This window comes from Calypte anna, chromosome 1 (genome assembly GCF_003957555.1).
Source record: "Calypte anna isolate BGI_N300 chromosome 1, bCalAnn1_v1.p, whole genome shotgun sequence".
NCBI lineage: Eukaryota > Metazoa > Chordata > Aves > Apodiformes > Trochilidae > Calypte > Calypte anna.
Window position 1 is genome coordinate 74,641,816 of NC_044244.1, and position 144,179 is coordinate 74,785,994.

The 144,179-nt window shown below is 38.6% G+C and overlaps 1 protein-coding gene across 3 annotated transcripts; it reads right to left on the minus strand.

Annotated features, from left to right (window-relative positions):
- Nucleotides 1-17,215: 17,215 nt before the first annotated feature.
- Nucleotides 17,216-77,137, minus strand: NECTIN3 (nectin cell adhesion molecule 3). 3 transcript variants are annotated; one of them, XM_030464356.1, is made up of 9 exons: nucleotides 76,879-77,137; nucleotides 53,092-53,430; nucleotides 46,408-46,704; nucleotides 44,701-44,818; nucleotides 41,810-41,961; nucleotides 28,883-29,021; nucleotides 27,876-27,954; nucleotides 18,783-18,845; nucleotides 17,216-18,229 (listed from the first exon to the last, which is right to left on the minus strand). In XM_030464356.1, exons 1-9 carry the CDS (start codon nucleotides 77,102-77,104, stop codon nucleotides 18,053-18,055), a joined length of 1,590 nt encoding a protein of 529 aa, XP_030320216.1. In that variant the 5' UTR covers nucleotides 77,105-77,137; the 3' UTR covers nucleotides 17,216-18,052. The 3 variants fall into 3 exon arrangements, with proteins under 3 accessions (XP_030320216.1, XP_030320209.1, XP_030320221.1); XM_030464349.1 differs by lacking the exons at nucleotides 17,216-18,229; nucleotides 18,783-18,845; nucleotides 27,876-27,954; nucleotides 28,883-29,021 and adding an exon at nucleotides 32,116-34,919; XM_030464361.1 differs by lacking the exons at nucleotides 17,216-18,229; nucleotides 18,783-18,845; nucleotides 27,876-27,954; nucleotides 28,883-29,021; nucleotides 46,408-46,704 and adding an exon at nucleotides 32,116-34,919.
- Nucleotides 77,138-144,179: the final 67,042 nt, after the last annotated feature.

The window sequence follows — 144,179 nt, forward strand, 5'->3', positions numbered from 1 at the left end:
TGAACAGATACAGCACATTCAGATAGACCAATTCCCTGAATGTCTGGTCAAGTTGGTAAATACTGCATTTTTCAGAGGAAATCATGCATTTCCATGCTCTGGCCTCTTGTTCCCAGAGGTACACCAGTAACACCAGTTATGGCCTTTCCAGACCATGCACCCCCCTTGTCCCCCACACCATATTTACCATCTGGCCCATCAGTTCACCTACTCCTTCTCTCTTAACATTTGGATTTTGTTTCTTACAGGCTTCTCCCTTGGATTTTTTGTACCTGGCACTTCTCTGTTCCTCCTTAGCAAGAGGCTACCAAGTGGTGTTTGACAGATCCATCAGCAGCCTCTGTCCTTTGACTGTGACCTGCAACAGCTGACTAAGGCATCTCTACACCTGAGCCTTGTCCCTCTGCTGCCCTACAGAGCTGCTGTCCCCTGCAGAAGCCCTTTGGAACACCTAAAAACCATACCAAAGCCAATGATGCTCCTACAAACTGCCCTACGCCAGATTTTGTGATACATGCTCTGAAGCTGAAAAGTCTCAGGAAGGAGACTTCATGCCCCCTCCTACTAATGGAAAAAATTAAATAGAAAAGGGGAAAGGGAAGAAGATGACTGATTTTTAAGAATCCAGTCTGATCTCCTGCTGCAAAAATAATACTTCATGTGCAACAAGCACCTTGGCACTAGTGTGCATCACACAGGTAAAAACATTCATGATTAAGAAGTTTCCAAGTTGTTTGTCAAAACAATCACTGCCAGGGGCAACAATAGGGTTTTACTGACATTTTTGAATTGGAAACAATTTTTTATTATATTCCCCCTTGTATTCCAAACAGCTGTGCTAGCAGTGGTCTTGGTAATAGACTTCAAATACTCCAATTTCTTTGTTTCTGCTATATTTAGATTTTATTTTTTTTTGTTACAACCTCTTGATCTGACTATTGGCATGATTCATCAATTATCAGCAGCCTATTATTATAACTAGTCAGCATCTTACAATTGCAGACAATGGCCATTTCCAATTTTGTGTTATTGATCCAAAAATCTTAGAGATAAAACACCACTGGAAAACTTCTTGGAGATTATGTCAATAGAGGCTGGGTATTAATATAACTATTTTTAAAAAGTCACAATGATTCATCCCTTTTAAGACATGCCTGGACTTTGGAATTACCTGTTATGGTTTCTGCATCATTATTTATACTAAATGAAAAGCTGTGGCATCAGGGGAGAGGAGGCAGCCTCCAGCTTTGGGCATGCTCTAAGCTCAGGTTAGCCAGGATGCCTGTCTTTGTTTAGAGGCAACGCACTGTTCAGCAGCTGCTGAGTGGTATTTTGCCTTCAAGAGGCAATCTTTCAGCTTTCAGAATATTTATGGGCATATTTCACCTATAATTTGGCAGAGCAAAATATTATTTCACACACCAAAAAGGTTGTAACTTCAGGTAGGGGCTATTTTAAGATCCTTTTATGCCAGTATAACTTTTCCTCATTTCCATTTCTACGAGGGAATAATTTTTAGCTAAGTGAAAGAAAAATATATCACCCTGCTATCTTTCTAGAAGATTATTGAAGCCAGAATTAAACAATTATCCATATAAAAAAGCTGTAGTTTGCAAGCCCAGCATACCAAACAGTACCTTCACACTGCCAGGGAAGTTTAATTGATGGCATCAGCTTTCCCAACAAGGCAGGAAACCTACAAGAAAACCCTAGGAGACCTGAAACATCTCATCTTTCAACAGTTTGCATTCAACAGTGTTGATTATTAGTGCCCTCCTTTTAGCTGCCACTCACACAGCACAATTTGCTGGTAGCCAGCTTACACAGTATTAAGTTCCCCTACAAGTGCTCCTGGCAGCCTCTGATATGGTGACAACTCAGGACTATCTGCAGTCTCCACACCAGTGTAAATTGCCAATCTGCAGATCTTGCCTCCCTAGACCAGTGCCCTGTGGCCACCTGAGTTTTAAATCTCTGCAAGGATCAGGTGTGCTCAAATGGCAGCACAGAAGCAACAAGAACATAAAGCCTGTTTGTTTTGTTTTTTTTTCCTACTGTCTTCAAACTATGTCATTTAAGCTCTTTTTACACTCTAGTCTTTGATGGTACTACAACACTCAGCAGCATAAAAAATAAAAGGTACAATCCAATCCTGGACCTACAGAATACTGGAGTACAGAGTATGCCACACTACTCATTAGATCATCAGGACATCTTCCTGGGGGTTGAACACTGCAATGGCACTCCTGTGAGAGGCTGAGCATCTTTCTTTTGGGAGCCTGTCTGTCTTCAGGGACTTATCAATATACTATGGAAAATTTATCCTTCTTTCCCACATTCTGGCGTAGGAAAAGTAAACAGACTGGATGTGGTTGACATGCAAGGAAAACACAATGCATTAGTCTTAACAAATGGCAGATTCTGGAAGAAGCACTTGGGTTGTTAACACCGTGTTTAAATGAAGAAATAAAAATAAGGTGAGAAAGGCAGTAACTGAACCCATATAAAGTCATAAAAAAGCAGAAAACTAGAAAGAATGTTCAAACTTTAGACCAAAAATCATTGTAACAACCTTCAGTAATAAAGCACATGATAGCTGGATTCACAACAGCAGCATCAATTTTATCCTGGAAGACTTTTCTGTCACTCAGCTACTACCAGTATAAGCCAAGGTCCAAGTGGTGTTTGCAAGTATCATAACACAGTGAATTTTTATGCATCAAGCTTAATTTTTCTCATAGATATTCCCTTCCTGCAATTTCCATGTAAGCATCATAATCCCCTTACAAGAATGCTGACACACATAAATTGAGCAGTTTCTCAGTCTTTTGCAGGATCCAACACTTATAAAATGGACCTTCCCATTCTAAGCCCAAGTCTACCACTTTTCCACACCATGTTTTCCACTTGCTTTATTTATTGGCTCCAAATCTAAGAGGCCAAAGGGGGTGAGAGAGAGGAAGACCCCGTCTTCCAAAATACCTTCTATCCAAGGAAGAGCAAACTGCTTGGATATGGAGTTTGAGTAGTTGAACAGATTAAACAAAGACAGTTTCCTTAATGAATACATGACAGGACACAATTTCAAATGAGAAAGTAAGAGCTGAAAGTGAATAAATAATTCAATAAGAGAGAGGGCAACTGTGCCATTCAGCTAAGATTTATTTTGTTATGAAAGAAAAAGTCTCACTGGAGATTCTGGGGAAAGTTTTGGAGGACAGCCATGCCAGCAGTCCATGATATGTGCAAGGACTGCACTGGTTAACCTGTGTTTCATCATTGTGGGCAGAAAGCAGCTGTTTACATGCATCTTCTAAAATGTTGCACTGTGGCTATGAGCACCATCCATAGGGTCCACCATGTTCTATTCAATAGCAATCACATACCAGGGTCCCTTCAAGTTCAGAGGAGATCATTCTGCTAAATTTTGGGAGAGGTAATAACTTCTACAGGTTCAAGCCCAAACAAATAAAGCTAATAGCTTTGGTAGGGAAAGAGATTTTAAATCAGGCAGGCAGCAGGCTTATGTTCAAACCTAAAATCCATGAAGCAGAATACATCATCTGGTGACACTATGGTCCTCTAAAGAGCTTTTTTGTAATTTCCAGTGAGCTTTTAACAGCTTCTTCATGGGGAATAAATCTCAGCCACCAACACATGCTTTGCTTTTCTGCCACTGACCCCCTGTGGGGAAATGAACCAGAACTTCCCTAAGGGTTCAAAAGCACCCATGGAATCTTCTTTTTACTCCCCAGTTTGTTGCCTTGTTTCCATTTGTCTGTGTATCATGCAGTCTCTTCTGATGGCACTTAGCACAAGGTGTTGTGTTTCCTGGACAGATTATCTTCTTAGGTACAGTGATACAAATCCAAACAAACTGTTTTATCAATGAAGCTTCTTCACTTGAATCATACAATGGAATGTATGGTTGGAAGGTTGGAAAGAACACCTTGTTCCAACCCCCCTGCTGCATGATGGGAGGGTCCATCTCCACTAGATCAGGCTGCTCAGAGCCCCATCCAACCTGGCCTTGGAGAAGAGGATCCCCTTTTAGCGCTCTAAAGAATTGCCAAAGTACATTTTACTTTCAAATTCTAGTAGAGATAGACTTTAATTTCTAAGATCTTAACTAGATTAGCTAACTGGATTAACTCTATAGACGACATTAATTGCTCAAGCCCATACTCCATCTCTGTCTTTCAGTAATTACCAGTTTGCCTCGAAGCAAGATTTCGAGGCCCAGTTATTCCAACGAGGGGTAATTAATTTGTGTCTGGTCTTTGTCAAGAAGCAGCAACGAAGTCTCTGCATTTGTCCTATTGAAATTATTTTAATAAGAGTATCTTTTAATTTTCAGGTGAATACAGGTCCTAAGCTTCCATGGATAGAGATTTCAGATTGTACATGCCTAGCCCAGCCAAACAGGAGGCTACTGCTGAAGAGCTTCTCTCACAAGATAAGATGATTTGGATTCCAAGGTAAGCTGGCTTTGATGCAGTGGAAGCAAGCAGCTGGGAGATTGGCATTGAGCTGATCTCAAAAATCAGCTGCTATAAAATTGTGTTAAAAGTCAGATTTCATTTTGCACAGACTCACCACATGGAGAGGAAGAGGCTTAGAGCTTGTTGTGGCAAGAGATTGAGGTCTGGCAGGAGGATCGATAAAATGATAACCTGATGAAGAAGTTTTCTCTGATTTTTTTTTTTCTGGGACAGGAAAAGTGGTAGAATGGAGGCAGAGAAGGAAGAGGATAGAATCTGTAACAAGCTGGTTAGCTACAGGGAAAGAGAAACCTTTAAGTTTTGATTTTGGTCTAAGCCATTTACATGAAGGAAAAAAACACTGAAGAATACATCTAACTCTCAGTTATCCCCATGAAGTTGATTACAGCTGCACTTGACGCATGAGAAATTCTGTATGAGAAAACTCAGTATTTTTTAAAAAATATAAACTAGCAACTTCTGTACCCTGCAGACAAATGAGATGAGACTGTCTTGTCATAAATGTGCAGAATTTGGTAATAGGATAGATGTATTAATGGGTAAGCATCAGAACTTAGTAAGCCCCATTTCATTACAGAGTCAAAGACCCCAGCGCTTCAGATTTAAATTTATTCACGCGCCACCTGAGCATCTTCTCCTCTCTATTGAAGCATTTTTGCTTTTCATGAAGAGGAGAAAGAGTCAATTGCACTTGTATTAAAGATGTTACTTCACTCTGAAAATCATACTAAGAACCAAACTAAATTGTCTGTTAACAAGGGAAGAAAAACATCTTTATCTTAACATCTTTATGACTCCACCTGCTCCTGTGGAGCACTTCTTTCTGCTGGTATAAACTAGCCCAGGACTCTCTTCAGGTTTTCCTGCTTGCTGGTACAACCCTGCTCTGTGCAGAGAGCAGTCTTTGAGGAGCATACATATGCAAAGCCAGACCTAGAGCATACTAGAGAACTCTCAGTTCCCATGAAAGATTCTTGTGAGCCTGCTAGCATCCTGGACTACTGTGAGACATGGTGGGAAAGAGGGTAGGAGAAGGAAGGTCTCCCAGACATCTCTTGATGTGCAGGGAGAGGGTGATGAACTTGCTTTAAACTCAGAAGACTGCAGTAGTACAAACCTCTCCAACTTGCTAGGCAAGACAATATCAGGGACTGCAATCTCCCCTTGTTACTGTATTACTATGTGGTACTCTATGATTTATTTTGGAGCAAGGTTGTGTTTAGCATTTCTGTTGCTGTTCTTTACAAGGAGTTCACTTATGGCAGCAAATTCATAGCTTTGAATCCAACAGGGTAATTCTGGCAGCACAAAGGCTATATTACCCTCTAGGTACATGTTTTCCAACACCATCTTGGTTGGAACTCTGCTTTATTTATTTAATGGTCAATAGGAATCCTCAGCCCCAGCAAGTCATTTTAGCACAAGTGCAACTTTAGTTTCCTCATTTCCTTTTATCTATTAATTTTGATTTCTATGCTAATTGGACTTTTCACTGTTCTTTAGCCATAAGCAGCAACCTGTTGAAGATTTATTCTGCTGTTATTTACTCATCTTCATCCAAGTATTGCCAGTGACCAAAACACCTCAGAAGTGTTTCAGTGACTCCACTAGATCTTCAGTCTTTCTCAAGCATCATCCTTCTCTCTCAGTGTTGTACCAGGAATGTCTACTCTAACATCCAAGCTCATTGCTACACAAGGTAAGGAGCAAGAATCTTGTGCAAACGAATTCCCTCTGGCACCTTTCAGGTTTGCTGCTATAATTATGAGAACTATGAGAAAAAGGCATCTGCTCTTCTTTTTTTTTTTTTTTTTCCCAATGTCAAAGCAATCTATTAGAAGATGACCTACAAAAATAGGAAGGTCTACTGCTATGCAAATGCCAGCTCTCCTCATGTGCCCCTGGAGCTCTCCTCCACTACAAATCCACTGGTTTTTCAAGCGCAGGAGTCTTGTCAAAGCAGCATTTGCCTCATGAGTTCAAGCTGCTGGTCAGTCCAGTTTGGTAGCTTCACTGCAGGGTCTTCCCACTACATAAACGTGCAGAAGCTCAATGTGTCTGCCTCCTGCAGCCAGTCAGCCTGTGTGCACTCAATCCTGGGCTCAGAACAGCAGGCTAGCAGTGCCCACACACACCAGACTTGCCCTCCTTGCTGAAGATAATTCCCTAAAATCAGTAATCGAAACCAAGGCACCTGCTAGAGGTGTTAGCCAGAATGACACCCTCCTCCCTAGAATCCTAAATCTGCCCTACAGCACCCTTCTCCCTATGCTCACAGCAAACACCGTGGCACTCAGCATCCCTCCCTGCACCCCTCTTTGCTCAGCTGGGCAGCCCCGGCTTGCAGCAGGGGGGCAGGAAACAGAGCCAAAGCCCCTCATTAGCACACTGCTTCCCTCCTCACAGCCATCAGAGAGCTGAGATGGGTCAGCAGTGTTTGCAATGGCACACACAGCTGGAGACCAGACAGATCGCATTAGGCATTTACAAATCCGCCTTCGGAATTGGAAATGAAGCTCAAACACTAAAGCAGCTGCAGAAATGTGTCTTTGGCCAGTCTGGGTAAATACTTGATTCACCAAGCACTTGGGGAGCCTTTTAAGTGTCCTGCTCAACATGCCATGGCACTGTGAAGGATTTCTTGCATGCCTTCTGATTAATTGAAACATTCTTTATTATTCAGTAATGGGTTTAGGTGTTTTTTTTCCCAGATTATTCCATGCTGCTGGTCCAGGTTCCACTGTAACTGGAGACTGACATTTCCTACTGAGGTGCAGTAGTAAAGATTCAGGGGATATAACCAGGCCTAGACAAGCTTGACATGTGCCACACTAGATTTATATCCAGAAAGGACACATTCCTGTACTCTTCTAAAAAGCCCGGGTCTTAGCTTCAAAGACATTTCTGAGTATCAGGTAATAAATGCTCTCTGCCCTTTTCTGCACTGGCTGACAAGCTTACACATCCTGTGCTCCACTGAGTGCACCGAAAGGGCATCCCAGCTCCCTGCTGACACACTAGCCCGTATGCTGTTTGTTTTATCTCTGATTTTTCTCTTCCCTCAGCCATCTTTAGGAAGAAGACACAAACCCTCAAAATAATTAACAAGTAAAATAAGAAGACTTACCAGGCAGTCAAAATAAGCCAGCTCTGATTCTTCACTTTCAAGCAACTTCTGCTGCCATTGCACAGGGGTGCTTCAACTCAGGGATTTATACTGGCTACTCAGCTTGTTGTAGTCTGCTCTCAACATCCTGTTCTGAAGCTTTTCTGTTTGGAAAAATTAACCAGAGAAGTAAAAGAAGCCCAACAGTTTCTCCTAAAGAGACAGCTTAAGAAGGGTGGTGGATTCTCTGTCATGCCTAGCAAATGCCTCATTTATATAAAACAAAACATGCCCACCTTCACATTTCAGAGTGGTCCTTCTCCTTGGCCCCCTTTCTGCCCCTGACAAGGGAAGCCACAGAAACCCTACAAGATCTGTGGAGTGCAGGGCAGCCCCTGCTCTTCCCTGCACCCACCTCTATTGTGCAAAATGCCACCTCTGGTCCCTCTATGCACTGCTGGCAGTGGAGGTGTCTAAATTAGTTATGGTAAAGCAACAGGGAAATAAAACCTCATCTCAAAACCACTGGGTTCCCATCCCTATTGCTGGTAAACATAAAAAGTATTTATTTCAGATGGAGAAATCATTAGGCTTTAAAAGCAGCACAAATCACCAACCACTACCCAGAGAGTGCGTCCCTTGTGCAGGCCACAAAAGAATCTTGAGTAAGAGCACACACAAAATGACTTTTTTGGCAGTGCATGACTTACTTAAAGCTGCCACTGCTCAACTAGCAGCTTACCAGCCAGAGACATTAGCACTGCCCAAAATGTTCAAGGTATTAATTGGTGCGATTTCAAGTGCAATAGAAGTCTGCTCTGCAGGACTTCCTGGCCACTCTGATGGAATTAATTTCATTCTAATGCCTCAGTGTTCATATTATGTATCCTCCTCCTACAAGAATGCCATTTCAAATAATTAAAGCCACGTTAATTAGTCTGCCAGGCCACTGGGAACACTTGCAATGCCACCATATGTAGTAAAGGAACCACATGTGGCTAGGGCACCCCATGCTGTTTCCCAAGTGTCTGGATGGGGAAGTAAACAATCTCCTCTTCATGTTTTAAAATAACACCACTAACTAAGACATGGATGGTATGTGTGAGATGGGGCATTCGGCATGAGATTTGAAAGGCTAAGTAACAAGAATTCACAAAAAGAACAGAGGGAGTCTCAGGAACTGTTGGTCTCTTAGGTGGCATTACTGACAAAAACCTCAACATATTTAATCCATAGGAGTGAAGGGCAAGGAGAAATAGGAGAAATACAGCTGCTGTAGGTACACTGTGCAGATACACTAAGATGCAGGAACATCACCACCAAAAAGAAAAACTTCAAACTGCAGATGTATCTTCTTTAAAGTAATTAGGATGGATGGATTTACAAATACACCTGTAAGCTGGAAGCCAGGAGTTCCCTAGCTGGTAGAGTTATCTGGTATTTACATAGATTTTCACAAAATAGCAGCTCTACAGTGAAGCAGTGACAGTCTGCATAAGTGAAAGTAAGAGCCTGAGATATCTTTCTAGTTTTTAATTTAATTTAAGTGCTCCATATGCCTCAGCAGATTTCACTGGGACATATTTCACATATCCACCTCTCACAGTCAGCAAATCTTAGAGCTCAAAAGTATGTTAAAATGGAGAAAGGGTGCACATTCTAGGCTTTTGATCTACTCATTGTCTAAAACAGGAAGATGAAAGCTTTTCAGGTCTTCAGGAAGGGTGGCCACATATTTTCTACAGATAAAGTGTCTAAAAGCACACAAAAAATTCAAAGTTGCAATAAGCACTTTGTAAGGCTTGAGAGGTACCTACTGCAAGATCTGTTAAATCTAAAGCAACAAGCAGCCTGTGTTTTCTGTGATTTCATTTATAGCTTGAGTAATTCAGCAGACATGCTTTAATTTGCTGCTGTCAGTTTCAACAGCATTTCCCCCTAGGTTGATACATTGTATGTAAGTGAGTTTCCAACAGAAATTTGCCTGAACATTAAGATGTTTAACTAGCAATATAAAACTAATCCTCATCCTTCTTTCACAGTTAATAACATCATTTACAAGCTTGTTTGCACTGTCAGTTTTAGGTAGCCTTAGTAAGGTCTGAGAAAAGCCATCTTCCACTGCTAGCACTACAAACGGGACAGAAGTGTCTACTCCAGACTGAGCCACTAAGCAGATACAGCAAACACCACTTTTGAACTTTCCTTGATGGTCAAGTCAGCAGAAGATCAAATCTTGGTGTTTTCAGAAACTGCAGAGGGAAGCTAAGGAAAAGAATTACAATCATAATATAAAATTATACAGCTCTGAAGTGTTATTTCTGAAACCAATAATTCACTATTTTTTACCCACCATGATGCTTTCTGGGCTTGTTTTCAGTGCGAGTGGTTTGCCTTGGCACACAAAAATACATCAGTGTTTGTTGTGACAAATCACATGCCAGGCAAGTTTTACAGGGAACTTTTTGCCCCTAACCTTGGCTTCTTTCTTTCCTTCTCTAAAAACAGTGAATCTGAGTGATCCAGTGACTCAGAGCAAAATCCACCTGTATGTATCTTAACTTAAACCAGATCACATTCAAGTTTTCCCAGGCAAAGACACCTGCAGGACAGCAGAGAGAGTTCACTGTGTCAGGTTGCTCTGTCTCTTTCAAATACCTCTCCCTTCCAGATGTGAACAATATTAAAGCAGATTCCAGTACAGCGATATAAAAGATTTTATTGTAGTCTTAGGAGTCTTATATGCCTACCAAGTTAGGGACAACTCCCTGAGAACTGGAAGAAGTTGCATAATTAGTTACAAATTAATTGCCCAATAAAACCCTGTAATAAAGGCAAAAGACCAGTGAAATTCATAAATAAATTATTTTTACTAGACATTATCCTCTATGAAGGTACAAATTACAACAAGATACATTGTGTGATGACTTGCTAAAGGGATTCTGCACTTACAACAGAATTTATGAAGAAACTGGAGCAACAAAGTGTGACTGCACACAATGGCTCATTTTTCTACCCACAAATAGCAGGGTGGGTTGCTTTTTTTTTTTGTTTGGTTTGTTTTGTTTTTTTTTAAAGTAAAACACTTAAGCTGGAACAGGTCTCTGGAGATGAGCTCATCTTAAGCTGCACCTACCAGAACTGTCTGGTTTGCATATAACCTTTGACTCATTACCATAGCAGCAAAGAATGAGCTGTGCTCCTGCAGTACAACAACAAACAAATCACAAGCCCACAGTGTGACCAAGCACACAAAGCAAATTTTCACCTTATGAGATTCAATATTTTTATCTAGGTCAAAGTTTAGTGACCATTGCCCATCATAACTACAGGCACAGTGCACAAGTATTAAGGCAAGTAAATAGCAGGATTAAGTTGCTCAGCTACAGAAGCAAAACTCGATCCATGTGTCAAAAACCACAGACACTGAGAAAGCAGAGAGCAAGTGTTGGCCTCTGCAGAAGTGTCTGAGGGACCTGAATAACTACTTGAACATGAGTCAGCAGTGTGCCCTTGCAGCAGTGCAGGCCAGCTGCCTACTGGGCTGGATCAGGAAGAGTGTATTCAGCAGGTCAAGGAAAATTATTATTTCCCTCTCTCTGTATTTGTGAAGCCCCCTGTGGAGTGCTCTGTCTAGTCTTGGGACAGCAGTTGCCAAGTCACTTGCAGTGAGTAGGGGTGAAAAAAATTTCCAGACTTCCAAAATGACACAAGCATACCACTGAAACTGAAGTAGGACACTGTTTTGTTTTCAGAAAATCATCTCCTCATCTGTAAATTCAGTCCATCAGTTCGGTCTTCAAAGGCTACTCTGCCACCATACATAATTCTGTCTTACAAGCACATCCTATCAGGATTTTTTTCGGTCTTGTTCACAAGACAATTCCTTAAGCATTCAGGGGATTTCTAATCACTGCAGGCAACTGCAAAAGTAGTCATCCTGGGATTACATTCACACCCCATATGGTTAGCTTCAAAAGCACGGGAGCAGTTTCAGGACTGACAGACAGCCCATGCCAGCGTTCAGCCAGGACTTTTGGGATGAACAATGTGCATTCAGCACAGCACAGGCTGGTGGCATCCTAACCAAACACCTGCTGTCCTATCAACTTCATACAGAGACACTGGGCTGTCTCACAGCTACTATACCTGTCACAGACTGCAATGCACCGAAGAGCAGGTTTCAGTGTTAGTTGCTGAAGGTGTCCCATACTGATGCAGAATGCTTGTTTTTTTCAGTAGGTTCTCACACACACAAAAATAAATGGAGAGAAGCAGCATTACCAACAGATGTATATAATCACAGACAGATGTATTTTCTGGCTAGACGATTGCTTTCACTTATCAGCAAATCAAAGATCCACTGAAACAAGCTCAGAAAAATTTCTAACTTAATAGGAAATATCACAGCTGAATACATATCTGAAACATGGCTATTAAAGGCAAAAGCATGAATAAGGGTGGATAGTGAGAAATCACAAACTCGAGGCCATACAGAAATAAGGAATAAGTCATTCCCTAAGGAATTTCTTCCTTCTACTACAAGTCCTCTAGGGACTACTTCAGATGGTGTTTGTCCAGTGGTGCTGGAGTAGGTACAAAGCAGCTCCGAACACTTTCAGGGCATCCATTTGCCTGGTAGTACATAATCATACTCTGCTCTAACAGAGTTTCTTTAAAACAATATCTCAGAAGCACACCAACATTGATTCTTTTAACTATGATGCATTAGCACTTAAAAAAAAATAATCCCTAAAGTACTACTAAAAATGTTGGCAGGGGGGATGGAGGGAGGGAAGGGGCAAGGAAACAAGTACAGAAAAGTCCAGAATTCAATTTGGTACCAGCTCCAACTGTTGATGTCAACAGAACCAGTAAGTTTAGCCCTTCTGCTGAAGTTACTAAACAGCATGGAAGAAGAAAACCAGTAAGAGAGGTAAAAGTCAAAGGTGCAGAGAGCATTTGTAGCATTCCATCATCTCCACTGTGCATTTCCCACTCCCCTGACTTCTCCTTTTTTGTCTAAAGTCTGATGACTTTTTCAAAGACAAAGTTCTCAATTGCCTTCAGATAAGATCTCTTACATTTTTGCAAGAGAAAGGCACATCTGAAACCTGAGGCTTCCAGCACAAAAGGGAACCAATGCTACTACTTGCTATAGTTATTCAGTCATTGTTTCTACTCAAAGCTGGCACCTTCTGGGATCTTAACAGAAGCTTCTTTCCCCCTCCTCCCCCACCCCCTCAACCCCATACTGTAGTCTTTATAAAGAGAATTGATTTTCTTGGTTAATTTAAAATTACTGAGTTATTTCCCAGTACAGTAACCCAACTACTTACTGTATAATCAACACTTAGATACAAGTATTTACCAGGCATTTTACTTCACACAGATATCCAGGAGGTCAATTACACTTGCTGTGCAAATCATCCACTCCAGCCTAATCACTGGCAGTAGAAATTCAATTATCTTTAGTTTTCTATATAAATCTTTTGATGGATGCAGCTATTTAATCTGTACAGATATCCAGTCTCAAACAGATGGTGAAACTTGGGTGTGATTTCATAGTAACACATTTGAAAGTGACAATTCTCAATCTCTCACTTTGTCTCAACACTGTGGGTCTTGGATACCCTATTATACCTTAAAACATTCAGCTAAGTAGCATCAACATCCAAACTAACCAGATTCCTCCTTCTCTTAAGACACACCAGAAACTGAGGAGCTTTCTAGACAATAGTCACTTTTGGTTTATATACAATGGTTTCAAGAAATCAAAGTCAGCCTCTGCTTTGGCAGAGAGGTTGCTATATTTTTTTTCTGTTGATAAGTAACTCTACTTTATTATGCTAGAGGCATGGAGTTCATATCTACTGTCTAGTTTGAGGTATTTTATCAAGAAATCCAACTACTGAACATTCTAGCACAGTAGCTATCCTGCTTCAAGTAAGCAATAGACAAGTAGGAAAAAATGACACCACCACCCTGTGTAAGCAGAAGATTGCTTCCTATAATCTGATACAGTCCATTCCACGTTTGCCTTTTTTCTTGCTTACATTATGTCACCTGTCCTCTGAAAGTAAGATGATTTAATGCAATGCTGCATCTTCATTTTTTTTTCAGCTAAAAAGAAGATAGCTGGTGTTGAAATTTCCCATTTTACACTTTGGAAATGTCTCAGTTAAACATATACATTGTATGCAGCACATGCCTCATGCAGTTATAGAATATGAATGAGGCAAAAAAGTATGAACATTACCATACGGAGCAGAAAATTAGTTAACATTCTCTCAAGAATCCAGAAGCATAAGAGACAAATATGGTACAACAGATTCTTGGGAATGCATTACGTATTTGCTCCTTAAAACAGCCCTAAGTAGGTGTATTAGTGGGAAATATTTAACCAAAAATATAAGGAGAAAGAAAAACCTAGGGGACAGATTGTTGCCTCTCTGTGCTGGAAAAAATGAGATTATAGTGTGCAAAGAACAATGCTACAGACATAGAAGGAGCAAAGGTGCAGGGAAAGGATCAGAGACAAGCTGCAGAATTAACAGAAACAAAGTAGGGGGGTTTAAGACCTTTTATTTCTGAATCCCTTTAATTAATAACCCCAAATGGAACCCAATGAAACACTGTGAATATGTAAAGATCCATTTTAAAGAATAAAAAGCAGCAGGTCCAGCGTTGCACAGGGCAGGCAAAAGAACATTCAGGTTCTGCTTTATGTCAAGGCTACTCTGCCGGGTGTACAAAGTCAGAAGACACTGAGGGCCTTTGCTGCCTGATCAAATGAACAATTTGGAAAATCATCTTTCTATCCAGATACTGAAAAACTAAGAAACCATTTCAACTTTGTTTCATGTAGGTACTGCTGTGCCATATGGTTTAAGGCATTGAGTCCAGCCACAAAGAATTCCTGATCCCAAGAGCAGGGGGAAGAGTAAAGGAGATGGTTTGACATTTTAATTAAAAGTAGAGGGACCTTTAGGATGCAACATTTTTGTAGCCAATTTTAGAAGTGCTTGAAGAGCCAACACAAAGCTCATCCAAACACGTGAGACTTTTTGCCTTACACAGTATGTGTTACTTGTTACTAATCCAGGGCTTCTAGCAGTATTCCTGTCCACAGGAAATGGATACAGCTGAAGGTGAAAACCTCCCCGCCAGTCCACAAATTATCACACCTTTTTATTCAGCTTTCCTTGAGCTGGATACCAAATACATTAGATCATTTGGTGACTTAACAACAGGAGTCTTTGAATAACTGCCTACTAAGTGTCCCTTCTTTCAGTTTGTATTTTTAAGTTTTCCTTTGTATTACATTCACATTTTGGATGTACAGCAAACATTTGATCTTGTACCTTCAATAATTAGACTAAATATAGAATTTAAAGATACTTGCTCAGAGGACAATTTAAATTTATCAGAGCTAGAGATGTGAATTACTACTTTTTCCTTCCATTCCTACTTCTCTCAACAATTATTTCGGGTGTTCAGTTTACCTAAGTGTTGAATTTTCCAAGTATGATATGTCCCATGTTAAATAGAAAAATTAATGATGAAAGGATGTCTCACTTCAGCATACAATACCACAGATGTTCAAAAGCTGTATTCTTAGGAAAACACATGCTCTGCATATAGAGCAAGAGAAAAAGCACAGCAATATTAACTCCGAACAACAGATTAGAAGTTGCTATTTTGAATGTTTTTATTCAAATCAAAATACAAATACAAACATTTGAAAATGTACAAAAATAAAAAGAACATTTTCTACATCTTAAAAAAGCAGATCAAATTTACTTCTATATGTGCAATCCTTTCTGTGGAAAGTCCTAATCAGCATTTTTCTGTTCTCTTCAGAGCACTCTGTGTCAAATCCCCTTCTCCCAAACCCAGCCACACTTACGACTACAAGAACATTTCAGAAACCTAACACAATAGATGTCCCTGAACAGATTACAAAGAAACAAGTTCTCACAGGTAATACACATGATTATATATTTCGCTAGTGACTTTAGGGCAAACCATATGCTGATGGACAGTTTGCAGTTCAAGCTTTCTGGGGTCTGTCCATACATAACTTGAGCAATACAGATGGATTAATTTTTTAAGCTATTTTCACAAATTCAAAAAAGCAATTATAGCTTTGTTGATCATATTCTTCCTTCCTCTCTGCTTGCCCCTAAGTTTCAATTCTTCAAATAAAAATGCATCTGCAAATAGAAAGCAGTAGGTCTGAACCCAATATAATTGGTTTTTACATTATCTGCCAAAATAACAGGAACTCAAACGATTACCTGCTCAATTTCATGATGTGTAGTGGAAACATTATCATAGTAACACTCTTTCAAACCACCCTATAATGTATATCAAAATATTTTCTAGTAGGAAATTTTGTTCATTGATAATGATCGAATTATTTCAAGTAGTATAGCTCATCTCAATGTTCTATCTTACTATCTTACTTACTATCTTACTTAATACTTGACCAAGACACTGTTTTATTTTCATATTCTGGTAGTAGATGTTTTTTGGAATTGCCAGTAACATAAGGGTAGGTGAGACAACACTTGGTAAGAGATAGCTGTTTAAACTGATATTATTGAAAAATACATTTTTGGGGCGCACAAGTTCTTCTTTAGGTCTCAAATACAGCAGAAGGCTTTCAAGTTGAAAACAGTTACTCAATTTACATCAATGTGCTCAGAGAAAAGAGAAAAGCAAGTTGACAGCAGTTCATTGGAAGCTCTCAAGAAACAGGTTTGCTTCAACCTTTTTCTTTACCATTCCTTCAGCTGTCAAAGTCATCCACATCGTACAACAAAGCTGCCATGCAAGAGAACAGTAAATGTCTACTTGTACAGTGTCCAAAACGTAGGCACCTAAGGCATAATCTTCTAGCTGCTACTTGTAACAACCCAGAAACATTTAACTAGCCCTACTGTGGATAGGATTCTCATTGAGTTTTACCATGATGGAGATGAATGCAGGAGGAATATTGGTTTTATAACAGCATCCTGCCTGCAGCACACTTAACCTTACTACCTCTCAATTCTATTGCTTCTACAACTCTGACTCTTCCCTCTGAAAAATCCAATCAGCTGCAGAGAAACCACTGGTATCAGAGAAGTAATGTTTAATTTTTTATCAATAACTAGTTCAGTATCACACAACCATTCTCAACATTTTGTCTTAAGGCCATCTGACTGTACTTAATATGTACAGAATACACATAAATTGCTCAAGGTTCTCTAGCAAATTTTAATCTGTCTTTTTTCCTGCTGTCTTAAAATATTTTAAGATTGTCCTGTGAGATCATTTCAGCACTAATACACATTACACATAATTTTTTTCTTTACTTGCTAAATATTTCTCTCCAAAGGAAAACTCTTTTTCTAAAGATCCTGAGCACATTTTTCAACCATTACCATATGCTCATAAAATTCCACGTGGAATGCTGTGAGCACTGGTAATGTTTTCTAGTCACTTCATGCACTGGTACAGTGCTGAAAACTACTTGAAGTCTACTGAAGCTTTCCTTGTCTTGCTAACACATAAGAACTCATTATACACAGTTTTATTGCGAACTGAGAAGAAACCAAAGTATGTGAACTGCATTTATTACCAAGCAAGATAAACTCTACAACATTTAACATGGAAGTCATACTTGGAAAAATGGGTACATAGCAATTTGTAGGCAAGATGCAGCTACAAGTAAAACACTATCAGGAAGTTTTGTCTGTCCAGTCATCTACTTTCTGCAACTATGTTTAATATAGAACAACAATGAAACTAAAACCAGCAGGTACAGGAAACTGCAGCCAAGGAAGATCAATATAAACCAAAAAGGTTCTGATGTAAGGAAACTGATTCACTTGTTTTAACAAGGTGGGAAGACACACAACATGTTATCAAACAGCAAGTCAGTATTTGAGAGGTAGTCTAGTTGCTCATTTGACTGGAAGAGGTAGAGCTAGTTGAGAAATCAATAGCTAAGCCAGTCAAAATGATGATCATCAGAAGTTTTCTAAGATGCAGAAAAATTACTCTCAACCCAAGACTGTTTATGTCACCAGGTATTCAGTTGTCTTGATCATATTTACTCACTTTTACATAGACAATTTTATTGTAAAATACTGACTCAAGGAGAGAATGCTCCCAGAAATAACCAAGGAAAAAGCTTAAAATTATGCAAGTCAATACATCTAAGTGGCTCTCCTCTTTTGGCAGGTTGATATAACTACAGATACACACCAAGGACTAGAAGCAAGTTAAGTCTCAAATTCCATAGGGTTTACCTACATAAAATTGCCCACGCAATTTCTTCCCACTGAAAAGAAGACTAATTTAGAGACAAAAGCCAACAAGACACATTGGTCATACAGTTAACAGGTACAAAAAACCTTCTATCTTTTTACAGTTAAGGCATCTGGGTACAGAATCATACGTAATGCTCCCTTGGATTGATGTAGACTCTTCCACGTTCTGAGTTCTGTAGGTAACTGCTGCTCCAGTTTTTGTAGTATGTTTGCTGGTAAACAGGATACATATGCTGAAGGCCATCTTGTTCCTGCAGCTCTTCAGCCTCACAAGTAAGTTGCCTTCCATTCACAGCTTTCTAAACACACACAAGTACTAGTGAGTTTCATGGTTCAGGTACAGAATATGCAGTTCCTATTCTTGTTAAAACTTTAAGCAAAGTAAGAGGTACATGCCTAATCTCTGAAACAGTGCTATGGATTACAAAACATGAACATAAAAATTCTAACCTCCAATAAACGTATGATAGAAGTGTTAGTAACTACTCAAGAGTTAACCTCAAACTTTTGTTTCAAAGGAAGTTAGATTCTAAGGCTTAATAAACCTAAAAAGTAAAACATAAACTATGAAGAAGTCTGTCAGCACTCCTGTACTTCATTTTATTCAGCTAGAACTTCAAAGCTCTAGTGCTCATCTATTTAAATGAGTCAGCAAAACTATCTAGGAAATACAGGACACTGAAATGATACTTCTCTTTCCACTTCACAGACAGCAAACCTACACATCCAGCAGTTATTGACTAGGATGGACAAATACTGTGCTGTTCATGAAGAAGATCCTCTCAAGGTTATTTTAAGGAACATGATGAAACTTAAGTTTCAGTAAGAAATTCAAGCCATTTTATTATTTACCATGTGCTGCAAGTTTCCAGCATCTTTCTCTCTGTACTGGTTTTGTAAAGCAAAATGTTCTTTCTGAAAGAAGAAAAGTTACAGCAGAAAACAAGTCAACATTGCAGAACAGGTTTAGTTTCTACAAAACTGCTTGTCATCACAAAACACACTGCCTTGTCAAGTGTTTGAACCGACCACCATTTAGAACACTTCTTACAAGCTGATCTCTGGCAGAAGAAAAGACACTCTTGTCACTTTAGGAAGTGTTATTTAAAAAGATACTTACACTTTTTTTCTTTAAGAATAAGCATATTTGAGAAATATTAAAAGCTTTCTTTGTTTTAACATGACAGATCTTAGATAAGCCATAGGTTAAAAAAAAAACCATAAAATCCCAAATCACTTATTCAGTATGAAGTTTTCACAAGCATCATATGGATAAATGCCAAATCTGATATTACACAGAATATTTAACTGAAAAGGAATTCAATTGTAAACTATTGGGAGCAGAAGGAATGACATGCTTCTTTTTCTCAGTTGCATTTTATTCAATTGTTATTTGCCTTTTGTTGGTTCCCAAAGAGCAGCCCCACCATGAAGATCAGTATAGTTTTACAGACTGCTTAACAGTAAGTTTCAAAACTCATTAGCACCACACAGATACAGAAAAAAAAAAAAAAAAAAAAAGTCTTGATGCTGACAGTGATCTAGTGATCAAAGCATTTGAGAGGTGTCACTTAACTCTTCAGTCAGGTCTCCCAGAAACTCCATAATAAAAACAGAGGTTCTCAGGTAGCAGATTATCATTGCACTCTGCCCTACCCATAACTCTTATACGTCCTAACAAAACTATTCCTGTATGAACTGGAGCTTTGTGACAGTTTTATGAGCTAATGCATTAAGCCTGGACACACACAGCAAACACCAACATTCCCACCAGTGTGAATATGGTTTGGCCTGACAGCAGTGTCCTTAATTTTTGAGAACAAAAGCATATCAATAAAATTACAAGTACATAAAACATGTATACAATGTAGATATTACTCATGTCCCTTAGAATTTGTAAGGGTTAAAGAGCAAAGACAACTTCTAGACAGATAATATTTTAAAAAGCTTCTCTGTTTTGTCAACCCTCTTACTTCTAAAACAGTTGGTCAATATTAGTATTCCTGATATCTTAAGGAGACCACAGTTGAGGCTTATTTAGTATATGTGTTACATATTAATGGCAACCAAACCCATACTGAGTTACACAAATGCTTCATAACTAGCTAGGCTGAAATAATCTAACTTTAAGAAATCATACCAGATGGAAGTCTTGCTCACTCTACACACCTAAAGAAGAATCTATACTGAACAAGAATCTATACCGAGCAATGTTATGGTTAACATGTACATATAGAAGAAGTAATGTATATTGGTAGATTCTGATGGAAAAAAGCAGCACTACTAGTACATAAATCAGCACACTTATTGTGTTCTTGGAGGTATGCTAGAAAAATACAGCAGAAAGGAATTTCTGCCAAAGTTTATCCAGACATTGAGTTGAAGTAGAAACACCCATTCCTGTGTGCTGCCTGAACAGTCTTTGGAGATGCTACTATAGAGCAGTTTGGACAACAGATTTTTTTCCGGGCAGCCTAGTATCTTAGCTGTTCTTCTACTAGCCAGCTTTAGCAATAACCAACAACAAAACCTGATTTCAGCAAGCTTGGGGTTTTTTTGGTTTGTTTTTTGGGTTTGTCACTTGTTTTATTTTTGTGGATTTGTCTTAGCCAAAGAAGAGCACATAGATTCCTGTTCTTTGTGACATTCCTTCATTTGGTAGGAAAAGCATCATGTCCCCTTCAGTATTTCTTTCAGAATGGCCAGTTGTTTCCTTTAGTCAATACTCATGTACCAATCATGATTAACCATCTTAAATCTCCCTGCATATATTCTGATACTCTCAGTGCTTAAAGTGGGAATTTGGTCCAAAAGGCAGAATACTGCTAAAATCAGCACCTGCTGGAAGACAAGAATAGATGCTAATTCACCACACTGATCCAATGGTAGACAAGAGGTCTTGATTTTGCTGAGGTCTCTCCCCAGTAGGATTCAGCACTTCTATTGCTTGACTCATGATTCACTAACAGCACCTCCCCACTAAGAAGTTGCTTCCCCCCAAAACTTACTCTGTAATGTTCATGACCTCCAATCCATTCTCCTCTCTGTTATCTCTTTAAACAAAGAATTAATCTTTTATCAACCTCTGGGATTTCTTGGGAGAAGATAGTATGACTTCTGGAAAGCAAGTAATTCCTATTCATGTGTGTGAAGATGGTAAGTAAAAGGAGTTTTCATCATAGCAATATACAACTAAATAAATCTTGGGTAAATATAAGAAGCCTTCAATAATTTATTTGTATCTATTATATCAGATTTATTTGGAAAACAGAAAACTCTGCAGCTTTATACTGCTTGTAGCTCCAGTCTGTCACTAGCCAAATTTAGAGCTCTACCACTGGTTTGCCATCAGCAACCTCAAGGTAACCAAGTAGGGAGAAAGCTGAAATAAGATCACAGCAGATGAAGATAATAGGCTCAAGTATAACCAAAGAGAACTAACCTGTACCTTGAAGTAATGTAGTCACTGGCAAAGAAGTATCAGAATAATGACTTGAAGCTTTATGGACAGATATAATCTTAACAGATTAATCTTAACAGACAAAACAGAAGACTGGATGAACACATGGTACTTTTAATTGTCTCAAAAGAGACAATTGCACTACTGCATTAACAGCAACAGCATGGAGACAAATCATTCATCAAAGCTGGCAAAGAACCATCACATCAAGGATAATTCATTTTGGTAATAGGGTTCATATTAGAATATAACAAAGGCTACATGGTGTACAGTTCATAAAAAACCTACTCAGAGTGAGAACAGATAGAACTTTATCAACTTAAGACAGAGGTCAGTTTTCAACACCTGCCTGCATTCAAGAAGTTCCTGAATATTTCCAAGCAATTAACGACACTGCTTATCTATATATATACATCTTCAACATGCAAAATGAGTTAGAATTTGGACCAAGCAGAAGAATCTAGGACTGGAACTGCCCCACCTGTTTTCCTCTAAACAACCAACCAAAGCACAAAACAAGAGCAGAGCACTCAGTCCTCAAGAGGTCAGACAATACGAGAACCTTCCAGAAAGTCCAAAGGGCAAATCTAGAACTAAATTAGCATAATTACAAAACCAATGAATAACACACAACCTATAATTATGTTTGTTTATATACTTACCTCTACTTTGATTATAACTGGGAAACAAAGTACTACCATTTCAGGAAAAAAATGCTTCCTTACCCTTTTTGCGCTCCATCTAATAAATACACTGCACGTGATAAAAAGCTCAACTGCATCCACATTTTCAAATACCAAGGAACTCAGGTTTTTTTTTTTCAGGATTTATGGTTGAAATTATTGCAAGTGGTATAGAGTCTCTAAATGTTACACTCTTTCAACTTTATTCCCCATTTTAACCTTTGTTTTCAAAAAAGAAAAAAATACTACAACTATACAGTTTCATCACTGCAAGTAAAAGTATTTTTCCCAGGGAATATTTAGTGCACCTAAAAACACTTGCTCATGAGTAGAAAACCCTCCTACAATTGAGCCAGCTCATTGTCAGGCAGGCTAGTTTTGATCCCAGTCACTTTTTAAATTTGTTACTTAAAACTTTGTGGTATTATGAATTTTACATCAAGTAATAATTTAAAGTCTCATTCAAAATGAATATAAACAAAACTTACTGAATAATAGGTTCCACTTCAGATACACTGGCATAAACTTTGGATGATAATTCTGTCCCTAAAAACCAGTTTAACTTTCTTAACAATAAATTCTACATGAGCAGTTTACTCAAAACTGTTAATATAACACCTCAATTTTTAGATGAGACAGAGCCAAACATTATTACAGTTACTTAGTGTAGAACAATCAAAACCTCCCTTCCTTCCAAAATATTTTTTTTGTTTGGTAACCATTATGATGTAGTAATTTTTAGTGAAACAAACTATTTCTGAACATGCAGTGAATCACCAAGTGCCTGAGTTAAAGAATAGCCATTTTTAATCATCTCAAGCAATGTTACCTGAGAATTACAGCTTGTTCTATGACATCATGACTCCTAAAGTTCTTCCCTCTATGTCACATTCTTAGCTATTCATATATGATAACAACAGGCTACCCCAAAAGCTTTTGCACAACTGCATATTTCTCTTTTGTAATGTTTTCTTTCCAAAAGCTTCACAGTGGTAGCAGAGTACCACAGTTAGCAGTCTTACAGCAGAAACCCCATCACCACTCCACAAGTCATCATTCATACAGATAGGTAACATTTGCAGTGATTATGCAGACACGTTTTTGAAAAGAACCCAACCTCAGTAATGCTTTGTTCTTTTCTCCTCCTTCCTCTTAACTTTTTACCTCTCCAAATTGAGCTTATTTTAGCTCAAGTCTTGAAACAATTTTGTGCTATTAAGTGTTTAACATGGCCTGCAAATGAATTGTGAAATGCATTATAAAAACATGCTTTCTACTTTTTCACTCCTCCAGCACTTCTTCTCCACTGTGTTCACAGGTCTATTTTCCCAACTTCTGTGATGTTTTCTATCTTGTAATTTGAATTGAATATTTTTTTGCTCTGCCCTTAAAGTATTGCTTTTGCCTCTCAAGTCCTAGAGCACAATCTGCAGACCAATTGTGAGAATGTGATTTATGCTTACTAGGAAACCAAGCTCTCATACCTGAGTGAAGAGCATGAATTCACCTCACAAGGAGTGAAAGCACACATGGAGAACAAGAATCTCCATATCATCACCAAAGGCTAATGTTCTATGAGCAGAAAATCTGTTCAAGAATTTCTGCCAGCTGTGGCTTTAGACAAACATTGGCAACCAGAACAGAAAATTCCACTAGTCAATTAAAACCAGGGACAAAGGAAATAATTTCACATGGCATGAAAATACGACAGTTTCTCTTTGCTACAGAAAGGAATTATACCTCTTAGTGCCAGGGAGCACGTCATAGAACCAAAATCATCAGGTTCTGCCAGAGAAAATGGGTGGCGAGCTAGTTCTTCTATGCAAAGAGACACAGTATATCGGGGGTTTTGTGCTCTGATATTTAAAATAGTTTGTATTGTCTTACCTTGTTATTTTGTAGAGCTTCATAAAAGCATTGGGCTTCACTCTAAATATGTTCCTTCTCAGACACTCCTTTAAAAGCCTAAGACAATTATCTCTCCAACATCTTACATTTTTTCACAATTTTCAGCTTAGAAATCCCATTATAACAGCCTCCACCAATAAAAAGGTTGTGTCTCATTCTAGTCCCTATCTCGTTAACAGAGTTGTTGCTTTTTTCCCCGCCATAAGATCCATTAACAATACAGATGTGTTTTTCTATACACATTTTGTGCTTCCTTCCATTCAATCTTGTTTGCCCGAAAGCTCTTCAGTCTGAGGCAAATTGTAATGATCATGATTCCTTTTTCATCAAGGAAGAGACAGTCTCACCTGCTGTATTAAGACTATTAGGAACAGAACTAGAAGAGTGTAAGAGAGCCATAATCTATAAATGAATCAATTTTCTGCTAGGTTTAAGAACACTGTGGGTGATCTTTTCAAATTTGATCCAGAAACACTGCCATTCAGTAAATGGTTTTAGATGTTTTTAACTGTGCTAATACAATTTCACCGCCTCCCTTCCTGTTTTGAATAGGAAAACAAATATTACTCAAAGAGTTTTAGCATTTTTAAGAATTGCTTGGCTGAATACTGGAGGTGTTCTTTCAAGTTCACAGTTCGAAGTCAGTCTTCTCAAGCCTAGCTTCTACTGGGCTGCATTTCATATTTTCACTTATATTTCTGTTGGTACAAAAAAAACCCCTATTCATTTCTGAATATTTCAGGAACTCTAGACACTCATGCACTGCATTATACAAAACAACACCTTTCCTCTTTCCTTCAAGAGCACCTGTCAAGCCAGGCATAACTTCAGTTCTTTTTGTGTCAAAGACTGTCCACATTTCAGTCATGTTTCTAAGCAAATAAAGAATTTTGCTTCCTAGCAATATATTTTTTGCTATTCAAAGGCCTGCCTGAGTTAGTGCCCTCTCTCCCAGTCTTTTTACAAATATTATGCATCAGAGGGATTCTTTAAGCCACTGGAATTCTTCCATTGCTCAGTTTCCTCTTGATCAGCCTTAGAGATCAGTTGCCAAGCAGAGATTCCCTCTCTCACCAAGGACATAACCTTGAAGCTGCTCACTTTCCATTCACATTAAATGCAAAAAAGTAGTTCAGAGTAACAGAAGTGTTTCCATGACAATGATTATTAAAAAACCCAGACAAAAGCAGTAGCTTTGCTGCTAAAAAAAAGGTGATAAAGATGAACTTAGTTTTCCTAGTAAATAGAAACTATCTACAATGCTGTTTTTTCTATGTTCCACTTAATATTCCTACATATTGGACTTCTGCCTCACTCTTGGCAATAAGTGAACCTATTCTCAATTCACATGGATACATAAATTGGTATCTGCAAATACCAGCACAGAGAAATTATTATGGGTACTCAGAAACTGAATATTTTACATACATTTAGCATTAGCAAACAAATGGCAGTGTATACTAGAAGTATTCTTAAAGATTCCAAGTCTGAAGGAGTAACTATGAAAGGCTTTGGCTATCCAGTATTATCAACAGTCTACAACATCCCCTTTCATTTTAACACCAACAACCATCTACTTGGATATGGGTAAAATAGTTAAATGTTGACTGCTGGGACACAAACAGGAAAATTTCTACTTATTTATTTGCATATGGAATACGATAAGATAAAAAAAAAAAAAAACAACAAACAAAAAACCCAAGTGTGTATGATTTAAACAATAACCATACATATGGTTAAATTGAAAAATTTGCACATTACATATAACAACATACCAGCTTCACAATCAGCTAAAATTCACTTTCAATCCTATTTTTCTGAGTACACAGAAGGCATCATTTAAGCTCAAGTTGATTTTCCTTTAGCCTAACTTTGCACCTTCATGCAGCCTATCATTTCCACTCAGATTGAATTTGATCATCTATTGCTGTTGGCAATGCAGTGACATTTGACTTGCAGCTCTTTTCAATATAGCCAGAAGCTTACATCTGAATTACCTAGAAAGGCTCCCCAGCATGCTTCTCATTCACGGCTACACAATCCAGTTCAAACATTTGGAACAGAAATTACATGGCCAGTGAAGACTTTCAGTCAATCAGGACAAGACACAGTGACAGGCTGCAAACTTGCTGCTTTTACCTCTTTACAGATATGCAAGCATCTGCTTATTACACCAAAGCAAGGCAACTGAGCACTTCTTGGCTACAGCCAGGATTTTGATGCCCATTTCTTTTAGCTGAAGCAGAAATTTTTGGGTAATATCAGATAAGAAGGCTGAGCCTCCAGCTCTGCTCTTTTCAGTTCTGGAGTTTCACAGAAGAGAAAAAGAATAGGTACACTAACAAGGATAAAACAACATCCATTATTTTTAGATTTAAGAGTTAACATCTAGACTGAAAAAGAACTAGATGTCAGGATAGTTTTTTGCTACATTCAGCAACATTAGCAAGTATTACCTGATGTAGTATCTGTAAGAGACAAAATTATTTTAATGTTTTGCTTCTATGAGAAAGAAGAAAGCTTTTCTTGGCAACTTGTATTTGGTGAGCTTTAGTAACCAGTGGTCACACAAAGAAAATCTACAAGAATATTTTCAGTGTCAATAACTCCATGGAAATTCATCTTGAAGGTAGGTCTAGATTTCCTTACTAGAACAACCATCAGAAAAAAAGGTTTCTGTAGGTCCTTAAGGTGCACCAGTTTTGGAAAAATAGTATTTGCTATAACTGAATGATTACCTGAACTACATTGCTTGTAACTCAGCACATCAGTGTTTAGAATCACATTATTTATACAAATACTGAATACGGAATGTATTTCTCACTAATACTGGTTAACTGATTAAAGATTTCTTCAGTGTAAGCAGAAATCAAGGAATCTGATTGACTGTTTTATTATATATATAAAAAAAGTATCACACTTTGGTGGCTATAGACAGGACACATTTTTCACGAACAGACTGGTTTATTATATGAAGTGCAATAACCAATGCTGCTAACCAAAGCTGTCTCCCATAAACAGGTCCCTTCTGTGTTGCTGAGTGGAAAAGAAGCCTCCCTGGATTAACCTGGTTTTCACTAACAGCCCAATCCAGTGCAAGGACATGTGGTAGCTAAGAAGGGCTCCCCCTATCCTTCCATGCTCCCCACTCATTAACAGTCTCATCTGCTAGAATTAGCTTATACCATATCACCTCTGTGCTCCTTTTACATCAAACTACACCCTCACAAATCATAAGTGCTAGTATTGAACTTTGTTGCCTACTGCCATCTTGTTTGGACAGCCTTACTTTAGATTACATGAAGCTACCTCCTGAAAAGTTATTAAAAATCCAAGTACTTGTTACTGTATCAGTCTTTTATTGCAAATAAACTCAAGAAAAAAAGATTAAAAGAAAAAATAAATTAATTACATGATTGTTAGCATTTTAAGATGATTTAGTGATCTCTACTAAGAAACAAAATTTAAATTAGCTACACCAAATTCAAAATTCAAATATAGCCCCACCAATCCTCTCTTAACAACTTAAAAGAATAACAGCTATTACTAATAAAAACAATAGCACTGATGTAACTTGTTCACTTTAGCAAGTTGTTCCCCCATCGGCTGATTGTCTTACCACCCAAGAATTTCAACTATACCTTTTCATACTTTAAGAGGAGCAGAGTCTGTCAAACACTAATAGATACGACAGGAACTACCAGTTTCCTGACCTTTAAGGATGACGCTAACACCAAGGATATAAGACTCAGACAGCATGGATGTAAGAGAAATCTCTCTGTTGTGAACCAACAAAAGTCTTTTTGCATTACCAGGAAAGCAAAGTCAGACCAAATTAACATAATAAAGCTAACACTTTTTCTACCTCAATTTAAGATGTATACAGCCACTTACCTGAATCATAGCTTCTTTCTGTGGCACAGGGAATGCTCTCTCTTCACATGATGGTTTGTGAGTCGGTGGAAGATCAATCCTGTAGTAAAGAATGAAAGATGACATGCCATGCTCATGAAATCCTACTGAACGGTCAGTGAGGTATTATTTATTCAGCAAATCATCCAACACTCATCATTCAAGCGACAACTTTCAGCCAGCAATGTCACACATATGCAATATTGTCGTGTTAACATAACCACCACAAGCAATAATTCAGCCACGCATTTTTTTGTAGGAAAGCACTGCCTATCATATATTATTTATCCTATAATATCTTACGTAGATTGAACTACCCCTACACACTCTAACTAGGATTAAGGACTACAGGCATCTATCAATTTCTGGCTGATGAAAGACAGCTTGAGCAGCATTTACTACTACAGGCTTTCTTTGAAAAATCTTTGAGAGAGCCTTACAATCAAATGTTTTCTTGTTTTCATTTGACCATAGTGGATGCTTAAAAATGTCAACCATACACCTGAACCAGAGAATTGGGAAAATAACTAATGTTCCAGAAAGCACACAAGGTCAGTAATTTCTAAGCACGTCTGTGTGTGCTTGCTTCATTTTACAAATCTAGCAGGATAAATCTTTGTGAAACTTCACTTCTGCAAAGCATGGTCAGTTTGCTTCCATGTTACACCTACCTTACAACCTAGTAGTCTATGGCATCATTCAAGATAGCCTTCTGCCCTGTCTTCCAGTTCAACCAATGAGCAGCTTTCTCTCAAAAAAACTTCTGAAGAGATCAAGAATTATATTACCTCTGAAGTAATTCTTAGCTGCCTCATTTCTCACTCAGAAAAGCAAGTATTTTTCTACCCTGAAAATACAGCTCTGAAATTATGACATCTGAAGAGCTCCTACTGAAACTCAAGACATTTAAATTCCTGTATAAAACAAGTGCTTTCTGTACAGTGTTATCAATTAAAAAAACCAAAAAACCAAACTCAACACATACTCACACTTTGTCAAGATAGGATGGCCTTTTTTTCCTTGGGGTCAGCAGCACTGTCACAAAGATGGTTATGATAAAAAGAGCAAGGACTGCTCCAATCACAGCCCCTGCTACAGCAACAGAAGATGTCTGCTTAAATGGCACATCTGCAATGTGATAGCACAGATTACACCTTTGAGAAGGTAACATATTTTCAATACTCAGATAAGCTATTTCAGTGTTTCTCTGAGAAAGATTTCTTCCTTCCATGACCAAAGAGAAAGCTTTGTTCTGCACTCCCATTCTTGCAGTCTTGGGTCCAGTCACCCAATTAAAAAAAACTGGTTGAATTAAGAGACCTCAAGAGTCATAATATAATTTCCAAAACTTAGTTGACTATTTTTAATAAATACTAGCGGCATGCTTTTGGTTTTGATTTCAAGGCAAGATGAAGTTACAGAACACATGCTTTGCACTTACAGGAGCAAATAAGGTGTTAATTCAAAAAGCTAGACAACTGTAACTTGAAAGATTTGCAATCTTTCTTTAAATCACTGCAGTCTGTAGAAAGGAAAAAGGGAAACTTAAAATCAGAGGGAAAAAAATACTACTAGGAGCAATGAACATAAGCACTCACTAATACTTTGCTTCTACTTATCAAACCACCTCCTAAGACTATCATGTTCAAGACTTCATTACAAACTATGAGAAAGCAGTCATTTTTATGAAAAGATTTTAACTTGGGGGTAGAAATGGTGTTTTAATTTATTTTTTAAGAAAAGTATTTTCCTTTTGACCTTGGCATTGTCAAATCTGATGTTTAACAACTCTCAAACTGAGTCAACACACTTGTTATCTTTAAAGGTCACCCATTTCACTATATTAAGAATTCAGTGTTTTAAATCTCATAAAACTGTGAGATTTACTATTGTACTTCAGTCCAGTATCATCAACCTCTGTGTTTCAAACTTGCAACAACAGGCTTATCAAGGAGTTGTGCAACTGGAATAATTCACAACAGCCTCACTAAAACCTTCACCTGTAAAATATAGGTAGCATACGTACTCAGTGCTCTCATCTACACTGACTACTGAATTAGAAAGGAAACAAAGTTTAAAATTAACAACTCTGTACCTGTAATATAAGCCTAATACAGTTTACTTCAACTATTTTCCTTTCCAATAATCCTTTATTTACACAGACATCCTTTAATCGCTTACCAGAGGGAATTTTAGGAGCCTCTTCAGCTACATATTCTACTTGTAAGTCAAAAATCCCAAATTATGCAATGTGTTTTATATAAAGAGTGGGACTGTGTGTACTTTTGCCAAGTTGGCAGGTACTACCAAGATGAGTAATGTGGCTGACACATGAGAGAAAAGGGATGCCATCCAGAGGGACACGAACAAGCTTGAGGTGAGCCCATGCAAATATCATGAGGTTCAACAAGGCCAAGTGCAAGGTCCTACACCTGGGTCAGGGCAATCCTCAGTATTAATTCAGGATAGGGGATGAAGGTACTGAGAACAGCTCTAATGAAAAGGACTTGATGGTGCTGGTGGAGGAGAAGTGACACATGAGCCAGCACTGCGCACTCACTTCTGGAAAATGCCAACCATATCTTGGGCTGCATCAAAATAAGTGTGAACTGCAACTCCTGGAAAGTGATGGTGCTGCTCTGCTTTGGTAAGACCCCAGCTGGTGTAATATGTCCACTTTCTGGGGTCTTCACCCCAGGAGACACGGGCCTGCTTGAACACATCCAGAGAAAGACCACAAAGACAACCAAGAGGGATGGAATACCCCCCTTCTCTGAAGAAAAACAGAGCTGACATTCTTCAGCGTAAAGAAGAGAAGGCTTTAGGGAGACCTTATTGCAGCCTGTCAGTACTTAAAGGGGACAACCTTTTAATAGGGCAAGTGCTTATGGTTTTAAAGTGAGAGGGTAGATCTAGACAAGCTATTAGGAAGATTTTTTATACAATGAGGCTGATGAAACACTGGAATCGGTTGCCCTGAGAGGTGCTAACACCCCATTGCTGGAAGCAATCAAGGTCAGCTTGGACAGAGCTCTGAGGAACCTCATTAAATTGAAGATGTCCCTAATATTACAAGGCAGTTGGACCTTTAAAGGTTCCTTCCAACCCAAACAATTCAATGATGAGCAACTTGGAGAAAGCCAAATTACTCCAAAATATCAATAATCACATATCACCTTATGTGATCATTGTTTTGTTACAAATCATCTTTCTTGACATAAGCTCCATTTGTTGGTCAGACACTAGTCAATATACCTAAGACCCATAGTTCCTATTTTCTCCTGAAGAATGGGCACACGAAGCAGTGGAAAGCATGCCTAAACACTGCATTTTAATTGGCTTAAATTTAGTTTTCATTATGTACTCTAATTTTATGTATAAAAGTTGCAGATATTAACGAAGACATTTCATCTTGTGCTTACAACTTCCCCAGAAGAGTTTCTTGACCATTTCACACTGTACTAATTCCACTTTCTGGTAAGTTCTGGTATAATGTTGAAGCATTTTAAATTATACTTTCATTGAAAGTTCTGTCATTGAATCCCATTTTGGAAGAGATTATGAGAGCCATCCATTTACCAGGACAACACCAGGAAAAATATAGATATCCCAGCAAGTGTACCAACATACAAGAACTGAAGTGCAATTACCATAGAGCTCACTTAATTTAGGAACAAAAACTCAAAGTCTAACCAGAGGAATGACCAGAAATCCAGACTGCTGTGCCAACTCGAACAAGCCAGAGAACACCCAAGAGATATATGGTGCCAGCTACAAACATTTTAACCACCAGTTGTTAAAAAATAGATGGGAATTAATTCACCCAAGCAATAGAGCAGAATTACAGCAACTGATAACAGCAACAAAAAAGAATGTGAATCCTAGGCAGTGTATCAGCTGATTTTAATTAATTTCAATTAAAATTAATTTAATGATTAAAATGTAATTTCATTAAATTTAACTTCTGTGCTTTAAGTGCAATTGTTTGGACAGCAGCTAATCCTAACTAACATTCTCAGAGGTCATATTTTTTAAAAATAGTTCCTAAAGATACTTGGTTTTATAAACTTAGGGTCTTCCAATAGAAGAATGCTAAAAAGTTCGTCCTAAAAATTAGCTTACAAACTTCCATTCCTTCTACACAGCCTCTGGTTTTATTATGATTTTTCATGTTCAATTTTAAGAATTTCTGTCAAACATTTTTGAGCACTACCTATGTTCCAGAATGTTAACAAAAATTTTATTCACACAACAGCCATTTGTACTTACAATCAATTCTTTTTACAGCAGACATAATGTACAAAACATTGCAACACACGTAAGACCTATCTCTATTATCAACTTCAAAACATTTCAACTTCTTAACCAATAGGAATTAAATATATATATTTTTCTAAAAATCAAAACAAAAAATCCACAGAGACAAAAGCAAGATATCCCATGTGGAGAACAGGTTTATGGTTATATTTATTTCCAGGTAACACCATCTTTTAAAGATGATATATCAAGTATTTTTATTTGAAGAGAGGTATGAGCTCTCTATTCCAGAATAATTTGGATTACAACCTTCTGCTAGAAATTTAACTCCTTCCTTAGTGTTTACACTCTAACTATAGATACACACAACCTCATTTGCAATTGTTCTTCAGACTTTGGTCAATCCTGTATCAGTACTCCACTAATCCAAAGGAACTTGAGTTGTTTAGGGGTGCTTTTCCATTTGAATTTCAAATAAAGCCACTGTCTTAATTTTTTTTTTTTTTAAAAACATGCAGTCATATGCAATCACAGTGTCTTGTCTACAAAGCTCAATGCAACTACTTTTGAGAAGCTCTAAATGTTGAAAGCTACTGAAGGTCACGAGCATAGAAAAGAACTTCCAGCATGAATGCTCATGAAGCAGCCACAATTATGCAGCCTATTTCAAAAGGCAGCAGAGATCTCTCCCATTTCAGGTTTCAAATACTAATAGCCTTATCAGCTTCATTTTCTTGAGCTAAATATTTTACAAATTGCACTTCAGAGGATTTACCATTCTAGTTACGAATTTATCATTGTTCTCTTAAGTCATATGAAGCTACTTCATTCCTCCCCCTACATAATCAGCAGAATTATTTTGGTGAACCTGCTCAAGACAAAGTAGAACTACTTCAGGTGTCAAGATATCCTGTATACAATGTCATTTTAGACAACACAGCCACGTTGTTATATCAGTATGGATTATTTGCAGGGAAAACTGCAAGAGAGACTGCACAATTTCTCAACTCCAGTTCATAGATTCTGTAAATTGCACCACCAGGGAGAGTTTTCACAATATGAAGAAGCAATGCAGGTGTGCACTCCCATACTTATAATCTGAAACCCCAGTTACTCTCTTCAAAGCAAGTATTGTAACTTATTCAGAAGCAGCGTAAAACCGCTGTTTTAACTTCTTGCCATAAAAATTCTAGTAAATGCTTTGACACCTCTTAGCATGCTTAATGGTTATTGGCACCTGGGAAAATATGCAAGTTTGCATTAGCCTCCAGCTTACATACCTATTAAGAGTTTTCTTCCTAGTTGTGTCCAATTCTCCAGCTTTCCTATTCAACGGTAAGATTCCTACAAAGCTTCGGAAATGGGTCTCTAAAATTGTACCCTGTGTACTTGCAAAAAGAGCCTTGTATTCATCAGTAAGTTTTGACCTCCTGTCACGGGCCTAACAAAAATACCTCGCTGTATGTATATACGCACACACTAGTGTAAGCTTTAGAAATCCATTTCTATAAAAAATAGTTTTAAATCTTATTCAAAGACAAGACTTTGACCTGTTTACACAGTTATTTCTCAAAATCTTGTCAGTTACTTTCAGTGCAATGACTTCTTTTAAGTACATAGTTACAAGAAGGCTCATTAAAATGCTAAGAGGTATTCATTTTTGTGCAGAAAAAACTAAAAATAAAGCTTTTATTCTGCTGTAACTCATTTTAATTGGGAAAGTATTTGCTATACAGAAGCATTAAGTTTACCATGGATGGTATCTAGCTTGCATTAATTCACTTAATCTGCCAAGCAAATGCCCCAAGATATTCTGTTTGCTCACTGCCTTAGGTAAACGCCTTTTTACATCAGAGAGCCAAGATAGTCACTTTTTCTGAAACAGTTCTGAATGGCAACTTTAAATTTAGCCTTTTTTACCTCTGAAATAGACCAATATAAGCACTCTGCACTAAAACTCAAATCTTAAACAGTAGTACAGCATTGGGGGAAAAAAGCAGCTCAGATACATTTCCCCAAATTCAGTATTTCCATTTGTCAAGTCACAATATAAAAACCTTCAAAAAAAAATCAGTTTCAAAAAGTTTATTCCTCTTCTTGTGTAAGTATAAACAATCTGAAAGTGATTACCAATGAAATCAACTGTAGGTACAGATTTAGCTTTCAGTGGTTACTACACATACCACTCCCTCCGAGATATTACCGAGCCATCTATGTGAGAAACAAAGTCTTCTTCATTGTCATCATAACAGTCACCACCCATGTATTTCATTCCCAATGTTCCACCTTCATAGTAATCCATTGGTCTTTCATAACGTTCCTGGTACCTGTTAATATTGTCTATATTGTTCCACTCTGGTTTTTCAGGGTCTTCTACTAAATAATCTTTAGATATTAAACTGTTCATTGGATGCTTTATTTCTTTTTTTACACTGTCAGGGTAAGAATCCACATCATCTGACTGAAGGACATCTATTTGAGACTCTTTTTGCATATCTGATGGTGGAATGTAGTTCTTAGCAAAGTAGTCACCACGGAACGTCCGTCTTCTCCTATAGCAGATAATTCCAACAAGGACACTGACAAGTATGAGGAAGAGAGCCCCACCCACCGCACTACCGATGACGGTACCCCAAGTGTCTTCCTGCATTGCTGGCAAGGTTGATGTTGGGAAATTTATTATTCTAGGTTCTGTTGCTAAACCTGTGGTGCCATCAGTCGAAGGATGCCAGGGAATCGTGGGCAGTCGAGTGGTAGTAGTAGGAGGATCTAATGGAAAGAGCAAAGAAGTAGACAAGACACAGAAAAGGCACAGAATGTCAATGCAAGCTAAATCAGTTAAGGGTTTATAAGAAAGCAAAGTTGATGGGCATGTTCTAAAAGATTGGTTTTTCATTCTCATGTTCATGGCACTACAAAAAGTCTTTGAACTGGCTGAATTACATGCAGTTTTGAGCTATGCTGCAACAGGATAGGAATTATGGGGAGAAAATTAAAATCAGCTTTAAGTAGATATCCTGCCCTCCTCAGAGTAAGAAGATGCAGGCATTTTGCTTAGATGTTCACCGTTCATGTTTGATTATTTACCTCCCCCATAGAAGATTGCTTCAAATTAGGAAAAGCCCAAGGAGTGCTCTATCTTTCCAGCAAACAGTTAAGAATATTGAATCAAATTGATTATGCCAGAATTAACTATTCCATATTGAAGTCGCACTTCAGAAATTGTTCAGAGCACTGAGCATAAGAATGAAAAACTAAGTTTTGTGCTCAGTCAGCAGCACATGATCTACTTGTTTTTAAGCTATTCTTTCCAAAAACTTTTGTTGCATTAATATAACTCAGTTTCACCTTGAGATTAGTGTAAGAAGCAAAGTTAAAAATGGCACGTATTAATCTTAAAATAACATTTATGTTGAGCAGGGAGCTTTCAGAATTTTAAAATAAAAACCAGAAACATCTGAAGTAAAAATGATTGCTATGCATTCACCCTAAAAACTATTTAATCCCTCACGAACAAAGAAATTCCCATATGCATTCTTTAATATATAAAATATCAACTAATTTGATGTCATGTTATGCAAGTAAATAAGCAATTGCTAGACACCAAGCTTCTCCAGCACTCAGCTTTTTCTTTTGTTCTTTGGGTCTACTGGAGATATACAAATCTGTATTGAGGAAAAGGTTGCAAAACAATGGGCTGATGACAGGGAGAAAGCCTCCTGAGATTATCTCAGTCAATCACTATGTTACATGCAACTCCAGCTTCTATTTCTGTGCCACACTGAATAAAACCATCTTTTTGCCTCACCCAGTGCAAGGCAATTTTAAAGTCAGTAAAATAAGAAGCACTAAACATATTAGAGCTTGAATTTTTCAGAGAGAATATTACATGGACAGCTCAATATGTCTTGTTATTCAGTTAGATGTCCATAAGCAAGATTCACAGAACTACTACTACTACTCTATTACAGAGGCACCCTAAATTTACCACCACAAAAAGTAAAATAGACAGACTTGGAGATTTGTCAAGCTTCTAGGTATTTGACTTTTGACTACATGCCTTTTATCCTTGCTACTCGAAGATGGTCATACAATTCCCTCATGCTAGACAGAATTGCCACATTTGTCATGATCTAGAAATCACACTTCAGACTACATCTCACTCCTGAATGCAATGTTTTAAGCTTGACATAATAAGTTGCACATAGATTTTCAAAGTATATAATTATATTATTTGACTATGTAGAAGTGGTGATTTTGTTAGGGAACTATATATAAATGAAATTAATTTGACAGAAGACAGAAAACTGAACGAGGAAGATGCACTACCAAAATGAACAAGAGGAATTCAGAGTATGATTTTAGTAAAAACTGTTTTAAAGTGAGTTTAATAATTTAACAAAGTAGAAGAGGTTAAAGAACCCATGTTTACCAGTGTTCCCATGTCCCAAAAATCCATAGGTCATGAAGTTAAAAACCTCTTCCTTGAAAACACATTTGCTTTAGGCATAAGATTTGTTAGCTTAAAACACGATTTCAGATAGCACCAGCAGTATCTCCTTCCAGGCTATACACATCTTTTCTTAAATGGTTTTGTAATCGTTCATCTACTTCCCTCTAATATTGAAAACTCAGTTCTCATCCTCCACACACACAATATAAAATATACATTCACAATTATGTAGTCTTTTCACCCTGTTAAGTTTAACCATCATATGTGAAATAAACACAGTGGCAGTTAAAATGTAATATATTAATAGTGCTTTTTATGAAAAGTTTTTCCTTCAAAGTTTGTATCATCCAAAGTAGTTGGTAGGCAGTCCAGCTGCATTTCTACAAGCACCAGTTAATGTATTCATCTCAAATACACAGCAAATGCAGTATCAATTCAGCATCTTTTATATGTATTTGTAGAATACGTAACCAGGAATACTTCTACTGTTGATTTGTGCCAGTACCCTTTATTGTTTAAGACAGACAAAACTGAAGTCAACCCTGCTTGTTTAAGGCCAATTACAACTAGGAACATGTGAGGTTAACTTCTGATGTGACCCAGAAATTTTTTTTTCCTACAATCAAGTTTCCCAAATAGAAAACAACTTTAATATCAGGAATTCTAGAGTTCCTTACATCTCAAATGCTAACTCCAAATCCAGAAAGCAACAACGTTGAAAGTTTAAAGCCTATTACACCAGAAGGCAAGCAAGTTAGCAGTTAGAATATCCTGAGATCCCTTTTTCTACATAGCAGAATAAAGCAGCTCATCAATATCCCTCCCAATACATGTTTTATAAAATTAATCTGTGTGGTGGGTTGACCCTAACAGGACACTAAGTGCTTACGAAGCTGCTCCATCACTCTCTTAGTTGGATAGGGGGAGAAAAATAAGAATAAAGGCTCATGGGTCAACAACAGGACATGGAGATCATTCAGCAATTACCAACATGGGCAGAACAGACTCACCTTAAGGAAATCAATTTATTAGCAAGCAAATGAGAACAAGGTAATGAGAAAAGCACAATCTTCCTTCCCAACACCCTTCCCATCATGCTGGGTTCAACTTCACTCCTGATTTCTCTACCTTCTTTCACCTCAGTTGTGCAGGTGAACATGGAACAGGAGTTGCAGCCATTTCATCATGTCTCCTGCACTCCTTCCTCATCACACTCTTCCCCTGCTCCAGCACTGGGGCCCTCCCACGGTAAACTGTCCTCCACTAACTTCTCCAATGCAAGTCCTTTCCACAGGCTGCAGTTCTTCACAAAGTGCTCCAGCATGGGTCCTTTCCACATGTCCTTCCCACACAGTGCAGTTCTTCAGGAACAGAATGCCTCAGCAAACCCCATGGAGTTCCAAGTCTTGCCAGCAAACATGTTCCAGTGCAGGCTTCTATCTCTGTAAGTCTACAGGTCCTGCCAGGGGACTGCTCCAGCACAGGCTGTCTGCAGGGTTACATCCTCCCTCTCGTTACATCCACCTGCTCAGGCAAGGGGTCCTCCACAGGCTGCATATAGATTGCTTGTGCACCTTGGACTTTCATGGTCTGCAGGGGTAGAGCCTGCCTCTCCATAGTCTTCACATGCTCCAGGAAAATGTCTGCTCTGGCATCTGGAGCACCTCCTCCTTTTCTTCACAGATCTTGGTGTCTGCAGAGTTGTTTCTCTCAGGTATCCTCAACTCCTACCTTAGGCTACAGTTACCCAGTTTTGTTTTTTCTCCCTTAAGTGTTACCACAGTTTCACTATGACAACCACTGATGGGCTTGGCCTTGGCCCACAGTGGGTCTGTCTTGCAGCCTGCTGGTATGAGATCTGTTTGAGTACAGGAGAAGCTTCCAGCATTTTGACACAGAAGTCACCCCTGTAGCACCCCCACTCCAAACCTTGGCATGCAAACCCAATACAGGCTGCATTCACAAAGCTCAGAAAAGCAGTGAAGAAACAAAAGCCAAACCCATGATCAGCCTTCGCTATGTTAAACCTGAAAAAGCCCACTCCTCAAGGAGGTGACTGTACTTACAAGTCACATCTTCCTAGAATTGCCAGGGTTGCTGGCTGACAAAGGTCAGCTTTACTTTTAACAGAAAAGTGTTCTCTTCAAAAAGCAGTCATTTTAAAGATGTCAGGAAAAGCAATTATGTTCCTATCTGAATCCAAATCTTGTAGATCACCACTCTCTCTTGCCAATGAAAGAGGGGGTTGCCTCAGTAAACAGGATGAAGGTGAGGGTACACAGAGCCAAGAAAATTAAGTTAAACTCAATTAAGTTAAGTAAATATATATTACAGGATCAAGTGCTTAACCTGCCAAGCTGACAGCCTGTTATGGAAAACCTGTTGCTGCAGGACTAAATCAGGAACTTCAACACTTGGTTACCTCTGAACACCATGAGAAGAATTAAATGCTCTTGCTGGACAACCAAAGTTTAACTTCATATCACCAAACGAGTCAAAAACAATGAAGAAATCTGTGCCTCGTGGCCAGTATCAATAAAGTCCTCAGCTTCAAACACCATTATAGGATTCCTACCCATACAAAGATGTATCATTTCTTCTAACTAAAACCTGGTGAACACATCACCTAGTCCCTGTCAACTACTATTCTTGTATTTCCCTATGCAACTTCAAAAATATTAGCATAAATAGGAATGCAACAGAATTTATTAAAAATATACATTTAACAATGTATATTAGGACCAAAATAATTTTTTGCTCAGCTTACATTCCAATCCTACAATACATTTCAACTTAATATTTTTTCTAGCAACTAAAAAGTCCTACAACTACCTATCAGGACTGTTTAGAAACACTAACTTCATAATGAAATTTGAATTTTGAAAAATACCAGCTTTGCCTGTTCTTTTCTACATTTCACTGTTTTCAACAAGCTTTAAACAGTTAAAACCAGCTAAGATAGAAAAATAAGCTAATTAAATTGCTCTGCTACAGTGCAGCAGTGTAATGTTCACCATTACTAGATAGCATCCACTGAGTTAGGTATTAAGGTGGTTAGCAGTTTGACCTAAAGCTTACTACGCCAGTCTGATTTTCTATACTCCTAACATCCAAAGTTCCCTCCAAAGAGTAATCTAAATTATTGCAGTGTGAACATTCTCACTGTTTCATAGTCACTTACCATTCCTGCATAGTTTCAAGGGCACTTCAGTTATTTAAAGAGTCAGCCACACCAAAAAGTTATTCAGTTACAGTAAAATGGGCTTAATATTAATTTCTGAAAACAATGCAGGTGCTATATGTTACATTTGCCTCACATCTCCTATTTTAATCAAGTCTCGTATATATTAGAAGTTAATGCACAGTGCTTTTGATCAGTTTGGTATAATCTTCTCTAGGGTATCTAGAGTAAAGTGCTGGAAACCTGCTTCAGCATTAAACTAGCAAGTACAACTTGCTAGTACTAGTGACATGGCACCAGATTTCATCTTTAAGTTGCCTGAAAATCAACTGTATGTTCTTTGATGTTGGTCATGTTATTATGCACTCCAAGACTAACGTGAATGTCTACTAAAGTGTTTTTATTGGTGTACATAACTTACAGAACCATGCTCCTGTAAGATCTATGGCTAGCTGAGGTTCAGTATTGGCACTCCCTAGAAATAGCTGTTTTGGCAAAGTTTATTAAAAATAAGCTTACTGCAGGCAAAACAATGTTGCTGCACCAAGCTGAAGAGCAGCATGTGTTAGAATACAGTTAGAATAGGGCTCAGAACAGAGCTATACTCAGAAAATAATAGTACTGTCAAAGTATATTTGAAAGTTACATCACAGGAATACATGTCATCCTATTTAATATTTATTAATATTAATATTGTTGTTCTAATTTTTATATACTTGATGCTTCTTACAGTGTGACAGCCTTCATAACTGTTTTGAGACTTACAGAGCCGTAAGTTCTCCATAAAGGAAGCATTAGAACCAAGCATCTAAAAATTTCCTTAAGTAGTAAAATCTGTTGTAACTTAAAGTACTTCAATATTTTTATAGCTAGAATTTTATATATTTTAAAGTGCAGTTTACAAATAATTCTATTGTCTCAAAGTATCTAGACATTTCCAGTTAACTAGCTTAACAATTAGCCAGTTAATTAGAACTTGCTAATCTTCTAGAATGGTCTGCAGATTAGTAAAACTTACTGAAACACCATCCTACCAATACAAATAAATAGTAATAGATTTGGCTTTATATGTCCTATACCTTTAGTTTCAGCTTTTAAGTTTTCCTTGCCATCTCAATCCTTAAATGTTCATATTTAGTTTTAAGTTACTACAAAGAAGTCACCCACGTTTCTTCGTATGTAACTTGTCACTGGCCAACGTGCACTCCAAATACTTCACATTGAGGAATAACTGATGTCAAGAAGTTACTGAAGAGCAGCAATACCATATAAGAGAAGGAAGTTTTAATTTTCTGGTCTTTTCCTTAAAATGATGGTATTTTGATCCAGCTAGGTATTAACTAGCTGGATGTAGAATTATGGAAATTCTACAGTACTATTCACATATACCTTAAGTCATGCTGTTCCTTCATAAAGGTGTCATCACAGTACATTAAATCACATCATGTTAATAGATAAGACCAAATTTTTCAATTAGCAGTGGTGCTAAACAGACATAACAATTTGTCATATTACACCAAGTAAACTAGTAAGAGTTCCTCACAAGATACTTGATGATTACTGGATAGCCACATCCTGAGAAAATCAGACAAGTAGCTGGAGTTCAATGCACACATTCAGAACATAATCCTACCTTCCTTGAAACAAAGCATCTTTGAAATTTCTAAATACAGTTGCTCCCCTCCTACTAATATCTAGGTTTGTTTTTTTTCAATTTATTACAGACAAGGTACTCCACTGCATTCAGTGTCTTGCCAAAACACAGGTTAACACTGGAAAAACAGTCCACCTACCAAGAGGAAGTCATAACCTCAGAAGCACTATTGAAACTACCACAACCTAAGAATTTCAACTGTTAATGAAGAGTCACATTAATACTGTTATATTGCAGCTCTCAACTCCCTGCTTTCAATTTCTTTCCAGACAATTAAAAAGCTGAAATATTATATGCAAATGGCTCTTCAGTTCGCTATTTCAACTACTGAACAGATAAATTTGAAGTCTTTGCTGAGAAGCAAGACTTACCTAATATGTAGATAGTCTTCTGATCACTTCTCTGACCAAGGGAATTAGTCACTTTACAGATGTAAGTCCCAGTGTAGTTGTAAGTCAATGGGCTGCTGAACTGCAGAGTATTGTTGACTGACAGCAGTCCTTCAGGCCACTGTCCATCCAATCTGAAGAAAAAACCAAAACAAAACAATTTCACTTGTGCATCTTTACATCTAAAGACTAAATGCAACTAGTTTAAAATAACTGCAATAGAACTATTGTCTGTGGACATTTATTGGACATTTCCAGTGTCCAGCTGAACATTCACTATTCAATTCCTTTGTCAAGTCCTTTAAGCCTCAAAACTTCTGGCACTAGCAAGTTGTCTACAAATTTACACATCTACAACTAACTAAACATTATCTCAAAAGAATTTGAAGGAACAATTCAAATGAAGCTCCAAAAATTAACAGTCAATCTGAGATGTATTCACACTCAGGATGCAGTCAGGATTATCCACCTGTTCTTTTGCATCCAGCTGAGCTATCATAATAAATTATTTCTGTCAGTACATGCTCAATTTACAGGACATCTTGACTAGAATCTCTAAGCAAAAATTCAAAGCTTCTTGCCTTTCAACCCACCTTTTCTCACCTATCACTTTTCCATCTAAATTACAGCACTGACACAAAATTCGATGTGTGCCAATACATTTAGGGAAAAGAGGGTGAAAAAGTATTTCCCATCTACTGGCTTCTCCAAACCTATCCCTGTAGCATTCTGCATGTAATTGCAGTAACAACTACGTAAGCACAGAGAAAGGGAAAAGGGCAGAGGTGCTGGAAGTGTTCTAACAGAGCTGCTAACTGCACATTAAACACCTCTGTAATTTCACACTATTGCATGCAATTTTGCTTTTTCCTACGTATCTATTAACAGCTAAGCAGGACTAAGTCCATATTCACACGTGATCACCAAATCGCAGTATCTTGCAAGCATTTAGCAAGTATGACTTTATAAGTAGTATAACAAAAAAGCCACTTTGACACATAACAGGTACTCAGAAAAAAACCCAAAGTTAACAGTAAGCATTATGTCCAACAAATGCAGGTTCAAGACAACATTCCCATTGCTTTGCTGACAATTATTGTAGCTCAGAATTGCTTCAGCCATATGAAGCTGATAAAAGCAACTAAAGACATACTTCATAACTCATGGTACCACAGTATTTATTTCAAAAAACATTACAAAATATCCATCTGGTTTGAAAACTCTATTTTAATAAGCTTCTCATATGTGCATCAATTAAAAGTACTATTTACCACAAAAATATTACTACCCTAGCAGATACAATGCTATCCTTGTTTCCAAGGTTTATCCCTTTTTGGCGTGGTAGTTCTAGAAGCTATTATAACTTGAAAACAATAGGGCAGCACACATTTTCCATACAGCTACTTAAACTATGCTCCTTTTGCATACAATCTTTTACCCCTCTAAGTCCCTCATTCCCCAGCAGTACAGATTGGTTGCCTGAAAAAAAAAGTACACTACTTTTATTCCAGAAAATTAAGTTTTTCTTGTACAAGTTATTCAAGTTTTAACCTTAGGAAGTTTAGAAGTGCTTTAAGGTGTTGCATGTATTTCCTTACAGAATTGGAAATGGAGGTTGTCTCTTCATTAATTCTTAAACACATGTAAAATTCAAATCAGAGAATTGAAAATACAGTTCCTCTGGAAAAAAAAAGAACAAAAACACCACCAAAACCAAACCACACAAAAATAAAAACCAAACCAGTATTCCTGTTGAGAACCCAGCATACTTTTATCAAACATAGGAATTTGTGTGTTGGAGCTCTCACACTGAATTTGTTGACTGGAGACAGTAGTGCATAGGTAAAGCACACATTTCACTAAACCCAATGTAGTGTAGCCGTGCCATTCTGACTAGAGTTAGCTACAATACTGACTTAAGATTTCAATGGCTGCTTTTAGGATTGAGTCAGCTGTATTCATGTTTTGTTTTCCTGTGAAACTATCAATCAGTTCCAAACCCATCAATACAACATTTTCAAACCCCATGACTACTGTTTCCATATGCTAAATTAAATCTACTACTGAGAAGGTAGAGAAATAGATTTACAGTTTGAATCAGGAAATATTGCTGTGATTTTGCCAGAAGCACTCTAACATATCTACAGATTTACACTGTACTAAGTTATTTTCTTCGTTTCCACCAGCAACAAAAATTTAAAATAGTTTGGTTTCTTTAATATTTTTTTTTCTTCACAGGACAGACTTTGAACTATGGTTGATTTTATAGTCTTCCTCTTGGACACAAAGCACATCCATGGCTGCAGAAGCAAAGCAGTAAGTTTCAGAGTGAGGCCTACCCAATCCATACTTCTTGAAATGCAGCCATTATGTAAGACACTATTTATTTTTACTAGAGACATGTGTTCAAGACCTAGTTGTCATCACTATGAAAAACATAGCATTTATGTTTTAGCAACTACCTGAGCACTTTTGAAAATGATAATTCTATAATAAACAGTATTTGCCATCTCAACCATAATTTTACAGATTATACAACATACACAGATGTGTTCACAATATTTATTAAATAATAAAACAAAAAAATAATATTTGGATCCCTACTTAGATTTGACTTTGCTCTATTTGCTGGAACATGCCCACAGTTTAGTCTACTTTAAGTAACTACAACAGATTTTAATGACAAATCATTCAGACATGTAACTTACAAGATACCCACTCACCAATATTCAAACATGATCACATCTCGTGTCTTCTTTTTCAAAGGCTAGATAATACCATTAAAACTTGATACAAGTCAAATTACTTCTTGTTATCAAAACAGGTTATACCACTCTAATCATGTAGCAAGCCCCTTTTAAGTAAACATTTACCTGGTCCACATAAATTCCATAGGTAACGGATTTGCATCAGCATTGCATCTGAGCTGAACATTCTCTCTTCCAATGAACCAGTTTCCATCATAGCCAGTTACAGAAACTTCTGGGGCATCTGACAAAAAAAAATATTCAATCTGTCAACAGTCACAATATTTAAACACTGTGTGCAACAGTCAGCTTAGTGGAGTAGAATGTGTGTTGATTTTGCCTGTTTGTTGTTTTGTTTTATTTCAAAACCAACATACACCAAATACAAGATGATCAAGAATACCAGTACAGTTCCACTCTAAAGCATACCACACAACAATGGATTAGATCAGGAACAGTAAATTGCTTTAATCAGTGCAGATGTCATGCTATATTTTCAAACATACAGTGCTTTTGGGAAGTAAAAGGACTTCAGAAGAAAAGCAAGTTTGTTTTTAGAAGTAGGGAATGGTAATTTAGAGCTGCTTTTCACTAATATATACGAAGTATCAGAAACAGCAGTTTGAAAATCCAGGCAATCAGGAAATCCTCAAAAAGCTCACCAATGCCAGTTAAAAAGGTTAACAGTTACCCATCGGCATCACTATGTGTAATTATGATGTTAGGGCTCTAAAAAGCAAGGAGGCCATTTCAATTAAGCTGGAGAAAACTAGCTGAAATATTCAGAGCCCACAGAAGAACCAGGATGCTGTGGTATAAGCTCCTACAGCAGAGATGGAAGAATTTAAAGGAACACTACAGAACACAGACAATCTCTCCTTCCTGTTTGTTTCCTGTACAATTTTCAGAAATTCTGAAACCTGCCTTCACACTGATTTCAGACAAAAGCAAGTTTAAGACCAACCTATTCCCTCATTTCACTTTAAGTACAGAACCTCATTCTCTTAATCACTGTTTTAGACAACAGAAAGAAAATCTTTACTTTCATTTCTCTATCAATGACACATCAATCTAGAACTTCAACACTGACAAAATAAACCAGTACTAGTCATCATTTACTTAGGAACTTCAAAGCAGAAGACAGATGAGACAGGATACCACAGGAAGAACTTGAAAATAACTCTTACTGTATGTAACCTTTAACAAAAACTGGATCAAATGCTTGAACTGTACTTATCTTAGCTGGTTTTAGCTAAGAAGCACTGTAAGCCACAAATTTGCTACACGAGCCTGATAAAGGTTTAAATTACAAGAGCAACTCAAAGCTGAATAACAAGTGTTGGGAATTTATTTACAGTCTTGCTTCCTTATGCAAATTAGAGCAGAAAAAGCTTAGTAATTTGAAGATAATTTAGTGACCCTCACAAGACCTTCTTCCAATTTGTCCTCTTAAACATGAACCTTCATTAGAATTTTTTTAATGCTACTGAAATTTTAAGTCACTATAAACAGTTTATAAATCAGCTGAGTTTGTTATTGTCTTTTCAATGTTAAATATAAACATGAATAGTATTGTTGACCCATAAGCCCAATAAACAAACCAAACAATAGTAGCATGGTAGTATTCTAGCTCTGTGACTAGATTTTGTTTTTTTTTTTTTTTTGTTTGTTTAAATAGAGACCTAACTCTTATCACATTCTTTTCTACAGTTTTGATCTCCTTTTTTTTTCCTGAAGTATTAAGTGCTCATCTCCTTCCTGTGGAAGGTATACACTGAAAAAGAATGTAACTGAAATATGCACTGAGTATTAACTACCTTACAGAATACTTACACTGTATGTCCAACACATGAGGGTATCGTATCTCCTTTTCCAAAGCAGGGTGCCTCACAATACAAGTTATGTGTCTTCCTCTAGCAAATCTTGTAGGGACAATCATATACTGACTTATGACTGTCACCGTTTCATTTGGAAACAAAATAGAGCTGGATTCCATTTCACCAAGGCCTCCTTCCCAGTCAATCTCTGCAGCTGGTTTTCCAGTGGCTGCTGTACAAGTCGCTGCTATTGTCCGATTTGCACCATCTATTAGAGGGACTGGTCCTTTTGTTAAACTAACAACAGGCTCAACTAGGGAGGGGAAAAAAAAAACCAAGAAAAACCTCATTTTTAAAATTGTGAAAATAGTTAGACAAAGTTAACTTTGTCAAAACCCACATCAGCCCATGCTAATCAGACACTTTAGAAATAAGATCACATCACGTATCAGAAAAGATATCTCTACAAAGCTTTGGTCTGCTGATACTATTCACCTTATTCCCCACACTGTAGTATAATGTTGCTCATTCACAACATTTAACGCATGGACAGGGAATTCCAACATGGTTTGATTCAAAATACAACTGCAGTGCTCCAGTTGCACTGTCTGACAAGAGACAACTTAAGATATTAGCTTGAAACTACAGTTTTTAAAAAAGGTTTGCATTCTGCTGCATTTTCGTTATACTTAAAGCATGAATCTCTTATGTCAGTTTCTGTAATTTTAAATCTATGTAATTTAGTGTTTTAACATCTGACATTAAGAATTTAAGCTTCTTGTTGATCAGTACACCAACACAAATTTATTCCGTTCTGCAAAAAAGTTGACTTCTTAAAAGCATCAGTATTACATAGACATGTATTATAAAATCTAGTATGCATACACAAATGCACATATGTAATTTTCATATAGATTTTATATGGTTTTGATACATAAATTGTTTCTATATCTCAATAAAATTCTGTCTACATATATATTCTTGCAAATTAATCCCTATAGAAGTAAAAAAACCAAACTCAATACTACGTCAATACTCAAGAAATCCTCAAGTGGAAGGACTTGATCTCCTTGTAAACCTGCTGCTGACTGAAATTTTAGAGGCTTACCACTGGAAGTTGAGTTACTGATGTACAAGTCTGCTGTGGAGGGCACTAGACTGAGCAGCTTATAAAAAATGTTCTTATTTAAGTAACCTGTTTCAACCCTGTACAAGCCATCCACCAGTTGCAGAATAAGTCAGAAACACCATCTGGTGCTTCAGATACCAATCAACGTTTTGCTTTCTAGGATGGCCCATTTGTATCATGACTAGAAGGCGCACATTTTTCAGCAGCCTATTAAACAATCCTTTTCTTTTGATCTAAAAAAAATATCAAGTCCTCTAAAGTGAAATAATCACTAGATACTACAATGCTTCAGAATCCACCTCTGTGGACAAGCCTCCAGTAATCACAAAGTGGCTGCAACTTTTGACACTTCTGTGACTTTCAGTATTCTACAAGAAGTTTAGTTCAGTACACTTATTTCCAACAAGTTGAAGCCGACCCATCTATCTTGAAATTATATAGAGCAGAGTTCACAATACCTGGCAAGATACTTCAACTACCTACACATTCAAGAGGTAACTAAGTAACAAATGTTTTCAGCTTGAATGAATTCAGAATCAGATTTTGATTGTTTTCTGCTCACTCCAACACTGCATGTGTCTGAAGTGGTTTATTATCTGCTCAATTATACTAAAAGGAAAAATGAATAACCTTATAAAAATGTGTTTCCTGTTCTATGCTTAGAAGTGCTTAAATAGTAATCATCATTACTAGATTTAAGGCTGAGTGGTTACTGAGCATACATTATTTTCCGCTTTGTTTCTCTGAATGGCTACCCCTCTGTGACTTTAGTCACCCTATTGAATATAAAGCAACAACAGCCTTTTTCTGCCAAGTTCTATATTCACTCTTCTAGAACTGAAAAATCTAACAGAGCTTCTCCCAAAATTTGATTCTCTGTTCTCCAGAATTAGCAAAACCTAAAGCTTTATGCATAAACCTTAGATATTTGTATTGATGTACATATGAAGCAGCAATAACCTGCAAAAAGCTTTTAAAACCTAGTATGGAGACCTTGGACTAATATAGCTTTATTATCTGACAAAAAATTTCATATAAACATTACTACCTTATTCCCTCCAAATCACTAGTAGAAACCTTTTCAATAATTTCTGTAGTATTACTGAAATGCCTAAGTAAACACCCAAATTTACATTTATTCTCAAGTGAGATCTGAAATTTGTGAGATTGGCCAGTTTCAATTTATTGTGCAATTCTTAATTTTTGCATTTGTCAAAAAGATACCGACCTGCATTATTCAAAACTACTCACGTGCCTAAAATACACTTATTCCCAGCCCAATGTGTTTTGGTGCTTTTGTTTTTATATACTTCACATATTATTAGGCTTCTACTGTCACATCTTCTCATAAATCACTATTCTGGGATTACACACCAGCTACAGAATAACCAAATAGCCACATAAAAAATTGCAAAGTAACTGCTGTTAGAGTACTTTTTTCTATATTCTATTCTTCAGGATTACTTAGTCCCAGCAATTGAAGCAAACAAAGCAGAAACCCAGCTACTCATTCTACAGCCTTTCTAGCCATTTCACTCATGGACTAAGATAAATATTTTTATATTAATCCTAACTATCAGACATTTGCATCTCACCTATCACACTGGGAACAGTTCTACTATTTTCAACTTAAGTGTGAGGTTTAGAGGACTTTTGTCTGACTTTTTTTCTTTTAAAGAAAAACTTCTATATATACAGACTCTTATAGCAGTCCTCTTTTGTCCCAGGACCATTAAGTGTATCACACAAATTATACTGAATCATGCCCTACAGACTTTCACTGCTCACAGTGGTAATGGTGGGGAAGACATATGAAGAAGTTGCTTTACTCATGCAGTTGAAACATCCTGCTCTGTTCAAGTCAAATGAAAGATGGTGGGGACAATGCTTAGCTTGGGAAAGGAAGCCACCACTCCCACAAAGGTCCAGAAGCAGAAGGGACCTGCTTCTACAAAACATGAGTTGAAGGGCAGTGGCAGTTTCCCCTTGAAATAATCAAAGGAGTAGATTCACTGACTGAATAGACAGAGGTTATTAAAAGGTCTGTGCATAGGGATCATCACATTTACACATCTTGGAATACTAGCCACACAAATCCAAAGCGGTATTACAGCACTAATTATTTTTGAGTTATAAGAAATGGTGGCCTGAATATAGAAGCTAGGTGTGTACCACTCTAGGAAGTCTCAGTTCATTTAAATGCTAGCTCTTTCACTGATTCATAACCACTACTTTACCCTACTTACACTAGCTTCACACGACATTCATATGCACAGAGATCAATTTGATCAAGTTCTTACATTTCTTTATAGACAAAGAACACAATAAAACATCTGGAAAAGAGAGTCTTAAATCCTATTCCACTAAATATCCAGGCCTTCAAGAAGAAACCTCTAAGTTTCTTCTTGGTTTTGAGAACTTTAGAAGCCTTCAAAAACTGCTTCTGCTACTATCAAAACTAATTTTCTTCTGCCACTGTGCACCAGTGGTCTGGACAAAACTGGCATCACAACAAACAGTATTACTATTAAATACCATTAAAAACCGTATTACAGTATTACCATTAAATTCACTAATTCACTGGCAACAGCATGAGACTGGAAGTTGTTAGCCCCCTCTTTATCACAACTGAAATTTGCTGGCATAATTGGGATAAAGTATTTCTACTTTTAATTTTCCCTTCTCTTATAAACAGCACCCTCAGATTTCTGTCTATCTTACCCTGATTTACTCTTACTGAGTTTGAGTTTTTTTGTTTAAATACCAGTCAGTTCACTGGTTTGCTGTCTACTTGGTAGTTTTTCTTAGTCCAGAGTATAATTTTGTACTTCAGAAGAACATGTACATCTCATCAACTAGTACTTTTCAAACAGTATTTATCTGAACTGCCTGAGAGATTTTCCATACTGACATGTAACTTCCTTTAACTTCTTACTGTAAGAATTCCTACATTAGTTTCTCTGGGATCTATTAATGGTGACAGACCTACATCTGGCATTCTCATCTCTGCAGCTCATATCCCCCACCGGTAGCACTGGTGAGAGCTAACTTGAAGAACAAGATCTACTATATCAACACCCATGATGAGACAGAGTTTAGCAAGACAATAAGTAGGACTCAAAGTGAAACCTAAAACAGACATGTGAAGCACTCAAGCTAGCAGCAAAAATTACGTTAGCTCTGCAAGCTACCCAATCACATACGATCTCTTTTGCCTTCAAACACTATTTGAGCCAGTTTAGTCAGCACCTTAAGAAACACCTATAAACACATACAATTCTTTTACGCCCTAGTGTAACAATGTAAATATGAAGAACCAAAGTTTCAGACAAGATCAATACACCTGCTTGACCCTGAAATATTTTCATATTTTCACTGTCTTAACCTCTTCTTTTACAGTGCTATTTTCTTAAGACAATGCAAAGAACTAACTGAAGCAAACCGGGAGTGAGCAAAGTCAAACACTGCAAGTCTGTTAAGCTGGAGTAGTGTAAAACAGAGGTTCTAAATTTGGTCTTAAATGACAAGTGTGCTGTAGCAAAATACAGGACATTTTATCATGGAGTTATTTTCCCCCTCCATTTATCTTTAGAGTACAAACATCTACTACATGATTCAGTTACATATGTCCAATACACACAGGAAGCAAATCAACTATTTGATTAACAGGAACAGACAGGGACTAGGAGAAAAGGCTATGCTGCTTGGAGACTTGACCAGTTTCAGCCCTAGGACATGAACTTTTTCCACACTTTAGGGAGAGTTCTTCAGAACAATGGGAGAATGCAGTGAGAATACAGGTGATTTTATGTTACATGAGGTTTTAAATTTTGACTGGAGCTATTCCCTGTCTTAAGACTCTGCTAGGCTTTGAACTGCCAACATCAGGCCAGGAAAGCTCAGAAGTTTTCCAGTTACATGCATATTGTGAAAATGACTGATATCGCAGTATTTTTACAGTTTAGGTCTTGATGTCAGTGTAGCAAAAAGTTTCCAGAAAGACAGAAAATGCTCTGCTGAAGCCTCAGAACATAGAACAGTCCAACACATGGCTGCCTACCCAGCTGTACATGCAAGCCAAGCAGATAACTAGGATGGAAAGGCATATTTGCTAGAAGTAGTTGGGTTCTGCAATTCAGATGCTGGTTCCAAGAGTCACTGAAAGGCTGACAACTACCAGAAGCAACCATCTAAATCACCAACTATGAAAGTAAGTATGATAAGGACCATTGTATGCCTGACATACTTCTTTACCTATTCCAGTTGCAATTTTGGATAATTATAAATATATTAAATATATCTTATCATGCAAGTTGTGGTGCTTCTACATTTTCAAATGTAGAACAACATGGACACAGCTCATACATTTGCTCTCCAAGTTCCTGCTTATCTTCTCCATAAATCTAAAACTTGAAGGGCAAAAAAGACAATTACTAATGTGATATGAAAAAAAAAATATTACAAATAGGGACTGACTAGGAACAGATGAAGGACAGCAATAAGAACCTCCCACCATATGCTGAGGAAGCACAAGAGCTGAAACCTTAAGTCAAAAGATAGCCACTTGGTAGTACAGACATAAGTGGAAGAGAACCATAAGGCTTCATGCCTCCTTTATCACACAGAGCTGCTGTGGTCCAATTACTTGTTTCAAATTGGATTAAGCCACTTTGATGTGTTTATTTTACCCCATCTTGTGGTGAAAACCAGTTTACACAATGTGCTACAGACATCTGTTTATTCTCATATAGAATTCTACTACTGTGGAAAACAGAAACCAAAGACTAAAAATATCCTAAAAAAAGCACACTAATTTACAGAAACAGTCACTGTGGACCACCTCAGCTGCAGTGGATACAGAAATAACTTATTCTAAGATTCTATGAGGAGAGGGCAAGGGTTTTCAAGTTGCAGGATGGTGTCATCATTTAATTTTATACTGCACTACCACCTAGTCTACCTATGCTTCAGTACAAGTCCTTTATGACAGAAATACTGAACCTTCAACAAGACAGACAAAATAGTCTATGTGAAAAACAGTTTAAAATAAGCTTCACCTTATGACTACCCACAACCAGTCAAGAGTTCTAACTGCCTCTCTTTCCACAACACCCCATAGTATTCATCTAGGAAGTTTCTGCCTTACATTTATACTACAAAAAGAACTGGTTACATCAGCAGCCCCAAGCAGCTATATGAACATAACAGCAAGACATTTAGAGGGAATTTAGACAAGGTGGTAGCTAAAACTGCATTTGGCAGCTTCCCAGCACAAAGGTCTCCAGTACCAGTATTGCCAGGTCTAAGATAGCATCCAACTGCTTATATTAGCACACTGCCTAAATGGGAACTTGCTTATTTATAATATCTTGACAACCAAAGAGCAGCTTCTGAAGACTAAGACCCAAAAGAAGCGAGTAAGAATACCAAGACACCTGTTATGAAAGGCTGACTTTTTTTGTATTGCCACTAGGTTAAAACATAAAATACAACACATTTGCAAGTTTGCAGTCTTTAACCAACAGGTTCGTGCCACTAATCCCACCTCCTTGCATGAAGAAGTTGACTTACCTAGTACTGTGACAGTTGTTGATGATGCTGCATTTCCAAGTGGGAATGTAACTGCCTTGCAAATATATTCTCCTGCATCAGAAAAGCTTACATTTTTTAAGATGATTGTTGCATCAGTAAGCGAGTAGTTTTTAAATGACACTCTTCCTTGGTATTCTCCTTGAACAGATATTCCATATTCAGGATGATGAACAGCAATAGTCTGTGAACTTTTACCATGTATCTTCTCCCAAGAAACTTGTGTTATTGTTTCATTTACATCAATAATGCATTTCAGTGCAACCTTCTTCCCCCAAACTGCTGTCACATGTGGATCAACAATTGGTTCAGCTAAGGCACCTAAAAACAAAGCAATTGTTAGTCCATTGGTAGAAAATTTGCCATTACCCATCAATTGATTCTTCAGTGTTCAAACCAGAACTGAGACAATGAAGTTCCCATAACAAATAATTTAAAGATTCAGCAATGGATTTCTTCAGTATAAAACTATTGACTAATGTAACCAGTATGAAAACATCAAGTTGTACACACACACAAAATTAAAAATAAATAAAAATACTAAAATCAAGCTGAGCCAGAAATGTATACCACGATGGTTCATGGGTCAGTAACTATAGGAGGCTGGTGAAGGGAAAAAGAGCCAGAAAACAAAAAACAGTAACTTCCACATAGATAATCTCTACCATGACTAATTTTTTTCACAACTCTACTTCCAGTAATTGGAGATTTCAGCTACATAGAAGTGACTAGAGTACATTTCAAAAGTCAATATTGAACCAATAGCTACCCATTTTTGGAAGAAGTGAAAACAAAACATTTTTCCACCAAGGGATACTTCTAACTGTTTGCACCGTAAGAGCACCGTGTTCTGACAAACTGCGTGAATATTTTCACAAGTCAATTTTTTTTTTATTACTGCTACTTGCAAGATTTTCTGAACTGAGCATTTCTCATATTTATACACACACATCTGCAGCTACAGAAGACTTGTTAGTTACATTTTATTGTTCATTGACCTTTTCCAATAACTGAAGAAAATAGGTTATTAATTTTACAGGATTATCTGATACATATATTCAGACTCTAAAAACAAACGAAAAGCAACTAACCTGTGCTAATTCTTTAACTTGACCTTACATATCATTTATATAACAGCTTATATATGTCAAAGCATTTAGGATTCGAAAACAGCTTAAAGCTTAAATTAGAACAACACTATCTTAATTTGCAGTAGCATCCCTAGTTTTCATCTTCAAGAAAGTATCATTTAGCTAACTTCTTTCTGTTGCTGAGCAATAAAATTAACAGTTTAAACTCTGAAGTTAATTACTATACTGATATTTAGGGCTCTCCAAAACTCAGGACCCTAAGATACATATTTCCTTTGACATAGATCTTTCCACTCGGGAGTCAGTATTTTGCTCAAAGAGAGTACTTCAAGAATACTTCAATAATAAGTAAAAGCCACAAGTCTACTCCAAAATAAATCTTGAGGCTTACAATGCCCAAGATTCTAAAGAACAAGACACTTTAGATACAATCTTTGAACAGTGTGGTTTGAAAGGGACCTTTAAGATCATCTAGCTCCAAACCCCTGCAAGGGCAGGGACACCTCCTACTAGATCAGGGTGCTCAAATCTCCATCCAACCTGTCCTTGAACACTGATAGGAGGCAAGAGCATCCAAAATCTTCCTGGGCAACCTGTGTGTCTCACCAGACTCATACTAAAGAATTTCTTCCTCTTACAGCTTAAAATCATTACCCCTCATCCTATCACTACATGCCCTTGTAAAAAATCCCTCCCCAGCTTTCCTGCAGGCCCCATTCAGGTACCAGAAAGCCACAATAAGCACTTCACAGAGCCTTCTCTTCTCCAGACTGAGCAACCCCAACTTTCTCAGCCTGTCCTCAAAGGAAAGGGTGCTGCAGTTGTTTTTTTGTGGACCTCCTCTGAAATCACTATAAGAGCTCCGTGTCCTTCAAGGCCACATTATTCATCTCCTTAACTGATCCAAGGTGCTGATGCATAGGACACATTTACTGTTGTAATAATTTGTATTCACTAATCAAGATCTTTTCTAACTTCTAAAGGCAAAGGCTTTCTTGCATTTTTCTTGAGAGCAGATGAAGTCTTTCTGGGTTTTTTGTTTTGTTTTTTTTTCCTTTCCTTTCTGTTCACTTGGAAAACAAAAAACAGATAATGTCTTTCCTCTCATATCCTCAACCATGTGTGAACAGTCTTCAACAGTTCTTGTGCTGTAGCATGTCTTTGAAACATGGTATGGGTTCTTGCATGATCTGCTTAATTCAAGACACAGTTGGATTAATTTTACCACTGGGTTACTAATACTCACTTGAGTATAATATTGTGATATGGCATCCAATCCTATTAATTTCAAATCTTGATACCTAACCATGTCTTAATGCCTCTACAGACATGCTAGAAGTCTGTTTCTACCAGTCAGCCAGACTTCTTCCTTCAATGAAAAGTTCATACTGCTGTTTAGATTGCACAGGCAACAGATGAGGGAATTTACCTTGTTTTGAAGAGCAAGACATTAACCAGTACTAAACAATGTGCAGCCTGGTACTGTTATTTCCAGTACCTGTAGATGTTTCAGTTTTAGATAACACTATGCACTGATTTTTCAATAACACAGTGTTCTGATCCATACTGGTAATACTTCATGTTTAAGTCTATCTCAAAACTGGTTTGCATCTAAACCAAACACAAGTTAAGCACGTGGATACACCTTCTAATTGATTTACTTCTAATTGATCTACACCGATTTTCCAATCTATTTGCAAACATGCTAATAAGACCCTCAACCTAGTTCACAGGTAACCCTGTTAGCTGCATGCAGATACTGAGATTCCACAATCTCAGCTCCTCAAACTGCAGGAGTTGCTCTCCAACTTTAACAGAACTCTCTAGCTTTAACAGAAACTACTTTTAAAAAGGCAGTCAATTACAATTCAGAGCACCATACTTCCTTATTAATACCCTCCCTACCTCAACTTAAAGTCTTAAAATAATTTCAAAGCTGAATAATGAAATATATCATTTGAAAGAGCAAGGAGTGAAAGCATAAGCTTCTTGTTCTAGTATTTTTAGCAAAACACCTTCCAGAGGAACCTGGATTTGACCCTTGCATTTCTGGCATCTGCTTCCTTCCCAAAATGAGCTGCAGTATCTCTTCATTTTCCCACCCACCTTCACCTCACCCCAATTACAAGGTCCAGTAATGCAAATGCATATCAGAGAAAATTCTACAAGCTATTGTTTTATTCAGATAAACATCCTCTCTCACTAACTGAAAACAACACTGTGGAAATAGAGTCTCTAAATTACAATTATCTTAATACAACTAAGTACTCATCCTATGAAATTAGAGTAATACCCATGCTTTTAGCCATGTTACCTGTAAAAAAACAGTAGCTAGAGATTTTTCTATGCAGAACAGCCACACACAAGTCTAATTACAAAAGCAATCAGTTTTCTTACCTGCTTACAACCATGGCCTACTTAGCAGAATACCACTGACAAGACAGAGGCCACACGCACTTCCTAGCTGCTTATTTTGCACTGGCTGCCAACACAAGACAGTAAGGCCAAACTGCCAAACAGCAAAAAACCTTAAGTTTTTCCCTACATCAGCAAGTTTTTCAGCTCATGTGTGTATCTGGTCTTAGCACACACTAACACGGGAAACTAAAAAGAGTTCCAATCAAGAACAAGAACATCCCATTTTGGTGACAGCAAGTTGCTATGTCAGCAGAACTTCCCATGAAGCACTCTTACGGTCAGGCTAAGCAGTACTGTTAGGTCAGTTTAATTTTAGCTGACATGAGAAAGCTTAGACTCAATCTCCCAAGCACACTCTCTCGTGTATCAGCAATTATTCAGTACCTAAGAGAGCTCAACCTAAAAAATCTCACTTGTTTTCTTCCTGATTTAACCTTCTGAATTGGCTCATTCCCTGCTCAATCACAAATGCCAATGCAACAGAGGCAACAAGAGCACAGCTGCACATCCTACTGGCATTTTAAGATTTGTTTAGCTAGAGAATCAAATCACTTAAGGACACTGCAGAAAACAAGCCTGAAACCTCAACTTGAGGCTTTATAAAAACATATGCTTAAATTACTGGGGAAAAGGCAGTGTGTGTCTTCTGAGTACCAGAGCATGATCAAATTGCTGTGTCAAAAAAAAGATCAGAACCCAAGGAATGGAAAAGATCCAAAATAAAGTATAACAAAATGCTTCAACACTAGATTCCAATTAGAATGGTTAAGCAAGTACTTAGGAAAAAACCGACACTTACAGAGATATTACAACCTAGTGTTGTTCTTTCCTAAAGATCTGCTTTATCCTCACTGGAGTACTAGTTTGTCAATGAAGGTTGCCTGTGGAAATGGGCCAGGAGCAGAAACAGGCCATGAGATTTTCTCTTATAAGCATTACACTTCCTAGACTTGGCTCATACTTCCCTTTTCTGTGTGAAACTTTAAAAAACCAGAGGGAAATTATTCAAATCTTATAAGAGCCACACTTAAAACCTCAGTCAATGTTTATCAGAACAGTGTAATGGCAAAAGGCAAAAAGTAGAAGGCAAAAAAATTGTTGAAATTAGGTGAAGTAATTTAAATAGTGTCAAACTGACTCCAGAAATAGTCATGGCCTTTGCATTTGCCAGCTCTCTCAGCCTGCTCTTTCAATAATTCAAGGGACTCAATCTTTTGCATCATGAGGTCACCTTTACCTGATGCCAAAAAGAAAACTAGGTACATTATAAAAATAATTGTTTAAATAAGTATGTTCTTAGATTTCTTCTATTGCATTGATATGTCACTACCATACTCATGCACATTTCATCACTTGGAAATGAATCTATTAACTTCCGAATGTTAATTTTTTATACCTAGAAAGAGACCAAAACTTAGCTTCCAGTTTGTGTAAGAAGTTTAGGTGATTATAGCTGACATGCTTACAAAGGCTACAGTAAGGGGAGCAGAACTTCTAGTTGAAAATGTTTTTAAAAAAATTGCACAAAGTCAAGTTTTACAAGCAACCTAGAAATTGGCTACAAGAACTGTTAATGCTTCAGAATGCACATTTCAGCACTGTCTCAAAAGTTAACTGTTGGCTAAAGCAGACGTTTTACTCAAAACATTGGGCTCAAAACACAAATTCTCAGTGAAATTCCATTATAGGATACTCCACAGAATTTAAATACTTTGAACCTCCACCTGCCACTTCTCAGGGCAGAGCTGACAACAAAGCACACATTCTCCAGAGGGGCTGGTGTTACTCAGCTCCTTCATTCCCTACAACTGATGGAAGAGAATTAACTTCCTGTAATTGCTGAATCATCATGTATAACTATCTCATCATGTGTATTGATAGGTATCAAGAAATTCTGCTATTTGTGGGGAAGGCTACAGGTACCATTCACAAGACAGCATTCTGAACCCAGAGAGAAAAGATTAATACTGCCTTTTAAAAGGCCTCTCACGCTAATACGAATTAGTGAGCATGATAAAGTATGCAAACCTCTGTGGTGCCACAATAAAACTTATCACCAAGACTGACATTTTCATCACAGAAAGCAATGAAACATGAGGAAGACATTTGATTCCAGTGCTACATAAAGTCAAAGGAAAAAGGTAGTTAAACTCAAGAGTTTAACATTAAAACTATGTATTCAACTCATATAATGATGAGTTGGAGCTCCAAAAAATGCCTTGCACCTCTGCACTTCAATTTAAGTATGATTGTGACCCCCTATTTTTATTTTACAATGCCATTTTCTTCACACTAATTAGGGCTTCTAGTTTCCTTCCCATAGGGTAGAGACTGTGCCCTGCATACTCTGCTTCCTACCATGCTGCACAGACCATTAGTACCAAGCAGCAGGGAACTAGATAGAATCTAAGACACAAGGGGAAAGTTTAAAAAAATTAAGCTCATGATTCAAATTGCATTGAATGACACTCTAAGAAAGCAAATTTTCTGAGGTTCAACCTTTAAATCTAACTTCTCACCAAGAGTGTTTACAAAATCCTATCCAGAACATCAAGTTAGAATCATATTGACCTCAGTGTCTGTTTTCCATGCTTTTATATTGTCAACTTTTAGGTATGTTCACACATAGCAAATTTAGACATTTGAATTTATCTGGATATTAAGCATTCATATGTTTACAAGACATGTTTAACTAGTGAGGCAAGCTGGAACTTCTTCTAAAATGAACATTCCAACCTGTGTTTAACAACTTCCCAATCCCACCCCCTTCAAAAGGAAACAAGCGAGGCAATAAACAGGTCATGCTCAAAAGCAGGACTGGAGGAGGACATCTCCTCCTTAGTCCAACTCCCTCAAACATAACTGTACTAAGAGCAAACAAGTAGTTCAAAAGTTATCCATAGAAAAATATACCACTTCCTCTCTCTAAATATCACAAAATTCTTCACATAACCAGTTAAATAAATGTAAATACACAAGAACCAGAGCAATAGGTATAACTAAACTTAAAACAAAAACAAACAAAAACAACAACAAAAAAAAGCAGTCACTCATGTTACTCAAACCAATGGGAAAGTTTGCTAAAGAGTTTCAGTCTTCAAAGTCTTTTGAAAGAAAACCAAAAGATGAGCCAACAATTTCAACAAACTGAGCTGGAAGAAAAGGTTAAAGTCCTCCCATGTGGCACCCAGCTTGAACACAACCAAATTATCTAACAGATACAGTGGGAGGTCAAAGGGAGCATCAAGTTTCTGTTCCGTGTCTTGGTGGGACTGCCACCTAGCTGCATGCAACACAGAAAAACAAGTGAGGTTCCACAATTTTTTCTCAGCCTGAAAAAACCTTCAAGTTTTAAGTCCATATTAGAACAGTAAGCAGCAGGAACTGTGCAAGTAAAAGATACAAGATGTTTAATAACTGGTTAGAGAGCAAGGTTTTTTTCAATGATAGAGCAAATATATGGTGATTACATTTCAAGAAATGGCAGCTCCACTGTCAAAAATGCTAACATGGAAGAAAAATCTGCTACAGCAAGCAATCAGTGAGGCTCCATCTTCTGTTAGCTTGAACATTGTACTTTACACACCCACCACCTACAGAATCTGAAACCAAGGTGTGCCTAGAGGCCTAGAAAACATACTACAAGGAAGGACTGGGAAAACTGATCACTGTTCTCAAAGAAAGCTACCCAGTAAAGGTCCCCAAGTACATACACTGCAAAAAAGGGAATGTCTACACTGCTGAGTAAGCCTGTAGAAGTTAGGAAGGAGATAAACTGAAACAACAAAAAACCCACCACAAAATTAACAACAAATCACACTGAAATAATAAAGAAAACCTTCAACTTTAGAGAAGGTCAATTTCTCAAATGAACACCCTTGCCTAAATGGTAAACTTTCACATCCTTAATCTAAGACCTAAGCTGATCCTGCACTGCAATAGAGACATTATCTGTTCAAGGATTTTGCCAGTCTGATCACTTTAAGGTTAAGAGTTTATTGGAGTAATAACCTGGTCTTTGTTCAAATTATTGCTAGCTGAGATGATACACATGCTGGACTCCATGACAAGCTCTCCTTTCAGAAGCTTATTTTCAACAATTCATTCCATACACTTATACCACTTGCTCTTTCATGACAATTTGGTTCACCCAGACCTCACAAGTATGAGAACATTTCAGACTACATTCCTTTTAGAACACCGCATTCCTAGTCCTCTTACCAACAAGTTGCAGATTCACATTTTTTTACAGCTGTGTTTCTATACTATTCTGACTTGCTTTGCAAATCAAGGAAAACACAGTTGGCACAAAGAAATTACCCAAAAGGCACAGTTGGCACAAAGAAAACCCCAAACAAACAAACAATAACAAGGCATCTAGGATAGCAATTCATTGCTTTTTTTTAAGCTCAGTTAGCATCACTTAAAATTAATTATGAAACTAAAAATTCTGCATTTAAAAGCACCAGTGCTTTTAACTAGCACATATTAACTTAAGACAGGGTACTGTCATGTACTTTTTTCATCCTCAGGTCTACTGCATTTAGAGGTTTATCTTGAAATACTATATTCAACTTGGTCAATTAGATGCTTTCTCCCAAGATGTTTTTCAGCATTTGCTTCTTCTATATGTATCATTTTCAGTTATAATTTTCTATAAAGGTTCTCCTCTTCAGATGGACAACCAGCCCACAGGAGGTAATCAGTCTTCTCAAAGCTGTGTATATAAATCTACACAAAATCTGTATTAATACCAGTTTGTCCTCAACTGAGTCATTGTGACATACTCCTTAGAAACTACTTTTCTCCTTCTCAACCACAAATAAGATTTTGAGAGATAACAGCCAGCCTTCAGCTTTGAAAGAAGTTCAAGTATGTTCATTAATAAGGTTGTTATAACCTGATGTTTAGACATAAGCTTAGTATTGCTTGCTTAAAATTTCAAGTGCAATTTCCTCATTTCTTTGCAGGACTGTAAATTCAAGGTGATGACAGGTATGCCACTCTGGATATGGAGAGCAACAACTCATCACTTAGTTTTTATCAGATAGGGCTTCAGCTTTTCTGCCTTCTGTAAATCAAGTACACAGAATTTAATTTGTCTTTCAGTCAGCCCCATCACCTACGACCAACTGCCTTTCATGACACAACAATTACATGTATTACGCAAAAATCACCACTTGTTGTTAAAGCAAGTTCCAGTAATTTTTAATTAGAGCATCTCAATTGAGGAAATGCAACAGACAATATTCTAATATCCTCCAGCAACACTCAGAACTTTATCATTTACATAATGATATAAATTCTCTCCAGAAAACAATCCTAGCAAGACCACTGTGACTGCTGTGTGAGTGTCTGGGCAAATAAATACCCTTCCACAGTTTCTTTGCAAACTCCAAACCTCTCCAGTCCTTCACTGGCTAAGCAATATAATACTAATTATTACCATCACAATACCTGCTAACATTTTTTTTTTAGTAAAATTGAGGATGGGATGCTAGGCACTAAATATCACAGAAATCCAAAGAGCTTTCCTGTTTCATTATAAAATCAGGAGCTATGACACAGCAGCATAGGCTCTTCCCCAAGCCAGAGACTTACAAAAACATGGGATGGTATTCTAGGAGACACATACCAAATACAACTACTTATTGCTCCAGTACCTTAGTGTCTCCCTGGTACTGGGGAGCCTCAAGCTGGACACAGTGTTCCATGCCAAAGAGGTGAAGGATCCCTCCCCTCAACCTGCTGTCATGCTTAATACAGCCCAGGATGAGGTCATCTTCCTTTGCTGCAATGGCAAACTGCTTGACACATGCCCAATTTGTTGTTCACCAGGATTTCACATCCATTTCTGCCAAGATGCCTTCCAGCCTACTCAACCACAACCCACCCTACTGCATGGGGTTATTGCAGTCTAGATGTGAAATTTCACACTTGTTGCTGAGCTCCACTGTGTTCCATACAGCCCGTTTCACCCACATATGTTGAGGTCCCTCAACACAGCAGTCCTGTTTACATTTTACCAACTGTACCCTTTTGGTACAACCTGCAAACGTACTTAATACGCTATATCCTGCCTCCAAAGACATGACACTATATTTGTCCCAGTATCAATTGGCAATTAAGCACCATTTGGCCTCTGCACAACCGAACTCCACCCTTGAAGTCATTCCCAGACACCTATATTTGCTCTTCATGTGCCTGGAGAAGGCCTAGAGGAAGAGTTGCTCCAAAAACTTTACAGGAAGTGACCACACTGTCTTTTCCTGGACCCCCCTTTCTTGAAGATGGGTGTGATGTCTACCTTTCTCCATCCATCAGGATGGAGACTTTTCAAAGGCAACAACATGGTATCAGGCAGCACACAACCCCCTTGGAAGCATCTTTTTTGGTCTATGGTTTTGAATATGTCCAATGGCTCACACACTCTGAAACAATTCCTTTCTCTTCTGTGGGTTATGCTACAAACCACAGATTCAGCCACAATGAAAATCAAAGCAATCACAGGATACCATACATCTCAAATTTTTCCATGTCCTTCCTCACTAGGTGCCCTGCCCTTCTACTAAGCAGCAGGCACACATTTTTAGTTTTTCTTTGGCTGGAGCTTTAGTTACAGAAGCTTCTCATCACCCTTAATATCCCTAACTTGGTTCCAGCTGCAGCTGAGCCTGAGCTTTCCCAGCTTTCTATCTAGATTCAGATACTGTCTCTGTTGTTTCTCCCACTTTCAACTTCTGTTTATTTCCTTTGTGCATTTAAGACTCGCCTGTTATCATGCTGACCTTATAACAGACCTGTTGGACTTCCTGCACATCGCAGGGATCATTTACTGTAGTTTGAAGAAGTTTCTTTTAAAAATCAGTCAACTGGCCTCAGCTCATTTGCCCACCAGAGCAGATTCCCCAAGAGAACATTAAAATCACATCCTCAAATAAGGTGAAATCTTTCCTTCTACAGTCCAGGTTTATGAACCTACTATTAATCCTGACCACTTTTCTCAGTATTTCAAACTCCAGCCTCAAATTTACTGCAGTCAACTGAGCACTGACTGTTACATCTTCAACCAGCTGTTTATGTGTAACAGATCAATTAGAGATCATCCCTAATTAGCCCATGACCACCTGCATCAACAAATTGTCTTTAACATACCCCTGATATCTCCTGAATCACTTGTGTCCAGCCTTATCACACTTTCAGCTGATGCCAGAGTGACTGCCATCTGCCATTAACATCACAGACTGCCATCATGAGGCATCTTCCAAGTATCTAAGTGCAGGTTCACAGCAGCAGATACTTCTGATGTCACCTGTTTTGGTCTGTTCCCTTAACTTTACTCATCAGCTGTTAACTGGCTTGTCACCTGCTCAAGGGCTAAGCTCCACACAATCTATCCACTCTTCTGTAGAACACTACCTTTCTCATCTTCATATCTTGCCTTTCCAGAAATGCATTAATCCAGCTAACTGCAATACTCCAGTAACACAAGCTACCTTTTTAGTCACTCTTGATAATGCTCAAGTCTTCCCTTGGTAGAACATTAGTGACCATATAGACATGAAAAATGTAGCCATCAGAAGATGAGACAATCCTTTCATAACATCTGGGATCCACTGATGTAGAGTATCTCAATACACCAAATGAGGTCAGAAGATAGGGTGCCTCCAAATCTCACAGGAAGCTCTCTGGTAACTATCATCATCCTTCTCTTTCCAATAACACCAGGTCCTTCACACAACAGGAGACTATTAAGTTGCACAGAATGAGGTGCAAACATATTATGAAACCTCTAAGCATTAATGTTAACCTCTAATATTAATGTTCTCCATCTGATCATTACAAGTACTAAGACTACAATTTTAGGCAAGCCTCCAGCAGTATAAATAGCACCTAGTAGCCAGTAATCAATAAGCTTTCTAATGTAGAAAATAAAAAGCTGTCACAACATCTCGCAGGTAACACCTTTCTGGGAGACAGTCAAGGTACCACTATGCCAATAGGCCCAGCAGATACTGCTGAACGCATGACCTATGCAATCAGACAACCAAACTGATCCTGCCTGTTAGCAAAAGCAATAAGCAACTGCAGCATCTTCATAAACGAGTCCTTCTGCCATTAGTTCAATTAGAGTATTATATAAAGGTCCAGATATGAATAAAATTTTGTTTTGCTTCAAGCTGCAAATGTTTCAGTGTCTAGTAAAGTTAGAACCCTACACTGCAACCCTACATCCTACAGGTGGTCTTAAAACCAATGATGTTGCATTGAAGTTGTTGGGCTGGGCTGCAGCTGTTTGTCATCACAAATTAACACCTGATCAGCCACCTCCCAGGATTTACATCAGGAAGCAGAAGCAAGCTGAAAGAGTCAGGATTTGCATGGTACACTTATTGGAATGACTGTCAACTCAGCTGGGTTTCAGAAGCAATGAAGATGTAAATTAATAATTAGCATATTTCCACACCAATATTTATTGGTACATGAAGTACTACACCAGTACTTACTGATTTTGCTATACAGTAACTTAATTTTCCACAACTATGTACTTTCTGTTCTTCCCATGCTACACTGAACTTCTCAGATTGCAAATCTCCATACATTCTTAAAAAGACCTTAAATTTGCCTTAATCCTCGGGCTCCAAGGAACAGCCAACAATTTCTGGGCGTCACCATTACTGTTAAACTTTATCATGTTCAAACAGAGGGTCTAATAAAAAAGAAGATAACATCAAAGATAACTTTTTTAGAACTAAGCCATATTTTACCTACTCAAAAGTAGGGGTAGGAAGGAAAGATTTATGAACTGTTCAGAGAATAATAGCCAATAAAATCCAAGTGAAGAATACAGACATTGCTCTCCTTTGTCTTAGGCAAGTAAGTCAATTCAGTAGAATCACAAGATAGTTTAACAAATTAACAGAAAACCCCCCAAGCTACTTTTAACAGACACTGCTAGAAATGGTAGTTAGTATTGACAAACTGAAATTATGGACATTTGGAGGTGTGTCACATTCAAAAACAGTGTCAAAGAAATTCTGATTGAACTCAACCAAGAATGAAATTTAAAGCAGAAATACCATGTACTTAAGGTAATTTTAAAAATACAAAGACAAACCATAGGACATTTCAGCCATTTTGGGAGAACAAGATTACTGGAAAATTATATTTACATATATAAAACATACACAATAATGATCTTTAATAGGCTAGTACTTTTACAAATGAAGATTAAAGCAAAATTTTAAGCCAAGCAGAAATTACTATAGCTACAACTTGAAATGGAAAAAGCAACTGGGAACTCTCACAGGCTGCCTGTTATATTTGGTGTTACAAGCATACACAGACTTTAGAGAAAGCACAAGGGTAAGATAGCAAAAAATTCTGTATAAGTAGAAATTCTGAATCTCTTAAAAGCAAGCACTCAGGAATTAGGATTTGGGGGGGCTGTTTTTTGGGTTGTGTTTCTTTGTGAAATCAATTTCAAGAAGAACTTGAAATTCTACAAGATATAAGCATTCAGCATTCCCTGCCCCCAAAATTAGAACACCATAATAAACAGGAACACTTACACCTGTGCTGTCCAAGATGGACCAACACAACCTTCAACCCTGAGGAAAGCCCTTACTCTCTAAAGCAGGCCACTTTTCTCCACTTTTTATGTTGTCTTCCCAGGTATATTCTTCTAGGAAGACCTGAGGTCTGTGTGAGAAGGGAGCTTGTACATAGCACTGAAGTAACAAAGTCTCCCAAGTTCAGGAAGACAGCTAAACATTAACTTCACATTTTCAATTACTTGTAAAGTTGGAATGTTATCTGCCAATATTTAACAACTGTAGACATTATTAAATACAAAATGAACATATTCTGTGTTTGTAAAATGCCATGCCTAAACCTCAGCTGTCCTTAACAAGATCTGATGAGTTACCAGTTACATTACAAAGTTATATGAATGCCTGCTGCCCCCCACTTGCTTCCCTTTCCCTCCCCCTCTCCCTTCCCCCCATCAGATTGCTAACACTGCTGGCTTCTTTTTTAGCTCCTAAGGCCACCCTGCACTGCAAGCTATTTCAGCAGGTTAACCCTTTTTTTCCAGGAACAGCATCAGGACAGTAAGCTTAAGTAACCAAAAGCCAAGCATATTAATGCTGTATAATGGCTAATGACTGAAGAATTACATTTTCAGTACTTAGCAGACCTCACTCAGGTCTGTGCTCTAAGGGACTGGTTTTACTGGCTACTTATTGAAGTAGCATAAGACATGCAGTCAAGTTTGGGGTTTTTTGTTTCTGTTTTATTTTTCTTTTGTTTGTTTGTTTAAGAGATTCTCTAGAAGTTATTAGTTACATTAGGAGCTAATAATGGGAGCCAATTTTGAACTAAGCGTTTAGCAGACAAAATCCTTTAAAGGAAAACCTTGTTTCAGACTTTGTTTGGGCATTTTAATCTTAATAGAGGACAACTTACAACCACTTCTACTTTTCTTCCAGAGAGAGCAACTATACTATATTAGCTACTGCCTGCCCATGCACAAAATGAGGCTCATTTAGACTGAAAGGAACTTCTGGAGGTTATCCAATCCGATCCCCAACCAAAAGCAGAGCCAACTTTCAAGCCTGATCAGGTTGCTCAGGGTCATACCATTGACAAGTTCTGAATATTTTCAAGGACAAAGATTCCACAACCTGTTTCAGCACTTCATTCTCTGTGTGGGAAAATACATTGCTAACACATTACTAGAATTTCCATTGTTGCAGCTTGTGCCTGTTGCCTCTTACCCTGTCCCCAAGAATGCCTAAGGAGATCCTGTCTTCATTTTCTCTCTCGCTTATTAAGCGGTCATAACCAGCAATTAGGATCCCGAGCTTTATTTAGAATCTTCTTTTCTGAAGGCTGAACAAACTCACTTCCCAACTCCTCTTCATACATCAGGTGCGGTTGATGGCCTTCCAGACACCTCAGTTTCTGCCTCATACTTGGGAATGCAAAACTGGGCCACACATACTACGATGCAGTCTCACAAGCTCTAAATAGCAGAGAATAATCACATCCCTCCAGCTGTCTGACCATGCCCAGAATGCTCTTCACTTTTTACACCACAAAAGCACATACTGATCCACAAGGACCTCTATGTTCTTTTCTGTAAAACTGCTTTTCACCAGTCAGCACCACACCTATGCTCCTGAACCAGGTCATTCTGTCCCAGTAAGACTTGGCACTTGCTTTTACTCAACTCTGTAAGGTTTCTCCCAGCTATTTCTCCAGCCCACAGATGTCCCACTCAATCAGGCCCAGTCTCAAGCATACTAATTGCTCCTCACCATCTGGTGCCATCCACAAACTCACTGAAAGTGCATTCAGACCTGGAAGAGAGGCCGAAATGCCCCTGCACCAGTTCTTAAAGACATGCCACCAGCAACAAGGCTCTAAGTAGAGGCTTAGTAATCAGTGTAGAGCTGATCACAACTTTCTAAGTCCAGCACTACACACACTATTTTTCACCCATTTAATTATCCATTTAACTAAACCACATCACCCATTTGACTACAGCTACAAGAACATTTTAGGAGAGCACTGCGGAGCCATCAGTTTATCACACCCAAGACCTGCCTCCTGAGTCTTGGAAAACACAGCTGTATAGCAGGTCTCAAAGTACATCACCAAAAAAATTACGACTAACTAGAATTCCACAGTCCTATATGGCAGAACACTCAGCAGAAATTTTAGAGAATCTTACCTGAAACTCACACAAAACTACTTGGACAACACATTACATTCTGATTTGTCAGTAGGTACCATAACTCACTACATGTTTCTGTGAAAACTGATACATCAACTGTGTTAATTAACCTGGGTTTCGTCAAAAGTCTTACTATTTTACAGCTATTGAACCTAACAGTTGTCTTTTTTGTATCTATAGAATCAGAATGGTTTGGGTAGGAAGTGACCTTAAAGATTGTCTAGTTTAAACCCTCTGCCATACACACTACATGCAGAGGGATGAACTACCTCTGGTACCACAAAATGCTGAAACACAGATATGCAGAACCTAGTATACTTCCTCCTATACAGGATATCCTGGATAAATCAGTATATTGCACTTGCTAGTTACTGGAGGTAGACTACTTCATGCTACAACAGCTAGAGACAACACACAAACTTTTCACAGGATGCACTTAGATCTTTTAAGAAGGGGGACATGGTATGGTGATAACCATCAAAGTCTTACTATTTCTTTAAACCTATATTGCCTCTTTAAATGTTAATGAAGTGATAACATTACTTCTGTTCCAAGAAAGTCTACCTTTTGAAGTCAAAAGTGCATTGAAGTGTTTAGAATTTAGCATTACATGTGAAGGGCCACAAGGTAGCTTTTTATAATGTAAATATTATTAATGTTTACAAATATGTTAAAAATGGAATGAAGATTAACAGCACTTGATCTTTGCTTAGTAATTCTTAGCAAAGTTGACCAAGTATAATTTTGTTGTGGCAAGGGCCAACAGGTAAAGCAGGTGAAATTAAAGAACTGGGGGGGGGAAAATATCCCAAGTTAATACAAGTCAAAAGTTACTCTGTTATTATGAAGGCAGACCTTGCACTGGATGTAATGCAATTTATGCTTGACTAACTATCACTCTAGCATTTAATGTACACTGAGAATAAATTAATAGGATTCACCCAATTTGAACATAATCTCAATTTTTTTCACATTCTATCTCCTGCAGCCCTTCATCCAACAGGGTATTTGTTAATTGTGCTTGTCCAAGCACTAATTAGTTTTCACCTTAAGCATACATTTGGTATTACAAGTACAAAATCAGAAGTGGGTAAAGAATACCCAACCAAAACAGGATTAGTAAATTATAGAAGTCAAGCACTAATATGCAACCTTCTAAACCAAGGGCTAGTGAAAATAACAGATCAAAACTAACTAATAAATTCAACAAGCTAGCTCAATTTGTTTCTTCCACTGATCTGTACAACCTGCTTGTCTAGCCTTTACTCACGTTTTACTAAGTGCCTTTTTTGGTAGGAGATTATCATTTTAATAACAATCTAATTCTGTATGTGTCACCACAGGAACAGAACTAGCACCTTCTAACTATTTAAAACAACAGTCACATAAGAAAAACATTCTGTTCTGTTCAAATTAATCCCAGGAAAACAGTAAGGACAGTTTAAAAAACTATTCTGTTATATCAGCCTTGACTAATATAAAAGGAGAAAACAATCCCTGTAGACATACAAAGGTATCTTAAATGCCAGATGATGTAAATCTGATGGCAGGGGAGGCAGCGTCAGCAAGAGCCATCTACTGCTGCAGGTAATCCCAATATTCCAGGAAATTCAGTATAAGATACACGTGGCTACCCTTCATGTTAAGAATATGAAAACCCGCTATTTCAACGCGTTACATAATTAAAATTGGTTTTACTTCTGCACATTATCTGAAAAACAACTGAAAAGAAGAAAAATTTTAAACAGAAGAAGACAGTAGTCATCCAAGTGCATAGTCTGCAAGCTTGTCAGTTTTCACTACCTGAACTAATAGCGAGCTTAGTAACATGGTGATGCTAAACTTTACCTGCTTCTTTCCCCACACTTGGGAACACAGGTAAGGGGATAGAGAAGAGAGCTAAAGTTCCAAGACTCAAAGTTTTTTATTCCCATTTGTTTTCTTCCACTGGTAACTCAGAGACAGAAACACCAAACTTTGAATTCACATTTGAAGCAGTCCCAAGTCTGAAAGTTAATTACCTGAAAAGAATGAGAGGTGACAGATAGTTCTTTGAAGCATTCATCTATTGCATAATACCAAAAATGTTGCTGGCTTTCTCAGCAGTGTTTTTTTTTTCCTTTTTTTTTTTTCACTATACCTTGGAAGTTACCATACTTCACTATGAGCATGTGTACCAAGCTGTGGAGTAAGCAATGACTGATCTAACTTTTCCAGAACAAAGGTAAATATTGGCCAGGATCCCCATCAAGGATCTTGCTCATACACATCTACACATCAATTCCACTCGGTATTTTATACAATCTACTCACATCCAGGGGGTAAGACAAGCTGTCACCTCAAAACTTCAATCCTTCCCCACTTTCTACATGGAAACCTAATAATAATTTTCCCTGACGTTGCCTTTTACTGCATGTTTTTGTTTAAATGCTTCACACCCATTTCCTTGCGTTTTATCCATATTCAGCTATTCCATCATTCTCTTCTCAGCTTTTCTTGGGATTTGGTCCCATATTTACATAATATTCTTTTCTAGGCAATCCATCTGCTTTCTAACTGGGAAGAGAGAATAGTGTTAATGACCCTTTTAACTCGAAAAAGAAAGCCTGATAAACCTATCTTCTCCATCCTCTCAAAATATACTACTGCATTCCAATAGTTATGGTCTCTGAGGCACTTAAATAAACTGTTCTTCAAATAAGTATTTTTCAATTTTTTTTTAGGTAGACTAACCCTGGAAAAAAAAATGCACACAGAATAGGCTAAGTTAAATGGTACCTTTAATCATCATAGACAACAAAAGCCAAGAACAAACAACGTAACATTATAGTAATTAAATAATTGCACCTATTGCTATTTGCTAAAGAATTGCTATTCTTTATGTAACTAATAAAATCTGGCCATTGAGTTAACAACCAGTTATCAGGTCCAAGAAAACTCCTCATGGGAACTCATGCATTAGTATCTATATCCCAGTCAGTATAGAAGTCACCAGGATTTGAAAAAAAAAATTCATATAATACTGATTCAATACAGCATGTTTATTCAATGTTGGGAACAAGAAGCTCAAGTACAAGCAGTGCTAGACCAATGTAGCAAGATGAACCTCTCTTAGGGCACAGCACCCCAAAGTCCAACAGGTGTTCCAGCAGAGGTCCACAAACAGTGTCCCGAGTCTGTTACTTCAGGATTGGTTAGCCTGGCTCAGTGCTGCTGCTCCAGAAGCAACTAAGCACTCTGCTGGCTTGCTCAGGACTGAGCTGAGCTTGTGTCTGGAAGCCTCACCTTTTATTGGCCCCCTAATCCTGCTCATGCGCAGTGGAGGCCCACCCTAATCAGGCACAGGTGGGCTTAACACAAGCTCATGCCCACTGCCTGGTAATTAGTGGCACCTGGTTGCTTCATTTCACTACAGACCAAAGTAACCTGTCATCACACAGATCATCTTTAAGGGACAATGTACCAGGACTCCACAGCAAGCAGGCAACACAAGCAGTCTCAGTGGTCTTGCTTCTTTGAAGGCTTATCAAGCCATTCTGTAGCCCTATATTTTGGTAAGAAATGTTTAGACAAAGCTGCATTCAGCAACAGTACAGATGGTCAAGATACCTCCAACAATCTGGTTTTAACATGGAATGGGAAGTAATACTCAAGTTTCTTGCTCATCAACAGATAACTGAACCAACACTAAAAACAGGACAACATTTACCAAAAGCACTGCAGGTAGCTGGTACTTCACAAGACTGCCATCTACCCGTTTGCATACCAGGTTTTGTTTTCCTATTACCCTGCTTTAATTCACTACTGATCTTGCTTCTAAAAATTTATAGTTGCACTTCTGATTCTAGAGCTTCTAACTCAGTCTTGAGCTCAACAAATGCCACTGATTAGCCCCATATACAGTTTATGGAAACAACACACCCTCAATTCTTTTTCCCAGCAGATGTGACATTGCATACCTTAAAACCTCTACCCCTAGCACCTAAAGGGTAACAACCTGGTAGAGATGATATGTAAAGTCAATATATATTTTTGCTTCTCCTGCTACAGAACTGCCCTTTGATTCTCCAAATCATCTGGGATCAATACTATATAAAGGGGGTGAGAAAGAGAACAACCTAGATTTGAGAGTATTTCTAAACAAGATACTTGATTCTGTATTGTAAAAAGAAATAAATCCTGCTAGAGCTTTCTTTTGTTCAATGTCAAACAATCCTCATATTCTCTGACATAAGATTAATTTGAAGACAAGACAGAAACACAATGTTTAAATCAAGAGACTGTTCAACCTTTATGTAGCTCAAGTGGCTAAACAGTCATCACTATTCTTTTATAATACTCAAAGCACTCAGACCTTAACAACTCAATATAGCATTACAATTCACTTCCATATATATGGAAGTTCTTCAACAAAAGCCAAAATATTAGTTGGTATCTTCACTTTTCATTCACTATAAATTGTTTTTATTTCAACTCTCCCTCTATTTGAACTTACTGTTGCTCTGTTTCTTCACACAGCAGTTTCATTTGCTGCCCTGCCTCCTACCATAGCTCACCAACATGTCCTTCTCTCCAAATTTTCAAATACCTTCTACAGTATTCCTACTCTTCTTATTGTCCTTGTGGCTCTTCTAATGTCTTTTTAAAAGTGCATTTATCTCCATAACATTTTCAAAAAATAAATGCATATACAGATAGGGATTTCTAAACAATAACTGCCTGTTATGGACAATGAAGAAAAAATACATTGTTGGGTTTTTTTTTAAAATGGTACCACACTATCCCATTTCCAGGTTGCAATGTGGTTTGCTTGATTTTGTATTTTGGTTATGACTTAACCTGTAAAGAAAAAAAAAACAAAACCCTTCCAGTCAAATGGACTGCTCTGGTCAATACTTACTTGGTAATTTCCTTTTTTTTAAATTGGCAATTCCCATTTTCATATATGATACACTGTACTATTATATTTATCCATGTTTTTATAATCCAACTCTGCCAGCTCCACTACAGTCAGGAGTTCTGAACTCCAGTCTGCTTTAAGAAATTTAAAAAGCCTTTCAAACACTCCTGTTTCTATCCCGAGACATTTAACATAATCAAGTTCAAATTGGAAAGAAAAATATTTTCTCAATGGAGTCCCTGAAAAATGCTTCATGTACCTTTTTCCTTTCTATTTGCCTCACTTTAAAATTTTGCTTAATTCATGCTTACATGAAAAAAATAAATACAAAAAGCACTGTGTGCAAATTAGTTAGACACTGAAACCGAGTTATTCACATAGTTGCACAAAAGTCCTCATATACAGCACAGCTGAAAAATATTGGACAATGTATACTAAGTTATTTTATAGAATAAAAGTAATGCTAATGTCTCTTATGGATGCCACACATCTTCCATCGTTAAAAGCTACAGCAAAGCTGATCATACAAGTTTAGTACATACTTCATTTTATTACACACTGTTTGACCGAGAAGTAGAATCACTTGCATATGTAAGCTGAACCTGACCGTCTTGCTTTTCTTAAAACAGCAGTATTTGTTACTAAAGCAGATTTATTTCTATTAAATAAAATTTTTTAAAAAATCAAGAAGTTGCTGTTATTTCAGGTTCTGAATGTCAGGGGTGTTTTGAAATATTTATGAGGAATTAAGAGAAAATAATTTCTAGCTGTTAGTCACATGACTGCATACATTCTTTTTGTTTTACATGCAAGTTTTTCTACTAGCACTTTTTGTGGTGCAATTTTCAATTCTTTCTTTTGCTAGCATTATCAGAATTGTTTGAGCAGTAAAAACAACAGTGAGAAGTAGGCAGCTCAGGTTCTGTGAATATTTAATCATGCTCAAAATGTAAGAGCACTCTTAAAACTACAACAATTACATAGTTTTTCCTTCACAACCTGTGATAGTTACAGGAAAAAAGTTATCTTAAAACAAGTTGACAAAAAAACATCTTCCCCTGCTTCTTACTTCAGTCCAAAAGTAACTAGTAATTTCTTAAGTTTCTCCTTCTATCCATAGATTACACTTCAAAACTTTGTACTTAAAGAGCATTACCAAACAAGTTCAAATGCACCAAAAGAAATCTATGAAGACTGACATCTGAATTAAACTAATCAAGCCTAAAATAGTAAGCTGCTACGTGACACACAACGCAGATGCTCTTAACTCCACTGCTCCTATTATCTTCACATTTACATGTAAAAATAGCTTGGCAAGGTTATGTCAAGTCTACAAATTCCCTGCAAAAGAGCAGAAACCACCTTGAACAAAGAGAGGGGAAAAAAAGCTGCTGGAGCAAGAAGTTTCCAGCTCTATGAAAATTAAGCCTTGAAGCCTTAAGGTTGTGAAATGAGGCACCTTATTAATAATCAAAGTCAATTTACCACAAATAAAGGCAAATACTGCCTAATAAGTGTTTGTTATCTACCAAGAGATCCAAAGTTTTAGGTGTGGGAAATTAAACTGTTTTTAAAAGAAAACCAGGTATTTAACACCTTCCATTCAGCCAAGTAGCTCTAGAGAATATGCAAGAAGGCAACAGATCATGCTTCAGTAATTTAACTATTAGTTTGATAGCTAATGACCTATTAAAAAGAAAGTTGACAATTCAGAGACTTAATCCTGTAGACAGGGCACATTCTACACAGCAAAAATTTCTGCATATGCAATTCAACTTTTAGATCTAACTTCTCTAACATACAGTTAATCTTCTCTAAATAAGCATCCCAGTAAAGTCTGCCTAAGGAGACCACCACTTAAACTCTCATGCTGTACCAACTACTACCGTTTTTTTTCACTTTGGCTAGCACCAAATCTGTTCTCTTCACAAAATACGTGAGCACATTAGCTCTCAGTAAACTGAGATAGTAACAATTTCACTGTCAGAACAAGGAGTGAGTGAACTATCCTTCCTACTCCAAAATAAACCCTATGGACATGAAAAACCACCTGTCTCTCCCATAGTTGCCTTTCTCAAGGGACAGACAGAACATACACAATTTAATAGGATTCCCTTTCAGCACACACACATGTTTAAGATTAAATTAATAATAATTATCTCTTCTGAACGCTACAACATTGCCAGAGGGGGGAGACTATTACATGCAAGAGCACAATCTTAGAGCAGCACCGCCTCAATTCCCTCCCTGAAAAAGCATTTCTCAGATACTATACAACTGCTTCACGGTGGCAAGGCTTGAAAGTTCCTTGGTATTTTTATCACATGAACCTCCAGAGACTACCCCCTCTAACTTGTTCCTCCTTCCTTCAAGAGAGAAAGGACACGGTGTATGCTATAATAAAATATCCTTGCCAACTATTTATTACTGCACTGGGAATACAACAGCAGGATGATGGCTTTTGATGTGCTCCTTGCCCAACTCCACTTTTCTCATCTTTCACGGCTGTAAAAATGCCACTAAACACACTATACTACATGCAGTTAAAAAAAATAATTAAATCCTGTTCGGATTTGGTTTTCAACGTCGCTTACTTGTCTTCCAGAGGAAAAAGCACGGGGGGAAGGGTGTGTGTGTGTGTGTGTGTGTGTGTGTGCTGGTATTTTCCTACGAGCGGTCACATTAAGCCACATGAGGGCCCCGCACCGCGGTGCCCCCAGTAGTAGCTGCTCAAGAGGAGGGTGATGTAGAGTACACAAATCCCTTCACACAAGAGATAAGCGATCTAAACTCAAAAGCCTCCAGCAACCAGCACCGATTTCACCCGACTTAAGAGGAAACGCCGATGCAAGCCAACATCACCAGCAGCAAAGTGCGTCCTCTTTCTCTCCGAAGCACACTCGGAGAAGACGCAGACCCACCCCTTCGGTCTTCCCCACAGACTCGGAGGGGCTGGGGAGAGGGAGGGAAGCAGCCACGGATTTCCGCAAACAAGCGAAATCCGCCGCCGTTCGGGAACGACGGCGGAAAACCTGCCACCCGCCAGGAGTGGGGGAAAGCCCCGCCGCCGGACCAGCGGAGGACAAACTTCCCCCGCTGCCCCGCTCCAGGCTGCGGTCAGCCCAGCCGGGCGCCCCGGTGCCGACTGCTGAAGGAACTTGGCGGCTGCTGCTGGCCCCGCGCGCGAGTAACGGTTCCCGCCGCGGGAAGCGAACGCAACGGCCCCGCAACAGCACAACGGCCCCGCCGCGGCCTCCCCGGGGGAACGCCCGGCGCCCACTCCTACCGGAGAGGCCGGCGGCGGCGGCGCTAACGGGGGACTGCCCAGGGAGAAAGCGAAGGAAAGCTCCCGGGATTGTCCCCCAAACTGACTCCCGCTCCTAACCCGCCTCGCTTCCCTCCCTCTCCGGTCACTCCCAGGGGAAGTTTCCGTGATGCCGGCCACATCCCACCCACCTTCCTCGTCCGTAGGGCGGCGGGCAGGCAGCCCCCACCCCCTCGCCGGACACGCACACAAAGTTTCCCCTAACTCGGCCGAGTCTCCCGGCGCTGCCAGGGCCCACGTTTCTCTCCTCCTCCACCCGGCCCCCCCGCCGCCAACGAGAAAAAGTTTCACTTACTGCAGCAGAAGCGAGAGAAAACCAGCCCCAGCAGACCCAGACCCGGCCCGGGAGGCACCGCCAAGCGGAGCCGCCGCCGCCGCCGCTGCTGCTGCCTCCGTCGCTGCCACCACCACCGGAGGGAAGCACCGCCGCCGGCCGCTGAAAAAAGTTCCCGGCGGGCGGGAGGAGCCGGCGAAGAGGGGAAACCAGCCGCAGCCTCCGCAGCGGCTTCGGCCCCTGCCATGCTCCGGGCTTGGCTCCCAATCGCCGCCGCTACGACTCCCTCCCACCCGCCCTCCCGCTCCTCGACCAGCCACCGCCTCCCCGCACCGGGTGCCTGTGTCACTGAGCAGGGAGGCGCTGCGCGCCGCTCCCCGCCCTCCTCAGAGCGGGCCACACCACCCCGCCGCGGGGAGGGGGGGAGAGACGGAGGCGTGTACGGTGCCCCTCTACCTCGACCCCCGCCCCCTCCCCGCACACACGCTTCTCCGGTCCGGCCCGCTCCGGGGAGAGTCTCCCCGTTCCCCGCCTCTCCCGTCCCGCTCTGAGAACTGGCAGGAGCGCCCACACACCAGAAGGGTCCCCTTAGCAACGCGGGCTGCCGGTGGGAGGGGGTGCCACAATGTCCACCCCCGGGGGGGGTGTTGGTACGTCCCGCCCCGCCCCCTCCCCCCGCCCCGCCCGCCACCGCCCCGAGCGTGGTCGGGGGCGCCGCCGCTCTCCCCCACGGCCCGGTCTGACTCGCCGCCCACCCCTCCCTTCCCGCCCGGTCCCACTCGCACCTCCTGCCTTCTCCGGCAGCCTCCGCGGTCTCCTGCGCCTCGGCTGGACCGCTTCGTCCCTGAAAGGGAAGGAGGCTCCGGACGCTGTCCGGCACACGCCGGCCGGGGGCCCCGTTAAAGCAGAGGGAAGCCGGTTAGAGAAGGGAGCCGTGCGGCCAAGGAGTCCCGGGCGGCTGAACCGGCCCGGATAGCGGGTGCCCCGCGGCCCGCGGAGCGGTCAGCAGCGCATGCCCCAGGCGGAATCGACGAGGGGACGGCGGGGAACTGGCTGCAGCCCGACCTGCTAGCCGCCGGGCGCGGTCACGGGCGTTCCCCTTCTCCTGGGTGCCGGGGCATGGGGTGCAGGGGTAAGGAGGGGAGGGTTAGGGCTTGCCGCTGGCAAACTCCTGATGGGAAGCACGAATCGCGCTAGCCGGTCACCAGCGAGATGCCGGGCAGGGGCACCCGTTCCCAACAGCAGCTTCTAAAGTGGCTTGTGGTGGGCATCTCCCTAAGGGGAGCATGAAGCACACGTCTAGGAAAAGGTGCGGAGCCCGTCAGAGATGAGTGTATCCAAAGTAAGACTCTGGCAGAGCTTAGGGGTCTGAAACCCATCTGCTAGCAGTGTGAGCCCTGCGCAGGAATCAACGAGGAATACCAAATATGGCCCTGTGTAGCCCTCGCAAAGGGGCCTGCAGGGGTCCGGGGGGCAGAAGGGAGGGGTTCTGTCATGGTACCGCCTGCGGGGATTGCTGGCTGTGGCACAGCGCGGAGCTTTGCTCCGGGTAAGGCTGCCAGCGAAGAGGGCAGAGCTGCTCCGGAGGGAATGGCCATGCCCCAGCCACGGATGGAGAGACCGGCGCTGGAAGTCAGGTGGCAGGGCAAGGTGGCCGCTCTTGAGGTAGAGAAGAGGATTCATGCCTTCCCTTAAAGTCACAGGAGTCCAGCTACAGGGTGTCTCAGAGCAGTCTTGTAACCAGGTCACAAAATTTAAAGGTGCCTTTTCTAGGTAATAAAGTTTCTTGGCTGCATCTCAGCACCGATCTGAACATCAGTGTTGTGGTCGTAATGTCAATGGGTGTATCCCCAAAGCAGATTTTTGATAGACAAATACAGAAACTCGAAAGAATTAGGTTGAGAGTTTTGCAGTCTAGGTGTGCTTTTTTTCATTTCAGATGCACTGTCCTCACAAAACTTCAAGGAAAATATTGAATAGCTCGATATACCAAACCTGCTGGTAAGACATCTGTTGGGAGCAGGTTTCATACAAGCCCCACATTTTCTACAACACAGTGTAATACTAGATAATTTTCTTCAATGATGGGCATGAACAGCAGCATTTTCTCTCAAAGCTACGCATGGTTAAGTTTATCAGATGCTCACAATAGTATGTTCATCCAGTCTTCAGCTACACTGCATGTTTGCCAAGTAACTGGCCTCATTAATTGGTAACTGTGAAGCAAAACAGAATTCAGGCAAAGAGTTAGCAGAGGCAAACTGCTCGCCATGAGAGATGTTTGACGTTCATCGACGTTTTGTTGTACAGACCAACATAACTGAAAGGACTCCCAAAAGTTTTGTGAAATCAATGTAATTCTGCAAGTCTCATCCTCAGAAAGAACAAAATGTTCTCATGCCAGTTTGCTCTGGGATTGGAACTCGGGATCGCTGGGGTGGTACGCACGATCTTGTCTAAAAGTGCACAAACAGATTTGTATGGGAGTTTGTGTGAAGTAAAAAAGGTTTTCCCACTCTGCTGATACTTTTGAAGTCTGGTCCTTTAATCTGTTGTTGGCCTCTGTCATTTCGATTGCTTGGAAGCCAATTTATCCCACAATGAACCTGGATAAATATAATACTGAATTGATCATTTGAGCCCTATTTTTGTTTATTCTAAGAGCCTTTTTACACAGGAAGACCTATAAGCATAATTGTGGCACAATAGTTTATATTGGTATGGCTTTGCCAATGCAACATTCCAGGTAGATGTTTTAATTTGGTGTAATTATTCTGTTTCCCTGTATAGATGAGTCCTATATAGATAAATCCCTTTTTATGGTTAACTGTTGAAATAAAATTATATCTCATAATTACATTTACACCAATTTTGTGGCACCCCCAGGATGGGCAGGAAATAAAAACAGGCCACAGTGTAACTGAGAATGCAATCCTTAAAATCCTGTTTGTGACAACTATAATCAAATTGTCATCTGCTATAATATTTCCATTTCTTCTCATTCCAAAACAACAAGAGGAATTAAGTCCATTTAAAATAAAATGTTTTGAAGGTCTAGCACCAAAATATGTACATCAATTCATGCTGGCTAAGGAAACAAATGCAATTTGTCATATTTAAACAGAACTGTGCCCAGTCTGTAGGTACTATCTTCCAGTGCCAGATTCAACACTGTTGTAATCGGGCATCCTGGGGACTTTATGATACAAAAGGAAATTTGATTTTATGATATCAAGGCTAAATTTGGCTTCCCAGTGCTGAGAATCCTCCTGAAGGTATGACGATCCAAATAATTAATCTTGCATTATATTGAATAAATGTGTGTAGAACACACTGAGTTCTTCTAAATCCATCGTTACTGGCATATTTGTTCCATCCAAAGATGGTTTTCCACAGTTGGCAACAGTCCTGTTCAAAAGCATCCTTGAGCTGTAGAAATACAAAAGACTGTATTTTATTTCTAGTCCGTATTTCCCTCTTTCTGGCCTTTTTCCACCCACCTGCTCCTGCCCCCCACCTCAAAAAAAAAAAAAAAAAAAAGCTGTAGCCTTAATTTAGACTGGGGTGTTTGGCAAGCTTTTACTTCTCTGTTCTTAACCCTTTTGGTCATTTGAAAACAAAGTCCCAAAGCAGTGTGAAATTAACTTATATGCATAACATTTGAAGCGACAGCACAAATTCCTGCTGGAATGAAGGGCTATTCACTGCAGTGGGAATGGGCAAATAGATTTGTAGCAGAACAATGTGCTTTTCTCAAAACTCTCGCTTCCATTCCAATGGATGGGACAGGGCCTCCCCAGCAATGCTTGCACACCATCCATTATGACCCTTGAAAATAAAACCATGCCAAACCAACCTGAAACAAAGCCCACCTTTTTTTTTTTTTTCTTTTTTCCTTTTCTTTTTTTTTTTTTTCACGTGTTCAGCTGGATAATTTTATGTTATTACACAGAGTTTCTGTGATTTGCTAACGAGTGCTTTTGTTTCTGCATCATTCCCCAGCCGAAGTCAGAGTAGCGTGTATCTGGGTGTGCCTCAGTAAAACTGCAGCCAAGGTTATTCTATTCTGTGCTGTATGGAGGAAAGTGTCTCACCAATTCCTTGTCTTGAAAGCCATGAAATGCATCTCTGTAGGCTGTGTAGCAGGCATGATTGACAGCAGTTTCAGTAAGACCAAAGAATGTGGGCTGCATATTTATGTGCATGCATCTTGTGACCCAGCAGTGGACTCTGTGCTCAGATCATCCATTAAAATGTTAGGGAAGGGCTCAGACAATAGCCCAGAATGCACAGAGTTTGGTTTATCCCCGGTAAATTAAGTTTCTAATACTGTTGGATACACTTAGAAATTTTTAGGGGGAGGATGGTCTATAGCCATGACTATTACTAAGAAATGACTAAGATTAAGAATACATTGTAAAGTTGGCTTATTCTTGTGTTTCCCAGCTCTTTGCAGAGACTATAATGCAAAATGATCTGGGTTGTCATCTCCCAGAAAAATCTATCATAATATTTTGATCCAAATCATAAGCAAGCTTAGCCAAGAATAACATACATACAGTTGCATGGTATGTATTTCTTAAAACCCATACACCCAGAACTTTGCTTATAAAAGATGACATACTTAAAGTGTTTTTTTTTAATCAAGGACTAGGGGAAAGTCTGAGTGACCAACTCCCTCTCCATGGCAAAGCGCTGTTAGAAAAGTGGCTCTTGCACACAGAGTGGTCCTGCCCTCACACATTTGTGCAAGAACTCTTATGGGTATCAGAAAAGTCCCCAAACTCATGCTTTTTTCACAGAAGAGTAATGCTATTACTGACAATCTCCTTCCAACATTGTGTCCCATACCCATGGTCAGGAGTATGTATCATCCAGTCTACAAGACAACTGAGATCCCATTCTGTCAGGCAAGAGGTTTAAGAGTCCCAACCAACTAAATAGATTTCTCTGCAACAAGCAGTATGTGAGGCAGTGGTATAGTGGCCAGTTAGATCTCCCTGTTTTCCACATTTCTCTTTGAGAAAGAGGACAGAAAGCTTAAGAATTTCTCTCAAAAGAATATCTGCAAGACAATGCTTCCCCTATTTTATTTTGGCTCTGCTTCCCTTTACTGTAGTCTCCCTCTACTTCTATATACATGTTTTCATGCCTTTCTGTCTTCCTCTTTAACAGTTTATGTATTATTATATCAAATTGTGGTATTGTATACTACTAAATAAAAACCATCCTTGATTCATATGTCTATATGGATAAAAGTAGTTTGCTTTTTTTTCTCCTAAAACTAACACCTTTCTTTCTAGGCACAAGTGTTAGATACTTGAGAGGAGCAGAAGGAGACTACAGGAAGGCAAGAAAAACAAAAGAGAAAAGAACAGGTGGAGAAGAGTGGAAAATAGAGAGAATGAGTGAGCTATGGCTGTTACCATGACATTTCAGAAGCAGGAATGCAGTGGTACAGTAACAAAGAGAAGAAGAAACCCAAAGGACCACACCCAAATCTATAGCTGGGGAATAGCTGGTGTACCAGAGGAAATGCTAAATCTTGTTTTTCATGTCACTCCTCCTGGGGCTGCTCTCTGGCCAGAAATACTAGCCAGAGGCTGAGGGAGTTGCCAGTCTGCTTGGGTGCCAATTGAAGATTCCTACACTGCAGTGTCAGCTCCCTGTCCTTGGCAGTGGTCTCCACGGTAGCCAAAAAGTTGTCACCAGGTACAGCTCCATGGTCTGGCTGACTTCCCTGTGCAATAGAGAGCAGCTGACCTGCTGCTTCATCCAGCCCCTACCTGGTGTAGTGCTGAAAGGATAATGACCCAAGGCAGTCCTGGTTCAGCTCTGTAAGAGGATTCTTGCTGCCTTGCTAGAAGTTCCTCTCATGACTAAAGCAAACCAAAATGTATCTACTTTAATATAGGGTCAAAAAGAAGATGACTTCCAGGAAAAAAAAAAATCCCAGTGAGGTCGCAATTTTATGGTGAATATCTATATTTCACAATGGTATTTTTATTGTCCCACTTCACTGACATGTTCACATCCCAGCAGGAGGTTAGATTTTGATTCAAGGAAAAGGGAGTTTTAACATTCATTTTAATGGGCACCTTTATCCATTCTTAGTGTCAGCACTGTTACACCAGCTTTATTGAATTATGGGAGAAGAAGTAGGTTTAGAATTCCCTGGAGGAACTTGCTGGTTTTCCTTCTCAGACTTACTCTCTTCATCTTTGCAACTACTTCTCCTATAGTCTTTTAATTTTTCTTGAGAGTGCTTATTCTTAGAAATGAGCACATCTTGGCAAAATTGTAACTACTGTAAGTGGCGTAATCATATTCCTTCACTTCTTTTCTTTTCCCCTCTCTTTTCCTCTGTGGATTGTTTTTTAAAGGCAGCAGGTTTTCCACAGCATGATGAGCAGAGTACACAAACCCAAAGGTTCTTCCTGCCTGTGTCTTAGGGATAGAATTTGGATTAGTGATATATAAAAAATGCATCAAGGAACAATCATGAGATAACTGCAGTCGTGTGCTGTATTTCTGCTGCTTATGTCCATGTTTTGTACTTGGAACTGTATTAGCCTCTCTGAATTAAAAAGCCAGGATTAACACAGAAACATGTTATATTTCACTAAGAAAAAGTTACCTTATTATACCTGTAGGTATCTGCCATATGAAGCCCATGTACATTGCAGTTTCTATCTGTAAAAATTAGTGCCAGTCTGAAGCGTGATGATGGTTTTGGTCTGTGAATGACTTCTGAGCATGTTTTAAGTCACAGATCAAGTCTTTTAAAACTTTGAGCAGAAAAGAAGAATGCATATTAATTTTAGACAGCTATTTTTACACTTTTATGTGTATATTTGAATTCAGAATTTTCTTGTCTACTTTCAGCCTTAAACGAGTAGCCCAGAATGCACCTACATACTTTTGATCCTTTGAAAAAAAAACCTGTATATTAAAAGGCACTTTGTTAAAGTTTAAAGGCAAGTCTCTGTACACAAAGAGTGCTTCATTTCTATACAGATTTTAATAGGTACTGTTAGAGGCACACAGAAAAATCTCCAAAGCTCTGCTTTAATCTGAGCATTCATTGGTCTGTCCCAAGTGTCTTTACACTAAGAGAAGTGTGCTGGTGCACATGTGAAGCTGTACTGAGGTTGAAGTCTTCATCTACGTAAGTATCTTCTACCACTTCAACTATTCCCACATATAACACAAAGCTGCATTTGTAAAGAAGTTAATACCCTTATTCCTCAAAGGACAAAAAACACCTTTTTTTATAATGATTACACCTAAATTGAAATGATGTAATTCGTTTACCTAAAAATCACTTCTTGATTAAAAATTGTTACATATGAATGAAAAAAAAATCTCTATACGTTAAGGGCACATGAGTAGTGGTTTGATTTTTTTGTTGTTGTTGTCCAGCCAAAATATAGGGAAAATGTAATTTCAGTTGTGCCAAAAAAAAAAAAAATTGCTTGATTTTTGGCTTCTGACCCTTTCAAATTAGGTCAGTCTCTAAACAACCAACAAAAAAGCATCATTAAAACATGAAGTACCTACTTTTCATTTTGGAAATATTTGCTGTTTCATTGTTTCAGTCTTTCAGAATAAGACATTCTGCCATTTGCTGGAAGCTGTCCCAAATTCACAAATGTTTCAATATTCTGCAAAAATGAGGTTTGGAGTAATATTATTTTAGTTGGGGGCAGGGAAGAGAGGGAAGAGAAGGGAAAACAACAGTACTATCACACCTTACTTAAGAGTTCACAAGGCCTGAGAAGTTTTTCTCTTTAGTAATCCAATCAGAAAGGATTAATTAATCAAAACCATACCACACTACAACAGAAATACAGAAATTCATTTTTCAGCTTCCATGAATGAAATCAGCTTAAAAGAATATTTTATGTGAGTCATACAGTACTGAAACACTTGACATTCTTCTACTGTCACCCTTTAGGAGACACAATCAAGGAAGAGTACAGGCTTAGCTGGTAAAATGCACACATGTAATTTTAAATATGAGAAGAATTATTAAAAAAGAAAGAAAACACGCCCTAAATTGCATGTACATGTAAATACCTTGAGAAACATTGACTGTAAAATGTATTTCTCCTGCTCACAAACTCACACCTGCCAACGTGTCATGAAATTAGTTTCATTCTCAATACTATCCTTCAATAGCAAATTCCAGGGCCTAATTATATATTTAATTATCTGGTTTTTTGTCAGCTCTTTTACATCCCAGTGAATTCAACAACATGTCAGCTGGGATCAATTCTTCAACAGTGATTTTATTATAGTTTCTATATAATGTTACTTTGGTATATCCACCCTGTTCCCACCCATGAGCATATGGTCTGTCTTTTTTTAATACATCTGAATGTAGAGAAAAATACCAGCATTAAATATGAATCTCTTGTCTTTTGACAGTTGCCAATCCTTGAGTTGTTTGCAAATGTTTTTGATATCAATTTCACAAGTGCTTTGTTAACATCTGCCCTAAAGCAGATGATCGTTTTTATTTACTGATTTATTTTTGGGTGTATATTTTGGTGTGAAAACAGAGTTGTAACTCTTGGGCTTCAATCTGTGGAAGGAATGGAGCAGAATGAAATGCAGTCAGTCACGCTTTGCACTTGGAAGGAACAATGCCATTATTTGTGGTAATCTTAGGTATAATAGGTAGAATGGTGAAAATGAGCTTTTTTGTTGCAATTCTCCCTTCCCCAACCAAAATGCTATGCTTTCTCTCATGTACATCATCTATCAAATGTTATTTAAGGATCTGTTTGCACCAGCTGCTATCCTGTTTCACTTTTTCTTCAGCTAAACTCTCTAAACAGTTTGATGAGCATGAAGAATGATTCCAACCTTACAAATTCTGTTTTTTGGATTTGTCATAGAATCATAGAATTGGCTGGGTTGGAAGGGACCTCAGAGATCATCGAGTCCAACCCTTGAACCACCGTTGCGGTTGCTAGACCATGGCACTGAGTGCCACATCCAGTCTCTTTTTAAATATCTCCAGGGACGGAGAATCCACTACTTCCCTGGGCAGCCCATTCCAATGCCTGATCACTCTCTTGAGTGAGAGAAATTCTTTCTACTATCTAACCTAAACTTCCCCTGGCACAACTTAAGACCATGCCCTCTTGCCTTGTTGAAAGTCGTCTGGCAAAAGAGCCCAACCCCCACCTGGCTCCAACCTCCTTTCAGGGATTTGTAGAGAGCGATGATTCTCCCGGAGTTGTTCAGTCATGAAGCACCCATACAGTGGCTGAATCCACTTATGAGCCATCAGCTCCATTGCCTCATGTGCTGTAGGGCTAGAAGCAAGTTTGTGGAACTGCATGATTTTTCCATGAACTGCATGATTAGTTGCTTCATTTGTTACCTGTTTATAGTTATATGAACACAAAATTTTTTTAATATTCATCATTTGCTTGGTTTATGTGGTTCAGGAAGGGCAATATCCACCGGCATTTTCAGGGAAGACTACATATTCCCTGTACAGATTTCTGACATTAGCACTGAGTGGACTGAATATCATTTAACTTAATCATTTCACGCTGAAATAGCCATATAATGTTAGTTTTAGGACCTCTATAATTTTATCAATTACGTCCTTTGTCTGCTTGTAATCAATTGAATGAAACTCACACTACATAAACTAGGAAATACAGAGAAATAACAGATAATCCTGATCATCCTTAAATCCTGTCACCCCAACTCTGGCTCTTTTGAGTAGTTCAGAAAGTGATGGTTTTCTGTGAGCTAAATAATGGTGCAATGCTTTAGAAAGGTGTTGCTAGCATGGGGTTTAGATAAACAAACTGTATAAATCGTTGTGGTTATATGAGTAGCATAGTGATTCTAACAGTTCTTGTTCAGGGGAGGAGGTGTTCAAGAATAAACGCCAACATAAAAATTAGCTCCCCAAATCATGCAGAATTTCAGTGAAAAATCAAGCATGTTTTCACTAAGACAGAAAATATTCACTCTTAGACTGCAGAAAATATATAACTAATTGTAGCCAAATTTTCCATGGAACCTTGGGTAAGACCTATCTAGAGTACTCAGCCCAAACCCTGACAGCCATGTTTAGTGCATCATTTGTTGGTTGTATCACTTCAGTTTCCCATGAGAAGCCTTCATCAAGATTGTAAACTTTTGGAAAGACAGATAAAATAAAAAAGTTACTCCAAAATCAGAATTAATTGTATTCTGATTGATAATATTTGTATTAATAATCTTAGAGATTAGGATGGAAACCAACTTGTGTGAGACAATAATAAACAGTTTCCTTGTATGGATATGAACTCTATGTAACAACTTGAGTTCTGGAAGGTTGTGTAAGAAGAAAAGGTGATTTTGTTGCTGTGTCTGCCTGTTGAGCTGATAAGCAGAGAATGCTGCACTCTCGTATGTGTGGAAAAATAGTTTAAAATAGTACTGTGCAGCCCCTTCCTAGGAGGAAAAAGGCTATTATGAATAGAGACATATGCCATTAGATGTTTACATGCCCCTGACCACTAATACAGAAGTATCTCTTACAAGAGTTAAGGTCACAGTGGTAGAAGACAGGCAATATTTCATGGGTTCATTCTAATATGTAGCATTTATCTACCTATGTACAGAACTATTTATCTAAATATGTATATTTGATGCAACTTGTCATATGAGTGACTTGATCCTGCAAAGACTTATGCACACACTATATTTGATATGACCAAAAAAAAAAAAAAAGTAAGTGACATTTTTTTGGCTCAGTCTGTGTGTTAACCTTAGCAATACAGAATCCCTGTTCTGACTTGATTACAGTGAGCTGGGAAACTTCACCAAAACTATTTTTTAAATGATAAAATGTAGATTAATTTAAATCAGACTTTCTCACAAGAGTATACGGTGTTTTCAGAAAGGCTAGAATTGCTGGTACAAGTGAGAATCTTCAAGATTAAAGTTTGATGAAACATGGAAAACCCTATTTACTGAGTTATGTTTACTACACTAGACATATTCAGTAGGCAGAGAAGACAGGATATCATAGAATCATAGAATCCTAGGGGTTAGAAGGGACCTTGAAAGATCATCTAGTCCAACCCCCCCTGCCAGAGCAGGGCCACCTAGAGTACATCGTGCAGGAACGTGTCCAAGCGGGTTTTGAATGTCTCCAGTGAAGGAGACTCCATGACCCCCCTGGGCAGCCTGTTCCAGGGCTCTGTCACCCTTACAGTAAAAAAATTTTTTCGAATATTCAACTTGAACCTCCTGTGCTCCAATTTACACCCATTACCCCTTGTCCTATCACTGGTCACTACTGAGAAAAGCCTAACTCCATCTCCTTGACACTCACCCCTCACATATTTGAAAACATTGATGAGGTCACCCCTCAGTCTCCTTTTCTCCAAACTAAAGAGACCCATCTCCCTCAGCCTTTCCTCATAAGGGAGATGTTCCACTCCCTTAATCATCTTAGTAGCTCTGCGCTGGACTCTTTCAAGCACTTCCCTGTCCTTCTTGAACTGAGGGGCCCAGAACTGGACACAATACTCCAGGTGCAGCCTCACCAATACAGAATAGAGGGGGAGGAGAACCTCTCTTGACCTACTAACCACACCCTTTCTAATGCACCCCAGGATGCCATTGGCCTTCTTGGCCACAAGGGCACATTGCTGGCTCATGGTCATCCTCTTGTCTACCAGGACCCCATATCAGTACTGATATAGAAAAAAGTCACGAAAGTACTTATGTTGTTGGAGATCCAAATGCAGAGGCTAAAACTCAGGCAAGAGAGGAACCTTAGCCTAAGAGATAAAGGAATGTTTTACATGAGGTGCTAGAAGGCTTTCTTCTAGATACAGCTATAGACCTCTTACAACTGTTAAGCATAGGCAGCTTGGAAAATGCCTCTTGGGTCACTTTCATGAAGCAGAAATACTATTTCTTATTCAGATGTTATGATTGTGTCGATTGTTTCAGCTCTCTTTTACAGCGAATATTTTAACATCCTTTATTGTTAGAATGGCAGGGATAGATTTTTTTTTTATTTCAATTACCAGAAAAGTTGCTGAAAGTATAGTTCTAAAGCGACCAAAATTTTTCACACCAGTAACTGTATATTTGGCAAATAATTATGACTGAAAAAATATGGAAACGGTACCAAAAGGCCTGATATGTTTCATTTCAGAAACACCAACTGCTTATTTTGACGTTTTAGTAATGAATCATTTTGGCTTTTTCTTTAAAAAAACATTTTTCACTGGTGACCGGTTTATATTTTTTGAAAATTAAATAATTAGAGGTAGAAAGTCTGAGAACAAAATGCAACATTTCAATGGAAAGTACACAAAGTCCATTTCAAATTTAATGTAGCAGAAGATTTTTCTCCTTATTTTTAAATGCAATTATTTAACTAAAAACAGTCATAATTTGCTCTGCTGCATTGGTAACATCTATAAGGTGTCAATAAGCCAGGGTATGCGTATCAGTTTGGATGCAGTTACATTTTGGATGGAAAAAAATCCACATAACTGTGTAAAAATGCAATTACTGTGTTTTTTCAATGTTCACAGGTAATAAAATAAAAGTTATTACATCCCATGTGAAGGCACTACTAGCCTAGTGAGGCCCTGAGAGCTGAAATATATTAGAGCAAGAGGCCTGGCTTAATTCACTCCATCCTTAGAAAGAGATCCACAGTATGGACTTGATGATCTCTGAGATCCCTTCCAACCCAGTCGATTCTATGATTCTATGATGAAGCAGCTTTTGCAAGTAAAAATTGTCCTGGACTCATCAAGAGCCCGTGGAGTTCACTGAAGATTGGCTTAAGGCCACCCTATCCAGATAGAAATAAGGGAAGGCACGGGCTCGCTTTGTTTTCTCAGCTCTCAGAGATTTGCTGAAGAAGCAGAATGGAACACAGGAGCAGAAAGCTTGTTACACTCACTCAGAACTGGGTATTTAGAAGGCATGTTTGAAACACACCACAGCCCTACTTCCCAGCTTTGGCATGGAAATGTGACACACATATCTCATTAAATCGGGCAACGAATTAATATACATGGCACAGTTCCAGGGTGTACAAGTGTTAGCTGTTAAAGAAGCCGTGCTGATGCAAAAGAAAAATACAGGATTTGGATCGTATTCTTTCACTTATGTTTTTTCTGAACTGCTGTAAAGCTGATCCAGTGAAGCCCCACCAAGCATCTGTTGCATCCTGGCTGCAGCACAGAAATCTCAGTACAAAATTTCCCCCATGAAATGATGGGGTTCAGGCCTTTGTACAAAGACATCTGTACCGCCAAGCAGTCAGACCCACAACACTGCAGAATTTAAACTTCTTGCATATTATAGCAATAATATAATGATTTTGTAACTGCTTATGTAGGCACCTCCATAAATTAAAGTGGCCTATATCCCCATGAGTTATCACTAGTGAAATAACCTTTACATGTGCCAACTTTTTTCATATTTGTGTGAAAGGAAAACAAAGGGGAAAACTGAGGGGATTAGTCTTAATACCTTGGAGCTAAATAAATATTTACTAAGTTTGATTCTGCCATCATTTCATGGCTAATGCTAAGTACAAGGTGACTGCGGGACTGCTGAAAATATAAAACCAACATTAATCTGCTTGTTTTTTCCTTATTTTGAAATGTATCTTAGAATCCAATTTCATTACATGCTTTGATTTTATATGTATCCCTTCCCAGGTGAAACAGCAAATTTTTGTCACTTCTGGGTACTTTCATTTCTCATACGTGGTTCTAAAGTATAATGCTCAATTTCCCCATTTAAATATGTCTTTATGTAAAACTATGGCACAGATTTACTGATACAGAGGGGACTTTTTGACTCTGGCAGGCACCCAGCTATTTTCAACAAAATCCTTCCTGTTATAGGATTCCAGACTACCCATAGATCACTCCAAACAAGAATGTGAACATTCAAAAACAGCTCCCCTGCAGGCAGAAAAATAATTTCTTTGTTAGTTTCCATATAAAATTTAGCTGGTAGTTAATGTTGCTGGTTCAGAGTAGGTAACAAGGTGGCAAGGTGGGCACAGCTTATGGCTGTGCCTCCTTTCCGAAAGATATGAAAACCTCTCTTGGAAGTACATTATATGGATTCATGGAAGTCATGTAATAGGTGATAATTTCTTGAAAAGTTTAGTTAATGAAGGAGTGCCCCACCTGCATCAGTAGGAAAGAAATTTCACCACAAGATAAAAGAAATTAAGGCCAACAAATAGTCAGATGAATTGTACATAAAGACTCCAAAGCTCAAGATGACACCATGGAAATTACAGAAAGTGTCTTATACAATGATACTCCAGACATAAAATTAATCTGATGAGAAGTAAATTTATTATTGCCAGTCTGCATTGGCTTCATAGACTGCGGAGAAAAAAAAAAAGGCATTTCTGTACTGTAATTCATCTCATGCTAAAGTGGACTACTAAAACAGAGTAGATAAAAACATACCCTTAAAGAAGTCTGCTTCTCACTTTGAACAAATAGAAAGGCTGAGCTACCTACTTGAGGTGTAGGCATTTGCATTATAGACATATACATTAAGGAAAGGGAAGTCCAGTCCGTATGAATATATTTTGGACTAAGATGCATCATCATTTATGAAAGTCATTTACATATGAGGTTTACTTTTTTTTCTAATGAGCAAAGTATGCTGCTGAGAAGACCTTATGGGTCTGGAGGCAAGCTTAGTGCCCTCTGCATAGATGTGGAAAGGAAACTGAGAAGTGTTTGAGCACACTTGAATTGCAAACTAGAGCAATAGCTGACAAGGCAAGGGGAAGAGCTACTGCACACTTTTTGCCTAAATATGTTACAACCCTCTTTGGTCACTAGTAGGTACATGCATTGCTGACTGTGCAATCTAATGCCAGGTGTGGGCACCAGGTGTGTAACCAGCACAGACTCAGAACAGCTGCTGAAGGCAAAGCACAGGGTTTAATTCCATCTGGTTTCCCAGCACTGAATCTTTGAGCAGCTCTGTACTGGAGTACCAACTGCATTGATTCCCAGAAGTGGGTACTCTTTCCTCAGATGCACAATCAATGCAGTAGCTCTACCTTTCGGAAGTTCTGACTTTGCTTACTTATTTCCACTTAAAAACCCCTTAAATTCCTGTCAGGTTTGTTTTTTTTTTTTTTTCTTATTTTGTTCTCCTGCTAGATCGTAAACACCATTATCATCTACAGAAGCTCTTGAGATCCACAATTTCATGGACTGTCCAAAAAGCCTGGTGTTGAAAACCTGCAGGCTTTAATAATCATCAGGCTTTCCATGCTGAGGTTTTATCTGACAGTAATCCTAAATATAACTATGTATGCACAGCTTTTGTACACGCATCTTTTAAAACTGCACACCTTTGGGGGCATCAGGCTCTAAAGAACACACAGGTCTGCTTGGATGTTAGTTGGTATAATGGGTGTGTGCTGTTACTAAGGCTCTCTGTGTGTATGAGAACACAAGCACACACAGGCACAAGCTCATGGCAGACACCACTCTTTTCTGAAATTTGACTTTAGTTATAAAAATTCTGCTACAAACCCATTTTCCACTCTAAGGCTTCACCCTTCAAAGGCATCCATCTCAAATGTGAAGTATAGATGGTGTTTTCTCTGTTTTCTGGCACCCCACCAGGGAAGTAATTTACAAAACCTACCCCCTACATTTTTAATTCATGTGACAAACCCTTTAGTTCCCCTGGTGGGTGAAGTTCACAACAGATTAACTTGGAGGTCTTGCGCACTGACATACAATCACAGTAATTTTTTATTGACCTCCTACTGATTTCTTTTCCAGTTTAGTGCCATACTCGGGAACCTCTGGCATGACACGGAGTTGTAGTTCCTGAACCTTGTAAGACTTGGCAAGTTATCGTGAAAAATCCATATCCACAACAAACACCAGTGGATTCAGTATCAACTGACTTCAGTGACTGTTTTAACATCTCTTCTGGATTGGCTGAAGGGGAACATTTTCCTATTTTAACACAGTAGTTATCTTGAGAGGAGCAATGGTATGTCTTGACATTTTGATAGAGTGCAGCCATTTTCTGTCAAAGAAGAACTACCAAGAAAATGACAGGAAGCAAAATAATAATTGAAAAAAATACCAAACTACAATCAAACATGCTGATGTTTCATAGGTTCCTAGTTCCTCAGCTGGTGTCTTCTGAGTTATGAGATCAAACTTCCAATTACCATGCTGGAAGGAGTGGCATCGTTGAAGTGTTTTAAAAGCGGCAGTGAAAATTAAAAACCCGAAGGAAACTTTGAGAAGGCTTAATGCAAACAACTTTTCCTAAAATATTACTTTACCATAATATTGAGATTTATGCTTGTAACTAACCTGATAGGCAGTTTTATGATCATTGGTGTCTGGAAGCTTGAGTTCTCTGGACAAGTTTGTCAGAGAGCTGTCAAGTTTGTCCAGAGTTGTCACGGCAGCTTAAGCAGAGAAGATCTCCTGTTTCCATGATTAAGAATTATTGAAATACTGGCTCAGAAAAATATCTTCACTGACTTTCTTATAGCTCCTTAGGTTTGCTCTAAATTTTTTTATCCCATTATTATTTGTGGTCACTTCCCACTCTTAAGCCCAGGGAAAACAAACAAACACACACACACACATACAAATGAAAAACCACCAAAAAAAAAAAAAAACAACAGGAGAGAATACTGATATTTAAATAAATATCATGTTCCTCCCAGAATATTGTTTTATGCTAAATTATGCTAAACTATTATCATAAAAGGTACATTAAAATATTTCTGTTATTTGCATCACCCCAGATGAATTTCATTATTGTAATTAGGGTCATTACTTCTCATGCATCTAAAATTTTAATTATTTAATGACATTCCTTTAAAAAAAATTAAATTATTTCTCACTGTTCAAAGTACTGACTGTAAAGAATTAGAAAGTTCCACACAATGACAGTGAGTGAAAATAAGGAGGTGTTTTAATCATAAATATGATGGTGAATACCTACGTCAAAACTGTGAGTCTAATTTAATTCCTCATAATGATGGGGTATGTGGTCGAATTACAAAATTACCAGTTTGAAAATTGGATTTAGTGTCCAGTATGGCTTAATGCCCATATGCATGAGAGAAAGAAGCACAGTTCAGGAATTCAGTTTATGTTCCTTTTTCAATCCTTGTGCTGAAACGTCAGACCTAAAAAGCTATTGAAAGAATTAGAGTATCAATGTTAGAGTTAGCCTTGATATTTATCATACCTCTGAAACCACATTGATATAATTTTACAGCCACATCAGCAATAAACATAATATCAATCTTGGATATTTTAAGTTCTATGCAGACTGTAATTTGTATGGCTATCACTATATCCATTATATCACAGTTCTGTCCAGGACTTCAATATAACTGTAGAAACTGTAAGCCCACGCTCAAGAACTCTATAGAAAAATGTTTTATTATCTTGCCATCCACTGAAACCCAGGAGATGTACAAAGCAGTTTATGCAGTGTGCAGCAGCAATAATATTTGCAATATTTCCTGTGGCATGGAAGCATGGGAGCTGGTGGCAGGTCACCTCACCCAGTGACATTGGTGTGGAAGAGGGGGTACCTGACACCAAAGGGCCTGAGCAGAGTCAAAGCTTAAGACTCCATCCTTTGAGCCATAAATCTCGGAACCAAGGAAAGGGAGGTGTTGCAAGATGAACCTATTTTAGGGAACAGCGCTTCAAGGTCCAACCAGGTGTTCCAGCAAAGACTCACAAGTAGTGCTCTGAGCCTATAGCCCTCAGGGTTGACTAGTCTGGATCACCACTGCTGCTCAGGACCAAGCTGAGCTTGTGAGTTTGAGCCTCACCTTTTATTGCCCCCCTAATCCTGCTCATGCGCAGTGGGGACCCGCCCTAATCAGGCACAGGTGGGCTTAACACAAGCTCATGCCCACTACCTGGCAATTAGTGGCACCTGGTTGCCTCATTTCACTACAGGGAGGAGATTCAGGACCTCAGCCCTGCAACAGACCATATTTTTGAAGCACTCCTACAACTTAGTATAGTCACAGAAAGAGTATCCCCCACACTGCTCATATTATCACTTGAATGATGCTTGTTTCAGAACTGGTGCTTGTAGAAAGTAAAACTCTTAGATAAATACTTTGCTAGGTGAAAACCATCCCTGGTCATCTTTCAGTTTAATCTGAATAGATTTGCTTATTGAAACCTCCGTTTCTCCCTTTCTGTGAGAATTGCAGGAGGGAGCATAAAGTGACCCAGTATAAGAGAAACTATACTCAAAAGTGTCTAAAAAAACCCTAAGTTATGTTTAAGCTTCTCTGTGTTGGAAGTCAAGGAGAGGGAGGCTGCATATAATGTACACAAATTTATTTATGCAGATGTTGATGTAATTTGAGGGTTTTTTTTTCACCTAGTAACATTACTATGATTCTCACATTTTCACTATCCATGCCATTGTAATGCCATGCTTACTCATGTCTCTGCATTATGAGTTTCTGCTTTACATCTCAGTGAAAAACAAAACTGCCCCATGTTTGTGTTTCCATGACTAAAATAGCTTTGCAATCTTCATGCAGGCTTCTTGTCTTTGCTTGCTTTTTTCTTCTCAAATTCCGAGCAAAGGAGATTTTTGTAAACTGGTCATTGTTTCCTCTGTCCCTGTACAATATTATATCAATATTATTCAAGAATTACTGACAAATTTAGTGAATGCATATGTGCAGATCTCTAGGAATTTCTGATCTTCATCTTCTGTTGCAATTTGAGCCTGCACAAGTTGGTCTGACATGTGAACTGTGAAAAATCTTTTCTGAGCTTTTTTTAAGCTCTGGTTTTGTCCGTGGGAATGCATGGCATTTTATTACTTCAAATGTGAAGATGTTTGTTATAACAAGGACAGAAAAGCAGAAATTAAAAGTTTGGTGAAAGAATGTTAGTTAAGACAGCTAGGACTCTGATTTCCTTTGCCTGTACCAATCCTGAGTATAAACCATATAATAAGAAAAAGTTTATTCTCAGAATGCAGTCACTAAAAAAATGTTGTTTTCAGATACACATTAAGGACTGCTGTGTTTTACTGATAGCATGTTTATTTATTCCAGAAAGCTTCTCGTTACCTGAAGTGAATTAATAAATTACTGAATATAACTAATTAATAGCTGGACAAGCACAGGTGTATGTAGAAGGTAAGTTTGTAGCTTTACTTGATTTCTTCTTGTACGAGTATATTTCTGATGGTTAAGGTGAGATAACAATCACTTCCAAACAGTTTTGTATTTTCAGCAAATGCATGGATCCCATCATGTGGTGTTGGCAATAAATTAAAACAAGAAGCTCATATCATGATCTGGGAAACTGTACATGAGACTGCAGAGAAGGTGATGGCTGCAGGAAGGAGGAATGGAGGTATTCCTCAAGAGTTGTATCAGGGAATCTTTCCATCCTGTCAAATGAGGTGATTCTCACTGAAGTGTGCTCCCACAGAGAATTATTCTTGCTTTTATTTTGAGTTCAGAAACTTATTTTAATACTAGCTAACCATAGAGTAATATATCACTAAGCTTTCAGGAAATTCTGGAACATTCTGATGAACATTCAGGTAAAAAGACAAAGCTGTCTAAATGCCTGTGGTTAAGACTTTGGAAGAAAACATTTTATTCTGTTTTCATAAAGAACAATCATATAATTTGTAAATAGAGAATGTTTTTTGGCTCTGTATGTTCAACTTGAGCCATTTTAATATTAAAACAAGGTCCCTAGTTCTGTAAGCTGCAGATCATTTCCACTAAGGAGGCAAGCAATGTACATTCCCGTGTCAATCAATTAATTCTGAGGATGTTTAAGTGTCTGCAGAATCCAGATCCAAGGGAAGAGGTTCCTATTATTTTTCCATGTGTTTCATCTCATGTTAGGAGGTGGCTGTTCCAAAGAACATTTACTGGAACATCAACGGATGAGTTAGAGCCTTGCTGATAGCTTTCAGTGAACGCTGCTCTTGTACAGTAGAAATCCTGTAAAGATAGGATAAAAGCTTTGAAGATAAGAAAGATTACCATGCAAATGTAATTATTTGTACATGCACTATCATAAAAACCCTTAGCAATTCTTTTATGTACACACGTATAAAAAGACAAGGTTCCAGGTTCGTTGGGTGCTCTGCTTTTTGAGTTTTAACCGACTGAGTCAGGGCTTTAGACACTGATTTAGTCACGTCAGTTTGGATTCTCATTTGATGTAAAACAGTGTAGTTTTGCTGGAATAAGCAAAATATTTCTACATTGAAATATGTAGAAAATGCCTTCTGCTCCCCCATACCCTGTTCTCCCCTTCCTTCCCCCTCTCCTTCGCTGTCACCTCTCTCTCCCACTTATCTTGATTCTTCTTCTCTCTTCAGACCATTTTCTGGATGGGTCTTTTTAGAAATATACTCATTATGAAATATAAGTATCAAGAAGATACTAGACTTTTTAAGATACTGTATTTCTGAAATATGAAGAAGCTAACATCATCCTAATAAATCACATTTCCAGTAGAAAAATTATCAGACACTATTTTTTTTTTTCAGCCTTGCTGAGAATTGAAATTTGGAATACATTTTTAATTAAAGCAACCCAGTGGAAGTCTAGATCATGCTTTCAATGCCTTCCTTGCTCAAAGTAGAGGAAATAACAGGTATGCTAGAACTGTGGCCTGCAGGGTTACAAGAACTGAGTGAACAGTGAATTGAGGGGCCTCTGCTTACCTGGCTGAAGATGCCACAGCAATGATCTGTGCACAGGACACCCTCATCTCCACTGGGCAGCTACTGAGTGTCCTGTTTGGAACATGATCCCCTATGGAAGCCCAACCCTATGCCAAGATCCCAGTAGATATTTTTTCCTTTAAACAAGCACACCATCCAATGCTTTGTCTGTGTATTTCTCAGGGTCTGAGTAAAGAAGAGCTGATTTTCCCAAGTCTTTGGGCTAGTGAGGACTAACAAATTTGAAATAAGCATGGCTTGCAGCAGCACAGAAAGCAAAATGAGTGTTCTTAAATCAGAGCTCCTCTACCACTTCCCTGCTAGCTCAGCTGCTTGCCTTCTCCCTGCCTCCCATAGCTGTGTGCTGCTTCAAGGGTCCATGGAATTTCAATAAAGCTGTCCTGCAGGTCCTCAAACCTTCCTGCCAATGTGACTTTTGGAACCAACTGTAAAAGACCTGATTTGATTATGCAGCATCTGCTGGCTTGTAAATCAAGGACTTTGACCACTAAATAGCTTCCCCAGTTTAACATTTTCCTAGCCACTTTGATCTTTGATCTTGGAATCCCTTTACTTAAGGAGCTAGGTTGACCAGAGACATACATCTATCTGTAACAAGATCTGGTTTCAGTGAAAACACAGACACATTATTGAATGCAACACAAGACAAAAATGTTTTTTATTGCAAGGAAAAAAGGATAAAAAAAGAGAAATCTAGGCAGTGAATCTAAAAATGGTCAGAGGGCTCAGTTAAGTGACTTCCATCCCTTAGCAATCAATACACACAGGCCAGGACTCCAGCACCTGCAGCTGGTATTGACTCTCTCAGGTGTCTTGCCACTGAGATTAGAGACATTCCTAAAGAAACAGGGTGTGCTATTTTTCACAGGTGAGTAGAACCCCCCCACATCCCCATCCCCATCCCCACCCCATAGACAGTGACTACAGGTTATGCATAACTGCATTTGTCAAGTACTTGAGGCCTTTGTGAAGTCCTTTAAATTTTTATTTCAGGGTTTTACTTTCCTCTCAGAGCAATCTCTAAAACACAAAAATATCAAATAGGCAAAATCAATAACAGGAATTGTTCTTTCCAGAAACTTCAGCTTCACAGAGGTTAGCTCAGTTTGGTCTCTTTTTTTTGTGTGGATCATAACACTGTGGTATATTGCAGTGCTGACAAGGTGACTGAAATGGAGAAGATTAATCTGGTAGCAACTAGGCTAAATCCTGAGAAAGACCAAACATCTGAACATCTCGATTTCCCCCTCTAGAACAGCAAATCTCTGTAACCCATGTGGGGTGTCCCAGCATACTGGGTCACTCCTGGGGACATGAGTCAAGGGAAGGCTAAAAGTTTTGTTTTCTACTCTGCTGGAAACTACGGGCAAACTATCATTGAAGTTTTGCATCTTTTTTTTAAGAGGAAGTACAGCAATAATGAAAAACTATGTAACTATGTTACAGGGAGGATTCAAAGGGGCCACCAGAAAGATGGTTCTTTCCCTCCACAGCTTTAGACATTGACACCATCTGTTCTGGGGGCATAATAAAGCAGTTGCTGTGGTCTTCTATAAATGATTTAGATTAAAAAGAATCAAGCAATGAAATAGAAACAGAGTTTAAAACAAATCAGCTGGACAAAGAGTCAGAAAGGACCTGATTTCCAGGCATGTGTGTATTACACTCCTAAATGGCATTAGAGGTCCTCAGAGTAAACAGGGTTCCAGCATGAACACTGCACACATCACAGCTCATGTATATTATTTGAGAGCTGGTCTTATGGTCTTCTCTGGCCCATTTAATAAATAGTGAAGTGCAGAATGCTTGGCATAAAAAATAGCACCATCTGTTTTCAAAGCATGGATCCCTGTCTCAGGGAAGGGAGCTGCTGTTGGTTTGAAAATCAACACAAAGGCAGCTGAGTTGCCTTCCTGGAGGTGAGGCTAACCTGGAGTTCTCAGAGTATCAAGTACACTAACAGTTTTATTATTCTCCCCTCCATTCCTTTTCTGATAAGCCCCACAAATTATTTACAGTTCAAATCACTGCAAGGTCACAGGCTATTACAGTGGGAGAAGACATTGTGAGGCAATGCAGATTGTGCAGCACAGCAGCAAGTTGCTACAAGTAAATAAAAATGTCTCTAGGTTGCTGTCCTGTGTGAGCAAAATTCATTAAAGTGAAGGCTGGACCAAAACTCCTGTGGGGCAAGGGGTCGTGAGCTGAGTTCAATGATGGTATAAATAAAGCAGTCAGCTTTCTTGGAGGGCAGCTGCACTTCTTTGGTCTCATTCCTGGTGAAAAAAAAAAATCCTTCCCTGCTACTACTCAAGTACTTATCCCTTTGTTGGTAACAATTTAGGCACATTTTATATAAGCAATGCTTAACTGCATGCAGTCCCAACCAGTCCCTTTCCTTGCCTGTTTGATCTCGGTTAATTCTCCCTCTAGCATCTCCTGTGACTGTGCTGTGGCAAAGAGAAATTGAAACTCAGGCTTGCAAAGATCACTGGAGCCTGAGAGACCTGCATGTGTTGCCCTAGCCACATGGGCGGATACTTGCCTGGCTACACAGACCAGAACTAGGGCTTGCTGGTTTCCTTCCCTCTCCCTGTTCACACCAGGTCTGAATCCAATATTTTTTATTCTTCACCTCATCAGGGTCACAGTCCTGGAACATACTTTGTCTGCACTACTGATATTACATAGGTCACTTACTTTTTAGATGTTACCTGTAGCAGGAGGAGCCCTTCTTGCTCCTAGGGCCTCGGGGTTTAGCCCATTCCTGGACGATGTCCTAGGGCTGTTCCTGAGGCCTCGGGATCTACCCCTTCTTGCCTGCTCCTGGGGCTCCTTGAGCTATGGGCTTCTCCATCCTCACTGAAAAGTGAGAGGCCTCTCCATGGGTGTCAGCTGCTCTCTTATTGGCCCCCTGCTCCTGCACATGCTCAGGAGGGAGGCCAGACACAGGTGAACCCACACCCACTCATCAATAACTCAGGGCACCTGGTCCTGTCTCACTACAGTTACCTGTGGAAATGGTAGTACAATCCCACTGTATTTTTCTCTCCTTTGAATAGATTTGAACTAGTTGGCCAATTTCAATAATCTTGGACAGGTACAGGTTTGAAAGGTAGTTCAGTTCCTAAAAAATTTGAAGAAAAGAAGTGATCATAGAGGTGAAAGAGACCCTTTTTTCACCTTCTTATGGTAAATGCTACCATGGCTTCTATCTTATTATGAACATGAGAATGTACACATTGGAGGGTGTGATAAATACCCAGCCATGGCAGAATTTCCACCTCGAGCTCAGAATGAAGAAGCCTAACACTATTAACCACGAGACAACACTTCACAGGAAATGAAGCTTCACAAGCCTGGTGCTTGTGGAACTTCCCATGTGATGTATTTCTTACTGGTGACCACCTTCTACTACCATGAATTTCATCTGCTTTACCCAACCCATGGGTAAATAACCATGAATTAGTAGGAAGATTGTGAGACAGCCAGCCATATGTAAGCACTGATAACAACAGCATAACTAGTGATAAAATTTGGCAGTTCTCTATGTTTTTTTAAAAATTTGTAGCCAAATTAACAAGCTTTAGTGCTGCAGTCAGTATCTACACAGCATAAGTGAGTGGGATTTGGTTTAGCACCAAAAGTATCAGAGGGGCTGTGTATAGTTTTTTTTAAAGTGTTCAGAAGTGTACCAATTACTATGGTATCAATTGCACTAGAAGATTATCAAGAGCCTTCTATCCTGAAGTTTCTATCAAATTAATTAGAAGATCTGAACCCCTATGAGTCCAAAAATTCTTTATTGTTTAAGACCATAATCTTCTTGTTATAAATAAGGGGTCCAGTCATACAAAATAATCCAAAGCCTTTTGCAATGCATAATCCAGTGAAAAGACTGTGGGTTTGGTTCAGAGTTGGCTAAGCTATTTGTAGCAGGTAGGGACAATAGCAGGATTTTGAAGTGGTCAGCTGTTCACAAGATCCTCTGATAGAACTTTGTGAAGGAGAGTAGTAGTTCATTCTCTAGGGAGGACTTTGTGAAAAGAAGGCTGTTCACATTTGTGCATTTAACAAAGAAACTTCTCTGGAATTAGGGTTTTATAGGCTGCATGGCAGGAACTGCAGCACCGTGGCCAACTTACACTTCTATTTACATAAGTTTAAATATAACTAAATTCTGAAAACATAACAGCAGAAGCTGAGGATGAAGCATGGAAAAGCCAAGGAAGGGCAGATAGCTGTCACTAATATTAATATATCTGTTTTGCAAAATCACTTTTAAAATAAGGATGGAAAGCCAAAAGGAGGTGTTCAGTTAGGTAAATAACTTTACTGCATCCTTATACTGCTGATGGGAAATTCAAAAGATTTCCAGACATCAATCTTTTAATTAATCTGAAGGTAATCCTTGAATGAAGAGAAACAGCTACAAAGTGGACCTCGGGGATTGCTTCATGTAAAATTCAGGGCTAATCCAGGGATTTGAACATGGGTATCACATCCTGGCTAACCATCTATTCAGCTGGTACTTAAATTCATACTACAGCTAGTTACACTGAACAATATTCAGCATGGATTTTAATGCACTTGTGGGGACAATGCCTCTACCAAAAACCTCTATCAGCTATTTACAGGACAATTACATCTGCTCTTCAGAATTCTTTTTCCTTTTTTCTGTTGCTCTTCACTTTCTTAATCCCCTTTCACAAAGAGATGTTCAAATGCTATATGTTAATCTGGACTTTTAAGGATGACAGAAGATGTGCCCAGATGCACCAATACCAGTGTAACCTGTAGTATGCAGGCTGACAGCTTTTTGTTGATCGAATACATCATGCTCAGTAAGGCAGTTCTGCAGCTGGCTTCATAATTCCCCTGAGGTCCTTCATATTGTTGCTAGGAACCTGTAAGTAAGGTATCATATAATTTCCCAGAGAATAACAATGTGTACAATGCTCCTTGACTGTTTTTTTTTTTTTTGATTTTGGTCCCTTAGGAGACCTACTGTTGACTTTACTTGGCTGAATGTTCTTCAGTGATTTTCAGACTGATCTATATTAGAAGTCAGGAACTGTACACCACTTTCAGATAACCATACAAATACCTGTAAAAAAAGTTTCATAATTTTTTTTTTTCAACAAGGTTTTGTGTCAATGAAGTGAAAAAGTCATGAGTTAACAAGGGCTGACAATCTAATTTTTATCACATGAATGCATCCTAGATTTTTAACAAATTAAATTTTAATGGGATAGAGTAAACTAGTGACAGTTATCTCAGAAAACCTAAGTAACACTTCCCCTATTCTGTTTAGATTGTTTTTTGAATTTTTTAAACATATTTTTACTGAATTTTTCAATAGTTCAATATTGCAAAACACTTCTACCATCTGATTAAAAGGAAAGCCTACAGTAACTTTTATTCTCCAGAGAGCAATGCAAATAAAATGAAATTCAGGAAACAAAATAACCATTTAATTTACTCTGAGTTGTTCACACCTCCTTCATGTGCAGAAAAACAAAGGAATATTTAAGGGAATGTATGAAAAAGAAGCAATGTAGGCAGTCCTAGGGTTTGTCATGCATTGTGTTTCTAGGGGCATGAACTTCAAACAGGTAAAGTATTTACAGACACCTTTGCTTCACCTCTCTCCCTTCTTCCTCCCTCCCTCCCTGACAGGTCTGCCTGTGCTAGACACCACACAGAGCAAGGGCAATGAATAAGTAATTTTGACCCCTTTTCTCTCAGGGGAGAAAGAGCATTGCATTTTATGGGCAAGTTTATCTCTTCCCTGCTGACACAGCTCAACAGGCTTTACAACAGGAGAAAGAAATGAGAGCTGTGGGAGAGGCAAGCTGAGTTGGGGATGGAGCCCTGTACTGAGGAACACTGGTCCAAGGTTTGCCTTCTCCACCAGGCCCAGTGACCTGCATTACCCTCCCTGCCCAGAGGCCAGCTGAATTTTTCTCACAGATAGACACATCTTAGGTTTTTAACAAGCTAAAGTTTTAAGTTGATTTATCTGGGGGGGATGAGAGAAAACCCCACTGTTCACAGGGCGTGTAAAGGCTGAGATTTGCTGCACACCCATGTATTGGTCCAGTAGTATGTTACACACATAAAATCACTGTCTGAGTCAGCCAAGCTAGTTCAGCAACAAACAAAAAGTTGTTGCATTGTGGTTTTCTTTCCAAAGCATTGCTCTGAACTCTTAAGGCACCCACTCAGACTCCAAGAGCACATTTTGTGGCCATACTTTTTCTACTTGGCTGACTATAGCTGGGGTCCTAAATCCATACTTTGGCAGCTAGCTGGGAACTGAGAGAGAATGAATAAACCTCACTGAAGTCATTGCCTTTGGAAACCAGGCCTCCTTCATTTCTGTGCTGAAAATGGACTTAAAAGCCTTCATTTAAGCACCTAAGATTGAAAATATTGTCTGAGGGTTTTACATTAACCATAGATTAAACAGAACTGCAGGCCAGCAATGAAATAAATGGAAGTCATTCCCTGCCCTGACCCATCTGGCTTTTTCTCACTTCAAAAAGATCTGAGTCATTGTTTTGCAAGTGCCCCCTGTGCAGTTCATGTGTTTCAGAGCCCAGGCTTGTTTTCCTCCTGCACCCTTCAGAGCTGCATTGAAGCCCTGACATCAAGGGATCAGCCAGGGCTTATGCACTCAGGGGCAAAGATAGGCAAGTGGTATACAGCAGTTTTTTCTTTAATCCTCCAGCCTTGTCATCATTGCAGCAGCTTTTTCAGGTCCTCAATTGTCTGCATTCCTGTGGAAGGCATACCACAACCAGAAACCACTTTCTTTCTCTTTCTTTACCTCAGTCCAAACTCAGCCTAGCTGATCATTTTCTCTCTCTTCAACCAGTACTAACTTTAACATACATTGCTCCCTCCTCAAATCTTTGTTCCACTTATCTTTCCCTTTGTGTTCTACCCCAGAAATGTGAATTTATAATCTACATCTTGCTTTAATTCTATTGCATTTCTTTCTTAACACATGTGATCCTAATTTTGCCCCTTCTTTTGGAACTGTCTAAATTTTCCATGCAACTCATTTTGATGTCATTCATCATTTTTCTTTGTTTGTTTTTTCCCCTATTTTTATTCTCCTTTCCCTATTAAGAGGAAAAGATAAGAAAGACAAAAAAAAAAAGACAAGACAATTTTGACCAAAAACGGCCAGTCACTTACTTTCTAATAGGTCTTCACATGAGGTGGTCAACAGAAAAATGTTTTTTTAAGTGATGGGAGCATAATGCAACATTCATGCAAATGCAGTGGCATATTTGCCTTGCAGGTATCTAATTTTAACCTTTTCTTCAGTCTGTGAGGATGAATAAAAAACTGTCCTTGAAAATGAGACTTAAAAGCACCTACTTCTTTAAAATCCTGTACTGGAAGGAATGTTAAAATGCCAGTTCCCATTTCCTGAAAGCAAGCTTCTAGCAAGCGACCAGCCATTGCAAAGAGCTTGCACACTTTATAGCAGCAGCAGCACTGGTAGGAAAGTATCCTGCAGCTCAAAACAAAATAACAAAGCCTCTATCTGTATAGTTTTATGTTAAAGTGATGTTTTTAAGAACAGCCTGTGCACCTTTAGCTAGCAGAGTAATGTGCTTTTCCCACTCACTGCAGAAAACAATACAAAGAATGAAGAGTGACAATGCCAGCCTGCAAACAAAAACTTTGCCCTGCAAATACCCCAGCAAAGTATGGGGAAGTGGCAGACTGCAATTTTCAGAAGTGCCCAAGGGCTGTTTTGGCAGAGAAATACACAGTGAGTGTGGTGATACATGAAAAAGCTGACTAAAGAAGCGGTGCCCATCTTCTCTCTTACAACTTGTGGGGAGCAAACATCATTTCTGAGCAGAAATACTGACAATAAATCAGTCCTCCAGTGCAGTCACTGCTACAGGACACCCCCAAGGCAAAGAATTGCTGCAAAGTAATCTCTCCAGGGACATTTCCCTTATTGCTAATGAGTAATTACCCCTGTCCCACTGACCACCCAGCCCCCTGCCTCAGCCCACAGTGATGCCCCAGCAGGAGGCTGATGCTGCAGGAGCTGCAGACCCAGCCTGGCATGGGCACTCCAGGAGTGGGACGGACAGGGCAAGGAGCCTCTTGGAAAACAGCTGCCTGGGAAATTAGCTCCCAAGCAAGCAGGAATAATGAAAACGAACTGCGCTTGCCTTTTCATATTTATTTTTCCATGTCCTGCAGATTTGTCAGCTTCGTTTTGGAAAGCCTCTTGGTACTCACCGGAGGTGGTACTGTGCTGATGTGCCTCAACGCCGAATATGCTGAGAGGATTCCTACTGGGAAAAAAAATGAGCTAAGGAGAGGACAAAGGAGCATACATATGTATTCCTAATAAAAATATACGCCCCACAAGTCTGTGGGCTGATATGTTTGAATCATATTGATTTGACAAGTTCCTGCTGGCAGCAAGTATGAAAGAGAAGTCACAGAAGTGGCATGTGCATGTGCTTACAAACCATTTCTTAACCCTATCAGATGGCCTCAGGTTTCTCTTCCAGGGACTGCTGTTTCTTTTAGCCCAAAGTGTACCCAAAAGGTTTGGCAGAGTCGATGAAGTAAATACCTTCACAACTTTCAACTGTGCTTAGCAACTGTCAACATATTCATCAGTTTCAGTCATGGACAGGAGACCCTCAGACTTCTTCCTTGGTTGGTCACTTTGCTTTTGAGGACTCATAGCTCCCACCCTGGGACAGAGATGCTTCTAGGACTCACTTAAATCATTTCATTCATACCTTTTTTTACCTTGCTGAACTGCAACTTGTTAACTCAATTTTTTAAACAAAACTTGCAGTTTTGATCCAAACCTCAGCTATTCAGAAGAGGACTAAACTATTTACCTGACTTGTGAAATACATTTGACTTTACATCTACTGAAGACTAGATTTAAAAAAATGTTGTAATTTCATGTTCAGTTTAAACTACCACAGATGAGCACCACAGCTGGTGGAAACAACCCCACTTTGCTCCCTGCTCTGCTGGCATTTTTGGCATAAGGAGTCAGTGTTCAAAGCTCTGCTGTTTTGGGGTAAGGAGTCCAAGTCTGAAGCCTACTCAGGACATAGCCTTGGGTTCAGTGATTCCAAGACCTACTTTCTGATTTCATAAAATTGCAGGCATGAAAGCAGACGTGAGAGACAACAATATGAAACCTTGTCAGATTTGTTTCAGTCCAGAATCCACCTCAGAGGGCAACTGATGCAGAACTTGATTTATAACTTCAGATTTGGATCTCCATGTGACTAAGATGCATGGCAATATTCCTGTGTATATTTATCTCTATTTATCCTTTTGAAAGATTTGTTTACATTCACTACAATGTAGTTCATGTTCAAATTCCTTTGAGATGACATAAATTATTGCTGATACAAACAAATGTAATTTCCCATACTAGGGTTCAAAGCTCAAGCATAAACCTGTGCTCCATGCTCAGAAGTGAGACATGTAGTCATGCAAAATTTGGCAATTCCTCTCATGGATGGTTTTGTTAATTTTCATCTGAGCATCTCAAGGAAGCCAACAGCCTATAAATACTTCACAAACCTAAAGAAGGAAACCTGAGAAGTGCCATTTCTCTGATGTCTTTGCAAAAGCCTCACCAGTGGATCCAGAGGAGGCTACGTCAGTACCACTGGTTTAACAGGCACTGAACATTTTACAGGTGTTTGACCTTTTAGGTTGGATTTTAGCTGCCCCTTGAGCCTGGTATGGAAGAACAATGGTATTAGCAAACACAACAACTTGCACAGCAAGTGTTCAGCAGCTAAGTGTTATTTGCTCTAATAAACAAGCTTTCTATAGGTAAGTCGCTGGAACAGGATGTGCTTTTGGATGCCAGAAGTAAGTCACTGGAAATGACAAGTAGGCACTAATTAGTCTTGTTAGCATACTGAACACATCAGCTACCTTTTGCAACATAAACAATAGAAAAATGAAAAATTAAGTAACAGTAGATGAAACCTGACAATATATTACAATTATATTATCCTTTTTTTTTTTTTTTTTTCCTGGAGCTTTTCCTGCATTAGAGATTTATTGGCCAGATACTGATTGCTTTATAACCTTCTACTTGTGACTGTGTGGAACATCTCAGAGCATGTCCCTCCACTGGCAGATTTCCAGGTGGTCCAAAGCTACCACCCTGCTTCAAGACTGTTTTTCTGTCACCAGCCTAGTGGGGACATTTTATTTAACAGGATGTTGCCAGTGAGGGTAGATTAGCTTCTCTGAGCTATGAGCAGCCAATAGCAGCTCTGAGGCTGTTCTGATGAACTAGAGTTGAGATCAGCATCTGAATGGGGCAGGGAACAAAGTAAGTTCAAATCTACATCAAGCAGTTTGAGACTAGTTTTTGCTACCTGCTGTTCTCTCTATAGCATTTTGTAACTTGTGTGGAGGGATTCTTGGACCAAATTTTCAGCTTCTTTTCCCCAGTCTACCATGTACAGCACATTTATACTATTAGCAATATTACTGTTCATCATGTTAGAGAATAATGAATGGAAAATAAAACATATATGTATAGGCAATGCGTGACTACTTGGAATGCACAGTCCATTACTGTTTCTGGGCTGGCCCTACAGATAATCCTACTTCAGACAGATGAAAACAGGACCTTATCTGACAGGGGTTGCTAACTGGAGAGTCAGATAGTGGATGGTGCTACATCAAAGTGGATTAGGGAAGAACAAATCTAATGTTTGCTGATAGGAATGGAGATGAGAGAGCAATAAAAATGGAAGAGAAGAAGAGAGAATGCATTTCAGCTTCTGAAACTCTGAGAAATAGGCTGTCCAGGTACACTGTGTAAGAATTAGCAGGCTTGCTACTCTTCCAGCCAGGAGGTGTAGAAACCCGGGATATTTTTTCCAAGAGGATTAATATAAGATAATATTGTTCAGATAAGATTTTGCAATATTTAATGTTTCTTTAAAATAAAACAACTACTAGAGGTTGCATTGCAGTCAGTAAGGGTTATGAGCCTTACATGTACCTCTGATAAAACACCATCATAGTAAATGAAGACAGCCCATGGAGCTGCCTCCCTGGTATGACTTTATCATTGGGTAAAGGACACCTCCAAAAGCACACTGCTTCCTAATGCCAAATTAAGGTCTTAATTCAATACTGACTCAGGGAAATGTGACACCTGCTGAAGAAAAAACCTATAACATGCATTCATAAAGATCTCCCATCCAAGCTCAAATCATGCCCTAGGCTGCCAGACTTTGAGATCATAGCCCATCTCACCATGGGGCATAGACAAAGCTATTGCAAAGCTTAATGTTGCTGCACACAGCGAATGAATCACACATTCTGGTCATTTGAGTGGGCTGAATAAGGTTTGTTAAATCAAGATATGGATCTCATTCTTCTGAACAAAGCAAAACATTTAATGAAAAACTGACGTTTTCTTAATATAAATGAGTAAGCACAGTAATTTGCACTTATATAACTCCTTTCATCTGCTCCAGAGCTCAGAGCTTCTTTACAGTGACAGGCAATTTTTTTCTTTGCTAAACTTTTAAAAGAAAAATTGAAGCACTTCTAAACAAATTGCACCAAGCTGAGTCAGAACTCAGGTCAGTCTCCTGCTGCCATTGTTGTACGTTGCTGCATCCTCACTACCAACTGAATAGTTTTTGGTTTAGTTTGTGTTGCTTGCATGCAGAAGATAAGTTTATGGCAGTTGTATAATGATTTGTTACTTCACTATTCAGATTAATCCTGCAAGCTTTCGAATGTAAAAAGATTTTATAAATACTTAGGACCAACTTCATCAGAACTAGTAGAGGATGAACTAAGACCATGGTAGGAAGTATTTTTTTCTTGTGGCATCAGCACTGGCTTATGTAGATCTCATTTTGTTCTCTTATATAATTTTTTTCAAGGCACTCCATTTTTGTATCTGTTTCACTGCACATTTGTTGATAGATAATGGAGAAATTGAGTTGTAGGGAGGGAGTGGCAGTGGGTGATGAGAGCTGCCTTGGCCCTTTTGACTACTGAAAAAAAATCCATTAACCTATCACTGAATTAGCTGTGTCCTGGGCACACTGAATATAAAGTAAATATGTATTTTAATGTCTTTTAAAAGCTTAACCTGGGTATCTCAAAGGTTCAATAAAAGCATACAAAGTCTTTATCTTTAGGTCACTAGTTCAAATCACAAGTAGAAGACCTGAGGTCAATTTCTTAGTGGAAGATTGCTAATAGCACTGATTTTCAGTCTTCTCAGGACACTTATTACAGTGGCAAGAGCAGAGGGAATGCATTACCCACTCTGCCCTAGGGGCAGGTCAAGGCTGAGCACATTGGCAGTTCTGTGCACATGATGCTCTTGCTCATTTTGTCCCTGTTGGATAAGGAGAAAATTAATCCCTTGGGTACTGACTGTGACACCTTCCGGCACCACAGATCCACACAGGCAGATGGAGGGAAAGAGTAAGTGTCTATAGATTCACACTGCCTAAATCAAAAGCCACCCAGAAGTAATTTCTGCTGGACAGGCATAAAACTGATGCAACACAGAGTTGTGCTGGGTCCTAATTGATCAATTGGTATATTTGGCAAAGCTATTGCAAGTGTCCAGTTTTTAGCTGGCACATAAAGTTTTATGAAACTGGATCATCACATAAACAGCAACAGCATGTAAAAACTGCAACAAACACACTAACAACAGCTTAATAGTAATTCTGACATAACATATTTCATAAGAACCTGTTTGCCACTGATATCCCTCATGAACTTATATTGGAAATAAAGGCTATTAAATTGCAGCCAACCCATGAAATTATTACTACAAACACTCATTATTTTATGAAGCAGGCTATTGACATCCCTTAGCCTGCAGAAAGAATTATGAACTCGTTACACTAGTACTCTGCAGCTTGGCTTTAGGTTATAAATTCAATCCTGTGTTCACGAGCTCTTGCCAGTGTTTCACTGCTTATGTGTAAAATGTGTACACATTTATCAGAGTTGCTAGAATCACAACTAGATAGAAATGATTATGTTAAAATGCCAGGGCTTGGCATTTGTTCATGTGCAAAAATAAAGCTGTAGTTCTGCTGAAGATGAGTTACAGGACTACATAAAACAAAGCATGCTTTTTTCACTGTGTTAACAAATAAAGAGAAACTTAGTACCCAACTAACCGTACTGTGCTGGGAAGTCCATCCGTAGTTTTACAGGTTTAATCCATAAGCCAGCAATGTTGCAGGAGAGTTCAGCTACTGAAGCCTTGCCTGCAGACACTCCTGTAGCTCTGCTGACCCAGTATCTCTAATGTAGACCCAGATCAGGAGGAAAGGAGGAGCTTACTGTTGGACAAATTTCTCTGACAGCTCCCTGAAAGATATTTTCTTTTGGAACAATTGCCCACAGTAATGGTGTTACTGACATCATGGTGTCTGCCAGAAGATGCCTTGTTTCTGCATTGACTTGTGAGTATCAGAACTTTCTGAGTGTAGACTTAGCATGACTTAAACTGCTGTAGGAGGTGTACATGTAGGGAAAGAACCAAATCATGGATTGGATTTGATTTACTCGCATTCTCTTCCTCTTTTTTTTAGGTTTTTCTACTCAATGAAGTTTCCATTGTTTTCCCCAGCTATCTATTTCACATCTGCTCTTGGCTGAAGAACCAGAAAGCTTTTCCTGGTTCTTTTTTTAGCTTAAATTTTACTTTCTGTTTTTTGAAGCTTTTCTTTCCATCCTTCAGCAGTTCTTTGGAAGTACATGCTTGAAGGGCTCTCAAGATGGTGATGTTAGGCTTTACAAAGTTCTCACAGTCATCAGTAAATAAATTGGCTCCAAATATTCATAAGTGGGAAGACAGAAACAGTCCAAAAGATTTTGAAGATTCACACTGACTCTGGGGATTACCTCAAGAAGATCTGAAGAAAGGAAAACATCAATGCAGGTTTTGCCAGCACATATGTTTTCTTTTCATGAAAAGAAAGAAGAAAAACCTCTTCCTAGAGTTTGTGAGTAATCCCACAAGCATTTATCCTCATCCTCTTACAACAAAGTACCATGCTCTGTCATACACCTCATCACTGAGTTGCAAGAGATGATGCTCACCACTGCATTAGGCATTGTTCTGCTCTAGAATTTGCTTGGTTTTGCTTTATATTAAACATTGCAAGTGAAGTCTACTCTGAAGAGTTGGTTTTGTTGAATACTGTCTTTGCTACATTCTTGCTGCAAACAGATGGATCATTGGTATAAAATACTTTTCTTATTTGGCTTTGGTTGAGATACCATATGTGCTCATGCAGATAATAAAAGACAACACATTATTGCAAGTACTGGAGGCTCCTCTGATGTGCACTGATAAATCAGTCCTGATAAGAGCAAACACAGCTTCAATTCAAAGAGATATAGTCAATTACATGAGATTTTTGTTTGTCAGTGCATTCAGACAGACCCCTCTAATATGTCAATATCTTCTCAAAACAGAATAGGACATTGCTAACAGCATAAATGACATGAAAACTTTTTTAGGGTTTGTCTTTGGGGAGCTGTGTTTCTCCCAGTTTTGAAAGGATATTTGGATAAGGTCTACTTTTCACATTGAACCAGGACATTAAAAAATGGTTGTTACTCTGCATGGGAAATTTCTGCATGTTGTGTATTTAGACAAGGAACATGATGTGATCTGTGCTTAGACAAAAACTTTCAGCTGGTTCAGGGTGGAGCTGAATAATATTCATCCTCATTTCAGACTAATTCTAACAGAAATCCAAAAAGAGGGGTCTGCAGCTCTCGTTGCTCACACTCGGCTCCTTGGTTTCATGCTGGTGAAAACCAGCACAGAAGTAAGGGAAAACAGTTTACACTTGAGTAAAGAAAACTTTTCAAATGTGTTGAATAACTTCACTGTAGAGTCAAATATTTTCCACAGTCATAACACAGAAGATTTTGATGCATACGTATGTCTCTAAGTGCTCTGTGAATTATCTCCATGCAGAACTATACTTAGAGATTTAATCTTCTGTTGCTCATGATCCGGGCATCCAGGCATGAACACCCTCCTAGTCTTTTCAGTTTTCTGAACTAAGCATTGCTGAAAGGAAACATCTGACTGGGTTTGGTAGTGCCTCATGGCCACAGGACTTTCTGTGTCTCACTACATGGGAAAGCAAACTTGCACGTGATTGGTATGAGGGATGGGTAAGATCCTTTCTGCCAGAAAAACACAGCATTGGTATGCTCCCAGGTATTAAAAAAGGAAGCCAGAAGTCTTTTCTTGCTTAATGTTCCATATGCAAGGTCAATATTTCGAAAGTTTTGTACACTGATTTTGTTTTAAACTAATCTCATTCTCCAAGGAAGTTGTCATATTTTTTTTGAAGGAAGTGTCCTCCTCCTATTCTGATTCATTTTATGATGGAAAATTTTTCTTTCGATGTCTTAATTTTTTTATTTTTTTCTTCAGTCCTGGCAATGAAGTTAGTGTGTGACCTGTTTGAAAGGATCCTTGTTTCTCTACTAAAGGTCATATTGCCTATTATACTTGTGCTCAGGTAATTTTCTTTGCCAGTTGTACATGTAAGTCTAGAAAAATTAAAGGCATTGCATAGCTGACAGGTGTTTTACTAGTGAACATTTGATATATTTCATATACTGAGATTTTGAGTAGTAGCTGTGTATCACCCCTTCTTCCATATTGGAATATCATGGGCAGAATACTATTGGCTTACTACGTGGAAAGCAGGATCCCATGTTGATTTGAATGTGCAATTTTCTAAACTTTAACACAGGTTAAACAAGCTTGTCTTCTCCTGGGAAGGATTTTGAGCTATGAAAAATGCTACGTAGTAACAAAACACCATTATAATGTTGGCTTCTGAAAATTTTAAATAAATTTATATATTTTTTTAATTAAAAATGCCTTAAAAGTACATTTTATTTAAAATTTAAGACAACATTTTTACAAGCAAACATAAAACTCAGCCCACAGAAATGCAAAGTCATGAATCATTGAGAGCCCTGGAATTTGGAGCCAAGGGTCCTAGCTAACAGTGTGGGAAGTAGTGAGAAGCCCCCACTGCCATGGTTGTGGTGGGCTCCCTGCCAGCCTCATTGCAACCCCGTCCTGGGATTCTCCCTGAGGTGCTGCAGCACTGCACCCTGCACAGGGTACCTAGACAGACTGAGCACATAGAATCATAGAATCATAGAATTGGCTGGGTTGGAAGGGACCTCTGAGATCATCAAGTCCAACCCTTGATCCACTACTGCTGCAGTTACCAGACCATGGCACTGAGTGCCACAGCCAGTCTCTTTTTAAATATCTCCAGGGACGGAGAATCCACTACTTCCCTGGGCAGCCCATTCCAATGCCTGACCACCCTCTCTGTAAAGAATTTCTTCCTACTACCCAACCTAAGCCTCCCCTGGCACAACCTGAGACCATGCCCTCTTGTCTTGCTGAGAGTTACCTGGGAAAAGAGACCAACCCCCCCTGGCTCCAACCTCCTTTCAGGGAGTTGTAGAGAGCAATGAGGTCTCCCCTGAGCCTCCTCTTCTCCAGGCTGAACACCCCCAGCTCCCTCAGCCCTTCCTCACAGGACTTGTGCTGGATCCCTTCACAGCTTCCTTGCTCTTCTCTGGACCCGCTTCAGCACCTCAGTCTCCTTCCTGAACTGAGGGGCCCAGAACTGGACACAGGACTCAAGCTGTGGCCTCACCAGTGCTGAGTACAGGGGCAGAATCACTTCCCTGGACCTGCTGGCCACACTGGCCAGCCAGGATGCCAGGATGCCATTGGTCTTCTTGGCTACCTGGGCACACTGTTGGCTCATGTTCAGCTTCCTGTCAATCCAAACTCCCAGGTCCCTTTCTGCCTGGCTGCTCTCAACCACTCTGTCCCCAGCCTGGAGCTCCCCATGGGGTTGTTGTGGCCAAAGTGCAGGACCCGGCACTTGGCCGTGTTGAACCTCATCCCGTTGGAATCAGCCCAACTCTCCAGTCTGTCCAGGTCCCTCTGCAGAGCCCTCCTGCCTTCCAGCTGATCCACACTTCCCCCCAGCTTAGTGTCATCTGCAGATTTGCTGATGATGGACTCAATCCCCTCATCTAAATCATCACTAAAGATATTGAACAGAACTGGGCCCAACACTGATCCCTGGGGGACACCACTAGTGACCGGCCACCAACTGGATGCAGCCCCATTCAGCACCACTCTCTGGGCCCGGCCCTCCAGCCAGTTCCTAACCCAGCACAGGGTGCTCCTGTCCAAGCTGTGGGCTGACAGCTTTTTCAGGAGGATGCTGTGGGAGACGGTGTCAAAGGCCTTGCTGAAGTCCAGGTAGACCACATCCACAGCCTCCGCCTCATCCACCAGGTGGTCACCTGAGCATAAAAGGTGAGCATAAAAGCATAAAAGGGCAGGACCTGCCCTTCCTAACCCCGTGCTGGCTGGGTCTGACCCCCTGTCCATCCTGTAGGTGTTGTGTGATTGCCCCTTGAATGATCTGCTCTGTAACCCTGTCAGGCACTGAGGTCAGGCTGATGGGCCTGTGTAGTGAAATGAGGCAACCAGGTGCCACTAATTACCAGGTAGTGGACATGATCTTGTGTTAAGCCCACCTGTGCCTGATTAGGGTGGGCTCCCACTGTGCATGAGCAGGATTAGGGGACAAGGCAAGGCAAGGCAAGGCAAGGGCGGAATGAAGATACCAGGAGAATTTTAGAGGAAAAAACACCAAAAAACCCAAAAAACCAAAAACCAAAAAACCACAAAAAACCAATAAACAACCCCCCCCCAAAAAAACCAAAAATACCAAGAAAACAAAAAATAAAAAAGCAAAAAGAAAGAAACAAAAACCTCCAAAACACAAAAAATGAGAAAAAACCCAAAATAACATAAAGAAAAAAACAAAAAAACCAACCAAAAAAAAAGTGAGAGGAATTGTAATTTTTGTTGTATTTGTGTATACTAGAACATATTACAATTGTCATTGTAATAAATGGGAGTTCACAAACAAACAAAAAAAAAAAGAGGGGGGAAATGTAGTGAAATGAGGCAACCAGGTGCCACTAATTGCCAGGCAGTGGGCATGAGCTTGTGTTAAGCCCACCTGTGCCTGATTAGGGTGGGCCCCCACTGAGCATGAGCAGGATTAGGGGGCCAATAAAAGGTGAGGCTTGAAGCACAGGCTCAGCTCAGTCCTGAGCAAGCCGGCAGAGTGGTCAGTCACTTCTGGAGCAATAGCACAGAGCTAGGCTAACCAGTCCTGAGGCAACAGACTCAGGACACTGTTTGTGGACCTCTGCTGGAACACCTCTTGGACCTTGGAGTGCCGTGCCCTAAGAGAGGTTTGTCTTGCTACAGGCCTGTAGTTTCCTGGGTTCTCCTTTTGGCCCTTTTTGTGGTCGCCAACTTCCAATCATCTGGGATGTCCCCAGTGAGCCAGGACTGTTGGTAGATGATAGATGCCTGGCGAGCTCTTCTGCCAGCTCCCTCATCACCCTTGGGTGGATCCCATGTGGTCTCATAGACTTGTGGGGATCCAAGCAGCTCAGTAGGTCACTGACTGTTTCCTTCTGGATTACAGGGGGGCTGTTCAGATTCTTGTTTCTTTCTACAAGCTCCAGAAGCCAGCTGTCCTCAGGACAACCTGTCTTACTGTTGAAAACTGAGGCAAAGAAGGTGTTAAATACCTCAGCCTTTTCTTCATCTTTGATAACTATATTCCCGCCCATGTCCAGTAGAGAATGGAGGTTTTCCCTGTCCCTCCTTTTGCTATTGATCTATCTGTAGAAGCACTTCTTGTTATCACGAAACTGACTGTTGCATCTGAGGTGGCTGATGCAGAGAGTAGAGGTAAAAACACTACTTTTCCTAGAACTCCAACCAGCCAGCTAAAATGGGAATGGCTGGCAAAGAAATTCAGTGATGCTGTGTTTGTAGAATTATTTTAAGTTGCTGCAGTAATCAGGAATGCAACTCAGTTTTCCAGTTTCGCTTATTAGTTATACAGTCATATAATATAAACTGGAGGTGAATTAGTTGGCTCCACAGTTGTCTTCCAAGATGTAAATATTTTGAAATTTTATGGTGAGAATCCATGTTTTCAGTCCGAGCTTGTTTGGAAGGTCTGTGCTAGTTTGGGAAATACATCCTTCAAACAGACAGTAATGTTACCAGAATCAGAAGTATATGTAGATTTTTGCCCCAAGTTGAGCATGTGTTTGGATGTGGGCATCTATATTTCAAAGGCTGTCACAAAGATAGTATAATTTATTACTTTCTAATATGTTTAAAACATCTTCTTATGCTCTGTAGATTTTCCTATAAGAACAACAAAGCTTCTGGTGAGACAACTGTTTCCTTGAACATAGAAGTTAACAAAACTTATCCTCCCATAATCCTGTGCTGGAATCAGGAAGCAAAAGCATATGTGCATACATCATTCTGAAAATATTTCTTAATTGTCATTAGACATCAGATGACAATACAGTTACAAATTGGATCCCAGGATGTGCTCTGGGACACAAAAAGAACAAAAGGCACAAAAAGAACACTACTTTTTCAGTAAAGACAGGTGCAAAAAGCTTGCTTGGGCATAGCAGGGCAGAAATACACTGATGACTTCTTGTTCTTTTCCTTAAAATAAATAAAAAGAACTTGCTTTTTTGTTTTGTTTCATCTAGAAGTTTCAGAGCCTATTGGTTTATTCACCTCTCATGGCAAAAGCTTTTCTTTCATTTTAACTTTTTTTCTGGGATAACATGAAAGGCAAAGATTTTATATGGGTAGCAGCATTATAGTAAAATGATTGAGGTAAAGATATTTCTATTAGAAAATGAATAAATAATTTATCTGTTTATTTTGTTGCTGCATATAGGAAATATTAACATGTAAAGCCATGCAGTCATTCTTTCTGGGTAAGGAATTATGTGCTTAAAGAGAATCTGATATGTGGACTTATACAGTGCTTCTTGTTATATTTCTGCTGAGAAAACAGAAAGAACATTGCAGCTCCAATCCTATCAAGTCTTCAAGAAGTTCTTTATGAATGAACTTAGACCTTGAGTAAATCTGATAATTTACACACTGACATTGGCTGTACAAATACTTTGCTAGTAATATAGCTTCATTTGGCTAGAGGCAAAATTATGCTTGTCTCCACTGCAAAACCCATTATTATACTTCAGTAGTTGAAGTCATACCTCAACACCCTATTAAAAAGCTAGAGAGATACTGAGTCAGACTGTGGTGTATATTTTATAAAGAGATGATGGAATAGGAACAGAAAGTGAGTTCCCAAGAGAAAGGAAAAAAAATAAAAAAGGAAGGCAGGCACACAGACATCTTGTGTGTTTGGGTTTTTTTGTCTGGCTTTGACAGGTAATTATCTATTGTCATTTCATTGCTAGTTGGTTCATCAATATTTTATCACGAAATGACTGAAAATAAATATTGCAAATACTATTATTTTAAGTTGACTTCCTTAATTTGTCAAATGGATGACATTTAACTGAATACTAGGGATTTTCAGTTAAAACTCCCTGGCTTTCTTACGCCTCCTGCAAGTAAGCTATACCATAATGTTATTAAAATATATAAATATTCAATAACAGATATTGTTTCCTTCATTATTGATGCAAAGCGTGAACTCTGAGAAGACTTTTTCAAATTTTCAGGTTAACAAATATGAGAGAAAAGGTTCTTAGTCACAGATTTCTTTCCACGCTTCTGGTAACACAAATTCTTTTAAGTTCCCTAATCTGTACCACAGTGCTCCACAGTGTCATATATTACACACATAACTTTTACAAACCCAAGTATTTTTCCAGTCCTTGATTATTTTGGTAACTCTGAAATGACACAGTTCTCTACTTAAATAAAAAAGAGTAGTTTCATCCCAAGCATGAGCACTAAATACATTCAAGCTCTTGCTAATGGCTGATATAAGACCTAGTCATGAATCATGTTACAGAGACCCCAAAAGAGATAAAATCAGAAGTTTAAGTGGTCAGGCAGGTACTGGGCACTGGGATACACCAGTTTGTACTGTTCACTTGGAAGATTGTTGAAGCCATGTCCCTGTTAGTTACAACACAAACTGTAGAATGAAAACACTTTATAAGAATCTTGGAGCCCAGTGTGAAAGAAAATTTTTGTTAATAAACACCTCTTCCTGAAAAGCTCCTTTAAGTCCCCACTCTTCCTTTGAAGCAGGTGAGAGGCTTGTTTCTCAGCTGTGGGAGCTGAACTATCATTACATTACCAGTCACCAGACCAGTGACATGTTATAAGCATAACTATCAACTGGATCAGTGACATTTCGTGCAAAGATAATTGCATTTATCTGGATGTCTTTAATGGTCCCTTTCAGCTCACATTTCTGTAGAAAACCCAAAGTGGACCTATAGGATTATTCATATTGCCACTGTTTTAATGAAGGAAAAAAAAAGTCTGAATGGAAAAAAAGGGGGGGGATTTTGCTTATTAATTTAAGGAAACTTGAACTTCAACAGGTAAATTTGCCTCTGTAAGACAAATAGGATTATATCATCAAGAGAAGCTTTATAATTTCATTTCTTGGAAATAGTGGAATGGAGGGATGTGTTCTAAAGTAACACTTTCCTTACACCCAGTTAACACTGGAAATATGAAAAGGTTTCCTGTGATCTCACTGGTTCTGACTGACTAATAGGCAGTTTTACTGCACTCAGTTTTTCCTTGTCCCCTTTATGGGCAGAAGTTTTGATCCCATCAGTGGATGCCAATTGTAACTGCATGTGTAACCTGTTTAGCCTCTTGCTGTTGAGTGACCAAGACAGATTTCTTAGAAACTTGGCTCAGTGAGTGCCAAATTGAGATGAGCACATTCAAAGTGCTATAAGCTACAAGGCATATTTCATTTATCTATATGCAACCTGGAGTATGATCAGTAGGCAAGACAAATGAATTTTCATTACTGTGCTTGTAAGATGCCTCAATATATTAACCCTAAAATCAGACATCAGTAGTCAGGCATCATTCCCACCAATATGCCTGCTTGCATTTTCAAAAGAAACAGCTTTGCACAAGCCTGTGGTGGACTATGAAAAAAGAAAAAATGTATATAATTTTTCAGGTTTATTGTATAAGATACATGTAAATATTTTAAAATATGGTTGACCATTGACACAACTGTTTGAAACTGAAGGACAACTTTCAAAACCCAGCTTAGCCCAAGGTTGGTTATGAATATCTACAATAATATAATATCATAAAACTGTTTTGGGAGAGTTTACCAGTGACCTGAAGGAGGTCTCATTACTCTCTACCAAAAGGTTAATAACCTTGCAACTATGAAATTTGAGAAGAAATAAATTTTTAAATTATTATTATTATAAGATTATACCCACTCAGAGCAAGACCTCGGTTAATGTCTAATGTCTGTACTTAAACTTTCTTGAAGAGAACCTGTAATGATCTCCCTAAACAGTAGAAAGAGGGACTGTGGTTATAGATGTGGCTGGCTATACCAGCTCTATGGTAATTTCACTGTGAAATGCAGGCACCAGAGGCTGTTCCTATAGCAGGTCCTCAGTGAGTTATAAGCCTGACATAAGCCATCCACCGATGGTATGTAAGATGGGCCTAACTTTCCTGCAATCAGATTTTGTTTGATTTTGTTATGTAGACCTAAATTCCATTTGGATAAGGAAGCCTGTGGCAGAGAACAAAGTCACTCTTTCTTCCTCCCTGGATGAAAACTTTTTTTTTTTTCAACAGTGGAAAACTGTGGCACATTTGTTTGAAAGATGTTAAAAGCGACTGGTTTCTTATCAGGCTTCTCAAATGTGAATTAGTTGTGATGAGTAATGTGTAAAGTAGCTTCAAGTAAAAATTTTCTGACTGTTTTGTTAATTATTAATAGCATACATCTGGAAAACAGAGATCTGCCTGCAAGTGGCTAAAGAGCTTTAGAAGACAATACTCATTTTTGTTCATGCAGAAAGGGTACCCTGAAGCTACTGATGGAAATGAGCCTCAAGACACATGATTATCAAATATAACGGAGGGATTGTTGGCTCAGGTTGAGCTGTGGTTCAGGAGTGTGATGTACCTGCTACAGGCTGGCCATGGTTAATAGCTTAATAACCTGACACTGCCTTTTCTAGAACTAGCTAGGCAACACAGCCTTCACTTGCTTTTAAAATTTTATTCTTGCTAGGAAATCAGCTGCAAGATAGATTAGTTTTATTAATAGAGGAATGTAATTCTTTGCCAAAAGGCAAACTTGAGGGGAAAAAAGAGCATTACAAATTGAAACTAGATTCAATAGAAGACAAAAATATGGTAATATGATATGTCCCAAGTAAGAATATAATAAAATAGTCTGTGCATATGAGGTTTTAATATAGATGGGAAAGAAATAAACTTCACAGTGTGGTCTTGGTACTTCTGCAACTCTTAAAACATAGTACTAGATCTGCTTATGTTTAATAAATTAACAAATAATAAGTTTACGTTGATTTCATTTTATCTAAGGCTTTCTATTGCCAGCGAATGTCCCTGTGGTTAAGTAATGGGATGACGGATAAATTAGGTGAAAATTATGTAAAATTTCACTGTTGCTGCTTACAGTCCCACTCAAACCTGGTTCAGATTCACTTGTAGTTCAGCAGTCACAGTGGTGGGTTTGGTGTAGGGAGAAAAACTTACAGTTGCTCATTTCAGGTCTGAATAACAGTAGAAAGAAAAAAAAAATCCAGTCCTTTCCATTACTAGAGACACTCAGAGCTCCCACCAGTGCAGCTCAGTGATGGGAAAAGGAGAGGGTTTATCACAAATGAAAGCAGAGTTGATTCAAATATTTGAACTGTAGTATAAATAAGGCAATCCTTTAAAGACAGCACAGCTATTAAACAGTAATGAAGAACTGAAAAGCAACTCTGCGTAATCACCATTCAGCTAAATGATGATTTCACAGATGGAAGAACAGATGAAATTCAGCCAAACGATTTTAGGGGCAAATGAATAGGCAATAATGTACTTAGGAAGCATTAGCCTCTCTTCATTCTCAGAGACAGTGACCCATTGTTCACAATTAATAAACCCTGAGGCACAAAGAGGACAGAGATAGTGGCTGCCTAAGATCTGTTCAAATATACACAATAAAACAAGCACAGAAACCCACACGTAACACTGTATCTTAACATAAAGCAGAGCCATACTTCCATACATTCAGATTAAAATGCAAGCCCTGCTAAATTATGATGAGTTACATCATAGCTCTTACTGGATGTAATTAAAGTCACTTTTGCTATATGTTAAAGGATCATTGGTTAGGTAACAGTTTAACTTTCCTTTGCTCACAGGCCTTCCTAGGGCTGAAACAAAGCAACATGTAAAAGACCAGTCCTTCAATGCCAGCTTGTCCTTGAGACCTGAAAACTCAGAAATACCACATTACTATCTGTTAGCATTAAAACAAGTTAAAAATCAGATGTGTGTCACCTAGCAATCAATGGCTTCAAGAAATGTGTAGCTATTTTCATTTTGATAATTATCACATCAGTAGCTTTGAAAAAGGAAAAATGTCTGAGTGTAAATACCACTGTGAGGAAAAGCAAACACTAGAAAGTCCAGTAGTTCATCTTCATAAATGGTGAACAGTGAAATGGTTACTAGAATTGCTACAAGAAGCACAAAAGAAATTCTCTAATTGTCCTTTTTTAAATTATTATTATTTTGTAACCTAGCAATGCAAATATTACTTTTGTCTTGGAAAAATAGATAATTAAATGCCCTCTCTTTGAAGGATATTTTACCCTATAATTTGTGTCAAAAGCCAATTTTCATGCTGAAGCTGTCAGGTTGGTGGTCTAATATCTGCAGTAAAAGAAAAGGACAAGTAAATCATTGCAGTAATTGTATTGTGGAAACCTTGTTTTTGTGAATACCATTCTGAATATTTTACATTTTTGTGTTCAATTAAATGATGCTACAGGACACAGACAATGTAACTTTCAAACTGCTGTGATATGCTAACACATCTAGCCTTGACAAGTGGGATTTTTTTCCTCATTAGTTCTCCACTAGTTGGGTTGGGTCTGCCTTAACCTCTACAGTGGTTCAGACCTGTAAAATCACAGATATTATGGAGAAAAAGAACAGGAGATAGCTGCTTACTTATTGGTCAAATACCAGATCTACAGGGCATTTAACTAAATCATCAGGCAATGTATTTTTAAAAAGGGATTGAAAGGGGAAACTTTGTTGCACAGTACAACTGATGTATGTAAGGCATTCACACTGGATGATATAAGCAAAAAAAAAAAGAAGTCAACATTACTTCAGACAGAGCCAAAGCCAGAGAGGATAACTGCTGGACAGAAGTTCAGTTTGTGAGGTGAATAACTCAAGCAACTGAACACTGGGGGACCATTGCTGTCTGTAGTTTTCTGGTTAAGGACTGAACCTAGAGGACTCCAACCAGAAAGATTTTTGTACTAGGTTTTTTATTATATTCTTTCTGTCGATGTTTTCTGCTGGTCAGTTTCAGGTGGCATCCTGCGTGATGTGTCCATCGTGGGTTTCTAGTCCCATTGTAGGACAGGTTGTCCCTAGTTTTGGGGCACAGCATCTTGCTGGTGACTTTGTGCAGTTGTTAAATTCATGGCACAGTATGTAATGTTTGCTTCCTTTGAAGCATTAGAGGCAAGGAGGAGGCCAAGTTCTGAATTAATTTTGCCCTGTAGATGTTGCAGAGAAGGACAACAAGGCTGGTGAAGGGACTCCAGCACAAGTCCTGGGGGGAAGGGCTGAGGGAGCTGGGGGTGTTCAGCCTGGAGAAGAGGAGGCTCAGGGGAGACCTCATCACTCTCTACAACTCCCTGAAAGGAGGTTGGAGCCAGGGGGGGTTTGGTCTCTTCTCCCAGGCAACTCTCAGCAAGACAAGAGGGCATGGTCTTAAGCTCTGCCAGGGGAGGTTTAGGTTGGACATTAGAAAGAATTTCTTTACGGAGAGGGTGATCAAGCATTGGAATGGGCTGCCCAGGGAAGTAGTGGATTCTCCATCCCTGGAGATATTTAAAAAGAGACTGGATGTGGCACTCAGTGCCATGGTCTGGTAACCGCAGCAGTAGTGGATCAAGGATTGGACTTGATGATCTCTGAGGTCCCTTCCAACCCAGCTGATTCTGTGATTTGAAGAACTAGAAAAATTGAACTAGAAATATTTAGCCCTATCTAGATAGCTAAGAAGTAGCTCTGGGGCATAAGCAAAGAGTCAGAAACTAGTGGTCTGCACATATAAGCCCTTAGACAGCATGTGACATCCAGTCTTTTTCCATACATGAAAAATCTCTATAGGTAAGCAAGCAGGCTATGGGATGGGGTTGGTGACAAGACAGTATAGAAAGCTGACTGCTGAATTGCCATTATAGAAGCAAACAAATGAATATTATTGCAGCCCTTGAATCTGACTTGCCTCTTGCAAAGCCGAAGTGTAGAAATACTCTGGGAGTTACCAAGATGTGAAATGTGACTTGCAGAAGCCTCATGCAAATATTTTACCTTATTGTGTAAATATGGTATGTGGCACGCCTGTGACTAGGAAAACTTCAGTGTACCTACTGTAATGTTTTAGATAGAGAAGGATCATTCTCCATCTCAATAATTTAACCATTGCTTAAAATCCAGAAAATTTCCAGATGTCATAAAAGACTGGAAGTTTTTTTCTGGAAAAAGGAGGAGGATCTTGGGGAAAACTTGTGCAATAATGACCTGACAAAATTAAACACTAAAGCTAATTAGCTATAGCTCACATGTGCAAAACAAGTAATAAGTTCATTTTTTCTTCTTCTTTTTTTTTTTTTTTTTTTTTTTTTTTTGCATTGGCATAATGACCAAGATAGTGGGTCATTATGTGGGTACCAAAGACAGCAATATGGAATACCACAATACTGGACATGTTTTGCTGATTTTGAGTGATTTTCCTCTATTAAAAAATGGAAAACTGTTTACTGGAGGGAGGGAAAGGTAATGATATTTTTGGGTTATACATAAAGAGGTGTCATTTTTGTAGGGCTTAGAGATATGAAAAAATTCTTTTAAGAGATAAATGAAATGAACAGGATGTTAGGCATATTGTGGTTTAGTTAGCACAGCATTTTGTTAATGATTAACCAAATGTGTTAGTATATATTCAAACTTCATTAAAAATTCTGGTGCTGTGCTGCAAGAAATAGCGAGAACTCAAATGGCAGACATGTTGTAAATACAGTTTTCAGTTCCTGATTTTGGTAATGCGAGTATACTACATGGTTTTTTCTGCATTCTTTCACCTCTCAAAATAATAGAATTGTATGGCTATGACTTTTATGTTGCTTCATAAGAGGAAAAAAAAAAAATGACTGCTGCTGATGCTGTGGTGAGGGGGAAAAAATTGTATGCTTTAATGCTTAACAAAATTTTGTGAAAGATCTGTCATAAAAGAGGTTAAACCAAAGCATTAACATACATTGCCCTCCCGTCCCATGGAGCTTTGAAACTGAAATGTGACTTTTTGTGTAGGCAAATTCTGAGAAAGGTTAAAAATAGAGCCCTCTGCATGTAACTAGCACAAAAGAGAAACAAATTTACTATATTTAACGAACAGGAGAGGGCAAACATTTTAGACTTCAGGTCACAAAAGAGGAATTTTTCTCCAAGTTAAATTACCGAATATTAGCTCCTGAAAATGACATACCTGGAGCAATGCACGCTTAAAAGCTGCTAACTTTGAAAACTCTACAGAGAAAAAAAAAAAAGAGAAATGTTTCTAGCCTTTATGCCATTAAGCAAAACCAAACCTAAATCCTTCAGTAAAAAAACTGTTGCATATAAGTAACAGCTTCTTTATTATGGCTCAGAGCATGATAAGAAGAGTATAAGGAAAATTAATTACGGTTGACCACTGGTGGGGTTAGATAGCTGAATATCTTTGGGAACATTAATATTTAGAACTATTGAGTGGGAGAAATAGGAGAATTTAAATTGTGGGTCCTCCCATGTAAGCACTAACCCAAACTTCTTGGAAGACACTATTGCCAGGATCCCAAGACAAAAAGAGCTGAGGGGTTTCACCATGTTGCTTTTCTTCATGTTTCGAGCATGACAGGAGTACTTTTGTGCAGCACCAGTGTTCTGAGTTGAGCTGTAATCTTCCTTGCAGCCTGTTAGCAATTTGGGTAGAAGCCCTGTGTTATGGCATAGATCCAAGTCCATCCCAGCTTGTCCCCTCTGGCTTGGATAGCAAAGCAGCCTGACAAGAAACCTGTTCAGAAAAAAAGCAAAAAAATAAGGAGTCATGCTGCCTGTGCAATGATCCTGTATTGTTCAAGCTGCCAGTTCAACAATATGCCAGTTATTGTCATTTAATGTTCCAGGTGCACTACTTGGCATAAAAGTAAGGGTTGGGGCAAAAGAGAAAGTGTGACAATTTCCATGATACATTAAGATCCCCACTAAAAACTACAGATCAGTGTTCTGCAAAGAGATACAGCTATTTATTCCATTTTGAATACTAAATCCATTGTCCTGGGAAAGCATACATGATTGTAGGGAGCTTGGTGCAAAAAGAAGTCATAGTCAAGTGTCAGAGCACCGAACAATGCATGTTTCACCATTCTTCTCCAGTTTATTCAAGTGTAATTAATTATATTGCAAAGTTTAGTGAGAATGAAGATAGAACAGAGCTGCTGGAATGAAGGCTTGATCCCGATTTAGTAACAGAATAGTTGATCAATAGAAGAAACTGAAAGAAAACTAGCTGAACTGGTTTTCTTAGGCACATTGTAAACTGAGAAAAGTGAGAATGAATAGAAGGGCAGTCCTGGGAGTGGGGAGGACAAAAGAACCTGAAATGCAGACTTTCAGTGTTTTATCATGCACAGAGACTGTATGATATACAGTAAGGTGTTTAACCCGTAAACTGCAAAATTTGTACACATATTAAGTAGAAGCACGTGGCATGCCAGGCTGGGAGAAGGAATCTGGCAGAGGGCACCGGTGGTGTTTTCCTAGGGTGGTACAAGAGGGAAGCCTCACCTGGAATCCATGCCAGGAGGAAAGGGAGGATGAATCCTTTACTGCTGGGTGGTGATAGTACAAGGGCATTGGTGTCAGAGCCTCTGCTCTGGTGGTCTGGAAGAGTGAAGAAGAGTTTAAATTTCCTGCAGGGTCCTGAGCCTGCCATCAGCCTCAGATAAAGGAGCTGAAGCCTACAGACAAGATGGCAAGGCTGCTGGATGAAGTCCAGTTGGTCAGTTTTGCTGGGTAGTGTTAAGAAATTCAGTAAAAATAAAAAGGTTCTTCCATGTGGAGGTAGCTACTTATTTGGTTTCACACTTTCTGTTTGAAATGCGTGGTTCTACGTTCATTCTTTCCACAAACTGATGAATTTATAGTCCTGATAGACTTATGGAAATTCCCCTTCTCTTGAATGAGGTCAAAGGCAGAGAGGGTATATTTCCTGTCAAGGATAGGGAACCTGTTGATCAAAGGCAGGCTATTTTCCATTAATCTTAGAGACCACAAAGGGACAGGCAGGGAAATTTTGAAAAGGAGATACAAACCACAGCATGAGCTGTGGTACCTGAATTTGTGGAATAATGAGAACTTTTACAGGAATCTTTGCTCTTTTCCCCTTTATTTTAAAGTAAATGTGACAGTTCTCTTTCATTGGGAATCACCCATCTGTTTTCTGAGTGACACTTCAATAGTTAACTTGTTCAGAATGCTGCTTTGCTTGACAAGTGTCCACATCATGTGGGCGAGGTCTATTTGTATGAGGGATACCTAGAACTGATGTAATAATAAACAACACTTGTACACAAAACTTCTGTGGAAAAAAGCAAGATAATGCATGAGTCAGGTTGGGATTAGACAGGAAACTAAATCAAGAAAAAATGCTTGATAATAACCAACTATCTGATGCCAAAAAGCAACAGGTATCAGCCTTCTATGAAAACGCAGAACTTCAAACTACACACTAACATATACACCCTGACATACTTTGATTGACTAAGCATCACTGGCTTTTGACAAGGTGTGAAGTGTAACTGATAGATAGAAAGAACAGTTCTTTTAAAAGCAGCATGAGTTGAACTGTTTTCATAGTTAAAAACAAAGGTTTGTAGCTTAGTGATTAACTAAAGACATTGAGAAGGCAAATAGAAGACCAGCCTGGCAGTAACCTTCATACAGTCTTGGACTATGGAAAGCACTGAGGTGTCAGGCAATAGGCCATGCAATGACACCACACAGGAATATAAAGTGTGTCTTTCCTCTGGATACCTTTTTTAAAAGACTGAAACAGTGATCCATACCAGAAGTTTTAAATTGACTTGTCAAGTTCCTATTAACTCTCTGAACAGGACACAAAGCTGTTTCTTGGTCTATTTGAAAAGGAATAATTGGATGTTCATTATTTTTACTGGGAAACGTGTGGCCCACTTAGAGGCTTTGCTTTTTTACAGCACCTTGGATATTGCTGTGTTGCATAGAAATTTTTGGTCACAAGCACCAAAGACCATTAATGAAGCACCTTTTTGGTGAAGTCTTTTATGAAAAGAATATAACATATTATTATTTTTTTTTTAGAAAGTACTTTTTGAGTATTGTTTCAAGAGAAAAGTCTGCAATTAACAATAAAGGTCAAAAACCCCAAATCTTACTAAATAACCCATTGTCTTCCCAAGGTGGGTAAGAAATTAGGTGATAAAGCTGAACACTTGACAGGAAATGTTTTTGTAGCCGTTACTTTGCTGTGGTAACAAAGGAGTGAACATGGGATATTGCTAGCACAGCCATTGTCAGTGTGCAAGGTAGCAAATCAATGAAATCAAAAAGTTGCAGAGCGAGCAAAGATAGAAATTATTAGAAGAAATATAAAGTAGGTAATCTCTACTGTGAGTTAAAAATAGAAAGTGTTTAGAGTGTCAAAGGGAGTTAACTAATTTAAAGTTCTGCAAAGATGAGTCACGGGACCTTTAGTAAATAACTTTATTAAATAAATTCAGCAAAAAGACTAGAAGCAGTAGAAAGAACAAGTGGAACATGGTGCACAAAACAGATATAACAAAAATGGAATAAAATTCACAGTACAGAAGGCAAGGCCTTGTACTTGCATGACAGGCAATACTGTAAGCTGGTAGTTTTAGTCTATTATAGCATAAAAGGAGAAAAACCTGGCTATAGAAAAAGATATTTTAGACAATTCAAAAATTTGCCAAAGATGTTCCTTGTAGAAAATGAAGCAATAATGGCACTGTGTATTGCAATTAGAAGACTTCGGCAATCTCATTTAGAGAAACTTATGCACTGTTGCTTCAAAAGGTTGCTCATTTACACAAGAATAGGGATGACCAGCATAATACCTGAGAGTTTTATTTCAGATACTAATGAAACTGTGCAGAAATAATAGGATTACATGTCTCTAATGTGCAGATACATTTAAAAATATACCACGAGAGAGAATAGAGATGAGAAGAGAGAATAGGAGCATTTTCTGTCTTTTGTATATGACAACATAAGCTGAATGTGATGGGGTTTTTTTTTTTTTTTTTTTTTGGGTTTATTTTTGTGTTGAACATACTGTAGAACATAATTTTCACTGTGATTTACAAGAAGCAGGTTGAAAATAATTGGACCACAGAAAATGTACCAGTAATGATAGACAGTCTAGTAATCAGGGTGCCACTCTGAGCAGTATATATTCATCAGTAATGCTTATTCCTTATTTAATTGCAAAAACAACCAAACAAAAAACCCAAACAACCAAAAAAAAACCAAAAAACCCAAACCAACCAACCAAACAAAAAAACCCAAAACCCAAACGTGGCCAGTATTAAAACTGTGTTGTTTTAACAATGGAAATTTAGAGGACTTTTACCCTTCAGCAAAGTCATGCTTCTCTTCCTTATTGAGGATAGAGGAACAGATCCAGCTAACTGAAGTCTTCCTTCCCAACAGTCTGCTTCATCTTGTTTAGCTGCAAACTCTGGAGAGGCACTTTGAAAAGCCATAGGCATGGACATAGTATTCAACAGTAATGAAGAACAATTATATGGGTTTAAATTTGGTTCCAATTAGGCAGTGGTTAGGGCTGAAACACACAGAATACGTTGAAGCAAGGCCCCGTTTTTCAAACATCTGTTTGTTCTTTAGCATCCACACTGTGTACTTCAACAATATGAGGTTTAAGTTGATTGATTGAAGTGTTCATTTGATAAAACACAATAGGAAATAAAATTACAGGCATCAGAAGTCATGGAGGCCTATTTAACCATGAAGTGAGAATTAAAATAAGCCTAGAAGATAAAAATAGGGCAGCCATGAAGAGAACAAGAGTAACTGGTATTTGTTGAGATGACATAGTAACTAGAATAGTGTGGCCAGAGTAGACAGATATTGAGGTGTGTCATAATGGCTAAGATGGAAGTATAAAATAACAAGTAAGAAAACAATTGCTTTTAAGGAGGATTGCTCTTTGGTAGATGCTTGTAGCTGACTATTTAAATGTTGAATGTCTTGATGAATTGACACCCTTTACTCAGGATTGCCAAACTGGGAATGGAACAGAGTGACTATAGGAAAAAGGAAGATAAGTTCCTTGAGGAAAAGTGATCAGTAGAAAGGTGAAAATACTTCTCAGACAAATCTGTTATACTGATGCAGTTCTATGGTACAAGGTTCAATTGTTCTGATTACCACATTCTTGCAGACCCCTACGGTGGAAAGAGCTATGTGAATGCAGCAGCTCAATCAGCAGGGAGAGGAAGGAGATATATACCAGGGAAAGCACTCTTGGTGTGCTGAGGAGCTAATTACATCTCAGGGGGTCTGTAATCCAGAATGGTAAAACTCTAAACTAGAGAATGCAGGACTGTCATAAGAGTTGGTATATGGGGTATGTATATGGGGTATATAGGAAGGGAACGCAAACCATCAAGGTGTGGGAAAGGGGTATAGCCGTATCTATTGGGGACATGAAAAGTGGGCATCAGAGTCATCAGAAATGAATGCATACAATGTTTAAGGCAGTTGAAGATATAAAAGAAGTAGTTACTGTAAAAATAAAGCCCATTAAAAGTTAAAGACTTCATGGTTAGTTAAATGACTCTAAATTACTGAAAGATTAAGAACTATGTTTAAGCTGAGTATTTGTCTCTTGCACAAATACATTATCTATAGCCAATTAAATTTGCCTGATCAAGCTTAACAACGCTACATGCTGTTTCTCATTAGAAAGTCACTTAAAAAAAAAACAAAAAACTGACTACTTGAAATGTAATGGTAAAGAGATTCTGTATGGATCTCCAAGGGAGCAGCCATCTGACTCTCTAGCTTACAAGTAAATTGATGACACTGCCTTACATTTATCCCAGGCAAAAGGAATTTTTACTGTTTTTATTTTCTTTCTGCAACTGAAAAGCATAAAGAAAAGAACACCCTTTTTTTTGTAAAAGTGTGAAAGTGATGAAAGTATCTCAGGTAATACTATGACATTTCTGCTCATGCTCAGAAGAACCAGAGTTGCAAGTCCAGCCTTCTTATGGCAGGAAATGCTTAAGCCTCAGAACAAATCAGAGCTTGAGGGCTGGACAAATGCTGCAAACCCTAATGGAAAATCCAGGGAGATTTAAAATTTCTGAGTGGAAATTAGCAAGATTTAAGATGATATGGAAGTTACAGCTCTTTTTAAAGGCATAGGAATTATTGTACTCTGTATTTCTAAGTGTCCCACTGCAAGCATTTATAAATTAAGATTGAAGGATACTTGCTATTGGCCTGAGGCATGACTCTGATTCCCATAAGCATGCTAAGTTGAAGAAAGATCCATGATTATTGCTGAAATACAACTTGCCAGAACGATAGGTAACTTCTCAGATATTCTTTAAAACTTTTACTGTAAATATGCAATGCAAACTGATGAAATTGGTAAAGTTGATGTTACTTACTGCCCACCACTTTTTGCTTCTGTTCTGCCTGTTCAGAGTGGGAAAGAAGAGAGACATCTCTGCATTTTGCCAACACAAAAGTTGCCTGGAAACTTCCTGGCCTAAGTGTTTAAATTCATGACCAGTCTTTTCCAGTCGTCTATGACTAGTATTTTAATTTCCTTGACCATTAGATGCCTCTTTCAGTTAAATAAAAAGCAAAACCACAAAAGAAGACTCTCTAAACTTTGTTCTTCATCTTCTCTCACCTCATCACAGGCTTAAATGATGAAGGTGTATCTTAGGTTGGACTCTACAGAGGAAATAAATATGTGGCCCAGAAGGCTGATAGCTGGAAAATCCTTCCTCCTGTCTCACTAGTTTCAAGCTTTTGCTGTGCTGGCAGAAGCTATTCCAGCTGATATGCTTATCCTAGCTAAAACACACTTGAATTAGGATTGGTGAGTTAGCGTGGAGCTGCAAGGAGGTATGTAGCCAGGGGGGATCAGTCTCTTTTCCCAGGCAGCCATCAGCAAGACAAGAGGGCATGGTCTCAAGTTTTGCCAGGGGAAGTTTAGGTTGGATATTAGAAAGAATTTCTTTATGGAGAGAGTCATCAGACATTGGAATGGGCTGCCCAGGGAAGTAGTGGATTCTCTGTCCATGGAGATATTTAAAAAGAGACTGGATGTGGCACTCAGTGCCATGGGCTGGTAACTGCAGCGGTAGTGGATCAAGGGTTGGGCTTGATGATCTCTGAGGTCCCTTCCAATTCTTCTGATTCTATGATTCTATGTTACCAGAAGCAGCTTCTGACACTGTAAGGTAGAGCCACCAAACAAGCCATCCACAAATACAGAGCAGTTCACAAGAACACATCCCTCCTCAACACATCTGCTCTTCTGGTCCCACAGTTTAAAAGAAATTCTGCCTGGATCTCTGCTAATAGTCCTCAGCAGCCCTTTCCATTCTACTCATTCAGTGGGAATCCCAAGCTCTAAATGATGAACCAAGTGAACAAAAAGATCGGAGGTTGTACAACTGTCCAGAAAGAACTGAAAAGTGCAATGTGAATCCTAAATTGAAGTCTTTCTGACTTGGATGCATTAGATGAGATGCACAAATATAGTCTTGATACCTAAGAAGAGAACTGTATGTGAAACCACCCTTCTATTACACAGGTAGCATGTTCAGTGTGAGCACTTACGGACAGTCCTTAAGGTGGTACCGAACGGAGCTGCAAAAAATTAAAAAGTAATATTTTAACAATGAAGATTTTAATAATATTCTAAATGTTAATGTGAGCAGAGAAACAGCAGTACTTGCTTTTTGAGATTTTGTCTGACTGACTAGTAAGTAGTTGAGCAGATCAGAATTATTTATGAAATTTTATTTCAAAATTATTCTTGTCCCTTTCTGGAGAGACATACCAACCTTTGAGAGCCTCTAATTTGTTCTGAGTTGCCAGTCCTTGAAGGTTTGTGTTTTGTGATATTGAAAAAACAGAATGCTTACTGCCTGTCAGTTTTATTTTAGTCTGTTTTATACATTTACATAAGCTTACAGTGAAAAACCTCACATTTTATACAAGCAAAGAGAAAGGATTAGATTTTTGATTACACAGATTAGAAAATATCGTCCTTCTGTTACTGTGAGTAAAATCATCACCCTTGGGTCTAGTGAGAAAATGAATCATTTTCTGACCTTTTCCCTGCTTGTTGGCCTGATGGACACTGGTATTTTTCCATAGCTATTTTTCTGCAGTATAAAATCTACACAAAACTTTTGACTGTGTCTTAATTTCAGTGATGTCACCAGGTTCTTCTGGTAGCCTCCTGCAATAAATCTAAAGATGACCATGCATATGGGCATGAAGTACCCTCTTGAACCTGTTCAGTTCTCCAGAACTCAGCGACCCCGTAGCCCTTTTTGGATAATTGTCCTGATGCAGCTCTTAAGAAGTCTTGCTTGTAAAACCCTTAAGTTATTTCTCTGGAGCCACTGTATCAAAAATGACCTTGTTGACAGCAGTTTTGATTCAGTGGTAAGCTGAAGTGAAATGTGGAAGCAAAGCAAGATCTTCTCATGTGGCAAAAAGTCAAATGAGCCAAACAATGTTTATTGGCAATTAAAAGATTAAAAGCTTAAAATAGGCCTATAATCTCTACTTTTCATAAATAGCACTGCAGGTCCTACAAAATGAAGTAATTGTTTAACAAATTGGGGAGAGCTAATAGAAGTAAGCCTCAGAAAACTATGATTTTGCATGGAAGTTGTTGATACTTGTCTGTTTGTACTTTTAGCCTAGGAAAACTTTTGTTCATAGTTCCCTGGGCTGTTCTAAAACTCACTTTGGTGACAGAGAGCAAACTGAATCTTGGACATATTTGAAATAAGCTTCATCTACTCTTACTTTGAGTCCATGTTATTTAATAAAGATAAATAAATGGGCAACTTTATGTTGAAAAAAGACTTTAAATCCATCTGGTCATGCAAACCAAGCCAACTAGACTGAACTTGAAGAAGCTGGAATAGATTTCTTATAAGAAAGAGAAGTTCACTTGTGTTGCTAGTACAGAAACATTATGTGGTAAAATATGTTCATACAGAGAAGGAGCAGAAGAAATTAAGACAGAATTTCCTATTGATCCTCATTACCTTCAAAAGTTTCAAAAGTGGAAATATGAACTGCCCTCATACTGCACTCATCAGATAAAATGAGAATGCTGATAATAGACATTTTGGCATCTTTCATTAAAAAACCTGTAATGATTAAATGTACCAACAAAAATATTAAAGTACTGGAAGCAAGCAACTAAGTGCATGAAAAGAATTGAAAAGGAGTCTTCGCTGTGAATTATAACTTATACATAACTTTAGACCAAGTGAACAGGCACAGAAGTGAAACCAAGAAAGAGCTGACAACATCTATGTTTATGCTTTTACAGGACTACAAGCAGGCTTAACTTCAGTTTTTCATAAAAACTCTTTAAAACCAATTTCAGTTTAAGCTTGCCAGTGTCTTCTGCTAGTTATAAATTTTTGTTAATTTCATTCTTTCCCCCATCCAGGCTTCTTGATCTGCAATGTTTGCCAGTGGCATAAAAAAAAAAATTTAAAAAGGAGGCAGAGTAACTTGGACAAAAGTAACCACCATATTGTCTCACAGTTCTTCATACAAACATTTTGACTAATTTAATAGAGGAGTTTTAAGAAATCCCATAAATAAAATACTACCAAGTGTTTAAATAAAAGAATGAAATCTACATGCAAAACTTTGCATATAGGAAAGGCCAGGCCTTGTATGCATCTTTATATGAGAAATCATTTAAAAATACTGTAAGTATTATAAGGAGCTATAAAATAATATAGTTACTTTTAAAAATAGCTATATTACTACCATTTTTTGTTATACTGGTGGTAAAAGTAAAGGTCACTTGTTTAAAGCATTTTTGTCTTTATCAGTGATGTGATAATCTGGCCTGGTCAGAATAAAACCAAAATATGACTGTTTTCACTTGTGTTAGAATAAGAAATAACAAAAACAAAGATGCTAGTGATCTTTAAAGAATATAAGTGAATCAATTATTATCTTGGATCAAAATAGTTTCTATGACCTTCAGTAATATTTCATAATTAGAAACTTGGAGAAAAAGCTGGAGTAATGAAAGGAAGAGAATTAGAAGTACAGACAGGAACAATACAGAGCTATTGGGAACTGCACTGTTGAACTTATGACTTCTCTGATGCCTTTTGTTTGCTAATCCATGTGTCAGAACAGTGCCCAGCATTTCTGAGCAGAGTGCTAAGAATTAGGTCCACCTGAGTGACTTCTGGTGTCTCTGACCGTGTTCTTTGCAAGCATGGCAAATCTGTATCTCGAGTGTTTTATACAGCACTCCATTTCCCTGTCTGCAATGATCTTTGGAGATCAGCAGACAGCTGATTTGGTGCTGGCTGCCTTTTGCATTCCTGGCAATCCTTGTGCAACACTCCTTAGAGCATCGCAGTGTACCTGCACTGATGGAGTTAGGCACCTCTATACCCCTGCTGTACTTAGATAATTTTGGTAACATGTTACTGGGTTTTAATGGTAGTTTTTAATGGGAGCAGGGAAGTAATGGTGTGGGTAACCTCCATAACCAAGAGCGTGGCATCTGGCTACCTGCCAGGCCTCGCTGTCATGTGCACACCAAAGTACATCTTTCTCTGAAGATACTCAAGGGCAGACGCTCACAGAAGTCCTTCGCCTCTGGCATGTGGACAGGAGAGTCTCTTTCTGAGGTCACTTTTAAACTTTTCTTTTACTCCTAACATTAAAAAACATTGCATCAGCACCTTAAGTAACACTCTTAATACCAGCCAGTGCTATAAAACACTGGAGATTTGTAAATGCTAGCACGAGTTGGAAAACGACAAATAACAGCACAAAGGGATGCTTGCTCTTCTCTGTGGTGATTATTCTGCATATGCAGTTGTTCTACGACAGTACCCGCAGTGCTTCAGTCCCAGAAGCCAGAAGTGAAGCCAGCTAAGTGCTGCAGTGCAGTATAACTAATAGCAGCCTTGCCATGGCTTGCTTGATACTGTCAGGAGCCTGCGGATAGTCAAGAATCCCTCCCCATCTGCTGCCTCCTGTATGATGTATGCAGCACCCACACCAAAGCCTTTTAGCCATCTACCTTTATTTGTAATAGGGATTCCTTTATAGCTCATCCTGAACAGCGTGAAAGCTTTCCTCCTTTCTTCTCCTGACACAATACAAGAGGCTCTCATTAAAAATGGCACCAACAGTGAAAACCGAAGGATTTTAAAAGCAGCAAACTTGACATTTATCCACTGCCTGAAATGGTTTTTCCTGCTTATGCTGCAACTCAAGACACTATCTCACCAGCTAGATAGCTAGATTCAGTCCTTCCCTGACTGGCCCATTATCTTCTTACAAGGAGTCTTTCATGTCCAGAACTCTTCTTTTGCATTATGTTGTCTCTCTCTCCTTCTTTTTTTTTTTTTTTTTTTTTTTTTTTCATGTCCCTGCAAAATTCTGGGAATTCAGAGAAAAAGATGGAGCAAGAGAGTGATGCAATAATTGACACCATTTCTTTTCAGCTGTCTGAGCAGAGTCTCCTAATCTCAGGAGCTTTTCTGCAGCCCTGCAAATCTAGAGCATATTTGTGAAACTGAATTTAGACACATATTCTAGGTGAACTCTGCAACAAGCCAGTTCACCCTAATATATTTATATTTCATTGCATTGCTATTCTGAAACAAAACACTAGGAGGTATTTCTGGGCATCGTCTGACAGCACATTGCATTCCTGTAGCTCCACATACTTACCCTGTCTTTAATACACTGTCCACATGGCTGAGTGTGCAGAGGCACACCAAATAGCTTGCCTGAGGCTGAACGAGCCCTAGAGTAACATTTTTATACTTCATTTTTATTCTGTAATTGACAGACAATTAGGACTAGACAGATAAGTAAGTATTCAGGATATATTTTTTTTTTCTGGGAGTGGGAGAAACAATTCAGAATTTACTTGTGAGATTCATTCTTGGGTTTGATACTTAACAGCTTTCAGTTAAGGAGCTAGCTCACCTATTAGTTCCTCAATCCTGTGAAGAGATTTAACAAGAATACTTTTATCAGCCTGCTTCCATGGCAGCTATAGTGTTTTAGTTTAATTTTCCAGCTCAAGATATTTCTGCTGATGGTGATCAAGCCAGTGATCAAGTCTCTGATCTTCAGCATCAGCATCATTTGAAATAACATCACTTGGCTTCTTTTTCCTGAGTTGTAAATACTAAAGAGAGAAATAGAGCTGATCAGCTATGTGAGCCATGACTCAGCCCTGCTGACCAAACGAGAATTGTGTTAGTGCCATTAAATAAACAACCAATTTAGCCAGTTTTCTTAAGTTCTCCCCATAGCTGACAGTGTATGTAAGAGAAAAGGAGTGGGGATATGAAGCATACTTTTCTAAGGAAATTGCATAACTCCTTTCTGCATGACAAGACACTTAAAGAGTCAAGATGGCAGAAATATTCCTGTCCCTTCTTCCAAACTCTAAATAATCTGACAATCAGAATCTTGCTAAGGAAACGCTAAAACCTTATCCCATGTCCAGTTACAGACAGTATTTTTCCATTAGAAAGGAAATGACTTGTGTAAAGTTTAGGAAAGCAAATGACTTGGTCCTGACATACAATTACTTTTTTTCTAAATGGTAAAACTCAGTACACATTTGCTGTTCCAGAACAATTTAAAATTACCTATTTCTAAAGAATGCACACAGGTTTGACTAAGATTTCCTAAGTGGGAAGAGGAATAAGAGCCTTATATCACAATTTAAATGAGGAATCTGTTCCACTTCAGCTGCTACTTTAACTTGTCTTTTTCTCATTAAACTATAAACATAGTCACTTGAATTAAGAGAAGAGTCCTTTCTTTCACCCTCCATCATGCTCTTCAGACACTTTAGCACAGACTGTTTCTTAGACAGTGGAAATAGCAATTCTTTGCCCCATTTAGAAAAAAATAAATTTATTATTATTGTAATAGTTTCTATTTCATAATAATTATTTCTGGTAATAATTTCTTAGCCTTCCTTGCATCTGCTAAAAATCAGATTGTTTCCTCCTGCTCTTAAAAATTACTGCTTTTTTCACAGGCTCAGAGTTAGTTACATGGGTCAGTAATCTACAGAAAGAAATTAAGGCCACTACCTTTCTGTTATGTTTTTGAGTCATTTGGAGACATTGTGCAAGCTTTTTATGCCATTTGAAAATAAGGTGTTGAACCTCCAGACCTGCATGCTTTGATTTGAAAGACAGATGCAAAAATGGAGCCACTGGGATGCAGTAGAAAAGACATCTTTAAGAGTTGAAAGAAAAACACTATTCCTGGTGCTCTCTCTCTCCTTTAATTGCAAGCTCGAGATGAGATCCTAACCAATGCACATAAATTATCACAAGATTACAAGGGCTGATTTTTTGAATCTGTGGTTTGGGGATTACATGGACTTTATGATAAATTAGCACTTATGGTCATTAACTTTCTTTCTGAACTTTTAGCATTCCACCTCGAGGCCACTAAATGCATTCATCTTACTAAAACAATTGAAATATTTGATAAAATCAGAGAACCTGTGTGCCAGAACTGTGATGCTTTTCTAATTCCTTCCCAAAGAACCTTTAGGTGAACTCAAGGCTCACGTCTATCGGTTATGTCAACTCATCTTTAGTTTTCAATAAGCAAATGTTTGATATCTGCTAACCTAGTTTTGAAAACATAGCTATCTTCTTGTGCTTCCTTTTCACTTCCCTTTAACTTTTGGCTTAATTTCAGAGTAAAAACTGTTTACCCAGCTTTACTCAAGTAGATGTCCCTTTAGGTAGGTTCAGCTTGCCAAGTCTTTATAAATTTCTCTATTCCAACTTGAATTCTCAGTGGTATGCACATAAAATACTTATTTTATTGCCAGCATCTATCAGTATATATATGATTTCTTTGCAATGTGAAGACAAAACCAATTTGGGTTCACTGTTGTATTACTCCCATTTCAAAGAAACAGCTCTCATCTTTGGGACCTAGAGTCATGCATTCTTTCAGGAAAGCAGAAATTTTAGGTATGGTGGTTTCAATGGTTTTAATACAAATAGGTAGCTCTTTCTAAATGTATCTTCCTCATATTAATTGCCTAGTTTAGGAGTGTTTAATAAGTGAGGACTGTAAAGTCCACTTGAATTTCATATTTGTGCTCCCCCCTAAAACTGGCTTAAATTTAGTAACACCTGAAGGCAGTGCCTGCTGACAAAAGCTAATCAAACACTGATATTCAAGCTCCTAGAGAATAAGCAACAGAGAATTCCTCTCAGATCACAGCACAGCAAAATTTTAGTTAAGAATCTTCATATGAGCCCATTCCTGAAAAAAAACCTTCCTTAAGTTCAGTGATTCTCGTGTAACCAGACTACTTTAAAAGACCATTCTGTACTTTTCCCTCTACAGTGTTACCTTCATATTATAGCCTTTATGTTCTGTACTTTTCATGCTTGAGAGAGTCATGGAATGACTTTAAGAAGGTGACCCTTTAGAAAGCTAGTAAACTACCAGAAAAGCCTTGTTGTATTTCTTCACTTTGGCCTATGATGAAGGATTATAATGGTGCTTTAGCAATTATAATGGTGATTTCAGTTGCTATAGGCAAGGATATTAAAAAAACACCAACCAACAAGCAAACAAACAACCACCACTTTGTTTTCCTACTACTGCAGCTAATTACTCATTTTGCTTCTTTATAATATTGACTCCCTGCACTGTGTCCCCTCCTCTCACAACACAAACATGATGGTCAAGATTTTTTCTTAAAAACTGGGAACTGTAAGAAGAATGGATGGTTAAAACCAGACACCACTTATCAGCAACCCTTAACTGTGTGCCTTACCAACACTATGCTTCCTGAAGCAGCTAGACTTGCAAGGGGTACCTATCTTTCCTTTCATTAAATGCTGGCAGTGTAACATGGCAAATGTACTCTTGCACTTACAGAGAAACCTCATCTTGCAGAGCTGTAGTGCTCTTGGTGCATGAAAATCTGTCAATGTATTCAAACAGAATAGCATACGTGACTAATATAATCTGAACTGGTACTGAAATCTCTTTGTGGCTCTATGGACAACCTCGAATAAAGAAAGAATATCATCTACAAAAGCTACGAGGGTGCCTTTATGGCTATTTTCCACACAAGCAGTTGCATTTCTACAGCAAGATTTTAAAAATTAATCTTGTGGATTAAAAGGTGTGAAAGTGTGAGTTCCTTAATATCTTTTATGAATTCATGTGTATTCATTGAGTACACCCACAGTGCTTGATGAGACTGACAGTAAAAACCAGCTGCTCATAGCTGATCTGTTGTATGGGCACTATCTGTCCTTACACCTATCTGTATATTGTTAAAATTGGAAAATCAGCCCAGCGAACTGAATGTCTGAAAAGATTACAACTGAAAAAATACACTGTTTCTGTGAGGAATGCAGGAAAATCAGGCAGTGAAAATAGTGGCTAATAGACTTGCAGAAAGGAAAAAAAAAATCTATTCAAGCTACTTCAAGCTTTCCAGGAGTAAAAAACACACACAAGTTAATGCATTTTATAAAATGATTCCAGCTTCTATTTTAGTTTAAGATTTTTAATAAAATTAAATAATATTAAATAATACTCAAATACTCAGTTATTAATTCAAATGCTTTAAAACTGTTTCACTATTTATAAAGTGTGTCTTGAATGCTATTTTTCAGAAAAAATAAAATAAATCAACTTTTGCTTTCTAGATTAAAAATATGTGATCTACCCTTTGCTAAATATTACAGGAATATCAAGATTTGTTGTGTCATTTACTAATATGTTAAAATTACCTAAAGTAGACTTAACCTAAGTACCTAAAAAACAGAGAGGTATAATAAATATAATAAGTGAAAGAGGGAAGCAGTCCCAAGCATGCCATTAATAATTAAATTTAAAAACTTAAACAGAATTTGGGATGATTTAACAGTTCAATTCAGTTGCTCACCAAAAAGGATGATTTTCAATAAAAACCTCCTCTTAATATGATTATACTGATGTATAACCAGACTGGAGATGTTCAGGGTAGGTCAGCTTAAGCTGTGGACATGAAGGAAGCCATTGCAAAAGAAGTTAAGGATACTACTTTTGGCCACATTTATCTCAGGCAAGGGCTAATTGAGTGTCAACTTCCCTGAAGTCTGAGCCTTTCTCTCAGGTGGATGAGAAATAAATTAAGTGGGCAGGGTTTCAGAGAGATATTAAATTATTAGGTTTCAGACAACTAAGGAGTAAATGAGAAAATTTACTAAGGCCATAAGAACACACAGTTAAGAAGTGGAATTTTAAGAGAACAAAGAGAAGCCAAGGCAAGAAAAGCAAATGCAAAAATGAGACCTATGGTACGATAATCTTTAAAACGAAGTGTTAGTGATTTCATCATTACAATGGTGTGTTTGGTTTCTCTGAAAATTGGTAGGCAAAAGAACCAAATCTGCTGCCCAGTAAGAAGTGTACCATGCAACTTGCCAATTGCTCATTATAGCTGCAAAGTTGTAGTGTCAAAATGTTGAAGTGTCAGCTGTCTCCCTAAAGGAAGGTAAATGTGGGAAGAACAAGCAGCGTGCCAAGCATCCCTCTGTCTATTAAAGGGGAATCAGTCTCTGACAAACTTTTAGGAGTATTTCTCTGGCATAATAACAAATACCAAGCAGCATTTGAAAATGTTTGCTTCCATAGCAATGAAAACCTATGCCCCCAAACAAATGGGAGCCATAAAACTGGAGCTGGGGTCCAATTCTATAAGTAGCACTCTAGAGACAGACTGCAGTTGAGTTGGTCATTTGTTTCCATGGCTAAGGGATGTCTCAAATGGAAGTGATAGCTGGAGCTAGAGATTAATGTTGGCTATATATTTAGGTTTCCCCTAAGTGAAAAAAAAACAACACTTTGTGGCACTTTTGTAATGTTTCCAAGTTGTGATCAAGAACTCAGTCCCTTGTTTCCTAGAATAAACATAGCCTCAGGCTTGCCTGGTGTCAGATTACCTGGAATACCCTGACAAGCAGAGTAGGTATGTACTTTAGCTGTTTCTGGAGAAAGATGAGTTTTGAAGAAACCTGCTTGGGCTGCTGGTTATCTAGGAAAGTAAGAGAATGACAAGGTAGAGGAGTTTTGTCACCACACTCTAGCAGTGGGTGCAACAAATGCCAGGACATACAACAGTACTTTTTCAGGCCAACGTTGTCTTGTGCCTTCTGATAAAGGCAGCTAGGGGGATCTTCAGGAGTCAAAGAGATCTCAAGCTATCTTGGGATGACTTGAAATCTTCATGCCTCTAGAACTTTAATTAACTGTGGTCCATGAGTAGAAATCCAGTGATTTAATTAACTTTTGCTTATTTCTTTATGTAGTTAAGTGGAAAAACTATCAGCAATTGGCATTAAAGTAGTATACTCTCTGGACAATGAAAATTAAGAAACTACCCAAGTTCTGTTTGTTTTCTTGATCTCTGAAGAACACTGCTCATGTGAAGCACTTAAAACAATTGCCTTCGCCAGTTAATAAGCTGAGTTGTCAGTACATCTTACAACTAGGTTAGTAATTGTTCTGTTTTGCTACAGCTGAACATTAAGTGTTTTATGCTAGATCTTTGTCTTGATTTAGTCTGACAATTTTAATGGCAACGCAGAGCTTAGCATATCATACCCCTTGATGAGAATATAATAATGGCTTACAGGAAAGTAGGTCCCAAGAAAGTTGTTAATGACAGAAGAAAAAGACTAATTAAAGTCTTCATATTTTTTCCTATTATACTACTGTGTTTGTGTATGTGTTAATGAGGTGCTGGCTGAAAGAAAATTCCAGCTTTAAAATGTTATTGGTTAAACAAGCAAACTCCTCTCTGACAAATACAAAGTTCTTTTTGTTATGAAAAGATACCACCAGGAAAGAACAATTTTTCGATTAAAGAAATAGGAAATAATTCAGACTATCAGAAAAGAGGTATAGTTAGAATTGCCTGGGGAGCAATTCATGCATGTTCACCTCTATTTCTGACGGTTCAGGCTGTTTGCTTTCAAATCAGCTTTGGCAATTTGTTATCACAAACTTGCTTGTAATACAGCAACTACTCCTTTCTTCTCCACAGCCTTGGGTGAGAATAGTTTCAAAACTTAATATATTGCCCAGATTTTTTTTTTTAATTTTGACCATGAGTGAGAATGTACTGGATTGCTAAAGAAGTCTTGAAACTATTGCAATATAGACTTCAAGTTGGAAAGGCATTACAACTGGACAAACACACTAAATTATATCTTATCTTGCTCTAACAAAGATTACTTTTAGAACAAACCACAGAACATTAAAACACCATGTCATGAGCAAGCATTACAACAAAAGATTAAGAGAAAACATACTATGTACATATTATGTATGATGCCTAATTTTTTAAGATATTGTAATTCAATTGGCTTTCCCTGCTCTTTATTCAATCTTTACAAGGGCACAGTGGAAAACAAAATTAGAGGGAATAATGCAAACCTTTTCATCAAGGGTGATTTTCCACTGGCAATAGCAAATCTTTGACGTTTGCAGCACAATATATTGAAATTTGAACTGAGTTTTTGAAAGTGACATTTTAAAAATTACTTTTATCAAAACACTAGGAAAAAGAATCATGTCATTGGAGGGAAAAAACAGCTTGAAAAATGTTTTGATGAAGTTTACTGAAGTCTCATAATTGCTAAGCTTTGTACATAGTAGTTGAGCTAGGAAAAATTTGCACTATCCAGATAAAACTAGGTATTGCATCCAAGATTAAAGGGAAATAAGGAAACAAAAGTGGTATATGAAAAGGCTGTTCCCTTCTAAAATAAACATCATGTAGGCTCAGGCAGTACTGCCCTGACCATGGTATGAGTAAATGATGGCTCAGCAGACAAAGTGAGGAAAGAAATTCAGTATGATAAAAGTGTTG

Coding starts and splice junctions, on each gene's coding strand:
- NECTIN3 (XM_030464349.1), bottom strand. CDS start 77,104: ATGGCAGGGGCCGAAGCCGCTGCGGAGGCTGCGGCTGGTTTCCCCTCT. Junction 53,431..76,878: donor TTTCTCTCGCTTCTGCTGCA/GTAAGTGAAACT, acceptor CTTTGTTTTTAG/GTGCCTTAGCTGAACCAATT. Junction 44,819..46,407: donor TCATGTGTTGGACATACAGT/GTAAGTATTCTG, acceptor TTTTTTTGTCAG/ATGCCCCAGAAGTTTCTGTA.